Consider the following 144179-nt stretch of genomic DNA (forward strand, 5'->3'; position numbering starts at 1 on the left):
AGACTTCTATCTAAGAATTCAAAGTCTACCAAAAAGAAGAGAGGTTATATCTTCTGATGAGAAGAAGATTAATTCCTGCCTGGTTTCGAAAGGAGTTTGGCTCTGAGGAATCCCTAAGCCTGTTGTGAAGGGGAAATGGTTTTAGACTACTTAGAAGATAGAAATACAGTCTAGTTTCAGGGAAAAAATGAGTTAGGTGCAGAAAGAAAATTAGTAACGCCAGAAAACCTGAACTGTCATAGGAAACTTCCTGAAGAAACATTGTTACTGAAACTAAATTATGAATTAAAACACCTTTCACTGTTAAGAACCAAGAATATATGAAAATAAGCTTCAAGGATACTATTTTGCCTGTTACACAAAGTGTATTCTGTAATAGGGGTGTGCACCCCCAAAAAATTCGGGTTTCCCATTTCGGGTAAACCCAAAGCAGGAAAATGATTTGTAATAACCCAAAAGCCGAAGCGGCAAGCCACTTTGGATTCAGGTATTTAAATCACTTTGGTATTCTCCGTAAAGATTAAAAGCATACCAAAGTGAGAGGGGAAGCTGTCTCCCAGCCCTCCCACCCCTCCACCCCATTTAGCCTCCCCATCCCCCCTCTTACCTATCAGTGGAAGGCTGCAGGCACTGCCTCCACAGCAGCCAGCTGGGCGGCAGGGAAGGACAGAGTTGGCGCCTCCACTGGCTGTGCCGCTGCCACCACCTCCACCACCACAGCGGCCAGCTGGGCGGCAGGGAAGGCTGCAGCCGCTGCTGCCCACGCCACCACTTCTACCACTGCAGTGGCCAGATGGGCGGCAGGGAAGGCCACAGCATGCTGGTCCCAATTCAGGAAACACAAATCTTTATGGATCGGGTCCGATTTGAGCATTTCCCCCAAATTAGAAACCCGAAGTACACACCGCATTCTGTAATACTAACAAAATGTTATGTCCACTTTCCCATCACTAGATGACACTTAGTTCCTGCCTGTTAAATATTATTTCTTTTTGAATGTTATAATAATAACAACAACATTTGATTTATATACCGCCCTCCACTCAGAGTGGTTTACAAAGTATGCTATTATTATACACACAACAAACACCCTATGAGTTGGGTTGGGCTGAGACAGCTCCTAGAAGCTGTGACTCACCCAAGGTCACCCAGCCGGCTTCAAGTGGAGGAGTGGGGAATCAAACCCAGCTCTCCAGATTTGAGTCCCGCGCTCTTAACCATTACACCAACACAGTCGCTATTGCCATTTCCAAGCAAAAAAAGAGGGCTCCTACTTTTCCTCATCAAGTACCTGGGCTGGGCTAAAAACCAAAATTATATCTGTGTGTAGGGTGGGACAGGCAGACTTTCTAAACCAAAAAGATCAGCATGCTACTCAGTCAAACAAGGAGACTGAATTTTGGAGAGATAATCTGCCTCACAATGGGGATGGTGAATGGGGGAGTGCATTATAGACCATTTTATTCTGTGGTCAGTTAATTAGTGAATAATCCTGGAAATAAATTGGCTTTGTAGTAGCTGTATAGATTTGCTCTATGTGAAATAGTCTCTTTCTCAGGTAACTAGTGCTGATTAAGTCTTGTGAAAATATGCAGAGCAGAAGTCTGGTGTTTTGTTTTTTAGTCTAAAAAGAAAGGGCAGTTGCAAAGAGACAAGATGGCGTGCTCTATTTTAATAACAAGGTTTATGTGAAATACTCAGAAATGTAACGTCTTTCATTTTAACACCCTCCTTTAATATAAACTACTATAGAAAATGAGGCTAAACTAAGCTTAGGATACATTGACTAGAAGGCTTTATCTGAACTTCTTTTGTTCATATTTCTCAGGTGAATTCCATAAACTCCCTGGGGTATCTGCATTTTTTTTAAAAAAAAAAATCTTAATCACATGTTTTGAATTATTATGATTTCCCTCAATATTCCCCTTGCCTCTAGGGAAATCCTCTCTAAGCTTGTTTCTGGCATCTGCCTTCCTTAATTCCTTCTGCACACTAAGGCAGAGAATTAATTTAACATTTTAGAAATATCTACTTCTTAAATGATTTTTTGCTTGTCTTGTTTTGGCTCAGTTATAGAAAACCTTGGGCATTTTTAAAAACTGTTAAAGGAAAGTTTCACCTAAATGCATTTCTGACAATCTTTTTTTAAAAAAAAATAATACTAGTGTCACCAGAAACTATTAAAGATGTATTAGCATTAGGAGATGGGCACGAACTGCAAGATGAACGAAAGTTCATCACGAACTGGGGCAGTTCGTACTTCATGAACCAGTGGTTTGTGGAAGCCCATTTTCCACGAACTTCCACATACTGCAGACCAGTTCATTTGGCTTGTGTAAAAGCACCCCTTTCCCTGCCACTGTGAAGCAGCAGGGAAAGGGGCATTTAACCCCCCCCCCCAGATCAGCTGCTTGTTGGGGAGATCAAGAGATAGGATTGCTAACTGCAGCTTGGAAAATTCTTGGAGGTTTGAGAGTGGTGCCCGAGGAGGGAAAAGAGCCCAGCAGGGATGTGATGTAGGGTTACCAACACCCTGTCGTGGTCTGTAGATCTCCCAGAATTCCAACTGATCTCCAGACTACAGAGGTCTGTTCCCATGGAGGTAATGGCTACTTTGGAAGATGAACTCTGTGGCAATATGACTTGCTGAGGTACCTCCCCTCCTCAAGGCCCATCCTTCCCAGGCTCAACCATCAAATCTCCAGGAGCTTCTCAGAGTTGGCAACCCTACACTATACTGTTCTGCCCTCCAAAGCAGCCATTTCCTTTAGGAGAACTGATCTCCAAGGTCTGGGGATGCTGTAATTCCAGGAAAACTTCAGGACTCACCTTAAAGTTGGTAAGCTTATTCAGAGATGTAACTTCCAAAGGCCTGGCAAAGAGTCTGAAGAACAACAACCTCAGCAGCTCATGCTAACAACATTTTAATGTATATCCACAACAGGCAATAGAGATAAAATAGGGACAGTATTTTCATCTGAAATTGTGGTAGACTAGCACCAGAGCCCATTGTATCGGAATTCAATGAGCTCTAGCAGGCGGCGCCCTGCCCATGGATCAGCTGGGCAGAGGGAAGATGGAAATTTGCCCATCTTCTCTCTGCCCAGTTGAGGTAGACCTGGCGGTGCCCCCTTGCCTGTGGATCAGCTGGGCTCTGCAATACCTCTTTGCCCATGGATCAGCAGGGCAGAAGGAAGGTGGCTGCCTTCTCTCTGCCCAGCTGAAGCAGGCTCCACTGCCTCCCTTGCCTACCTCAGGGAGCACCAAGGAGTGCTACTGGGGGTGTGCCACACCAGGCATCCTGGCGGGCTCCTGCACCCAGTAGCTGCTCGTTCTGGCCCTGTTGGAGACAGATCATGCTGCCACATGAGTAGGGCAGCAGCAGACCGCTGGGCCGGGCTGTGGATCAGCCAGGCAGGAAGAAAGTGGCATTTGCCTACCTTCTCCTTGCCCAGCTCAACCCTGCCCACCCTAGCCCACAGATCAGCTAGACAGAGACAAAGCAGCATTTGCCTGCCTTCTTGTTTGCCTTGCCCTGCTGAGAATCCTGAAGCAGCGGAAAGGCCCAGCATCATGGTGCCAGGCCTCCCCGCAGCCGCGTGGTGGGGAGGCAAACAGTTTTGTCCCACTCACTTCTTATCCTGTGTTCTGTGCATGTGCGGGATAAGAAGTGAGTCATCAGCAACACGGTTTGTCTTTAATATAGTAGGATTTGCCCTTCTTATAGAGCACTTGTATAGCACCATTATCCTGGAGATGGGCCAGTTTTTTAAAAGCTTTTTTTCTGCGCCTTTACCGGCAGTCTGATAAATGGGAATCTAGCGGAAGAAGCTTTCCTTCTCATGCCAGGAAAACATCACCTATACAATTTCTGCAAGGCACAGAAGCCAAGCCATCTTTTTAAAAAAGTTAGCAACTCTCTAATTTACTGCTGTTTGCATTTTCACGTTTGTCCCTTTGGATACTTCCATAGTCTTGGTTCTAGCAATGATTCCTGGGCCCCTTTTCAGAACAAGGTAAAAGAGAGGAAGGAGAGCAATGGGACCAGAAGGAAAAGACCAGGGAACAACACGATGAGAGTGCTGAAAGTAGAATGAAATTATGTTAAGGATGTAGAAAATAGACTAAATATGCACAGGTGCCCTGCCTGTTATACCCTCCTTATCACAGTCAAGGCACCGAAGCCCTCTGCTAGTTTTTTCCTCATTTGTGACAAAACAGATGGAAGGAAGACAGAGCAAGAAGTTCATATAACTAAGCTCTCAATTGACTTCATCTGACATAATGCTTTTTAATCACTCTTTGAACAAAAGATTTAGTTCTAATCCTGCTTTTCCTCAATTTGCTCTTCCTCATTTGTATGAGATTTTGTATTTGTTTAATTTCCCCTGCATATCCCCCCCAAATGGGTTTGCATAAGAAGCAAATTGCTAATATCTTTAGACAAATGAATTTCAAGGACTCTAGCCTTTTCAGAGTTCTCTCTCATAAGGTTTCTTCATGGAGCACAGCAGCCCAAACACATCTAATTTGGTTTCTTTCTTTTTTTTCTCAGGGTGTAATCTTGCATTCTCTTGCTGTGTTCTTATTGCCTTCATTGCACTGAAGTGCTGTTATTGTGCATTTTGCTAACAAAAAGCATATGATAATTAAAGCTAGTTTGAATGAGAATGGAGCCTGCCAACCCTTTCAATTATCTTTTAAATATGCACAATAAATGTGTCTTTTGCCATAAACCACGCTCTAAGCTTATCCCAGATCCACAGCCTGTACAGACAGAGCTGCCTGGTGGTTTGAGGGTTGTGTTCCCTTATTCAAAATTGAAAAGGAACATATATTAAACAATTTAAAAAGGAGATCATATACCATAAGTAGGTCATAAGAACTGTGGTCAGCATATTCCACTTAGGCCTTACTGTCTCCATTACAGCCTTTAGTAAGGGTTTATAATAGAAAGATAATGTCCTAGTCCACTTTTCTTGTCATACACAAGAAATTAATTATAAACAAATTGAATAGTGATCAATGTTCTGTTGTTGTTAGTGTGAGATTTGGGACGTAACACTCCTTGATTATTATTTTTGCTTTGACATGTATTCTCAGTTCTACATATTGTATTAAAGTGGCCTGAAAGTTGGACTAGAAATTTTGAGAGTTGGACTAGAAATGTCATATGTAAATGAATATCAACCCAACTATGAAGCAGCTGGAGAAGTCCCTGAGATCATAAGCTCTTCCTACCCACTCTCCCACAAATTAATTCCCCACTCGTCAGATTTCACTATGCCTAACCATAATCTTTGTATTCATTGTCATGTTCTCTTTCCCTTTCAACTCAGGAACTGAGTACTCAGTTCCTGTTCTTAGGTTCACACAGCAGAGACAGTTGTGTTCAAAACCACATTCATTTATGAACAAAACGATACAAGGATGGGAGCAATTTGTTTCATTCTGCAATCCACCATTCTAACAAACAGAACTAAAGAGTAGGGACGCCACCCCATGAGATTAACCTAGCACAAACAAACATCAGCGGGAGAAATAAACTATTCCATTGTAATGTATATGATAAATACACAACAGCAAAGTTGACTAGTTAGGTGTCTAAGCAGGGTTCTTGTGGAGACCATATTAGTTTCAGATCAGGGGTTGAGAACCCTTAAATTTCTGTTAATGGTAAATACAATAATTAACAATGATTGGAACAAACAGGAAAAATTCATGTTTCCAGATACAGTTAGGTAATTTTAGACCCTTAATTTCATGGTCTTATGGGTCCCCTCTGTTTGTAGGAGTAATGAACACTTCAGGTATAAATCTACTGACTGCTTTTGACCCTCTCTGCTGGCTGAGTTTGTGAACTAGTCCCTAGACTTCTGCCTGAAACTTGAGCCCTGACAGCACCACTATTCAGATGGCAGGGCTATAGAAAGGGAACACATGATCCAGGTTAATCATGGCTATGCAACTGGAAATGTTACGTTTGCTCCAGCCTTTTGTGTGAACTCAGATGTGTTCTGTGCAGTTCTGCCTGTGCAGTTTCCTAAGGTCAACTGGTCTGATCTTCAAATCAGGCAGCACTACTTGCATATTTTCAATAGGAAAGATAAAACCACTTCTTATGTATTTATAGATAAATGAACGGCACTGTTATTTGTGTGTCTATTAGGTTCCCAGGTGCCCAACAGTGGAGGGCAAACTCCCGGAAGTTTGCCACCTTGCCTGCCAATCTGCCTGCAATTGGTGAGAAGTGGCAAGCCCCAGAGGTCGCCTACTACTGGCAAGCACCCCAGGAACATGTGAGGCATGCCACTCCCAAGCAATGCAATGATGTCACTCTCAGAAGTGACATCATTGTGCTGGCTGCGGGAGCACTCCTGTGCTTTGTTTGGGGCCGATTTGGGCCCCAAATGGGCCAAATCAGCCCCGCACGGAATGCAGGAGTGTTCCTGTAGCCGGTGCGACATCACTCATGGGAATGACATCATCAGAACCCACCAGATGTTTAGAAGTATATATATATATACACACACTTCTAAACATTTGATGTGTTCTGATGTAGCATTCCATCACGTGTCCCTCCTGTGCCATGTCAGGAACAGAGGCATCTACAGTGACATGGCCCCCTCGGATCAGCCCAGGGACTCAGACTCAGAGTGCTCAGAGGAAGAGCCTGAGGAGTCAAGGCTGGGGGACAAGGAGGACCAGCAGGATCAGTGAGGCCTCACACTGCAGAGGCACCTAGTGACAATGATCCAGCAGCACTACCCTGCCAGAGCATGCAAGAGAGACCTTGTCCCCAGCCTCTGAGATAACCACTAGGCCTCCAACAGGCAGGATGCAGACCCAAGCCCATAGCTCCTCAGGTCCCGTATGCATTCCATAAGAGGCCTGGGCTGAGACCGTGCAAAGGTGCCAAGCTGGCAGCAGATTCAGAAGAGAGCTCTGGGAGCAAGAGTTCTTGGTAGAGTCCAGCCCAAAACACAGCAGTCTCAGAAGCCTCCACAGCAAGTGCTGCTGAGTCAGATCATCTTCCAGACTATTTGGGCTGAGGCTTGGCAAAGCTGCACTGCTTGATCATAACTCCAAACTTTGAAACTTCTTTTCAAAGTATATAAAAATGCTTAGTTTATTCTTACAACATTTTATCTTAACAAAGTCTATGTAAAATTAGTGATTACAAGTTTCTCATACGGATGAATATCTTTTGGCCCTCAGCCAATACACCCATCCTATTTCTGTGAAGCTGGACATTCCTGCCATCCCCAGATACGCTCTGCACCTGGGCTTCAACACATAGTATCTATTGATATGGGTTGGACAGCTCCTTTAATCTACACAAGGCGATACAACTGCGTTACTCCTCTCTTTCATGCCCCTCTCCAAGGTTGTTCTGTTCTGGGCCTCCAGGTTCTCTTTGTCTAACTGAGGGGCCAGGCCAGTCCTGCTTCTGTGTGCAAAGACATCTTCTGTGATCTTTTTGGTCAAATCCAGCAACCGTTCCCTATATTTTTAGCTATAGCCATGAAAAGGAGAGAGAGAAGGAAAAGTCCCATTCCTCAAGGTCCACTCTATTTTGCTGTTCTGGTTGGTGCCAGGTCAAGATCCAGGAGTGCCCTAGGAATGAATGTGTTTTGCCTTGATCACCTAAGCAAAGATATTTTACCATCCATTAATATTTCCATTTGTCCAGCAGACATTTTCTTCTTTTTTCTTAGAAAAGCTCCCTTTTAATCTCCTTAACAGGATTTTAACAGTACATCTATTTTTCATTATAGGCACCTTCAGTCTATTCTGATTTCCAATTTAAGGTGGTGAAAACTAGCAAAATACCATGCGGGCACATTTGGCTCTTCAAAGTTTTTAAAAAAAACACTTCCCTAATATATAAACGAAAAATAATCTAGGGAATTCTATAAAGTATAATCTCGTAATTAAGCCATTTCAAGAAATGGGTTGACTGTTACAGAGACAGTGCTGCATAAAGCTTGATAATTCAGAGATAACACTCAGAATCCATGAAGGCACTTCACTTTCCTATTTGAACTGGCTCAGGAAATGCCCTTAAACCATGTGAAGGAGGCGAGGCCAGAGAAGTAGATTCAAATTGTATCTAGATTAATTTCGAAAATTAGAACATGGTCTTCTCTAAATAACAGACAGAGAGCCCCAGGCACCTTAGATGTTCAAAAAATAAACTTACAACTGGCTTACATCTGGCAATGATCCTGTGCACTAAATCCATTTGGCTGGCCAGATGGCCTGAGACTTGAAGCTTTTTAATCTCACACACAAAACACTTTGGGCTGAAGGGGAAAAAATAAATATAGTACTGTGACAAAAAGCCCTCTTTATTGCTTTTGGAGCTCTAGGTGCTAGAAAAATGTGGGCAAAAATAATGTTGTTTTCACCACTTCTTTTCCAAGCACAGCACGTTCTGTCGTCCTCTCCAGTATATTTATCACTACCGAAAGACAAGATTACTTATCAGAGAAGCAACATGCAAGAGAACTGCATTATTTGCAGACCTCTCCCTGTTCAGAAGCTGCAAACGCTTGTGTGTTTGTCTTTCTGTGACTCTCAATATACTTCCCTAAAATAAGTCCATCGTCCCACCTGTTGATTGACCAAAAGAGGAGATAATTTTTACTTTTTCCCAATCACCCATTGAATTGAATAGATATTGTTTGTATATGTCAAGCAATTCTCTCTCCAAACTCTCTTAGGGTTGCCAACTCTGAATTTGGAAATTCCTGGAGATTTGGGGGGTGCAGTTTTGGGAGGGGAGGAACCTCAGTAGGGTATGAAGTCTGAGTCCACAATCCAAGGGAATCATTCTCTCCAAGGGAACTAATCTCTGTAGTCTGGAGATCAGCTGTAATTCTGGGAAATCTCCAGGTCCCACCTGGAGGGTGGAAACTCTAACTCTCATGCTAGACTGATGTACAGATGATAGGTCCATCAGTAGCTATCAACTGTGAAAGCTGCTGACAATATACCTCTGATTGTCAGCTGATATGCTCTTAGGGTTTCCAGATGCCCACTTACGGAGGGCTATCTCCCAGTAATCCCTGTCTCTGCCTGCTCAGCTGATTGGTGAGCAGAAGGCTAAATGGGGATAGGTATGATTGGCATGACCCAGAGCTGGGGGGGGGGGGTGACACAGAAGTGAAAGCATCAGACTGGGACTGATTCTTTAGCATTGTCAAAAATACAGCTCTCTTTGGTCAAAAATACTATGTTTTTCACTGAGTGCTAAAGAATCAGCCCCAGTATGATGCCATCACTTCTGGGTCATGCAGGAAGTGATGTCATCACTCAGGGACACTGATCATCCCTTCACCCCGGTAAGTTTCTGTAAAGGGGGGGGGGCAGCAACTGTATGTGCTGTAGGACTTCCAGAATATCTGATTGGTCATTGTGGAAAACAAGAAGCTTTACTAATACTCTCCTGCTTGCACTGTGGTTCTCATTTGAATCACCCTCCAACCCTGTAAGTTTTTAAAAAGCTAGGTGCTCTATACATGGCACATCCAGGATATTGTATAGTTAGGTCCTAAGATTCTGATATACACAGTCCATGCTGTTAGATGGCACCTGTGCTAGTCTCATTGCATTTCTAACAAAATGAAACTAACATTCCCAAAGCGTGGTATGGTATCTAAAGTTCTTTGGGTACAGTAGGTGGTCCTTTGAGGAAAAGAAGCTAAACAAGATTGGGCAAACTCTGGAAAGCTTCTCAGTCCCCACAGCCAATGGCTTGTACAAAGGAATTTTTATTTTTCTCTGCTTATCCTAATTTTTTTCTTCTTTTACTTTCTTGACCTTTCAGAGCAATTCTAAGGAGAATTACACTTGTCTAATCAATTCAAGTAAATAGACGTAGAGTGTATCTACTTAGAACCACCCTGTGCAGGGCCAAAAAGTAGTGTATGTTGTAGTTATTCTTATATGCCATAATAACTAGAGATATAGGTGCTTCTGAGAAATAGTCACATGTGATCTGAAAAGCAAAGAAAGGGTGTTACTGCTCCCCCACCCTTTCTAAATGGTGCCCCTGCCTTGAATCAGGAGTGGGTTGGACAGGTCAATGGTGTGAATGCTTCTGTTATAGACCAGAGTGTTCTCCTAAAGATACTACACTTTCCTGTTGTTGAGACACCTGCAGTACCGTTGTGATCAATATCCTTAGCAAATGGGCAAAGAGTTTGTGTATCTGCTTATCAGATCATTATGGACAGCATGAAGCAAAGTTAGATGGACCAGTCAATTTAGCTTCAACATGATTGCTGCCATTCCCAGGGAAAAGAGAGAAATGGGGCATTATTTTTGTTCATTTTCTTTATTAAATTTAGTAACTACAACTTCGTGATAGGTTGGGGAAAGAAAACCAGGCCATATGATGAAACCAAGCGGCAACCTTCACATCCCCTCCCATCACCAACAGGATATATTTATTAGTATATTTATATTGACAAAACTGATAATTTTCATCTTGAAGAACAAGTTAAATAGATTCATTTGACCCTCAAGAGGGGACCACTGCTTGTGTGAATGAGCTATAACAGTTATACAACAGACAGACAGAATGATCATATTTCTAACATGATTCTAATGATTCTAATGCAACACATAACAACGGATTCTGTTCACACATTCAGCTTCGGGTCCCTGAGAGTTGGTTCACAAATGCATAAATATCACTAGGTTTCTCTATACTAAGGACTGATTTCAGTACTGTACATGGATGTGTGAACCGATGTAAGTTCAAAAAGAGGTTTAAAGGGAAGGACAATGACAAGAATAAAAGGAGGTCTTCAGAGATCTCTGTAATAGAAGTTGTTCCTTGCCATATCCATGTATCCTCTCTCTGCACTATGGTTTGGTTGATTTTGTTCAGTCCCATACAGCAGGCAAGATGCCTTTCTTCCATCTCAGGTTATAGGTATGTCACAGAAATTAAAAGTTCACGACAGATGAATAATAATACAAGCTGCTGAAATTTTATCTGTCCTTTTCCAAGCTGCATTTTTCATAGTGACAGTCTCTCAACATGTTATAAAAAATGTTACAGCACAGTCCTAAGCAGAGTTACTCTAGTCTAAGCCTATTGATATCAATGGGTTTAAACTGGAGTAACTCTTCTTAAGATTGCACTGTTAGTCATGGATCAGAGACATTATTCATTACTAGTAACACAGCCTGTTGTGGGAAAAAATACAACGCGCTTTAGAAAGAGGAGGGTGGGTGGGCGGACACTGCCTCCTCCTCTATGATTGATCTTGGCTGGGTGAAGGTGGGGGGGGCAGACATTGAAGCCTCCTCTGCTCCTGATCCCAGCTGGTTGAAGGGGGGGGGCATTGCCACCTGCTCCCCTACTAATTCCAGGTGGATGAAGGGGGGCTGGTAATGCCTCTGGGTCTGCAACTGATTCTGGCTGGGTGAAGAGGGTGGGTGGGCATTGCCACCTCCTCCGCTAGCTGAAGGAGGTTTGGCTTTGCCACCTGCTCTGCTGCTGATCCCAGCCAGGTGAAGGGGGTGGGCATTGCCTCCTGATCTGTGCCTGATCCCAGCGGTGTGACGGCAGGAGTGGGCATTGCCACCTGCTCCGTGCCTGATCCCATCTGTGTGAAGGGGGGGATGGCATGGCCACCTGCTCCACTCCTGATCCCAGATGGTTGAAGTCAGAGGGTGGGCATTGCCACCTGCTCTGCTCCTGATCCCAGCTGGGTGAAAGTGAGGGTGGGTATTGACACCTGCTCTGCACCTAATCTCATCGGTGTGAAGGGGGGCTAGAATTGCCACCTGCTGTGCTCCTGGTCCCAGCTGGGTGATGGGGGGTGGGCATCACCCCCTGCTCCATGCCTAATCCCAGCTGGGTGAAGTTGGGGGGCAGGAATTGCCACCTTCTCCACTCCTGATCCCAGCTGGGTGATGGTAGGGAGTGGGCATTGCCACTTGCTCCACTCCTAATCCCAGCTGGGTGAAGGTGAGGGGCTGGCATTGCCACGTGCTCTGCTCCTGATCTCAGCTGGGTGAAGGTGAGGGTGGGCATTGCTACCTGCTCCATGCCTGATCCCAGCTGTGTGAAGGGGGGCTGGCATTGCCACCTGCTCTGCATTTGATCCCAGCCAGGTGAAGGTGAGGGGGCAGGCATTGCCACCTGCTCTGCTGCTGATCCCAGCCGGATGAAGGCTGTGGGAGGGTATTGCCACCTGCTCCAGTCCTGATCCCAGCTAGTCTTCCCTCCACGGCAGCACACTCTGGAGGCACACCAGGGTAGGAAGTGAGTTGTCTGGAACACGCTTAGCCCTTCATATAGTAGGATTAATGATAGACTTTCAGTACGATACTGAGGAAGTTATTCTGTATGGCTAGAATCACTCTTCACAGGATTGCTCTGCATGTCTGAATTTCACTTGGCTGCTGTCCAGATAAAGCTCTGATCAGAAATATCTAATCAAGAGTTTAAGAAAGATGTCTAGGTTTGATGTATTCTTGAGGGGATAGTAGTTGGGCTTTTTTTTTTTTAGGGGAGTCAGCTTTCTCTGCTTCTACAAAAAAACACAATTTTTGTGGACAAACCAGTTCACCTACTTATGGCCCAACTCTGTTAGTCCCTGTACCTGTTCTTCTAGTCCTACATGGTGCCTGCCAACTCACCTTATTTTATAAGTGCAAAGAAAGAATAAAAGCCACAGTGCCATCCTGAGCCAAGTTATATCCTTCTAAGACTTAGAAGGCTGTAACTCCATCTAGGACTGCACTGTTAATCTCCCAAGCCAGCATTTTGCTGACATCTCTATAAACATTTGGAAATATTCAGAAAATATCCCTCCTTAATCTTCCATTCTCTAGGCTACATATACCACCATTTTCAGTCTTTCCTTATTTTAGTTTGTTTTCTGGACCTTTTATTGGTTTTGTATATCTCCTCTGTGCTTATTCACAACTATGCACAGTTACAATTTGTAATTGCCAACAACTTCCTTGATCTGTGAGGCATAGAAATGAAGACAGTGTTCCAAACCGGGGCTAGGGATGAGACCCAATTTCATCTGCTTGTTCAGTTAAAGTATCCTCATTTCACTTCTCCCATGTGAGGAATAAACTCACGATCATTCACCACAAACTGGTTAAACCATTCTGCTCCGAAGAAATAGTCAGGTCTCTATTTCTTGGGAAACCCTGAGCAGACTGGTTTAGCCAATCTCGGCACATATGGGAGCATTCATAAATCTTGTTTGCCACACCAAAACTGACTGGAAAACTGTCCAAACACCTATGCTTTCTTCTAGACACTTTGCAAACCCAGTACTACACCTCCTCCAGTTCTACATGCAGGATTTTGTTCTAAGCCCAACCAAAATGAGTGACGGTTGCAGTGCACAGTGGATTGTGCCAAATGCAGTTAATAGTATTAGCATTCTATTTTCTCCACAGATGGCACAATGCCATATCAATTTGGGCACATTTGTCTGTGATCCAGCAAATAAGATTATCCATTAATCTGCCCCACAATGTCTAAAATATTGGCATGGACTTAATGTATGCTAGTAGTATAGTCTGTTGGATTTACAGTGGTGGGAAATAGATCCAGAGGAGTTAGCCGTGTTAGTCTGTAGCAGCAAAATCAAAAAGAGTCCAGTAGCACCTTTAATACTTATGCTACTATAAAGTTGGTTAGTCTTAAGTGGTGGGAAAGGTTTTGTAAGAATTTTAAATGCAATTATTGGAAATCTCTGAAATATATGTTAAATCATCATCATCTTATTATGATCTCAGCACTGTACTACCTGTCAAACTGGTAGCTGAGAGGCAAGCAGATGGTTCAATAGGCAGTCAGGTGGCTCAATGAGCATTTGAACAACAAGTTGCTCAGGCTTAGGAGTAAAGACAGTTAGCAGCACCATAGGCCAGATGAGAGCTAGTATGACCCTTTGTGTAATTTGAGTTCCACTAGGCTGGAAAGTGCAGTACTACTCTCTGTCCATCTGCTATAGTGGCGCTCTAATGCAAGTCAGCAGTTCCCTCAGAGTCTTAGCTACTGTGGTAATATACTGAAGCCTACTGTCAAAGCCTTTGTTTCAAGGCACACAGAGCTTTATATTACTTAACCAACCCCTTGGCCTGTGTTTAGGAGCTGCAAAGGGGTATTTGTGAAAACATGTCCCCTGGTAATGGAACTAGTGTATTTCTTCAGATATTAAATACCTCTAAAGGTAGAAAGATTGGCTTATTTAGTCCCTTTCAGTCTTCAGACAAACTTGCTGAATAGATCATTAATACTTCGGTTTAACAGCTGAAGTTTTTGATAGAGGAAGAGAAAGACAGAAATCAAAGATGTTCAAAGACTAGATCTGATAATGAGACTGAGAGAGAGAGAGTGAAAGACAGAAAGAGAGATCAAGGCTATTCATGGAGAACTTATCTGAAATGGGATTTGAACCCAGATTTAAATTCAGCATGTTGTCCCCTAAGCTAAACTTGCTGTTAATTTCTATTTTACAGGTACAAAAAAATAGTAGCCACAAAGAAATATAGAATTCCAACCTAAATAGGAATATACTTGTGTTCTGTAAGTATTGTGTTCCATTGATTTTATGTTCAAAGTTGAGCAAGTGTCATTGGTTGAGTTTCAATTGACTAATTCCTTTACTTTCAGATGTGAGGAGGACATGGTTAAGAAAGCAATGCTAAGCAGTTCTACTAAGAATGCTACTTGGATCTATTCATTGGGGCTTACTCCAAGGGAAATGTTCTTAGGGCTACACAGTAACTCTCCCACTGAAATCAATGAGACTTAGTTAAAAATGCCAACTTTGGCTGGATTGTGTCCAACATTATATTCACCAGAGGTGTTAAAATGTATGCTATATATATTTTATTTTGGCTGAAAACACTGGCTTTTTTTCTTCTAGGTTTTCAAAATAAAGCAATGTATTATGTATTTTTCTCAGCTGTCTGAGTACCAACACATTTCAACATAATGAGTCACATACAGACATCGTGCAAATGCCACCAAAATTAAAGTATGACAACAAACAAAAAACACAGATGCTAAAAATCATTTCTGCCTTTTTATATTATTTCTGACAATTACGTAGTTTAGAATACCAACATGCTCATTTGAGAGTCTTGGATAGCTCAAAATAAACCTGAGCCAAATGAAGTTCTGGTTGATCAGAGAGTCAGTCAGTTGTATTAAAAGTCTGTGGATTGTATTGCCCTTAACCTTTTGAGCAACGAATGAAGCACCATCTGGATATTCAGGGCTGTTGGAACATAGACATTTTTAAAGCTACCTGGAACTGTCCTCACTATGATCTGGAACACTAGCATTGTATAGCAACGTGAACCCTGGCATTATCTAATTCTGCTTGGCCCTCTTTCTATACCTCTCATTGTGTATTCACAGTATTCATTGATGAGTGAAAAATCATGATGAAAAATGGTGTGTGCGTTGGCATTTGTGGGCATACAAACAAAAGTAATTTCAGCTTTAGGGATCCAGCATTCTCTTGAGCTCAGGGAATGCTTGTGCCTCTGGTAGGGTTGCCAGTCCCCTGCTGGGGGTGGGGGGTCCTCCATTCCCACCCTCCACCCCTGCCCCCACTTACCTGGCTGGCAGGGGGGAAAGGTGGGGGAACACGCCTCCTGGTGTGCACTCCCAGGTGGCGCAGCAGGCTCCTGTGCTCCACAGTGGCCCGATTCAGCCCAATCTCCAAGGGCAGGAGGAAGTGCCAGGCTGCTCACCCGGAGGGTAAGGGGACCTGGCAACCCTAGCCCCAGGCTACCACTCTCAGCAGCCCTGGGAGGCATTTGGTGTGTGTGGGGGTCAGCATTGCCATTTACTTGCTCATGCTGCACTTTATATGTCCCTGTCAGAGACCCACGTCAGCTGGGCTGCAGACGATTCCTCCTCCTCCGAGGAGGGGCTGGAAGAGCCAGCGGGAGACTCACCTGAAGCCCCTGAAGCACCAGATGGTGACCAGCAACCCGGCCCCTCAACGCAGGATAGTGGAGGTGAGGGGGCGCACAGAGAGGAGAGGGAACTGGCGCCTCGGAGAACCAAGCCTTGCAAGCCAGCAGCAAGGTGGAAGGCTCGAGTAAGAGAGGCAGTGTGGGAACGGAGGAGGAACGCGCACCTGCAAGCACAGGGACGGGTGGAGCTGACCACCGAAGACGAGGCAGGGCAATCAAGCGAAGGAGAAACACCTGGCCCTCTTATGCCGCCCTGACCTTATAAGGGGGAGCAACTTTGTTCACCACTCTTCGCGCCCAGCAGCTCGCCTTGTATCCTGCCTTTGCTCGGATAGATTTCCTGTGTCCTGACCTCAGCTCCGTCCCTGACCACCTCTTGCCTGTCTCTGTTTGAAATTGATGACTTGGCTTTCAGACCTCCGTTCGGCTTTCTGACTCTCCTCTGCTTACCCCCCTGACGGACAGACTCTCCGGCTCTTGACCTCGGTGTGTTTCGGACTCTTGCTCTCTGCCTTCTGCTTAGCCCAGCACCTGCCCAAGTGGGAACCCTAGTCCTGACTGTGACACTCCCTCTTTATAGGAACTAATTATGAACCCCCATTGTAGCACATGGTAGGCCAACACAGCTGTCCCTCTGGTGTGTGTTAGTAGTGGACAATCTCTGTTTTTCTCTGGACGGAGAAATCTTTTCTGTCTTTCTCTAGCATGGCCTTTGCTGTTGCTATTTACCACTTTGGTGGAGTAAGCAGCTTTTGTTGATTAAGCTCTCTGAATCCCATAGGCTGTTTAAATCTTATCAGAAGGATCATCTTTTGAAATGCACTTTTAATGTTCTTTAGCCCTTTTTGTAACATTCCTCATTGTTCATCTTAATAGGTCTTGCAAATTCTTTTCTCTCATCTCAGGCTACAGCCCTATGCCTACCTACTTCATATTAAGCTCCAAAGAATGCAGTGAGCCTTGTTTCAGCCTGCACAATTGTGATTGGCCTGCCCAATTCATTACAAGTGCATTTTAAGTTTACAGTAAACTCTTTATCTTCCTGTTGTTCATCTTCATCATGTGATTCCTGGAAATTATACTGATAGATATAATTGTGATTTAAAAAGACAAGTTAAACAGCAAGATAGATATTTCATCTGTGCTCTTGTTTTCATTTCTTTCTCCTCCTGGAACCTCTAGACCCCAAATCTAATTTCTATCTCTCCCTGTAGCTCAAAACTGCATTTCTTTTAACTCTCAATGTTCTGTATTTCTGTTCTAGGAATAATCACTGCCATGTACATAAGTGACAGATAATCTTCTACAGCCTCACCCCATAGTAACACATGCCTTTCATCCATGTTTAAGGCCCAGTCATTGATGATAAGATCTGCTATTTACTGATATGATTATAGCCAAGAGATATAGATCTTCTCATGATTTGCCCAGTAGATGAGGATTTCAAATGCTGAGGAGTTTAGATCCCACCCTCAAAATTACTTGGACTAATTCTAAGAAATGGTTCTGTGACTTCATAACAAACGTACTTTTGTTTTGCTAAAGCGGAGCTTGAACATAATAACCTGAGCAAAAAATCTACAAGGTATGATATAAATGTGGAACTCCAAGGAACATTTTCTTTTATCATATCTTCCATGTTTGAAATGGAGTTTCTAGAGGGTTAAAATTTTAAGTGGCCAGCTGGTTTGTTTTAAATACCACATGGTGATGGGTGTTGGTAGTAGGGCTGCCAGGTCCCTTGGTGTAGGTAGGGGATCCCCTGCTCCTGGCCTCTGCCCCCACCACTACTCACCTGGCCGATGGGGAGAAAATGTCTTGGGAATGGATCTGGGAGGCAAAAAACCTCCTGGGCCAGTGTGCAGAGCATGTGCCTCACCAGTCATGACAACATCACTTCCTTAAGTGATGTTATCCCACCTGGCAGCAGGCATGCTTCTGCACTTCACAGGGCCCCAGTGAAGGGCAGGAACATGCCTTCCACCGGGCATGATGATGTCACTTCTGGAAGTGATATCATCATTGCCCTCAGATAACTGTGAGGTACCCCCCCCCCCCCGCCCACCCAGAGCCTTAGGGGACCTGCCAGCCCCAGTTATCAGTGTATCAGTGAACAGTTATGAACAGAGAATTAACATTTTTTAAAAAGCCAGCATAGCATAGTTCAAATCTCATCCCTGCCATGATCCCATTTAACAGTGCAATTCTAAGAACATTTTCATGAGAGTGAGCCCCACTGAGGTCCAAACTAGATCTCATGGTATCAATGCATCTGACCTGTTGATGCTGCCACCATTTTAAAATGGATTTAAGAATGCCCTGAGACCCTAATCTTGATCAGCCCCACAGCATGGTGGGCTGAGGTGATCTTGTCCTCCCTGCCCTTTTAAGTGCTGAACCAACTATTGCAGATGTGTGTGAGACCATTTCAGCATTTGAAAGGTGCAAGGGGAACAAGAATGCCTCAGCCTGCCACACTATGGGCCCGATCAGGACTGGGCTCTCATAACATTTTAAAATCCCTTTAAAACAGCGTGCCATACACGGGACAGATAGACACTGTCATGTTTGTTTTGGCCCTAACTGAAGACATCTGAGAAGGATTCTGAGGGCCAAGCTACAAGTGGCAAATGACACTTGAAAGGCAAGTGTATTTCTCCCTGTTCACTTGCCCTCCACTTGCCCTCCACTCAACCCACTTGCCGTTCAAGTGTCATTTGTCACTTGTAGCTTGGCCCTGAGTAAACCTATATAAGATTGCGTTGCCAAGCCAGAGTTAGCCCTCATATACCATCATAATTCACCTGTTTAAATTCTAATGATATATGCTATAATTTATATATATGCTATAATTTTTAAAGGGTGACCAAACAAGATTAAAAATGAGGAAGAACTTTCTAGAGCAAGTAATTCTATATTTTGTTTTAAGATGGCTGAAATGAATCTTAAGTAAGCCATACATGTTATTCAGCCTGTTTTAAATGGATTCTTAAAAGCAGGCTGGGTATAATTTATGCTATCTGACCTAAAAAAAAAAAAATGTAGAAATGTTGGGTAGCAAGCAGGAAGCTCATTTTGCTTACCCAAATCAGGAACAAACAGTGCAATCTTTTCACTATCAAATGCTCCTTTTACCAAGAGACAATTACAAATTCATCAGATGCTGAAATATGTCCCAAACGGTTTCCTTCATATCACACAATACATATTTCTTTAGTCCAAATCATATTTTGCCGTCATGCAAAGTGGGATTCATAGTAATGAAAACAAGACAGGTCAATTGAGGGAGGGGGATATATGTATTGCATTATTCTGTCTTATATAGTCTATTGCTAACAACTGACATGATTGTATTATTTGTGTGCATGTATCCCAATGGAAATTTTGGCATGGATTTTGACTTGGATTCAATACATGCAAGACTGGAATATTTGATTCAAACTGACATGTGCACACATGGGCGTATGGTGGGTGATTGCAAGATCAAGGATGGGACTTAACAGATGCATCTGGAAGAAAGACAATAAAATTACTGATGGATCTCCTTCGTAAAATGTTTGACAATCTCTTGGACTATTAGTTATTACATTGGTGTGTTTTTAAGCAAAATGTCCATCAGAATCAACCCAGGTTCTGAGTCATTGATTTGTTCATTTTTATCATAGTTAGGCATGACAAATATTTATTTCGTTTTCTCTTTGTGTACAACATTTCCACATCAGTTGATGTTTTGCAACCATAATTGTATTAATACTCTTCCAAATTGAAGCTAGTTGACTCGATACGTACCTTACTGAAGAACGGATTGTTCATCTTTCCCATGGGATACTGGAAACGGACACCCTCTATTTCAAAGTGATAAATAGAAGCAATGTCACTAAAGTTAAGGGGGATTTTTGATGAAGCAAATTGTGTACAGCCACTTAAGCTTACTTGTGAATTCAGCAGATAGTGGCCATGATTTTCATTACTTCCCATTTTGACCTATAAACAGCTTTTCTTCAGGCAAAAAAGGAAAGAGGGGCTCCTTATTGACCACCAAAAAGGCTCTGCTGGGAATCACGGGAATCATGTGGGACCGGGCTATAGGAAGGAGAAGAACTGGGACAGGTTAAGTGGAAAATTGGCTGTGTCCAATCTGATATACTTGCATGGTATTCATGTTGAGTTGAATAGCAAAAGTAAAGCTTTAAGAAATGTTTATGTTAATAATGTTAATGTTAATAAAAACATTATTACCTTCCATTAAATGGCGTGGATTTAAGTTATAAACCTCTGAATCTGTATATTGTTTTCCAGAATTCATTTTTAAATTTTGGTTGTTGTTTTGGCTCAGACGTTTACTTTTCCTTGTTCCATTCTCCTTTTCAAAGGGATTTTAATTCTTTTACGTGTTCACTCTAAAGAATTGTGTTTAAGTACAACCATCTGCTATGGCATCATAATACAGTGGCAAGGACCACTGAGCCGGCTGATCTCACAAACACCACAATCCGAAAATAATGCATGGGTAATATCTGTAAGCAAAGCATTTATTAAAGATTCTCTTGCTTGCTTCTGCTTGATCGTTGGGAAGCAGAATACTCTATAGATGCCTTGTGCCAAAAGTATCTGAAACTGACAAACCAATGGGAAAGTTAACCATCAATATCATTCAGCAAGCCACGTTAGCCTTAGATATTTTTGCACTTAAAACAAATGAAATCTTCCCCTGTACTTTGCACTGGAGCAAATTTGCTTTGCAGACAAATGGTGGGTGAAGGCAGGAAAATGGTAATCCTTCTGGAATCTGCTGCCCAAAGCAGCTGCTTTATGTTACCTCTGGGCCCTCAATCATGTTGGGCCTGTGACCACTTTAGCAAATTTGCTGCCGTTGGAGGCAATCACAAAATGGTTTCTATGGGATGCTGCAGCCAATCAAAAATTATTGAAGATTGCAGGCCAAGCATCCTTCCATCTAGGTAGCTGTTTCTGAACGGATGCTCCCTGCAGGCACAAAGGGGATGCCTTCTGGGTTTTTCTGAAGCATCTCCTGCTCCAATGTGGTAGAAGAAAGCCAGAACTGGTTTTTTTGCTTTGAAGAAGAGATACATTGGGGAAGAAGCAAATGGGTGCCAGGAAACCCACTGGTGGGAAACATGGTGCTCAAGAGTACCATGTCTGAATCCATTGCACTACCTTATAGTAAGGTCTTCACCTGTCAGTAGACTACATTGATAGGCTGTAAATCATTTTCAACAAAACTGGGCTTTAGTGAACATTTCAGTTATGAAATAGTTAAGAGTTCTTTCTTTAACCTTTTGAGAGGGGAGAATGAAACTGTTTCAAAAAGTTATTTTGCCTGTTTCCTTACCAAACTTGAAGTCTGTGTAACAATTGGCTGTGGTCCAGTGATGCATCCTGCTGTATGCAAGTGAGTTCTCTCATTGATGGCTATGGCAATGTGCTTTTGTCATGGCCTGCAATGGAAATCTTGTGCCCATACAATGGATTCTGCCCATACACTGGATTCTGGAGCACAGCCAGTATCACTGTAGAAGAAGCACCTTGAATGAATGGACCACAAGAGTGCACATACCTTCTGTTCTTTACCTTCTATTCATCCTTTCTATTCTTTAATATGTACAGCGACTGGCACATAAGGTGTTAATATTCAGCACTTGGCATCCACAGAGAAGATTTAGACCTTCCCTTTAGAAAGTATATTTCCACTGATGTGTAGATAAGCCTGTATATTTGAGGCATGTTATCAAGGTTAATTAGAAAAATTATCTCATTGAAACAACAGAAAAATCAGGTATGTCAAATCTCTTTTCCTGAAACATGCTAATCTTCTCTGGCTCTGTTTCAAGTGTGACTGTGATCCATCAAAGTCACTTCCGTAGCCTTCCCAGGAGAGAATCAGAAGTTTAGCCAAGCATGGCAATCTTAGCATTTTGTCTGCTGTATTAAAAGCAAACAGGGATTTAAGGAAGTCCCAACAGCAGGATGAAATGGAGAATAAGACTTGTTCACAGTAATGGGAATGAAAGGAATAAGAATGAGTAGTTTGTGTTACTGGTTTAACCTGTTCTAGTGATAAATGGCAGATTATGGGGTGGGGTAAAAGCTGGAACGGGCCAGAACAGGCATTAAATAAATAGGGGTACCAGAAAGAACACTGGGATTAGTTAAAGACATTAGAGAACAATATTTTAGAAATGAAAACATGGAAGTATCATGCTTTTATTAACCCTTTCCCTGGCAAAATGCTCCTGGAACACCATGGAACAGGCCGGAACGGGCACTAAAGAAATGCTAGGACCACAAGAAACAGTGGAAAGCATTAAAAACACAAGAGAACAATATTCTATAAATGAAAACATGGAAATATCAGGCTTTTATTCACCCTTTCCCTGCCAAAATGCCCCCAGAACACCACAGAACAGGCCAGAAAGGGTACTAACTAAATGCTAGTACCACAAAAAATAGTGGAAAGCATTAAAGACACAGGAGTTCAAGGTACATGCTAAAATTAAGGACACCAATTGCCCATAGACAATACGTGATTGCCAATAGAGAATGCATGATTGCCCATAGGGAATAATGGAGATCACGCTTGCCCATAGAGGGTAAGTTGCCCATAGACAATTCATGATTGCCAGTAGATAAATGCATGCTTGCCCATAAGGGAATAGTGGAGACCATGCTTGTCCATAGGGAATAATAGAAGTCATGCTTAACCATAAAGAATAATGGAGTCCATACTTGCACGTAGGGAATAAATTGTTTCAACAAATGTTCTTTAAACATGTTAACTACATTTCTTATTTGAAATTATTGATACCAATGGATCTGGGTATCTAATTTGGCTTCTAACACAAACTTATCTAAAATCCCATGTTCTAAAACCCAGCCAGCTAATAGTTTAAAGGGCCCTGTCCTGACACTTGCAAGCGGCGGGGCCCTTTAAACAACCCCAACCCCAACCCCGCCCCGCCCCTGCGCTGCCGGGCTGCTCCTGCCCGGTGTGAGCAGTGCGGGGAGATTCTCCCTGTCTCGCTCACACCCAGCAGGGCTGGTGCCCTGGGGCTGCTGCTGCCCCATGCGAGTGGGGCAGGAAGAATCTCCCTGTCCTGCTTGCATCTGGCAGGGCCGGTGCCCCAGGGCTGCTCCTGCCCCGTGAAAGCAGGGCAGGGAGATTCTCCCTGTCCTGCTCACATCAGGCAGGGCAGGCACCCCGGGGCTGCTCCTACCCTATGCAAGGGGGGCAGGGAGATTCTCCCTGTGCCACTCGCACCCGCAAGGGCCGGCGCCCTGGGACTGCTCCTGCCCTGTGCGAGCGGGGCAGAGAGATTCTCCCTGTTTCGCTTGCATCCGGCAGGGCTGGTGCCCCAGGGCTGCTCCTGCCCCATGCAAGAGGGGCAGGGAGATTCTCCCTGTCCTGCTCGCACCCGGCAGAGCTGGCGCCCTGGGGCTGCTTCTGCCCTGTGTGTGCGGGGCAGGGAGATTCTCCCTGTCCCTCTTGTACCAGGCAGAAGAAGGCATGCGGCACTGGCTCTCCCGGTGCTAAGAGGGGCAGGGAGATTCTCCCCATCCCTCTCACACCAGGAGAGGGGCAGCTGGCACTCAGCCACTCAAAGGAGAAGCCCCTGACGAGCAGCTGATTCAGGGGGTTAAATGCCTCTCCATACTGCTGAGCAGTGGCACGGAAAGGTGGCATTTAAACTCCTCTTTGATTCTGGGTTTCCAGGGCAACAGCAGGAGTTCAGACAATCTCTGCCTGAGTTGCCATGGGAATTGATTGCAGGTGCCAGACTGTCTGGCTTGAGGAACATCAACGAACAGCAACAAACGAGGCTTCAAATGACCACCTGTTTGTTTGGAATGGGGCCTCACGAACAGCCTGTTCTCAAACAGCTTTTTTGCATTCGTAATGCTGTTCATGCCCATGTCTACTTGTAAACTTGCCTCTGCAACTCTGGTTCATAGCTTGATTGACCTATGAAAGTAGAAAGTGGTGATACTGATGTTGCAAGTTTAGCACACCAACTATCCCATAATTGAAGTGAATTTAAAAGGAAAGTTATCAACAGAGTTTGGTCTTTCCTTTGGATTATTCCAAAATAGTACAGGCAAGGTTTTTGGATAAACAAAACTGTGCTCTATGTGTATCCAATCTAAAATTGGAATTGGATGTAGGGTTTTTAAATAAACTTGCTAGGAGTGATGCGTCCAAATATAATTTTAGATCTAGGTAACCTAGTCCTCCCTTAGGCTTACTCAGCAAGTTAAAACTAATTCTAGGTTTTTTGTTGTTCCAAATAAAGTCATTAAAATATTGTTGAACTTTCTTAAGAAAAGAGTCTGGGAGAAGAATTGGTAAACTTCTAGAGAAAAAAAAATAGGTAGAATAAACATTTTAACCAAATTTGTTTTCTCTAGCCAGGAAAATTGTAGATTGTTCCAATGCTTAAAGAGGGACAATGTTGAATGGTACAAGTCCAGGAAATTATGCTTAAACAAATCATTTAAATCAAGGGGGATCTTGATGCCAGTATGTAGAGACCCATTTGTAATCATAGGTCTTCTTGATTTGGAAGGTAGTTGCTTGGGAATGATGTTTAGGAAATATTTCTGTTTTAGTTCAGTTAACTTGAAGACCCCAAATTGCAGAGAATTGGTTAAGTACTCTGTCAACAGCTGAAGTGGTTTGTAATAGGTTAGACATGTATAATACTGCACCATCTGCAAATAGGCTGAGTTTCATCTCATCTTTTACATTGATACCAAAGATTTGAGGGTTCTTCCAGATAACTATGTCTAGAGGTTCTATAGAAAGGGCAAAAAGCAATGGCCAGAGCAGACAGCCTTGTCTGGTACTCCATGACGGCATGAATTCTTTCAAAGATAGGTTGTTTTTTTCAGATTTGGTCTACTAGAGATAAATAACGGGCTTGGATGGTGTGCAAAAAAGCTCCCCAAATTCCATGTGACTCAGGAGTGAGATTAGGTATTTAGGCTCTAGTTTGTCAAAGGCCTTTTCTTTATCAATTGATAGTATAAGGGATTCAATTTTCTTTTTTCTGTTATAATTTATGATGTCAAGTGATTTACGGAAATTATCCACTATATTTCATTTTGGCATGAACCCTGTTTGGTCTTGTTGAACATAAATGTGTGATAAATGAGTTTAACTTATTAGTGATGGTGGTTATAAATATTTTTTGCATTTTGATTTATTAATTAAATTGGTTTGTAAGAACTTGGATTAGTTAGGACCTTATTCGGTTTTAGTATACATAATGTTCTGGTAAGCGGCCATGATAGAGGAACTCTGCCAGAGAATAAGACTGCATTGCAAACCTTTGCTAGGAGATCTTAAAGGATATTTGTGTATTTCTTGTAAAGCTCACTTGGGGATCCATCTCTGCCTGGGGGTTTATTGTTTTTCAAGGATTTGATAGTAGTTCTTGAGTTTGATGGGGGTTTCCATTAGGTTTGTGTTCTTTTATAAGTTTTGGAACGGCTGATTTGGAGATCAAATATTCCCCAATCTGATGTGAGTTTGGATTGGAAGATACATATAGATCCCTATAGTAATTAACAAATATGTTCAAAATTTGAGAAGATTTTGTTACAATTTTTTATTAGGGCAAATAATGTGATTGATAAAACTTGAGGATTTCTTTTGCTGGACTGAAAGGTGCAAAAACCTGGGGTGAAAATGCAAATGCCAATACTTCTGTTTTAGGAATAAAAAGTCTTTTTTGATCTTAGAAGTTTCCAACGTTTCCAACATTTTCCTCTCATCTTGCAGCTTTGTATAGCTTTTTACTTCTCATCAATTTATGCTTTTGTTCCAAATAGGTTATTTTGGAGATGATTTCCCCTCTTGCCCTTTCTTTCTCCCTTTTATAGGAAGAGGCTAAAGATATGATTTCCCCCCTAGTCACAGCCTTCATTGCCTCCCATATTATTGCAGAACTGACTCCACAGCCAGCATTATCTTTACAATATATCTGTATAGAGGATACAATTTCTGAACTTATACTGTTATTATATAAGAGTGAAGTGTTGAATCTCCATCCTACAGTATTAGTATCATCCTAGCCCATTTTTAGTATACAATCTAACCTAGAATGGTCAGACCATATTCTTTGGCCAATGGCTGTAGAATGAACCAGATAAGTTAGATTCTAGAAATTAAGATGTAAGCTATTCTGGTATGAATATCATAGTGTGCCGAATAGTTGGTATAGTCCTGTTTTGTAGGATGTTGAACTCGCCATATGTTTTCCAATCCAAAGTTGCCAAACAAAGATTTTAATTCAGAAGGGCCTTTAGCAGTATTTGTTAAATAGGTTCTCGGCCTGGACCTATCTATTGTGTTATCAGCTATGAGATTAAAGTCAGATATACCAAAAAAGATTAATTTAGAGAAGGTCTCATTCAAAAAGGAAATTTTATTACAGTTTGGGGCATAAATTGATGCAAGAGCAATTTGTCTTTCCTCCAAAGAAACTGTAAGAAAGAGATAATGACCTTGTGGGTCTAATTCAGTTTCTTTAAGAGAAAAGCTACAATTTTTGGTAAGTAGGATTGCCACCCCATGTGATTGACTGGACCCTGCTGCATAAAATTGCTGGGTGAACCATGAAGTCTTAAAAATCTAGCTAGAACCAGGCTTAAGATGTGATTCTTGGAGGAATACTATATCTGGCCTTAATTTAGTGAGATTGATTTGAATTCTGTTAAGTTTAATTTTATTGCTTAGCCCTCTGCAATTCCTAGATAAAAGTTTAACTTTATTAGCTGTTGGAAAATCCATCAATGAGAACAGGAATCAAATTTTAACTATGTTAGCAATGATCCATATTGATAAATCGATTAGTTGTTGGTGACAATAGTCACCAGTAAAAGCATATTAATGAACTCATTAAACTGAGAAGGAAAAAATTAAATTGTTTGTTAAAATAGAATATTTCCTAATTCCATCAATGGTCAGAATTGATACATTTACCCTTTGTAAATGTACCCTTTGTATTAGGAATAAGTAGTGGAAGGAAGACAGTAAAATGACTACCTTTAGATAAAATTTGGTTAATCTAATGAATAAACAACCATAACAGTTGAAATGACCAACAGGTAAAAATATTTCAAAAACACCCAATAAGACTATGGCAACACCAAACATTAGTAAATAAGCAAACATATTATTGAATAATGAATTAAAAAGGAGCAGAATAAAACAACCTTTTATTACTAATAATAGGCTGGTGCAAGCTCTCTTGACTGTCTAATAGACAGAGTAGTTCTCAACTAACCCACTATGAAAAAGGAAACTTCACAAACAACATGAAAAAAACTAAAAAAAAGGAACCCCCATGGGGTCCAGCCTCCAGAAGATTGGAGAAAATCCGGAAAGAAGGAACTCTTGTCCTCTACCTAAGGCTTCAAACCTAAAACCATAACTAGCTCAAACTACAAAATATAACCCCTCCAGCCCCCTAACCTAAGATGGAACTGACATTAAAAATAAATTTTCAGGAACAGTCTGTGCAATATGTATTGTCGAAGGCTTTCATGGCCGGAGAATGATGGCTGTTGTGGGTTTTCCGGGCTGTATTGCCGTGGTCTTGGCATTGTAGTTCCTGACGTTTCGCCAGCAGCTGTGGCTGGCATCTTCAGAGGTGTAGCACCAAAAGACAGAGATCTCTCAGTGTCCTTGGAATGTTTCCTCCCCGTAGAGGTGTTCGATGTATTGTCGAAGGCTTTCACGGCCGGAGAACGATGGCTGTTGTGGGTTTTCCGGGCTGTATTGCCGTGGTCTTGGCATTGTAGTTCCTGACGTTTCGCCAGCAGCTGTGGCTGGCATCTTCAGAGGTGTAGCACCAAAAGACAGAGATCTCTCAGTGTCTCTCAGTCTGTGCAATACTTGCTGTTGCAGCCATAGGCTCAGAACAAATTGGAAACATGACAAAATACTGTTGATCTCTTTGTGCTGCAGAGGACATTGATAGATCTCTTAAGAGTCTTTCAGTTCTATTGTTGAGTTACAGGTAATATTGACCAATCTACTTCAATTGGAGTGGAGTCAAACCAAATAGATTGTAAAATGGGAAGAGCATTGCAAGAAGAACCTTATAAATTATTTTATACTGACAAACAATTTCTCTAAAGGAGTGAAAGCTGTTTTCAAGTTTCACATCAAGGTCTTAATTAATTTATCTCTTTTGACCCCAAGTCAAAAGTTCTAGAAGGACTTCTGTATAAAAGAGATTTTAAGTTCCCAGTGTTTTTTGGGCTGTTAAATCATGGCACAACAGTAATTTTAGCTTTTTTAGATGATGTTACTCATGGAGCTCAAGCTGGTCATCATGTCACTTTTGTGATGCAACCTTAGTAGGCAAGCCTACTGCTTCCCCCACTTACTTTGTAAAGAAAATAAGTTACAAAGTTTTTAAAGACAGAACTACATAGAAGACAAACAGCAGCCAAAATGGTAGCCAAACATATATCAGAGATCATATCGAACTAAAACAAGAAAGCTAACTTGTTATCTAAAGCATTCAAATGGTGCCAACTTACAACAACAACAACATTTGATTTATATACCGCCCTTCAGGATGATTTAATATCCACTCAGAGCGGTCTACAATATGGCCATCCCGGCTGGCAGTTTACTTGCATAAAGCTGGGGGCTGTGCTTTGCTGCTCCAACAGAAGAGGAGCAATGGACACTCTCCACATACGGGGATTCAAGGTGGGGGCGGAGACAGAGCTTATTTAAGGCAGCTCCGCCCCTTGAGCCTCCACAGTCTGTTTTTGCTCAGAGACGGAGAAGGAGTTCTTTCTCCCAGAGCAAATTGAACGCAGTTGCTGGGAGCGGCCTGGGTTAGGTGTGCCTAGAGGCAGCTGAGAGCAGCGGCGGTTGACAAGTGAGAGCGGCTGCTGAGAAAAGTAGAGGAGGAGAACTTTGCCTGTTTTGCCGCTGTGAGTGGCGCGGAGCAGCTTGGGACCTAGGAAGCTGCCTGCAGCGGGCCATGGCATGTGACTCGGGGCCAGGAGGCCGGGAGCAGTGCGGAGTCATGGCAGGCACCTCGGGGCCCAGGAGGCCGGTGGCATGGAGCCACAGCAGGTGGCGTTGGGCACTGGAGACCGGTGATTGGGAATAGCCTGGCTATAGGGGGCTCATGTGGGCCAGTACAGGCTTGTGCGGGGCTCATAAGGGGGCAGTTGACCTTGAGCATTGTTACCGCAAGCTCAGGGAGGGGCAGCTTGGCCTTGGGACCTGAAGGTCCTTCTTAACTCCCGCGCTCAATTTCATTTGGGGAGAAGAGTCTAATCCTAGTGGGGGCTTCTAGGTGGGGTATTCCTACCCCCTTCTTTTATCAACCCTATTTAAGGTTGGTGACAACTTAGAGGCCTTCGCAGGGAGGCTGGGCTCAGCTCTTAATACTTGCAGGCCCTGGTAGTTAATTGGTGGCCATCTTTGTTAGTGGAGGCTGCTGGTATTGGGGCCCATTTTGTTTATACCTGTTGGCCATTTGTATTCTGGGCAGAGATGGCCATTTTGCAGATAATAAACAGCCATTTTGAAGTAGAAGTATTGGGAAGCCATTTCGGGATCAGCCTTTAGTTGGTGGCCATTTTAAGGGTGCTACTTTTGAAGCACAGAAGCCATGCCTCCCAAGAAAGGGGGAGGCAGGTCTAAAGGGAAGCAGCCAGCTAAGCAGCCTGCCTCCAAAAGAGCGGTACTTGTACTGTCATCCTCAGATGATGAGGAGACAGGAGGGAGATATTGGATTGCATTGCGGCCTTGGAACAAGCCAAAGGGCTTGCAGCTTCTGGGTCGGGCAGTAGGCCTAGGCAGCGGGCTGCTAAGCCTACTTCTGCACTCGCTTTCCAGCATGATATTTTATCTTGTCTTGTTACTTTGGAAGATTCATCTGGCGCCAATGCGGGAAGTGCCACAGTGTTATGCGCAAAACTTTGCACCTCTGTTGTTCGTTCTCCCTTTTCCGACCAACCACAATAAAAATTAAAATAAGATCCTGGAGTCCTTCTTGAATTGAAGCAAAACAGATGGTTTAATTAAACCGCTGGATGAGCCCTTCTTTTACACAGAAGTAGACGGTCTCCTCATGTGCAAGGCTCATCAGACTTACAATAAAAGCGCAAAGCAATTAATACTTTCAGATAATCATAACAATATTACAATATTCTAATATTTGTTATCTTATTGGGTCGTAAGGTATCTAGGATCAGTTCTGATTTGAAGATGCAATTCTGGGTCGGCCCCTCTACTTGGGGGGGGGGGATTCCAATCTTGTATTTTGGAAGGACACCTTCCAACCTTTTACCTACTTCCTTCTGGGCATAACACTTTCACCTTCAAGGGTGCCAGCAAGTCTCAATCTGGCAGCCTTGGTGCCTTCAGATAACTGAATTCCATGAGCAGAAAGGGATGTTTCCCCCATTTCTGCCCTTTCCCCTAGTTTTTTTTCTTTCTGCAGCCTTAAGGGAGAAAATGCTACAGGCAGCCAAACCAGCTTGCTGCATCAAATCAGTTTTAATATAACTGTCCAGAGCAGGACCTTCCTGCTCCGGACTGGGCTCAGCCCAGCCCTGCCCCACCCTCCCCTGCGGCCCCAGCGGAGCCCGTCCTCCTGCCGAGCTCCCCCAACTCACCCCACAACCAGGGAAGGAGGAGGCTGAGGAAAAGTGGCCGAGCCAGGCACCAGAGCGACGCCCAACAGGGAAGGGGGCAGGAGGAAGCAATGGAGGCGAGCGTGGCGCTGCCGACGCGGCGGTCGCCCAAGCCGCCGACGCCAATGCTGTGGCCCGCGCAGACGACCCTGGAGGCGCAGCGCCCCACGCCGCCACGACAGCCGGGGCCGGAGGGAGGACGGGAGAGGAGCCCAGGGGAGACCAAGCCGGGCGGCCGGCCGGCCGGTGTAATGGCGGCTGGACGGGCGAGGCCCACGCCGGGGCGGGGGTGGGCCCAGACGTCAGCGGCAGCCAGGAGGCAGGGACCCTCAGCAGCTCGAAGCCCAATTGGGGGGTGGAGGGCTGGGAAGACTCCCCGGTTTAACGGGCCAAGCCAGAGCGGAGGAAGGGGAGAAGAGATTGACAGAAGACAAGAGTGGGGAAAAGGGGAAGGAGGCGGGCCGGGGACGGGGGTTGCTCAAGGAGGGACAGGGGAAGGCACCAATGATAGAGGGGAAAGCTTGGCACGAGGAGGGGGAAGAGGGGAGCACGGTGAGGGATTGGTGGAGAAGGGGGAGGCTGGTTGAAGTGGTGGCATAAAAGGGAGACACCCAAGGACGCAGGGAAGGAGGAGAAGTGGGGAACGGAAGAGCACGCGCAGAGTAAGAGAGAGAGAGAGAGGGCAAGATGCAGGCTCTGGCCAACGGGTGGAGGCTGAGGCCAGTGCACCGATGGCTGTCCCCGTCAAGTCTGAGGTGGAGGGGACTCCCTGCCACCATCCCAGTGAATGCCCAGAGGCACGGCCGAGCGGGGAGGGGTGGCAGGGGGAGGGGCGGGGCCTCACAATAACATATGTGTAATATTTCTATAAGTGTATCTCCTACAAGCAATATATTTAGTCCTCAGTTCTTACAGAGGTTTTGCATACATTCTTCTTTTGGTCTTCTTGTTTCAAGTGTCATATTCTTACAGGTTGCATTACAAATACTACATTGGCTCCTGAGCATAGAAAGAGTGCAAAGCATGTAATACTGAAAAGGCACAGAAGTAGTACATAAAAAGTATATAAAATCCCTTTTTTCTTCAAATCTATATCCATCAAGTGGAAACCAGTGGTGGACATGTCAGAGGAAGTGCCAGAGCCTGCACCTATAGCAGTGGCTGTTGACCAAGGGGAAGTGGAATGTAAGGCATGCTGGCCGCAAAAGGGATGTGTATGGCCTTGGGGTCCTTGGGGACAGCCCTCTACCTCTGGGCTCCTTGGTTCAGCACATGTGACAGAGTCAGAAGCTCTGTTGCAGGGCAACCTTCAGGCATCAGTGTGGCCCTATTGGGGTCAGCCAACTTTGGGAAGCCCTTATGGGTTGCATTCCCAATCCTCACCCCCAGCTATATCAGGACAGGGAGGGTCAGCTATGCCTGCCCAGGGGACATTGAGCCCCTGATACTAATTTCCTTTGGCTGGTTGGCCTGCTTCTCAGTATGGAGCGGCTTACTATGGGGCAGTCCCTTTTAAGGCTTTGCCATTGGGGGACACCGCCTTGCCTTTGGGTGATCATCTCACTCAAGCCACTCGGGACAAGATCCTCTGGGGTAAGTAAGTTGATGTCTTCACTCTTCTATTCAGGGAGCTTGAAAAGAAGGATAAAGAAGACTTAGATGACAGGGACAAAGAGCGTTTAAAGCGTAGGAAAGTGGAGAATTCTTAGATGTCCCTGTCTCAGACTTTGTATTCATGCTATTATATTTGCAGGCTGTAAATAATGTGGATCTTCAAAGGTGACAGTTTCCAACCAGGGGAGGAATCTCATACGACAGCACCTGTTGAGATGTGCTTTGATTTGAGACATACTAGCAGCCCACATATGAGCTCCAAACCCTCTGCAGCGGAGGTCAGCATCCTGCAGGAAATCACTCTCAGTGCCAAAAAAGCACTGGAAGAGAGGAATGATTTTTCTCCTGATCTTTAAAAAAAAAGTCCTAAAGTGTTTAATTTTGTGAGATATTCAAAACCGAAAGCCCTTGCAAAATTAATGCAGTACCAGACAAAGTATAACAACCTCTGCACAGAAGGGAGGTCATTGTTTACGTAAACAGATCAAAATCAGCACAGTGGCAATAATTAGAAATGGCCAAGAGAGGTGGAATGTTCCTCCAACAAGTGTGAGAAGTCCAGAACCAACATTCAGGATTCCTGGAGCCAGTGGGCTGGAATTGAAAAAAGGGCACCAAAAACCTTTCCGGCACTGGTAAAATTGCTGTGTTGCAGCATAGATTTCAAGAGGTGAAGATCAGTATTTATAATTCCAGACAAAATCTTTGAAAGACATTGTGCTGCAGAATCTAAACCTCATGATGGCTCTAACAGGGTTACTCTTACATCTGTTAAAGAAGAAATTATCTCATCTAAGAGGGGATTTAAAAAAACTTTTTATTTTTGAAAATTTTGTTTTTATAATAGCAATAATCATAACATTTCAAACACTACATTTCAACATGAGAAACAAATTATCAACTACATACAAAAGCAAGGGGCATATATGAATTGCATTAGTAAATGTAATCTGACAGACTGAAAATTTTGATGGTTGTTCTCAATATTGATATAGGTTTTTGGATACTAAAAGCATCAATTGGATATGGTTTGCAGGGTTTAATGTCATAGCTAGTCATATAGTACAAGACAGGCAGCCAGTTCTCCAAGAAATTTGACTGGAGATTCTCTGAATCTGCTTGTTTAAGATGGTAGGTGATCCTCTCCATAAAGAAATGGCATCATAAAATATGGGACTATAATGCAATGGATGGAAGTTTGGGATTCTTCCATAAGGTGGCTATAGTAGCCTTAGCCACAGCTAGCAGAGACGCTATAGGGTCTCTTGGTCCTTGTGGTAGATCATCTTCCAACCAGAGATTAAGTAAAATTAGCTCAGGTTTTAAAGGAACATAACCTGTAATTTACTTGATATGTGTTAGTACATTTAACCAAAAGTTTTTTATGAACTTGCAAGTCCAACAATGAGAAAAGGAACCCATTTCTCCACATAATTTCCAACATTTAGGGGAAGTTGATATGCTAATGTAGTGGAGTTTTGAGGGAGTAAGATACCACCTTGTCAATATCTTAATTGATTGTGTTTTGATATTTGGCCTGGTTTTGAAGATAGTTGAATTCCAAATTTTAGACTACTGGGGATCAGAAATAGACAAGTTACAATCTAGTTCCCAAGCTGTCTGGTAGGAGAAAGGTTTAGATTTTATATTAAAAAGCAGTATTTTGCATATTTTTGAAACAAAACCTTTATTATTGTTTTCAAGTTTTAATAAATTCTCAAATTCACTTGTTGCATGGGCCAATGCATTTTTCACAATAGGTTGATTAAATAGATTAATTTGGAGGTATTGGAACCATGGTATCTTGCTGTCTATTATTATTCCAGTTCTTTGTTTTGATAAGAGGAGACTGTTTTTGGCTATGTCTATTAATCTAATTAGATTGTTTAGTCTCCAGATTTTCCTGAAGAAACAAGAGTGAGGGTCGAAATTTAGTTAGAGCAGAATTCACTCTCCTAGCCTTAATTTTGTTGTTTAGCCCTTGGCAGTTAACAGAGATAATTGTATGAGTTTTGTTCTGATTTTGTGACATTAAAAAAGTATGCATTCTGATCATTTAACCTAGCTAATAGATTCACTTTACCACCAATGTAGATTAGCCACCTGAAATAACATTTTTGCACTAGGATAGAAGATGTTATTAACCTTGACATCTTAACAAGTAAGTTATATTTTGTAAGAGTATACATTTTGATATTTTGACTTACCAATTGTGATAATACCACTGTCTATTTGAATTACGTAGGTAAAGCAATTGTTTTGCATCAGATATAGAACTATTTCTGGCTTGGTACTTTTAAGAATCAAGTCAGCTAAAAAACACAAGAAAAGCCAGTTAGTACATCTGCAATATCCTCCAGGATTAATCTTCAAGAGAAGGTTTATAGTTTTACGAATAAATACAGTAAAAAAAAAGTTTTTTTCTCTTTCTCATTTATAGGAAACTTTACCCCTTTGACAAAAGGAACTTGTTTGGTAGTGATTAAGTGACATGCTTGCTTTTTAGTGGTAAAATTGGGTTGAGAATCAAAGTCCTGCCCCTTGGGATGGTATAAATGCTTTCAATAGATAAGAAAGTGTGTCATTAATCAATCTTAGCAGCTTAGTAACTGTATTATTAATTTTAATTGCTTTGACGCTATAGACAGTAATATTTAAAAGGTCATTCAGAGGGGACTGATACATATGTTCACCACTGACAAATTGATTCACCCATGCTGGACAAAATCAGAATTGAAAGCCAAGGGAATCAAGTGCACTCTGCATGAAGACAACTCACCAAGTTGCTTTCATCTACAAGCAGCTCTCTGCAATGAAAGCAGCTTTCTCAGTAACCATGTATTAACCAATAAATTTTTTAAAGCTTGTATATGTACACTTACACATTGTGCAATGCCTTTATATTTTGTATCACTTTTATATTTACCAAAATACTTAAGTTCACAGGTCAAAGGAGGATGTAATGGAAATATGGTTTAGAGCACATTATACTTAGTGATACATATGTATTCTAAATAACTCTGCATGAGTAGTTTTTTCCCTAGCATGTTGTATAACTAAACAGGTACTCCTTTACCATTGACAGCCAATTAAAAATAGCAAACAGTATCAGATAAATGTTCTGTAATTGGTAGAAAGGACCAATGATGTAACTCATGTAACTTTTCCTGTCATTTTTCCTGATTTATATTTCTTATCTTGCAGCTGGATATAGTGTTACTTTTGGCTAAGTAGAATGTCACATGAGTGGAAATACGAATAAATAATTAAATAATTATTGATTTGATATTTATCTACGTTATCACATGAAAAAGATCTTAGATTTTTGCATAAGATAAGATATAAAAATGCTAACCCAAATAGCGGATCAGGGTTTTGGCTGAAAGAAATCTCATGAAGCTCTAGGTGGGAAAAATACCCTTGTAATGTGTGTTATGGGAACTTGAATGCATTTCATAGTTAATCTGTAGGTTTTATTTAAATAATAATTTATATTTTGATACCTTGCTTTATGAAAAAGACTAGATTTTATGTTAATGAAAGAAATCATTAAAATCTTAGGAGGAGTCTCTATGTCTTGGTTGGGACACAGTACAACAAAATGGTCCATTCCATTTATTTTGTACTGATAAATAGTTTCTCTAAAAGAGCAAAAGCTGTTTTCAGTTCTCACTTGAAGGTTGTAATCTGCACAGGATTAAGGTAAAACATTTAGCCCACACCCATCCCAAGACAAAAACAGGCTGCCGTTCCCCGTGGCCCTGCCTGCTGGGCATGGGTCAGGGTCCCCAGGTCAGAGATCACATAGAGGGTAAGATCCATCAAAGAGGCCAGATTTGAAGAAAAGAAAAGCTACAGACCACAACCCTCACTTTAAGAGAAAGAGTAGATTCTTTCTTTCTATGTGAAAGTCCAAAGGATTGAAAGAAAGTATAGATCTTTTGTTTCTATGTGGAAGTCTATGTGGAAGTCCACTCCATGGGGCCCCCAGCCTGTGCCCAGCAGGCCAGGGCCCCTGGGTCGCAGCTATGCCAGTTCAGCTTTATCAAGCCAAATCAGCCGATAATTACAGTCATGTTCAGACATATCGTGTATTCAAAAATAGGCAAAGCTGCTGTAAGAGCAGACTATTTCGAGTCAAGGCACAAATTTTTCATGTAGGTTCAAGCTATTTATCTTTTTATACTGCCTCTGTGAATTCATGGGTACCACTGCAAGAACTGCATTTTTGCAGATTATAGCTATCAGGACTGTGTATAGAAACCCTATTCTGATGGTTGTTGTGGGTTTTCCGGGCTGTATTGCCGTGGTCTTGGCATTGTAGTTCCTGACGTTTCGCCAGCAGCTGTGGCTGGCATCTTCAGAGGTGTAGCACCAAAAGACTGTATTTTGGTGCTACACCTCTGAAGATGCCAGCCACAGCTGCTGGCGAAACGTCAGGAACTACAATGCCAAGACCACGGCAATACAGCCCGGAAAACCCACAACAACCATCGTTCTCCAGCCGTGAAAGCCTTCGACAAACCCTATTCTGTTTGCATGTTTGGCAAGTATAAGACTACTTCAATGAAAAACTGGGAGGACTTATATGACTTCCAATGAAGTTTAACTAGGATCAAGTCTTTCTAAGGTACGTGAAAGAACCATGTAATGATCCCTCAGCTAATAACATTTCAAACATTTGTGACCTTATCTGGTAGGCTCTGAGATAAAAGGTGGCATTTCATAGCTGCCCTTCACAGCACTAAATCCTTTGGACTTCCATGTAGAAAGAAAGGATCTACCTTTGTCTTTCACTTCTCTTTCTCTTAAAGTGAGGATTGTGGTCTGTAGCTTTTGTTTTCTTCAAATCTGGCCTCTTTGACAGATCTTATCCTCTATGTGATCTCTGCCTGTTGAAGCACAGTGCCTTGCAGATGCTAGTGAAGCGAACTCTGAAGTGCCATCTTGAGATCAAAAAGCAACAAAACTGTCATCTGCTGAAATCTATTTTTATATTTTGCTAGAGGGAGTCATCATAAATAAAGAGGGAGGAAAAATTACTTCAGTGGCCTCTCCCCCCCATCATTCCCTCTTCGATGTCACCTGTCCTGCTGCAATGATACTACAGAAGCAGGAGTGAAAACAAATTACATTACTCTACGATGCATGGAATGAAAATGCTATTTGAGCCCAGAGTTTCCTCTAAAACGGCCCATTTGCAACAAGGAAGGGAGAAAAAACCAGCAATGTCACTGCTGCTGAGGGTAACATAAAGAAAATAAATTGTAGGTATCTTTCATACTGATATGCTGCATTTGGAAGCAAAATGTGTCCTTTGTATTCACGCTGATTTCTGGACTAGGGAGGATATCAATCTATCATTTCTGCAATATCAAAGCTTTCCAGAACCCATCGTGTTTTCATTCTCTCAGGCAATCGTTCTGGGACATAGGGAATACTATTATCTCCATCACACCAGTGGAAAAGTAAGACTTAGCAAGGGATCAGCTAATTTCCCCAAGGCTATACAGCAGACATTCTTGCCCTTTTTATGGCTTGGACATACCAGCTTGAGCAAAGCACACCTTCCACTTATTTAGCCTACTGTCCCTGTCTTCATAATGGAATTGAATATTGTGGTTGCTGTCTTGGGAGACAGGCCTTGCCCTGCTAAAATCCTTGCTTCATTCTCTTTTTTTTGAAAAAAAAATTTTATTGGGTTAGAACATTATTTTTACATTTACATTCAATTTTCCCCAATTTTTTCATCTCTAACCCCCTCCCTTTCCCCCCCTTTTTGTTGACTTCCAACAGCTTTCCCACCCTTTGTCCCCTTTCCCTTATTTTTATTAGCTTCCTCTATCTAAAACAAATATATATTCTCCATTATTCTAAGCAGTACATCCTTGACTATTTTTAACATTGTATGCCCAAACTGTAAGTCTTTGTTTCCATCTTAGATAAACAATTTATCCCATTTTTCAATTTCAAATATTTCTATATATCATAAACCATATAGATCATACATTCATTTATATCAAACAATTTGACTTATTCTCTATATATTACTCATTCTATCTTTTTGTAATAATTCTATATATCTCTCATCACGTAGTCAATCAATTTGACCCATCTATATCTTCAGACGTTCAGTTTGGTACAAAACTTACCAAAAAGAAAGAAAATATTGTTAGTTAATCAATCCTTATATTTAATCCTTATAGTTAATTATTTTCTCTATATTCTGTTTATTAACCTATATATATCTATATATATATCAATCTATTAATCTGACTGCTTATTAATTCACATTTATCTCTTCTCCCCCCGGTAAAGTCTCCCCCCTCTACTTCAATGCTTCAGTAGTTCTCAAACTGCCACAGTTTTCCTCCCACCTCCCATTTCTTCTCCAGGTATTGTTTCAGCTTCTCCCAGTCTGTGTTGAACTGCCCTGAGTCCAGATCTCTCAGTTTTCTTGTCATCTTATCCATTTCAGCCATATACAGCAATTTGTAAATCCAATCTTCAATAGTTGGCACTTCTTGTACTTTCCATTTTTGCGCATACAGAAGTCTAGCTGCTGCTGTCATATAAAATATCAACGTCCTGTATTGGGCTGGAATTCCCTCCATTCCCAAGTTCAGTAGCAGGAGTTCTGGGTTCTTATTAATTTGAAATTGTAGAATTTCACTCATTTCTCTTATTATTTCCCCCCAGTACTGCCTAGCTACCTCACACGACCACCACATATGATAGAGGGAGCCCTCATGCTTCTTACATTTCCAGCATTTATTAGAAGTATTCGAATTCCCTAGCGCAATCTTCTTTGGTGTCATGTACCAACGATAGATCATTTTGTAGATGTTCTCTTTGATATTAGTACATGTCGTTGTCTTCATTGTAGTTTTCCACAAGTATTCCCATGCCTCCATTGTTATTTCTTTATTAAAGTTTATAGCCCATTTCACCATTTGTATTTTAACTATCTCATCCTCGGTATACCACTTCAACAGTACTTGGTATACCTTGGATATTCTTTTCTTATCTTCTTTAAGAAGGGTCTGCTCTAGTTCCGAATTCTCTATTCGTATACCTCCCTTTACAGAGTCCGAATTATATAAGTCTCTGATCTGTCTATACTGGAACCAGTCGTAGTTAGGTGATAGTTCCTCTTGTGTCTTTATTCTGAGTTTGGATGCTTCAGTTTTAGTTATTTCTTTGTACGTTAAACATTGTTGTTCATTATCAACAGCTCTCAGGTCTATCACCTCATACGGAACCACCCACAAAGGAGTTCCTTCTTGTAAATAAATTCTGTACTTCTTCCAGATTATGTATAAACTTCTCCGAACAAAGTGATGCAGGAACATCGAGTTGACCTTTACTTTGTCATGCCATAAATATGCGTGCCATCCAAATATTTTTTTATATCCCTCTAGGGCTAATAGTTTCTTGTTCTTTAATGTCATCCATTCTTTCAACCAAACTAGGCAGATTGCATCATGATAAAGTCTCAGATTGGGCAGTTGCATTCCGCCTCTTTCCTTTGCATCTTGTAAAACTTTCACTTTCACTCGAGGCTTCTTGCCTGCCCAAACAAAATCTGATATTTTCCTCTGCCATTTTTCAAATTGTTTAGAGTCTCTGATGATTGGTATTGTCTGTAGCAAAAACATTACTCTTGGTAACACATTCATCTTAACTGCTGCAATCCTGCCCAACCATGACAAATTCAATCTATTCCATTTAATCAAGTCTCTCTCTATCTGAGTCCATAGTTTTTCATAATTGTTTTTGAATAGATCTATGTTCTTTGCAGTTAATTCGACTCCCAAATATTTCACTTTACTTGTTACTTCACAATCCGTTGTTTCCATTAACAATTGTTGTTTCTGCTTAGTCATGTTTTTGCATAGTATCTTTGACTTCTTTTTGTTAATGAAGAAACCTGCCAAGTCTCCAAACTCCTTGATCTTATCTATCACTCTTGGCATGTTCTCCAATGGGTCCTCTACAATTAACATTATGTCATCCGCAAATGCTCTGACCTTATATGAATAGTCCTTTATTTTTATTCCACGAATTTCCTCATCTTGACGTATTTGTATCATCAGAATCTCCAATACTAGAATGAACAACAATGGAGATAACGGGCAACCTTGTCTTGTTCCTTTACTTATCGTCAATTTCTTGGTCAATTCATCATTCACCACGATTGCTGCAGTCTGGTCTCTGTAAATTTCCTTAATTGCTCTGATGAATCTTTCTCCCAATTGTAGCTTTTCCATAGTGGCAAACATAAAGTCCCAGTTTAAATTGTCAAACGCTTTTTCAGCGTCTACAAAGAAGAAACCAACCTCTTTGTCACAACGCTTGTCATAATATTCAATAGCATTGATCACTGTCCTTAAATTGTCTCTTATTTGTCTGTCTGGCAAAAAGCCTGCTTGTTCCTCCTCTATGACTTCCGAGAGCCACCCCTTCAATCTCTCCGCCAATATCTTCGCAAAAATTTTGTAGTCATTGTTGAGTAGCGATATAGGTCTATAATTTTTCACATTAGTCAGGTCTTGGCCCTCTTTTGGGATCAATGATATGTTCGCTTCACTCCAAGTGTCTGGAATCCTTTGATCCCTTAAAACCCCATTCATCACCTCTTTTAGGAATGGTGCCAGTTCATTAGCCATTGTCTTATAAAATTTAGCCGTAAGTCCATCTGGCCCTGGCGCCTTTCCTAGATTTGCAGATTGTATTGCCTTACTTATTTCCTCGTCAGTTACTTCACTGTTCAACTTATTTCTCCAAGCTTCCGAGATTTCTGGAAGTTTGGTTTTCTCCAAATATGACGCTATAGATTCTTTGTTTACTTCTTTTTTATTATACAGCTTAGCGTAGAATTTATAAAAGGCTCTACTAATGGTAGTCTGCTCCAAATACGTTTTGTTGTCTTCACAAATTTTATTTATTATTTTCTTTTCCCTTTTCTTCTTCAATTGCCATGCCAGGTACTTTCCCGGTTTGTTAGCACCCTCAAACGCTTTTTGATTCAGTCTTTTAAGATTCCACTCCAATTCTTTATTGCTCATTGCTGTTAGCTGTTCTTGAAGTATTTTAATTTCCTGGTATACCTTCTTTTTCCCTGGTCTCTTTTTTAGCTGTATTTCTTTGGCTTTTATTTTCTCCTCAATCTCTTGTCTTTTCTCCTCTTTCTTCTTTCTTGCTCTACCATTTAAGTCCATTAGTATGCCCCTTACAACCGCCTTATATGCATCCCAAACTTTATTGGTTGGTACTTCTTTATTCACGTTGTATTGTATAAAAAACTTTGTCTCTCTTCTCAATATTTCCATATTCTCTCTTTCCTGTAACAAGTCCTCATTTATTCTCCATGCTTTCCTTTTTCTCCTTTTTCCAAATTTCCACATAGTTGGGTTGTGATCTGAGCCTACCATCGGCATTATTTCTACCTCCTTAGTCCATAACGCTAAGTCTTTTGAGGCCCAGATCATATCAATTCTTGATAATGTAGAATGCCTTGCAGAATAGAAAGTAAACTGTCTACTTTTAGGATATTCTCTCCTCCATACATCTTCGAGAGTCTCTTGTTGAATCAACTCAAAAAAAAGCTTTGGCAATAGTCCTCTTTTCTTTTGTGCCGTTGTAGTCTTTTTGTCTAGTTCCAAGTCTGTCACTCCATTGAAGTCTCCAGCAAGAATTATCTGGTCATATGCAAGATCGTCTAAATGCTTCCTTAAATCCTCAAAGAAGCTTTCTTTTGCACCGTTAGGTGCGTAAAGTCCGACTACCAACACTCTCTTTAAATTCCAAATGCATTCCACTGCTACAAATCTAGCTTCCACATCTCTCATAACAAGTTTTGGCTGTAGCTCCTCTTTTATGTACAACACCACTCCTCTTTTTTTCTTGTTGGAGGCCGCTGCAAATTCTTTGCCCAATTTTCCAGATTTTAAATATTTTACATCCTGTTTTCTAATATGGGTCTCTTGCAAGCAAACAATATCACATTTTTGTTTTAGTAGCCAGTGAAAAATATTTTTCCTCTTATTCGGTGAGTTTAGTCCATTTACATTCCAAGATAATACTTTACACTCCATATTCATAGTCTTGATGGTAAGTCTTTTTCATTGTCCTTAATAAATCGCTCCATCTCTCGCTCAGATCTGATGCGTTTTTTTGCCCCTCCAAACTCAAAGGACACTCCTTCCGGTAACTCCCATCTGTACCTGATTTTCATGTCCTTCAAAATCTGAATTAGCACTTTATATTTTTTCCGGTCCAATAACACTGATCTGGGCAGTTCCTTCATTATAATAATCGTCTTGCCATCAATCTCCAATGGATCTTGAAACTGTTTTGTCACAATCCTCTCTTTCATATTTCGTGTTGTAAACTGCACAATCACATCTCTTGGTAATTTCCTCTGGGTTGCAATTCTCGAATTCACACGGTATGCCACGTCTAGGAAAGCCACAACTTCCTCCTCCTCCTTCCCCAGGTATTCAGCCAACACCTCAGTCATCTGTTCTTGCGCTGACTTCCCTTCCACTTCTGGCAAGCCGCGAAAACGTAGCTGCTTCTCCATATGTTTAGTTTCTGCAACTGACATTCTCCCCTTCACCAATCTCATCTCTGTTTGTTGCGTGTCTGCTAAATTCTCCATCGCGTCTTCTACTGTTTTAACTCTCTGCTGCGTTCCTTGTAATTCACTTCGTATTGTTTCCATGCCTTTTTTCACTTCTGACAGCTCCGATTTTACTGTCTGTGTAACCTCTTTAACCTCTTTTATCAGCTCCAATTTCGTGTCCTTAAGTTCTTTAATCATATCTAAAAGTTTTTTATCCAAGTTTTTATCCAGGTTTTCTATTGCCGATTGCCACTCTTTTTTTGACATCGTGGGGCTTGCTTTGGCTCGCTCCCACGAATCCGCTCTCTTCCTTAACTCCGTGGCGTAAAATTTAACGTTTTTCTGTTTTAAATGTCCCAATCTTCTTTTAAAAATTAAATTTTAAAGAGTCCAAAATGTCGGGCGTCTTTTCTCTATGGTTTCTCTATGATTTTGTAATCCAAGATGGCCTACTTCCTCTTCCGCTGAAGCCGCGACCCTTCCCCTTTCAAAGATGGCGATTCCCTACTTCCTGCCCTCCAGCAAGGGCCGCTTCTCTCCAGCCACTCTATTGTTATTACGCACTTCCTGTCTCCCGTCTTCCCACAGCAGATCTCGCGATGGTGTCTTTTTCTCACAGCTCCAAAGCCACAGGTATTCAAAACAATAGTCCGATTTCTTTAATAACTTCTTTAAGCTTAGTCTCTTTTCAAATACAATTCCTGCCGAGTCTTCCCCTCCTTTTCACTAGTCTGTTGCAGTTTAAAAATCTACTTTTTTCCTTCTCTGTTTTTATCAATCTGTCCCGTATCGGAAGATAATGATCTTTACCTTCTCTTCACTTTTCTCGGGTTGTAATCGCTGTTTCGATTTTGAGTTCTCCTCTCAGCTTCTTCCCCCAATCGAAGCTTGGGTATGTAGGTCTTATGCCAGCCGAATTGGCCCCAAAACTGCCGCAGAGATTATAGCCGACCCGTCGCAAGGTGGGACCTCAAGGATCGGGAGGGGACCCGTTGTGTAGAGCCCCCCCTCGTCCGAGATCTAACTCACCCTAGGGTCTTGAGCGTTCTTTGCCTGCTCCCCGCCTGAGAGCAGTCGGCCGCGGGCTATTTTCACCCCACCGGCCGGTTAAAACGGCAGTCCGGTCAGCTCCGCAAGTGGAGCTGCGTTAGACCTCCATGAATCCCAAACCGGAAGTCTCCAAAATCCTTGCTTCATTCTCAATAGTTCGGCAAGATTTTTTTTTTAAGAGGAGAGGGAGAAAAATTTCCAAAGTTGTTTGCGACTCAGCACAGGATGCTATTGCTAGACTTCCACCTCCAAAAGTCAAAAGTTCTACAGAGCCTTTGCTCTCTAAAGAGAGTAGGTGTCTCATAACTATGATACCAAAATATGCATAAGCACTGTTTTTCTCTTGGTCACGCTCCAGAATGACAACATGGTGAGCCCTTCATATTTATTTTAATGGAAGCAGCAGGGCTCATTTTGAGGGGGAATGTGCAGGAACGCAGTTCCGGTAGTTCTCCAAAAAGGTCACATGTCAGGTGGCCCCGCCCACCTGATTTTTGGCCATTTTGGGCCCGTTTTGGCCTGGATTGGGCCTAAAACAGCCAGGATTGGTCCCAAAACAGCCAGGATCGGGCCTGTTACGGGTGGTGGATCACTCTCCAGCTCAGCAGCAGCCCAATTTCTGACCATTTTGGGCCCCTTTTCAGCCATTTTCAGCTCCTTTTTGCCATTTTGGGCTCACTTTCAGCCCTGAATGGCCAGGATTGGGTCCAAAACAGTCAAGATAGGTGAGGTCAGGGGGTGTGGCATATGCAAATCAGTTATGCTAATGACACACTTCCGCTGATGGCAAGGAGTGTGGCATATGCTAATGAGTTATGCTAATAAGTCATGCTAATGAGTTCCTGCAGCTCTTTTTCTACAAAATGACCCCTGGGAAGCAGTATTAGTGGCAAGCTCAATTTTCATGATGCCAGGGGCAGGTGATGGCTGGCTTTGTACATTTTCTTCATGCCTATGGCTATTGTTTCTCTGATCTGCTGATTCTTTACCTCTGTTTTGTCTGTCATGGCATCAATCAGATAAGAATGAGAACATTATAACATCATAGAGACATGTAGCCAATCAGATTTTTTTAGATAATTCAGTGAGAGCAAACAAAGACATCTCATTGCTATCAGTTGAATGGAGATTGGGGAGAGAATGCATAACAACAACAACATTTGATTTATATACCGCCCTTCAGGATGTTTTAACATCCATGCAGAGCAGTTTACAAAGTATGTCATTATTATCCCCACAACAACAACACCCTGTGAGGTGGGTGGAGCTGAGAGAGCCCCTAGAAGTTGTGACTGACCCAAGGTCACCCAGCTGACTTCAAGTGGAAGAGTGGGGTATCAAACCCGGCTCTCCAGATTAGAGTCCCATGTTCTTAACCACTACACCAAACTGGCTCTCATTGCTCGTATAGCTGTCTTGGTGTCCTATGTCTTGTCATGGTGTGCCGGTGGTTTTATTGCCCTCCAGCTGACACAGCTGGTCCATTTCATGTGCAATTAGGAATAAGTAATTGATGGGCTGCCTCCTCCTGTCCTGTCTAACTTTCCCGTTAAACTCTTCCTTCCAAGTCCTGCTCTCTGTGCCCCCACTTGCAGAGGTAAAGCGGGCCATAATTAGAGAAAGAGATTTCTCTGTAGTGATGCCTCCTCATTGGAATTGCCTTCTTCTTCCCTCCTTGTATGTTGCTTGCCTGTCATTCATGTGCCACATTAATACATTTCTATTCACTCAGGCTTTTAAGTGAAACTTTATCCCATCTTTTAGCTGTCTTATTTTGTTGTTGTTTTGCTTGTTTTTATGCAGAAGGTGCTGACAGTTGCAGATCTTTCCTGTGTTCCTCTCGACTCAGCAGTCCATTCTTACAAAATCACACTTTCTGCCTCTTCTGTCAGTCCAGGTGCATATAGTTTGCCATAGCTCCTATTTTCTATTTGAAAACTACAGTTGCAGACTTGGGTATTTGTCATTGTTCCCTGAAACCACGTATTTTTCTCACACACTCCCACGACAGCTTACACACTATTTTATGATGTCCATGGTTTTGTGATTTTTGATTGGTAAGAAAAGGTATTACATGCCAGACTCTTGTTTTTGAATTATGTCTATAGTGATTTGAACATAGAAGATAACATTCTTGTTCCATCCAGTCTCACTGCAATTCGGCGAGGTAGCTTTAGTGGTAGTAATTTGATGGGTCTGATAATTGGTAGTTTGCTCAAGGTCAGCCAAAAGGGATTTGGACCAGACACTCCACTCATTGTGCTTGGGTTTACAGTGAGTCTTCCTGCAGCTGCCATAACCACAATCGAATTAGTGTTGTCTGAGTAATGTGCCAACCCTATTGAGGAACCAGTTCCCCTCCTCAATGGGCTGCAGTGCACCTTCCTTCTCTGCCTTAGTGACACATACTAAATCCCTCTCTTTGACCTCACAGGAAACAAGGGAATAAATTTTCCTCATGTGCCATAAACACTGCTTCTTGAAGTGTGTGCTCAAAAACTAATTTGCAGTAAGAGACTCTCCTTTCATTCAAAATGTGTTTGTTTTGTAATGCAATGATTTTCATTGTCCCTGAAGAGCAGTTAACAAGATGTCAATTAATCATGCAAATGAGAAGGAACAGATATCGAGCTGATTATGCTACTTGGAGCTAAATTATGTGACTACCAGATGTTCGTTGTTTCCATAAGGCATGCCTCTTTTAAGACTTCGCAACCTGTGAACATATAATGTGCCCCATAGAAAGGAGCACACATGCTTGGATCCCATTGGAGGGATAAGTGATATAATAAGACAAGACATTTCTTTCTCCCATCTGTGTTCCCTGTCATTTTTCTGAGAGGAGCTCTCCATTCTCCCTAAACTGTAGCCTAATAAAGGTTGTATTAGTGTTGTCATAGAAGTGTGAAGTTGGTGTGTGTGTATGTTCTTGGACCATGTCTGTGGTAAGTAGAAAAGAACCATAAGTCAGTGGACCACTCATGCTTTGCATGCAGAAGCTCCTGGGTACAACCTGCACGGGAAGAATCTCAGGCAACCAGGCTAGTAAAGATTCCTGTCTGAGACCTGCTACCAGGGTAGAAAATTGGCCAGTGATATGACATGGTACAAAGCTGTTTCATATGTTTTAAGACAGAAACCTCTGCAAGCAGTGCTTTTTTGTAACGCACTTATATATAAAGCTGTGTCGATTTTCATGAGTTCCCCACTCAGGACTTGGGAAAGGCCTGAAAAAGGAGCCAGTACTCAGTACCTATGAGCACCCTCACAAAAAAAGCCATGTAATTAGGCCACTGGTCTGAGCCCAAGGGGCAATTCTTATGTTCAAGTCTTGCATACAAATATTGGGTTTTTAGTATCGAAAACATTTCCTCCTTGTCATTGGTGCATAATGATGCTAGGCACAATTAAAAGATAGGTCATTAAAATGGAAGAATCCTGTTAAAATTGTATGGTGGTGAGCTTTTTATTGTCTAGCCAAGAAGCCTTTTACTATCTATCCTAATCAGCAGCAGTTCTACCAAGTCTTGAACACAGCCCTACTACCTGAGTGGAGTTGCCAGATATTGCCTGAACATGGCATCTTAAACATGAAACATTTGTCTTTTAACACTAGCTACAATCCTGCACAGAGTCACTCCAGTCTAAGTGCATTGATTTCAATGAGATTAGACTGGAGTAACTCTTGATAGGATTGCACTATAAGTCATAGCCTTTCCTTGTGTTCTCACTCCAATTCCTCCTTCACAGACATCAGGCCTTAACAGTGACATTCAGCTTTTAAAGAAGAGAACAATTTTTCCTTCTTCTTCACAGTTCTAGTCTTTACTATTTTACAAAGCTTCAATGCTTAGAGTTGGATCCTATGACTCCTTTCCACTGATTTAGAACCTATCACACCTTTCCACCTGATTTGGAACCTATCACACCTTTCACACCGCTTCACACTCAGAGATGCCAAGCTTGCAGCAAGGCTTCAGCAGGCTCTCCTCCAGCCAACCTCCAGGTTTGGACAAGATTGCATTCTGAAGGTTCAAGTTACAGACCCCCAAAGTGGTCACCTTCAGGAAACTTCTAGTAGATATTAGGAATCGCAAATGCCAATTGACTTGCATTGGCTTGCAGCACCAAAAAGAGCCCCCTCACTCACCACACAGACACCTTCCCAGCCATCGCTTAGGGAATTAATTCTTGCTCCTTGCTTGCATAGAGAAGAATGGGAGGTCTCTGGTTGGCAGCTAGAGCTGCCTATCAAGTTTTTAAGGGCTAAGATTGGTGCGTTCCAAGAGCTGCAGAACGTCCCTCCCCTCTGTTGCCTAGGGAGTTAATTCTTGCTCCTTGTTTGTATAGAGGAGAATGGGACCTCTCTGGTTGGAAGCCAGAGAGGGATAGGATTGGTGTGTTCCAAGGGCTGCAGAAGGTCTGTGAATGTCCATTCCATTGCCTAGGGAATTGATAGATCGGTGCCAGCATGTCTGGACTCACAGACCACAGACCGGCCCAAATGGACCAAAGTTCATGAAAAACATGAGTCCCATGAACCGTGTGTTCGCAAACCATGAACCGTGCTAGATCACGTCAAATTTAGGTCCGTTTTGCAGATAGTGCCCACCTCTAGTCAGTAGTCACTGTCTCAACAACAATGTAGATGTTCAGTGATGGGGACATTGTGTTGAAGGACCTTTGGTAGCCAGGAGCAAGCAGAGCTAAACAATGGCAGGTCTCTCAGTGCCCTGGGGCCATTTGGCTTGGACCTTCATTAACATTTTTTTTGTGTGTTCTCTCCTTCTGCATCACTGCCGAGAGAGATATACTCATTCATGCTGACTCTTTGCATGCACTCAGATTCAACTAGGCCAAACTGCTGGTGAAGGAAAGCCTGAAAAATCAGTTTGGTGACAGCAGGGACTGAAGGAAGTATAGCCAAAGTGACAGGAGAGTGTGTTTGCCTTCTCACACAATGTCCTTTGGATCTGAGGGAGAGATTTTATCTTGGTTCTTAATTGGGAATTTTCAAAATCATTTTGTAACCCATTTTGAACTATGAGGGGAATAAAGTTTTAATAAATAAAATAAACATACACACATACTCCTACCTGCGGCAAATATAACTAAATAATTTCTGAGGCACTGTTAATGGGTCCGTAGTTTTAGAATGTTTATTTTTCTACATGACCATCCTGTGAAATTATTGATTTTAGTGACACAGAACTGAGCTGAACACAGATAACTTGCCCAAGGCCAAACTACTGAGTCTCTAGCTAAACAAAGATTTGGACACCAGTTTGTTAGATCCAAGGAGAACATTACTCACTCTCATTCTCATTCTCAAAAGCCAGGCAATTCCTGAAAGACCCTTCCTTCCTCTAGAGCTAACCATTTTGCCTACTGGGAAATGTTAATAATAATTTGAAGGTCTGTATTTTCTTGAACATGCTCATTGATCCCTTCTCTCCCTTGCAGCAGCGCTATTTGGCGAATGTTAGAAGGCTATGAAAGTGTTTGGGGATTTTCAGATTTTTGCTGTTATTACTTATGTTTGAAATTGTTTTAATTGATGTTGCCTGGACTTCTCATTTGTCATTCCTCAATGACTGTCTTAATTTATCCACCTTCTTTCCTACTGACAACTCAGTGTTTTCTGTTATACGGGTTTTTCTGAGATACGTGAAAGTGCCTTTGTTCATATTGCCTCACAATCAATGTTACCTGCCCAGACAGGATGTTGGTTTCCAGATTACTGCAGAGCATACTCAGAACTCAAGGAACCCAAGTCAACTTGAAATTGATAAATAATGATCCAAAGATCCCTCTTTGTAGAATTTGGTGGCACATTTCTAGAGTGTGGAATCCATTCCATATTCCATAAATGCCTCTGGTATTTTGATGAATTGAAATGGATTCAGTTACAGCCCTGCCATTGTTTTTTTTCAGAGTGGAATGCCTTTCTTTCACTCAGCCCCTTTCTAAACTTATTTGAATTCCTCTGTTTTTGTGAACAAATGCTGCATTATATAAACATATGAGTGACCAAAGGCCTTATTATGGAGACTCACAAAAGTCTTTTAGGATGGAGACGTACACATTATGTACAGACCCATGAAGCTGCCTTATATTGACTCAGACCCTTAGTGCATAAGTTCAGTATTGTCTACTCAGGCTGACAGTGGCTCTCCAAGGTCTCAGGCAGAGGTCTTTCACATAACTTGCCACCTGATCTTTTTAGCTGGCAACACCAAGGATTAAACCTGGGATGTTCTACATGCCAAGCAGATGCTCTGCCATTGAGCCACAGCCCCTCTCCAAATATATCAGAACTAGGGTGTGGCAACGGAATTCTTGTGTTGACTTTTTCATTACTCTGAGGTAAATTATAGCATCACTTACTCTAGTCGGACACATCATTGTGGCATATGTTTTTCCACTCCCTCTCTACATCATTGGCTTCAACTTTTGAGTCACATCATGACATCAGGTAGGTGTTTTTACAGACGAGGGAGAAGAGAGACAGAAATGGAGATATGGATGCCATTTTTAGCATCTGCTAGGTAAGCCTGTGCAAGTCAACCCTCTTTTCATGCATGGTTTCAATCTTATAAATAGATTGCTTGTTACAGACAGAGCTCAGAGTCACTGGATTGGATTCAGTAGTCTGTGGGTGCAAGAATCTCAAAACTTTCTCACATCCCTTATGTTTACCCACACTAGTAGTCCTTTCCAACCCTAGGAGACTTTAGTATAAGGTTCATGGGACCCACTTGAAAGAATAGTCATTTGGTTTGGGAAGCTATAGTTGGAAGGGGAATGAGGGCAGAATTGCTCCTTCTTCTTTTGTCAGTGCAGCTGACTGATGGAAGAGGCAGGAAGGGCAATTTCATCCCCTTCCCACTGCAGCCTCTCAACCCATGTACCTATTAATCCATATGGGTCCCATGACCCTAGAAATAAACATTCCTAGAGTCAGAAAAGACTGCTTGGTGCTTAGGAGAACATTAAGATATTTCTGCCGATCTCTTTAACAACATAAAGATGTTAGATTTAGAGATGTTAAATCTACAACTTAAGAGTTGTAGATTTAGGGAAAGAGGATATGTATTTGATTTTTAATGTATTTACTTTTTTTCTTTGCTCAGATGTTGTTGCTGTTCAGCTATATGCTTATACTTTTTACATTCATAGATTAATTATGTACTTATAGACTTCTTTTTCTTAAATTGGGGTTGTTTGGTCTTTGCAATGAAAAAAGCCTCCTGTTTTGAGATCACACAAAGAATCAAGACTCACTGGAAAAGACAATAATGTTGGGGAAAGTTGAAGGCATCAGAAAAAGCGGGAAACTCAACATAAGAAGGATTGGTTCAATAAACCACAGCCTTCAGTTTGCAAGACCTGAGAAAGGCTGTTAATAATAGGATGTTCTGGAGGTTGTTAACTCATAGGGTCACCATAATTTGAAAGCAACTTGATAGCACGTGACACAAACACAAAGGAGAAGCAGGGGGAGCCTGCCTAACAGAAAATATCTCTGTGATTTCAAGGATTTCTTCCCTACCTCCATGTGGGCTATAATAAGGAAATCATTCTGAATCTAAATATAAAGCTTGACCATTGACTGTCAGACATTTTCTATGTGCTGTCAAGTCACAGCCTGTTTATGGCAACCCCATAGGATTTTCAAAGTAAGAGATGTTCAGAGCTGGTTAGCCATTGCCTGCCTCTGTATAGCAACCTTGGACTTCCTTGACAGTCTTCTATCCAAACGCTAACCAGAGCTGACCTTGCTTAGTTTCCAAGATTTGATGAGAACTGACTAGTCTAGACTATCCAGTTCTGTCAGAGTGCAATTCTATTAATAGCCAGGTGGTTGCATTTGTGAAAGGAAGCTCGCAGACTCGCCGTGGCCTGTGTTGTTTCCGAGGGTTAGGCTGAGGTGGAGGTTTGGTCCAGCGACGGAAGAGGAGGCATGGCAGGAGGTCTCTTCTGAGGGTAACAACATGATTGTTACCATTACAGAGGCACATAGGCTGGAGCAGGACGCTTTCCCACCCACCACTCAATCTGGGCAGCCAGTGAGCTAGTCACAACTTTAAAAGTTTGGTGGTTTTGAGGCATTGGGCTGGATCCTTAGGGGGTGAGCAGGGCATAACGGGCGGCTCACCCCCGGGGTCAAAAAGGGAGGAAAGGGCCATCCAGCAGTGCTGGCTGCAGAACACCACTTACTGCCCCATGGAGCCAGCATCGAATAGGAAGGGGCCATGCGATGCCAAAGGATCTGCTGCTCATATGCCTGGCCATTGCTTCACTCTGGCTGTAATCAATAAAGTTGTGGCCATTTCAACCAAATGGAAGTGTCTGAGTATCATTTGCTGGAACCCAGCCGGAATATAGTTCATAGGTGGCAAAGGGAATGAATAGCTAAACTGGGAGAGGTCAGCTCCTCATTATGGCCTAGCAGCTTGACTCCTCCTGAGTCAGCCTAGTAAATCCTTCATTGTAAAAACAAAGTCCTGAGGGAACATTTTACTAAATACCCTTCTAATCCTATGGACTTCAATGGATTTAGAGAGGTGTAATTTTGCTTAAAATTGCACTGTTAATTATATTCCATTATTCTATCATTCTTTTTGAAAAACCCTTTGAAGTATTAATACAATATCATTGTATTATTAATTTAACATAAAGCCTCCTCAAAATCATTGGTCTGAGGGGGCATAAATTAAATTAAAATTAGCATTACAATATACCATATTAGAGTTTAATCAACATTTAAATGGTGTAACTGTGTATAAATGCTGTTTAAACAATGGAATTTATACTTGGCTAACAGTGCACTGGACTGCAATTCACTTTTGGGAAATGTATTGAATAGTAAGTGCCACTAGACTATTTACTTTTGACTGTATAGTGAGTAAAATTGTCTTAGTGTTTTCTAAGAAGGTTAAGCAGCCATCTCTCAACTTTAATGCTGGGCAAGACGTCAAATATGAAGCTACTTACTGGAAATCCTGTAGCACAAAGTGTATTATCTACTCTTTATTTAGAAAAATGAATGAGTCCTCATTGAATCACTGCTACTACCTTTATATTGGTAATTAAAATAAGACCTAATTTCACGCACAATTGCCAGTGCAAAAGGAACTTCCTTGATATCCAAAATAGCAAAGAGCTTTATGAAGGTGTATATGTATTTATGACTAAGATTTTGGTTATAATGATCAGAGGATCATTTAAGGATCAGAACAAAGCATTTTCATTTGCATAAAGACAATAAAAATTCTTGCAGAAGCAATTTCCCCTTCTATAAAAAGTGAGAACATAGCACCTTAGTGGCACAGACATCTGTTACTTTAGCAGATGCCACCACGTAAACTCAATCAAGCAATACTCTTTGCCAGTCAGAGACTACCCAAATGGCATCTGAAACTAAAATCCAGGAGACTCAAAAAGAGCTTGACAGATGATGGGTCCTTCCTCAAAGTTTCATTATGCTGGTCTGACAGTTGGCTTTTCCAATTTAGCAAACTTTAAGAATCAACAATCTTTATCCTCAATACTAAGGCTAGAGTTGCCGCTTTTTCCAACAATGATGGTTTATGGAAGAAATTCTGATTCCACCTTTACTAAATTATCGTACTTTATTAAGGTTTTACAGAACTTAGATTAGTTATATACATGTTGTTTTCAGCGTCTACTAAACTAAAGACTGTTAGAAATTTATGGTATTTTATATATTTAGTTTAGTAACTTAGCAGAGTAACATATAGCAGAGTAATTTAGTCAGAAGCGTTTAAACCCTCACAAACGTGCATTAATTAATCCTCAGACAAAATTCATAGAAAGATAGAACTTACAGTTTATTGTAGCAGATTTCTCCATAGCAACATCTTCTGGTAATATCAAGGGAAAGAACCTATCTATAGAGTTACATTCACTAAGCTAATACCACGGCCTGAAAATATAGGCAGCGAGGCTGGAAGAGGGTTTGTGGACAAAGAGAAGGGCTCCATGAGGAGCATGGTGGCTTTACATCTTTCTCTTGGAAGAGCATGAGGGAAGGTGTGAAATCTCCCAAGAAGCACAGAGGCAAGAGAGGAGGAGTCAGTAGGCGTTCCCACCTTAGACAAGAGAGTGGCAGATTGCTAGACTTATACATTACATTCAAAAAGGCATGCAGCACCCCCCAGTGTCCAAAGGCAGGCTGAGTCGCCTATTCCAACACTCCCTCTCGACTCAGAATGTCGTCAGCATTCACAACGTTCAGGTCACTTCGTAGACCTTGGTACTTGTCTCTGGGCAGCGGCTTGGTAAAGATGTCCGCTGTCATTTCTTCAGTGGGACAGTAGTGCAGCTTCACAATTCCTTGTGCTTGAAGTTCCTTCACGAACTGCTGTCGTGTCCCAATATGTCTTGTGCGCGGAGTATTTCCTTCTAAAAGAGAAAGGGCTATACAACTCTGGTTATCTTCTAGCATGTTAACTGGTAAAGGTTCTGTAATGCCAAAATCTTTAAGTAACATCAAAAGCATTTGTAAATCTTTGCATGCTTCTGAAGCTGACACAAGTTCTGCTTCAGTGGACGAAAGGGCCACAATTTCTTGTTTACGACTGGCCCAAGTTACAGGTCCATTCCCATAGAAAAACACATAACCAGTAGTGGATTTCCAATCTGAATTATCTTTAGCCCAATCTGCATCAGCATATCCCAATAGTGTGGGATTTTTACTAGCTGGCAGCCTTAGTTTAGAATCTGCAGTACCCTTTAAATATCTCATTACTCTTTTTACTCCGGTCCAATCATTCACAGTGGGTTTACTTACCCTCCTGGATAGAATACCTACAGCTGTTGCAATGTCAGGTCTTGTTGTCATTGCTAGGTAAAGAAGCTTGCCTATGGCAGTTCTGTACCCGTTGTTCTCTGGTAAAGGCTCATTTGGTTCCTTTTCTTTCAGAAAACCTACTTCCATTGGTGTAGGCATTGGATTGGCATTTTCTAGTCCAAAACTTTCCAGTAGTTCTAATATCTTTTGTCTTTGGCTGAGAAGGTAACTGCCATCTGGTTCTCTCTCGATCTGGATCCCCAAATAAAAATTAGCATTGCCCAAGCGTTTCACCTCAACTTCCTTGTTTAGATGAGATATAATTTCAGCACAATCACTTGAATTTTCATAACAAAGGATAAGATCATCAACATAAGACAAAATAAAAGTCCATCTCTCATTCTTGTATCTACTGTAAAGACAGAGGTCAGCTTTGCCTCGTTTAAAATCTAGATCAAGTAACATTTTGGTCAGTTTATCATTCCAAGATTTGGCAGCTTGCTTAAGACCACAAAGTCCTTTCTGAAGTTTGCATACTAAGTGTTTATTCTGTTCATCTATGAACCCTGGAGGTTGACTCATATATAATTCTTCCTCAATTTCACCATGTAAAAATGCAGTCTTTATATCCAGGTGTTCTGTTTGCATGTTTCTAGAAGCTGCTATGCTTAAAAGCATCCTGATTGTGGAATATTTTACAACTGGTGCAAAAGTTTGATCATAATCAGTTCCATAAATCTGAGAATATCCTTTGGCTACTAATCTAGCTTTGTATCTCTCAACTGCACCATTCTCATTTTTCTTAGCTTTAAAAACCCATTTACATCCAATAATATTCTTACCCTTAGGTAGTTTTGTGAGAGTCCATGTTTTATTCTTGTGCAGAGCATCTATTTCTTCTTGTGCTGCTTCCTTCCATTTCTTTGCTTCTGGTTCAGGCATTTGTTGAACTTCGGCCCATGAAGTTGGTTCTTGTGGTGGCGACGACCTTGCAAGGTAGGTCAGTCTCTCGGCTGGAACTCCTCTGTTGACGCGCTGAGAGCGCCTAAGGTCCTGAGTCACCTCTGCCTCCGCAGCGGGCTCTGGCTCCTCAGGCACATCTACTGGCCTGGGGATTTCCGCCTTTATTCTCTCACCTGGTCGGGCTTCTGGTTGCATCTGCTCAGTGGCTGCACCCATTGCCTCATCACCGGGTTGGATATCTGGTCGCATTTGCGTAGCGATGTCATCTGGCCGATACAGCAGCAGCTGGCTGTCATCATTCTCTCCCTCTGAAGGGTCACGTGTAGCAGCATTCTGGTTGCTCCTATGTCGCTCATCAAATTGCACAACTCTGCTTGTAGTAACACTGTTAGTTTCTGGGTTAAAAATCCTATATCCCTTACATCCTGGAGCATATCCTACAAAGATGCCTTCTAAGGCTCTGGGTTCTAGTTTGGATCTCTTTTCCTCTGGTATATGCGCATATGCTTTGCATCCAAATACTCTAAGATGTTCTATGCTTGGCTTCCTATTATGCCATAACTCATAAGGAGTTTTGTTTGTAGCTTTAGTGGGCAATCTGTTTTGTAAGTAGATTGCAGTCATGGCCGCTTCTCCCCAGTGTCTGTAGGGAAGTCCTGAATCAATTAACATACATCTGACCATATTCATGATAGAACGATTTTTGCGCTCGGCGACCCCATTCTGTTCGGGGTTATAGGGAACAGTGAATCTATGTTGGATTCCATTTTCCCTGAGAAATCTCTGTGTGGCATGGGAAACGTACTCACCGCCATTGTCGCTTTGAAAGGCTTGAGGTTTCCTGTTGAACTTGTTAGACACCATGGAAACATAATCACGCAGTTTCTGCTCAGTCTGCGATTTTTCTTTCAGCAAATAGCAAACTGTATATCTCGAGAAGTCATCAATGAAAGACAATATATAAAGGTTATTTCCTGTTGATGCTGGTTTAATAGGACCACATAAATCAGTATGGATTAGTTCAAGTGGTTGCCTTGAGCATCTCTGGCTTTGTTTGGGAATTGAAGGTCGAGTTGCCCTTTATACAACAAACACATAATTCATCATCATTGCCACATGCACTTATATTAATACCTGTTATCAAGTCCTTAGACTGCAGCTCCTTTATGGCTTGCATATCGCGATGTGCAAATCTTCTATGCCAAAGTTCAATTGGTTCTCCTTTTGTGGTAGCTGTTGTTGCCTTGTAGGCCTTTTCTCCTTGGCAGTCCAGTTCAAAGACTCCATTTCTGAGACTACCTGTGGAATATATCTCTCCTTCGCGAGAAACTGTACATTTGTTATTCTCAAAGTGTATAGAAAATCCTTTTTGTGATAGTACAGGTACGCTTAGTAGGTTTGCCTTTAAATCAGGAATGTATAAAACTTCTTCTACTTTAATTATCTTTTTAGAGAAATCATTATTGCTATGAAGCATAATGGAGCCTTTCCCACTAATTTCCACATTTGTCCCGTTAGCCATCATAACGTTCTTAGATGCACTGGTATCTAATTCATAAAACAGATTAATATCTGAAACCATATGGCAGCTCGCGCCACTATCTAAAACCCAGCATTGTGGGCTATCATTTATTCGAGCAATATGAGACACATGATAATTACTATCAGCCCTTGTTTGAGGAAAATCTCTAAAATTACTAGCTCTTGCTTTTGAAAAATCTTCTCTGTTTCTCTCTGCCTGTTGGTTCCTGCTTGCAGCAGCATAATTGTTTCTGCCCTTGTGGCTGTAGCTTCTGTTGCTAAAACACTCCCTCTGGAGGTGACCGGGCTTATTGCATTTGTGGCAGAAGGGAGGAGTCTGCCTTTCTCTAGGATTGGCTCTTTGCCAGTAATCAATTTGCCTAGGTCCTGCCCTTCTGGGTCTGACCCCTCTGACCATGTAACATGAGTCAGTCTTGCATTTCTTTTCTTGAGGATAAGATCTCTGTTCATTGTACTGTGATCTTATCTGATCTAGCACTTCCTCCAATGTAGCCCTTTTTTCAGTAAGAGACTTTGCTAAACTGGAATAACTCTTTGGTAGTGAGCTTAAAACCAGAGCAATTTTCAAATCTTCATCTAGAATCTGACCAACAGTAGCTAGTTTATCTATTTGATTCAACAAAGATTCAATATGAGCATTCACATCTCCATTATCTCCTATTTTAGTCGAAAATAGCTGTCTGAACAAAGCAATTTGTAGTAGTTGGTCTGACATTTTCAAGAAATCTCAAAGTACTTCTCTAGAAAACTTTACTTTTCCCTTTTTTTTTTAGTTTCCTGGCTCAAATTAGCCAAAACGTTTTAAAAGGAGGTTTCTCTGCTTTTCTGTGCACGCTTGAGGGTAGGGAAAAAGCTGTTAGACTTTTCACCTAATTTCTTTCTTTGTTCCTCCTGAGGTTGCCTGTGAGGGCATTCACGTGCTAATTAAGTCCTTTTGTTCTGCCTGGCTGTTAGACCAGCAGTCAAGGAAAAAACTTTGCAGTTTAAAACTCTTTACTTCTAGATTCAGCTATGGGCTTTTCTTTGGCCCTGAGGAACTTATTTAAGACTGGGCCCATAACCCTGTTAGAAATTTATGGTATTTTATATATTTAGTTTAGTAACTTAGCAGAGTAACATATAGCAGAGTAATTTAGTCAGAAGCGATGTATTGTCGAAGGCTTTCACGGCCGGAGAACGATGGTTGTTGTGGGTTTTCCGGGCTGTATTGCCGTGGTCTTGGCATTGTAGTTCCTGACGTTTCGCCAGCAGCTGTGGCTGGCATCTTCAGAGGTGTAGCACCAAAAGACAGAGATCTCTCAGGACACTGAGAGATCTCTGTCTTTTGGTGCTACACCTCTGAAGATGCCAGCCACAGCTGCTGGCGAAACGTCAGGAACTACAATGCCAAGACCACGGCAATACAGCCCGGAAAACCCACAACAACCATTAGTCAGAAGCGTTTAAACCCTCACAAACGTGCATTAATTAATCCTCAGACAAAATTCATAGAAAGATAGAACTTACAGTTTATTGTAGCAGATTTCTCCATAGCAACATCTTCTGGTAATATCAAGGGAAAGAACCTATCTATAGAGTTACATTCACTAAGCTAATACCACGGCCTGAAAATATAGACAGCGAGGCTGGAAGAGGGTTTGTGGACAAAGAGAAGGGCTCCATGAGGAGCATGGTGGCTTTACATCTTTCTCTTGGAAGAGCATGAGGGAAGGTGTGAAATCTCCCAAGAAGCACAGAGGCAAGAGAGGAGGAGTCAGTAGGCGTTCCCACCTTAGACAAGAGAGTGGCAGATTGCTAGACTTATACATTACATTCAAAAAGGCATGCAGCACCCCCCAGTGTCCAAAGGCAGGCTGAGTCGCCTATTCCAACAAAGACAAGTTGGAGGGAAAGAGACAAAAGGGGCCTAGTTATGTGCCATGACTCATGAGAAATGTACGGCTGCCACTGATGTATCTCTACCCCCTATCGTGTTTAGTAAAGAAATAACTGACATGATCTTACCATTCTGGTTTGGAAACCATTCGTATAGTGGTTAAGGGGTTGAGCTGCAAATCAGCACTCTGCTGGTTCAAATTCCATTACTGCCATGAGCTCAGTAGGAGGCCTTGAGTAAGCCACTCCTTTTTGCTCCAGCCTTTTGGCTGTATTGTGGGGATAATGATAACACCAACCTTGTTCACTACTCTGAGTGGGGCACTAATCTGTCTAGAAAAGTGGTATGTATGTAAACACAGTTATTATTAGGGTTGCCAGGTCCTCAACCACTACCTTCTTGTGTCCCTCTCACTTGCACATAGAGTCCAATTCAGGCCTGATTCTACCTGAATCCAGCCAAATTCAGCTTGAATTGGGCTGCTGCAGCATGCGGGAGCATGCCACTCTGCCTGGGAGCTTGCCCTGGGTGGTGTGTTCCCCCCTGCCAGCTACGTAAGTAGGAGCAGGGGGTAGAGGGTGGGAGTGGAGGATCCCCTGCTCCCAAAAGGGGACCCTAGTTGTTATTGTTGTTGTTGTTGTTGTTTGTTGTTATTATTATATTGTGCCCTAACAGTAGCCTCTTGTCCAGCATGCAGGTTGTGCATTAAATCAATCAGATGTTGGGGCACATCCATTTCTTTTAATACTGTCCATAGCTTTTCATGATCCCCAAAGTCAAAAGCATCATTTTAATATATAAAACAGACTGATTTTCTTCTGAAATTCTCTGTTCTGCTCTTGTAATCTTTGCAATATGATCTTCGGTGCCTCTTCTTTTTCTGCATCTAGTATGCACATACAGCATTTTTCATTTCATATATAGTAAAAGTCTTTGTTGTAAAATTTTGAGCATCAGTTTGCTTGCACGGGAAATTAATGTGATAGTTCAACAGTTGTTGTAATCTTTTGTTCAGAGTTGGAATGTAGATTGAATGTTTCCTGTCTGTCAGCCATTGTATTGTTTTCCATATTTGTTGACACTTTCTTGTTAAGATTTTGATGGGTTCAATTTTTGTAGCTTGAAATAGCTCTATTGATATCCTATCTACTTCAGGTAATTTGTTTCTCCCAATTGTTTTGAGTGCAGCATTCACTTCACTTTCTAAAACTTCAGGTTCTTCCTCAAAAGGGTCTCCTTTGAAGGATCCAGAGGAGTTAGCCGTGTTAGTCTGTAGTAGCAAAATCAAAAAGAGTCCAATAGCACCTTTAAGACTAACCAACTTTATTGTAGCATAAGCTTTCGAGAATCACAGTTCTCATTGTCAGATGCATGGAGGGCAAGAAGAAACTGGTCAGATATATAGGTGGAAAGGGGAGGGAGGAGTAGATGCAAACGGTAGCTTCTGATAATGGGATCACTTTGCTTCTGATAATGAAATCAGTTACTTCTGATCATGAGATAACCATTCATAGTCTCTATTCAATCCCAGCCTGACTGAGTCAAATTTACATATGAATTCCAATTTAGCAGCTTCCCGTTGGATTTTGTTTTTGAAAGGTTTCTGTTGAACTACAGTGATCTTTAAGTCCTTGATGGAATGTCCTGGTAGATTGAAGTGTTCTCCCACTGGTTTCTGGATGTTGCCATTTTTAATGTCAGATTTGTGTCCATTTATTCTTTTGCGCAGAGGTTGGCTGGTTTGTCCAATGTACAGAGCAGATGGACATTGTTGGCACATGAGGGCATATATCACATTGGAGGATGAGCAGTTGTAAGAGCCAGAGACAGTATAGTTGACGCCATTGGGTCCTGTAATTGTATTTCCTGGGTAGATATAAGGGCAGAGCTGGCATCTGGGTCTGTTGCAGGGCCTGGTACCTGTGCTGGTGACTCTGCTGGCCAATTCATGATTGTAAGTGAGAAGTCGTTTCAGGTTGGGGGGCTGCCTGTAGGCAAGGAGAGGTCTTCCACCCAGGGCTTCTGAGAGAGAGGCATCATTTTCCAGGATGGGTTGTAGATCACTGATGATATGTTGGATGGGTTTGAGCTGGGAACTATAGGAGACAACCAGTGGTGTTCTGTTGTTAGTTCCTTTAGGTTTGTCCTGGAGCAGGCTGTTTCTGGGTACTAGTCTGGCCCTGTTGATTTATTTCCTCGCTTCATTTGGTGGGTACTGTAGCCACAAAAATGCTTGTTGTAAATCTCTTAAGTGGGAGTCCCAATCAAGAGCATTGGAGCAGATACGATTGTAACGTAAGGCTTGGCTGTAGACAATTGACCAAGTGGTATGTTTAGGGTGGTAGCTGGAGGCATGTAGATATGAGTATTGGTCTGTGGGTTTCTGGTATAAGGTGGTATTTATCCGTCCATTATGTAGTTGTACAGTGGTGTCTAGGAAGTGTACCTGTTGTGTAGAGTGGTCCAGGCTCAGGTTGATAGTAGGGTGAAAGTTGTTGAAGTCCTGATGAAATCTCTCAAGGGCTTCCTTCCCATGGGTCCAAATGATGAAGATGTCGTCCAAGAATCTTAAGTATAGTAGTGGTTTCAGTGGATGGGAGCTGAGGAAGCATTGCTCCAAGTCCGCCATGAATATGTTAGCATATTGTGGTGCCATGCGTGTGCCCATGGCTGTGCCACTAACCTGTAGATATAAGCTGTCACCAAATTTGAAGTAATTGTGAGTGAGTACAAAGTGGCCAAGTTCAGTGGCGAGGTGTGCTGTGGTTTTGTCCGGGATAATATTCCTTATGGCTTGCAGTCCACCTGCATGTGGGATATTGTTGTGTAAAGCCTCCACATCCATGGTTGCTAGGATGGTGTCATCTGGTAGGTTGTCAATGGACTGTATTTTCCCGAGGAAGTCAGTGGTGTCCCATAAATAGCTGGGTGTGCTGGTGGCATAGGGCCTGAGGATAGAGTCCATGTATCCTGAGACTCCTACTGTGATAGTGCCTATTCCTGAAACAATGGGGCGTCCCGGGTTACCTGGTTTGTGGATTTGGGGTAGTAGGTAGAATCTTCCTGGTCGTGGTTCCTGGGGTGTGTCCGTATGGATGCATTCTTGTATGTCCATGGGGAGTGTCTTAATATTTTATTGAGTTCTCTTTTGTATTGCTCCATAGGGTCAGAAGGTAGTATTTTATAGAATGTTGTATTGGAGAGTTGTCGTTCTGCTTCTTGTATGTAGTTGTCCATGATGACAACTGCTCCGCCTTTGTCAGCTTCCTTGATTACGATGCCAGAATTATTTTGGAGGCTGTTTATGACATCTCTTTCTGTACGGCTGAGGTTCTGCTTTAGGTGTTGTTGTTTGTCAATTATGTCAGCCTGGGTATGTCGACGGAAGCATTCAGTGTAAAAGTCCAATGAGGAGTTGCGGCCCTCAGGGGGTGTCCATGTGGAATTCTTTTTTCTGGAGCATTGTAACGATGATTGTGCATTGCTGGGTTGGGAGGGTGATTGCTGCTGTGATGGTGTCTGTTCAGTGCTTTGTTCTTCATTTTGTTCAGCAGAGTGGTTGAAGAATTCTTTCAGTCTTAGGCATCTAAAATAGGCCTCCAGGTCTCCACAAAGTTGTATGGTTTGTGTGGGTCTGGCTGGGCAAAAAGATTCCTTTGAAGGAATATATCATCCATTCATCTTTTCTGTATAATTCTTCAGTGTATTCTTTCTGTCTTCTCCTTGTTTTGTCCTGATTGAATAACGGATTTCTATGTTGATCTTTCAGCATTCCTAGCCATAGTTTGAATTTCCCTTTGATTTTCTAGATCTTCTTGTAGAGAAGAAACATTTCTTTGCTACTATCACCACTGCTTCAAAGCACAAGTTTTCCACCAGCATCTTTAGGTCACCCAGCTCTGACATGAAACATGGAGCTGGCTTCCACCACAAGGGTGGGAGAGGGCAGCAAGAAGCAATCTTGTCAATGGCTTCAAGGAGCGTCATGTTCCAAGCTTCCACAGCAGCCTCAACAGAGAATGTGTTTGGAATTCTAAACCCCCTCAGAGCATTTTGGAATCCAAAAGGACCAATGAGCCTCCACACATGAAAATGCCACATCTTGGACTGAATCTCTCACTCTTAGCCTTTGAGGAAAGGTGTTTTAGGTATAGTCCATTATAATGCCCCCCCCCTTTTGTGGGTTGTCAAGGCCATATTCATCCTTGATTTTACTAGGTAATAGAACATGGTTCAGACCAAATCTCTAATCCCAAACGAAGACCTTTCCTCAAGTCTCAGAGCAAAAGATTAAGTCCAAGTTGTGACCTTTTTCAAGACTGGGTCCTATTAGTCTTTGAGAGCAGTTCAGGACTGCATAGGAAGCTGTGAAATCCTGGGCCAGCCCTGACAAGGAACACTCAGCATGCATGTTGAAGCCACTCAAGAAAATAAGTCTAGGTGGCCCCAGCATCACATCTGAGAGCACCTCTGCCAACTCAGAAAGGGTGCTTAGATAAACAAGCATCATTGGGGCATAAACTTGAATGATGATTATGTTGATAAGCTTGCTATGAAGTTTGATTCATATTATTCATTCAGACTTTGCATTATATATCCTGATTGCTTAAGCTGTCATGTCTCACTATGAGTAACACTGTTTCTTCCAAGTTTGTCATATTCAGACTGAAACGGTCTTAATCCAGTTCACTTTAGTTCACTCAAACCCAGGATTACAATGTTTAAATGCTCCATTTCTCTTTTATGATTTCAAGCTTACCAGGATTCAAACTTCTCACATTCCATGTTGCTATTATATGTGTCAAACAGCTTTTGACTTTCCCATCTATTTAAATCACCAACTGGATGTCCTTTCAGCTTTAATCCAGTCCTGTCATCCAGTCCTACTATTCATACTTGTCTTCTGCTCTTCTGCAGTATCCAATTGAGCACCTTCTGACCTGGGAATCCTGTCTGCCAGCATTATGTCTTATTTGCTTTGGGTTGTCTCATCATAGGGTTTTTGAGGTAAGATGATCAGAAGTATTTTACATTTCCCTTCTTCTGCACAGTACTAACCAGAGTTAGTTGAAGTGACACTGCTGTTGTCTGTGAAAGATCCTCCTCCAGCGTCACCTTCTACTACTGCCACTGTCCAGGAGCGGATTCAAGGATTTCTCTGCCACCATCACCACTGGAACTCTCAGTTCTCTTCTGCTAATATGACCCTTGATTCTAATGAAGCAGGAGACTCAGAATTTTGTGAAGACAACAGTTTGTTCATAGCAAATACATGCTTCGGACATACATACAGTTACCATGCCTTTTCCTTCCAAAGAGGGCCTAGGTGGCTTACAAAGTCAGAATACCCAGACCTCTAGGGTTAAACCCAGAAACAGTAAAACAATAAATGCAATTTAAAAATCTAAAATGAGGAATGGAGAGCCATGTATGCCCATCTGTGCTCCATGGAAGAACAGTGGGATAAAAATGTACTAGACAGATAAATTGCTTACTAAACAACCATGAAACCAACAAAGAAAAATGCAGTCCCTAAAAACGAAAGAATTACATACTGATCTTAACTGCCTCCAAATGCCCTTGTATAAAACAGTGATTAACAGAGCTTCTGAAAAAGAGGTATGGCGCTTAGCCACACAAATATGCCAAATCATATACTAGCAGTACAATCCTGAGAAGAGTTACTCCAGTCTAAGCCATTGAAATCGATGGGTTTAGACTGAAGTAATTCCACTTGGGATTGCACTGTAGGTGTAGTTTATTATTTCATGCATGGAATCTAGAGTTTTCCTGTATTCCTCTCCATTACTGTACTTCCATTCAACTCCACCAAAGATTATCCCTGGGAACTGCATAGTGAAATAGCCACATGGGTCTGGGGGCTGAGTAAAGAAAGACAAGGGTTAAATTGCTCCCCCTTCCTCTTCTGCAAGCTGACCCAAATGGCTGATCCTCTGCATTTATTCTGCAACCCTGGGAATTTCTGGGGGCTGGAAGAGGCTGCAGTGATGGAGAACAATGTAGGAAAACTTCTGTGCATGGCTGGTTGGATACATTTCAGTATTTCCATGTTCCCCGAACTAGGTCTCAAATCCATTTGAAGTCTCATGTACTTCCAAAGATAATCACATGGGGACTATTGAATGTCTGTAAGTGTTACTCCTGTGACAGATATTGAACTTGTAGAAATCCCTTAACATATGAGACATTGTTTTTCATTATAAATATCTTATCGACACCATTCTGTCCTTTGATTTGTCAAGAGATACGATATAGATTAAATGGTGCTTTAGCGTTAACAGCTAGTGATGCCAAGACAGGGGACTGTATTTTACCATTAAGCAGAACTTACAAAGTCCACAACTGATAAGCCACTTTCTGAAGTTAGCTTACACTTTTAAATCAGCACTTCATGAAAGACATTAAGAAAAACTATTATAGCACTATAATGGATGGCAACTGAGTTTTATAAGCTATACCTTGAAGTAAGCAGTAGGATTTTCAATCACTTGATAACCTTGAAACTGCTAAGGTATCAAATTGCTATCATGAATATTGTGCAGCTAGAGAAATAACTCAGAAAGCTGCCTTTGTGAATAACAATCCAAGAGAACACAGCATTTTTATGGAGAAAATAGTCTGTAGACATAGTTGCATGGAAAGATACATCTAAATGAATCCATTTAAACATGCATTGCTACATTTTAATAGGTGGTGATCTGGTACTGGTTATGTTTCAAAGCTTTATAGTCGGGGGAAATGATAATGTTTCCAGGGACATGTCAGCCTAAAAAATTAATTCACCTTTCTATTCATAAAAATTAAAATAGCTGGAAGAGAGATTCCCTTACAGTTTTGTAGGGTTCCAATTACAAAATACTTACTTTAGAGAAACTATATTTAAGGCAGAATGTAGTGTGACTATAAAGAACAAAATGACCCCCCCTCCTCCCGGTGACAGTATTTTAGAGCATATACAAAACATTCAGACATCTAGAAAACTGGGACTGGTAACACAATCCTAAACCCAGTCCATAAATTACATAAAATAGCATTTAAGCCTCATATTGGTACACTGCCCTGCTAGTGCAATGACGGATCTGAAATTGGTGGTGTTGGGGATATGCGGGAAGAATGGGCTAGTCATCATCATCCTCACTGTCTCACCCCTGTCCTCCTCTAGGAAAGGAATAATGTTGGATACACTGGTAGAAGTATAAATGCTCACATTGAACTCAACAGAAGTAAAAAATGAAGGTTCTTCCTTTTATTCGTATTTCCACCAACGTGATACTGTATTTGTTTCTAAATATAACATAATCCAATTTGAGTCGTGTTGATTGGGAGAAAAGTGGGATATAAATATAATAATAATATTTGATTTATATATTGCCCTTCAGGATGACTTAACATCCACTCAGAGTGGTTTGCAAAGTATAGTATGTTATGATTATCCCCACAACAAAACACCCTGTGAGGTGGGTTGGGCTGAGAGAGCTCCTAGAAGCTGTGACTGACCAAAGGTCACCCAGCCGGCTTCAAGTGGAGGAGTGAGGAATCAAATCTTAAATAAATAGCAGCTTACACCCCTATGCAGATTCCTTCAGCTTGCTTGTTGTTTCTTGGGACTGAAGAACATCAGTCATCACTGTATTTGTAGCTCTGTTGGATCATTCAAAGCAGACATCTAACAGGGGTCGATGTCAGGCCAAGCCACATTCACATCTACCTGCTCAGTCAACCACTGCAGTGACTTGTGTGTTTAGCTGCTCTGCTCTGTGGTTGCCAGCTGTCTTGTTCTAGCTTAGCTCCTGCACCACTGCATTTGCAAGTTCTTACTGGGCAGTTCTTCCAGCATCACAATCGTACCTCTAATGGGCATGCAGTGATAGGGACAGCTCTGTCTGTGATTCTGCTATCTATCAGTGTAGCTTTCCAAAGCATGGGAGACTTACTACAGCAATTTTCAGATCTTTAGAAAGCTGTTTATGGAGACTCCCTGACTTCTTTAGGTATCTCACAATTTTCTTTCTCACTGGAATCATTCATGTTTGTACCTTCAATATCTCGCTTTTAAGAAATTCCCACCCATCTTGGACTCCTATCTCCTTTAGCTTTTCTGACCATGAGATTCTCCCCAGCATGACTTTAAGCTTGTTAAAATTAGCTTTTCTAAAATCCAACCAATACGTCTGACCACATTCAGCTTTTCCCCTACCCAAGAGCTTAAACTCCAAAATTACATGGTCACTACTACCCAGGCTACCCACTACTTGCACCTCATCAACCTGTTCTTCCCAGTAGGTGAGAATCAAGTCCAAAAGAGCAGACCCCCTTGTTTCCATCTCTACTGTCAACAAGACAAGTCAGGACTTTATTAAACCTTATGTTTTTTAGTAGAGTTTGACTTCCAGCAGATATCAGGGTAATTGAAACCTCACTTGATGACTCCATGGAGCACAAGCATCATCTTCTGCACATAGAGTTATTCTCAAGGCAAACCTTGCTGGGGAACATAAAGGTACTTTACAAGTCCCAAATAAACATTGATTTCCAACAAAAGTTTAAGATTATTAGATAATTAAAGTACTTACACACACATTTCTGGAATGTTGAATTCAGTATCTGGTTTGACTTCTACACATATTGGTTTGGATCCAACCAGTTTTCCCAATGGTGAAAAAGGGAGAAGGCCACCAAAAACATATGCTAGGGCTCATGGGACCTGCATGGACAAAAGCCATGTAGAAAGGATGCTGGAAAAAAGCAAGGCAAATTGGGTGGGATAGAGTGGAAAAGGCAATAGAATTCAACCCATCATTTCACTAAATGTAAATCAGATCAGCATGGGCCTCCAAAGAACTTTCATTATGCAATGTATTTTGGTTATGCAATGGAAGGCCCACTGACTTAATAGGAAACTTGAGCAGTGTTCTTAAAGCAAAACAGAGCTTTCATCTCTGCCTTTTTCAGGTGCCACAGCCTACTAAGATTGTTTGACAGCCATGTGAAAACTCAATGTCTGAAGTGATTCATCATTGTGTCAGGCTGCCCTGCTCTTTGTCACAATGACTGACAATAAGGGAAAGTTAGAAATAATACAAAGATTCTATGTACACTGATAGTGCCTGCACTGTGATTATAGGAGAAAGCAAAGAGAATGTGCCAGGAATCTTAATTTTTCTCCTTTCTGAATAATGTTATAGTGGTGATGATATTTGTAGGGTTTTTGTGTGTGGGGGGGGGAGAGTTACTCTGTTACATTGAAGTGTTAAATGATCAGTGCTCAAAATGGCCATTTTTACTTGAGCAGCCATTCTGTGTTAGCATAGCTAAATTTTTAATGGCATTGTATTACAGCCACAAACTTGTGCTGAAATGCACTGTTTAGTGCTGAGGCAGAGATCTCTCTGCATTTATATGAGTGATGAAGGAGAATTCAGAAAGGTGTTGCAAAGATTGTATAACAACTTTTATTTATGTATGGGTATTTTAGCCAATTGTCACATAAATGCTTTGGAGAAGGTACCATTTAGAATAGGTAACCAAATATACTTAACTTTACAACAATATCACTCTGATTACCTCTACCAGTGAAAGAGCTTGAATTGTTTCTGACAAGCAGGACAGTTCCACAAGGGTTATCTAATGCAGGATGAATGCTGTTGAGAAGCGGGTTTATTTCCCACTTCCACAATAGCAGTGTGATGCATTCGTGCACCTGGAATGGAGCATGGAGAGGAGGACAGTTCTGTGATTCTCCATTGGACTTTTGACTAGCTACTGCTGCTGATAAAATGTTGGACCAGATGGCCTTGATCCAGGAAATAAATCATTCTAGCCCCACTATATTTGCACTGGAACCTAAAGGCCTATCAAGGCCTTTGGAAAGACATGTTCTTCCCGGATCTCAGCATAACTTGGTTACAGCAATGATGAGAAAGAAAACAGCCATGTTAAAAATCGGTCCTTATCCCAGAAACAAAGTAAGATCCTATTTGTATGTGGAGATAGCAAGAACATTGTATAAAACAAAGGGAATGAGAGGAAAACGGGGAAACCAAATGGAATGAGTAATGAGGCAATAAAGAGCCCAAATGACTTCTCTCATAGTAATATGTAAAATTAAATTCTGTATTACTCTCCGACCAGTTCCAATGTATGCCTTGGCTGATGTGTCAATACAATGGATGGACTTGCTATCATCATGGGAAAGTCTATGGTTACATGTCTCATCACGAGCTTTGTTGCAGTTTCTTGATGGAAGTATTCCAGAATAATAATAGACCAGAATTTGGGACTTCTTTGATAATGTATAAAACAGGCTAGTTTCAGTTTCAGTTTAATTTTATGTTCTCTGTTGTGTATTATTTAAATGCAATTTTGGTTTCTGCATATGGTGGGCTAAAACTTTCAATCAGACTGCTAAGAAGTCTGGTCTGTTTCATCACAGTCATTCAGTCATTTCTGACTTCAACTGCAGACATCAGATATGAATATGATCACGTCAGTAGTTATTAGCATGAGATGAGAGAAATGTGAACATCTTCAATTTAAAGAATTTTTATGAAATGGCCAGTGAATTATTTATTCCCATCCCTTACTTGAAGCAGATATTTGTGTCAGTTACTCAGAGGTTTACTCATGTTAGGTAACTTAGCAGCAGATCAATGTTTGTGTATCAAACACAAGTCTTATCTATCATTCTATAGTGCCTGTCCCTGAAGAGTAATCTCATCAATACCAATTGAACTCTCTCATGCTGAGCATCTAGTTACAAAGTGAACATTCTTTCTGCTCTAACATTACATCAGTTTAAAAGACATTGAGAATCTGACTGGCTGTGCAGATTTACAAAAAGTTGTTTCGGCAGCTGCCACAGCACAAGGATCTTCATTGCATGACTGAACATAAGTTGTGCATATGTAAAAAAAATTACTTTCAAACAATATGTTCATTTAAAAAGGTATCAACAGAGCTTCCGTCTGAAATGTGTTACTATTAGTTATGCACAACTTTACTTGCTGGCATTTTGTCGCTGGCCCCATCTCTTGTGATAGCCATTTTGGGGTTGCACTGGCCCCTTAATGTCAGAATTCCAGAGGTGCATGCAGACTAAAAAGGTTGGGGACCTGTGCCCTAAATGTATGAATATTTCTTCTCAAAATGTTCTCCAGAGAGAAAGTATGTAACACCAGGACTGACTCTTCCTTTAGCACCTAGATATTGAATTACTTGAATGAGAGGAAACCCAACCTACTGAAGATTTCGTCTGTGTTGCTGCATTTGATTTCAGTAGAGTAGTTCATATTATTTATTTATTTAAAACACTTTTTGTCCCACCTTTCATCGTGGTTCAAGGCAGATGGTGTTAAATGTGTAAAGAGAATGTATTGCTCAAGATTTCTATTTAGAAGCCAAACATATTGAAGCATGAGATTGAATACTCTTGGCTGAAGGTATCTTAAAAAATTTGAAGGCAGGCAAGTTATTTCCTAAAATTAGCTTTGTCATGGCATATGGCAGACTAAACTTAAATCAATCTAATCCCACATGAAATTTGCCAATAAGATTAAATATGCTTTAGATAAGGTAGAACATGGGTACCCTTCCTGAAGCATAGAATTTATGGTGACCTTTGTAATCTAGTGGAAATACCATCCTCTGATCTTCATAATTGAGTTAACTGGTGCATTCTGTTCTGTCCAGCAGAACCAGAACAAAATGTCAGTTTTCCTAAACAATGTTGCCTTTGTCTTACTATCAAAAAATCAAATCATTGGTTAAAACAAATACCCAGCATTTGATTGATGCCTTACAGGTGCCCTTTTGATATCTTAGGGTTTATTGCCATGTGAGTTTTATGGTGGAATTTTTAAAAACTTAAATATTAAAAATTGAAAACTTTGGGAAGGGTGGCCCCACTAGTGAAATTTATCTTTACAGAAGGTGTACAAAAATCCTACTATCAAACATTCATCTGCATTTAAGGATGATTTCAAATTTCTCATTCCTGTTCTTTTAATCCACAAATCCTCATTTTGATCTCAATTCCCTCTTCTTCAAATCAAAGCTGTGATTATTTATTTTGTGTCATTCTTGGTTTCCTTGGACCAAATTTTTGCTGTAAAATGTATGCATCACTTAGTGTTGTTTGTGAACAGTAGATTGGCATCATATATAAATGACTTCCATTTTATGTATAAGTGCCATATATAAGCACTTTAAGAATGCTCATAACCGGGTCTTGGTTGTGACTAGACATGGGCACGAACAGGAAAAAAACCCAAATATGGTGTTCATTGTTTGTTGCCATGCACAAACAATGAACAACAAACATTGAAAAACATGACCTACATGAATCAAAGGCAACTGATGGATTGGGAGCTGCTGCTACAGCAACAATAGATAAAAGTAGGATGTGGTATGTGGCATCTGCATGGACAAAGTCTATGAGAAGATCTTACCTAAGTAGCATTTATTTGGTGTTCTTCCTAACCATAGCCTGTTTCAGCGGCTCTCGCACGCACCACAGCTGCTGCTGCCCCTGTGCTGCCTGCACCAGCAGGGACAAGGGGCGCGGCGGCGGTGGCGAAGAGAAAGCAGGCCGTGGCCACCACAGCTCGCTCTCTTGCTACCCGCTACCACCATGCCCCTTGACCCTGCTGGCGCCAGCTGTAGAGCGCCGGCTGTGGCAAGAAAACGGGGTGGCAGCAGCGGCAGTGAGAGCAGCGTGCTCTTGCAACTGCTGCCTGCTTTCTCTCTGCCACTGCCTGCTCTCGCGGTGCGGGAGCGTGCCCCACACCTAGGGGCGCACCATGCCACCTGGGGAGGGGGCGCCCCAGGGAGCGCGCCCGCCAGGTAAGCAGGCGTGGGGGAGGGAGGGTGGGATCGGGAGATCCCCCGCCCCAAGCAGGGGGATGGGAACCCTATGTGCATTAACTACATACAGCTTTTGTTTCTGGTGTCCTGAGCTTCTTGGAGCTGAGAATGCATGTGATGGATAAAAGCCAATTCCTTGGTCCTATCTGTTCCACACAAGAAGTGGACCAATGTGCCCTAGCCCAATTAAAAAAGGACACAGAGAAGTCCTGCGAAGGGAATAACTAAGAGAATGTTTATTAATAAACAGGAAGAGAGTTGGTTACAGAGAGTAGTGCCCCTCAAAGCCAAGCAGATCTTTGGGGTTCCAGGCCTCTGACGTGGGGTCTTATACCTTCAGTTACATTAGTAAAAATTATACAAAAGAAGCATTATTGGTTAAACAAGTAACGTACATATGATCTGGCAAAATTCTATTGGTTAATTACAATTTGGGGTTGTTTATAATATCAAAAGGTACACTCTTCTTTTTTTGGCACCTCCCATCAATAAAAATAACCATCCGGCCCTCATCAAGGCCAGTGTTTATCAGTTCCCATCCTCTTGCATATGAGAATCAAAACAAGGTCCCATTATAAATCTGTCTTTTGCAGCCACTTCAAGCAGAAAGAAAGGCATAAGGCCTTTTACTCAAGAAAACTTATCTTGGCTATAAGAATAAACAGAAATAAAAGTTATACTTTTTGGTTATGCTTTCTAAATGTACTCTAGATTTTGGCTAAGTCTATGCAACTTTATTTGGCTGTGATGCTGTTTTTCAAGGTAGGCCACAGAAGCCTAATGCTTTTACATTAAAATGGAGCAGAGGTGTAGAAGTGTGTGTTCAAAATGGAGCAGAACTGTATGTGTCCCACATATCTCTGGAGTGATCAGTAAATGTAACCCTGCAAAACCTGCCACAAAAAATAGGGTTACAAAGTAAAGGCTTAGTCTCAACAGGGATAAGTCCAAGGGTTGTACTGAATGTTATAAGCATGCCATGTTCCAGAGAGAAATATATAGAGGGTCCTTGAAGTACATAGCCATCTTGCCACTCCCTTCTTCCTTCCTTTTTGCTGGTAAATAAACATATGCTAATTCAGGGGTCAAGAAAACCCAAGCACTGGGTCACTATGGCGGCTAGAAATGTCATTGTGGTGCCTGGTATTTTCAGCAATAACTTTACTATAGTGTCTCTCAGTGATCCTGAGTAGAGATGGGCACAATCCACATTACGATCGGAAAAAACCCACGATAATGGTGATCGCGCTATCGGGACCTGGCGGATTGTGCTCGGGCACGGCCAATGATCCAGCGGTTGGGAGGGGGGCTGGATCAGGGCGACCGTACTCGGATCGGGAAGCCAGACACTCAGGTGCCAGCAATCTATTGCCCTGGCAACGGAGCCAGGGGAATGCCTGAGCTGTGTTTGCCCTCCTTCTGTCGCCCTGGAAACCCGAATGGAAGCCCAGCTTGCCTTGATCAGCAGGGCTTCCTTCCAACCACGGAGCAGCAAAGCAGTCACCAGCTGGGAGAAGACACCCAAGGGAGGGAGGGGGAAGGGGGTGTTCTATAGCCATGGGCACTCCAATCTCATCCCTGCAAACCCTGATAGGCAGCTCTGACGGCCAAACACAGACAGCCAAACACAAACACAGATGCCGCCGGCATCAGCCACCATTCCTGTATCTCTGGGAACAGTGGGGCTCCCCTCGGCTTTTGCCTCCATGATCCACGGATCGGAAACGGGAGATGATCGGTGTGGGTCGTTGATTCAGAATCTTCGCCGGTGCCGATCAGCTTGATCGGTATTTTTTTTTGGATCATGCCCACCTCTAATCCTGAGTACATTTCACATCAGAATATATTTTGCTGTATGACATAAAAATGCATATTCGTGAAGTTCTTGTCATTGCTTATTTATATGTTAACTTTATACCATTCAATAGTGGTGGATGAATTCATTTCTTAATCAGATGCTTCTATAAAAAGACAGTTTGTTGTAGCAGTTAGAGTGTCAGACTAGGATCCAGGAGACCAAGGATTAAATCCCCACTCTGCCATGAAAGCTCACTGGGTGACCTTGGGCCAGTCACATACTCTCAGCTTTTAATGTAATGGTAGGAATGCTACACTGATGTAGTTTTGTTTTTACATGCCGAGTGCCACATAAACACTGCAATCCTATGCACAGTTACTGTGAATCATTGGTTTTAATGGGATTGGACTGGAATGCTTCTGTATAGGACTCCACTGTAAGGCAGGCTTTAAACAATAAAAGAATAGCACAATATAAAAGAGATGTGGAAATGCAAAGCATAGATATGATCAGGGCTCAGCCAACCTACCCCAACAACATGTTGTCTACAAAGCAGTATTATGCAGTTTAATTTAAGGGGAGAAAGTGCTCGAGGCCTTGGAATTCAAATGTAAAGTTCTTCCAAGCCCCTGTCCTTTCCATGTTGAGAGAGGCTGAGCTGGATCACAAAGAAAACAACACCACATACTGATATTTTCTTTGGAAAGTTTAGTTATACTAACACACAGCTTAAGAAAATTAAAAGCCTCAGGCAAGCAAGAATGCTTAGGAACTGTTTGTATGCTTGGTTTGTTTTACAGTGCTTTTGGTCTTTAGTTTTGATTGGATTGTTTTACTGAAACATGAAGGGCATTTAGGAGGCAGGAAAGTGAATAGGATCCATTTCCAACAATATGCCCAACAGCTAAATCTGAATGTCAGAAGTAAATTATAACAACTTATATTGATAATGACAATGCAATACAATTCATAAGCATATCAAGGTTTCCTTGATATTCTAAGAAAGCACTGCTTCTATTACTATTAAGGCTAACATACTAGTATTGTAAAAAATGAGAATAATTTAGTAATACCAAAGGTATTTTACCAGTTCCAGCTATTTCAGCTCTAAATGTGCAGCAAATGTAATGCAGGCACAGATATCATATATGTAAATACCCATTAGATCAATGACTATATTTATAGAACTTTATTGACATTCTATACAGAACACATTTGTTGTGCAATGATGAAACTCAGGTACCTAAGCACATAACAAATTTCCCCCATCAGAGCCATGATGGGCACTCTCTGGACATGGCTTTGATTTTGTCATGGTGGCATTGGAGCCAATGAATGGTATGCAGAACTGGAGGTTAGTAGCTGAAAAGTCTCATCCAAAAGAAAAGAGAAAGATGGAAAGATCTGAGGTCCTCTACATCAACACAAGAGGCTATCAGAGGCATTCCATGATGACCTTTCTTAGGAGATCAAGGAAAACCTGATATGCTTCCTTAATAAACAAAGAATCCATCCAGAGTCAAGAGCAGCTCTGCATGAAAAGTAAGATGCTGGATGATGGGCCAGGATGGACCCAGGAATTAAAGTGAGGAGCAGCGAGTGTAAGAAGCAGGCACAGGACTGAGGCAAGGAGTCAACAGCACTTTCAGAGCAGGCTAAATAACTTGTGGCTCAGAAAAAGGACTGCATTCATTTACTTCATTTATACCCCACTTCTCTCTCCAATGGGGACCCAAAGTGGTTTGCATCATTCTCCTGTCCTCCATTTTATCCTTACAATCACTCTTTCTGAATGCCTGACTCGCCCAAGGTCACCCATCAAGTTTCTTTGGCAGACTGGGGGTTTGAAACTGGTTCTCCTAGACTCTAGTCTAGCACTGGTTCTCTTCACCACAAATGAGTTCAGGCTGTTCTTGAAGTATTTGTATCCTGCAGCAGTCATGAAGAGCCAAGGACTCGTTTTAGAGGTGAAGCTATGCCAGATGACAATGTAACTGTGTCAGAACCTTCTTCTGGATCAAATCTATAGCCAGCCTAGATAAATGGAATGTCAAGGATCAGTCCTCAACATTCACAAACCATTTGTCTAATGAAAATATTTCTCAAGCATCAGAAAATTGGGCAACGTTTCCAATATTAATGTACCTTGAGCTACACTAATGGGGCAAGTTGGCAATAAGCATGGGCATGTAACAAATCCCTCATGTCCCTCTCAAGTCTAACATGGTTCTTTTGATTAGACATCCCAAGGGAGTTTCGAATTCAGAATTAATTCCCAGGCATTCTTAGGCCCGATTTGGATTGGGACCACAATTTTCAATAAGAGATGAAGCTTTCCTCACCTTTTCCCATGATTCCTGCCTGAAACCATGCCAGCCCCAGGGAGCCACAGTTTGATTCATTGGGGAAACATTGTGTACTGATGGTCATTTTAGGTCAGGAGAAAGCTCAATCCCCTCCCTTCAAGCCACAGTTCAGAACCAAAGTGGTCCTGCCATGAGGAATGTAGAATTTATATAGCTGGCCCAGGTCTCAAGCTGCTAGACCTCCATCTGGAACTCATTTTTCCAGTTTTATTCCCCCTCCCCTCCCCTCCCCTCCCCTCCCCTCATATAAGATTTCTTTTTGCTACCACAGTCAGAATATGACTTATAATAATAACTAGCTAATATTCTGGACTAGACATGGGCACAATCCAAAAAAAAATACCGATCAAGCTGTTCGTGGATCCACGCTGGTGACGAGTCCAGATCACCGATTCACTCTGATCAAGTCCCATTTCTGATCTGGGATCTGGGATCGGAGCCCCCCCCCCCCACACACACACAGAGCAGATGGGGAAAAAAGTTTTTTAACCCGGTGACGAGCCGCCTCCCCTCAGTGAGGGGATGTTTTCTCACACACACACATGCACGCACTTAGAGCAGAGAGGGGGAAAAGTTTTTAACCCTGCGACGAGCCGCCTCCCCTCTGGGAGGGGACGTTTTCTCTCTCACACACACACGCACGCACTTAAAGCAGAGGGGAAAAAAGTTTTTAACTCGTCCCTGCCTCCAAATAGAGAGAGAGAGAGACACCCCGTCAACAAGTTTCAGCCAGTTTTTTTAAAAAAGCAGGGATAGAATCCTCCATCCCACCCAATTTTAAAAGCAAGCAGCCAGTCTTCCAAAAGCATATTTTAAACAGGAAGAAAGTAAAACCAGGATCCACACGGATCCTCACAGATCCTATGGTTTTTAGGGGTGTGCAAAGGCACAGTGGTTCGGCTTTCCTGATTCGGGTATACTCGAATCGAGAAGCCGATTCAGGAACAGCTGTACCCGAATCGGCAAGCCGATTCGGGTATAGCGATTCGGGTATTGATTCGGCTTGATTCGGGGGTTCGGGAAAGCTTTTCAACGGGAAAAAGCCTCTCTGAAGCCTGGAGGAGGCATTTTCCCACCGAATCAAGCCAATATTGGTGGGGGCCTTCCTCTAACTCCCCTCTAACAACCTCCCAAGTTTTAGACCGATTGGACTTTGGGGGGCCATGTTATGGCCCCCCAAACCAGGTCCCCCATCCTCGCCTAAAAAGAGCATAGCTTTAGGTTGCTGCTGCTAATCTCCTATTTTGTGCTTGCTGCTGCTGATCACCATTATTTCCTATGGGGAAAAAATGAAGAGGCAGGCTTCCTTTGCCAGGGGTGGCATTTTGTATGCAAAATGCCCCCCAACCCTCAGGGGCCCTTCTCCCACCTTTCCTCCCACCTCCCACCAAGACTCAGCCTGCTCCCACTTGGGGGTGGGGCATTTCATGGCCTTCCCAAGTAGGTGCTCTTTTCTCTACTACTTACAGCTGGGGGAGGCTTATTTTGCCAGGGGTGGCATTTTGCATGCAAAGTGCCCCCCTACCCTCAGGGGCCCTTCTCCCACCCTTCCTCCCACCCCCCACCAAGGCTCAGCCTGCTCCCACTTGGGGGGGCATTTCATGGCCTCCCCAAGTAGGTGACCTTTTCTCTACAATCTACAGCTGGGGGAGGCTTGTCTTGCCATGGGTGACATTTTGCATGCAAAATGCCCCCAACCCTCTGGGGACCTTCTTCCACCTTTCCTCCCACCCCCCACCAAGGCTCAGCCAGCTCCCACTTGGGGGGGCATTTCATGGCCTCCCCAAGTAGGTGCTCTCAGCCCCCAAAGTCCACCCCCTACAGCCCCACACATACCCCAACCCCCCCAGCTGCCACACAGACCCAAATTCCCACATTAGCCCCTCATAGACCCAAATCCACCCCCAGTAGCCCCACACCCATAACCCCAGGAACAGGCTGGCCAGCTCTCTCCCTTTGTTCCCTATGCTGGGAACTTCTAAACTCTCTTTCCCTGGGCAATTCTGCACAGCCCAGGGGTGCCACAATGGTGGGCACACTTCTGAGTGCCAGCTTGTCCCTGTGAAAGAGCATCTGAACCACAGACACACTCCCTCAAATTCCCCCACCACCTACAGAGATGGCTGGCCAGCCAGCCCCATTGTTCCCTATGATGGGAACCAACTGCACAACAAAGAATAAAACACGAACAACACAAAATAAAGTTTTTTAAAAATTATTTTCTCCCTTTCAAAGTACAAGTAGGCAAAGCATTATGACACATTACACCAGCAGTCCCCCACACAGAAAAATCAACACAACTTACTTAACATCAGAGAATCACAAAAACACAATACCTGTCAAAAAACACTTTATTTCTTGAACAGCTTTAGGTTACACTGCGGGGTGGGGGGGCACACCAAAGGGCATTCCAGCATTCCACCTCACAAAAATAACACAACTCACTTAACATCAGAGAATCACAAAAACACAATTCCTGTCAAAAACACTTTATTTCTTGAACAACTTTAGGTTACACAGCAGGGGGGCACACCAAAGGGCATGGCAGCAGTATCTTACACAAAAATAACACAACTCACTTCACATTAAAGAATCACCCCAAAAATTGCTGTCAAAAGCACTTTATTTTTTTAACTGCTTTAGGTTACACAGTAGGAAGGCACAACAGGGCATGAAAGCAGTGTTCTACACAAAAATAACACAACTCACTTCACATCAGAGAATCACCCAAACACAATTGCTGTCAAAAACGGTGAAGTGGGTTGTATTATTTTGTGTAGTACACTGCTATCATGCCCTGTTGTGCCCTCCTACTGTGTAACCTAAAGCAGTTAAAGAAATAAAGTGTTTTTGACAGGAATTGTGTTTTTGTGATTCTCTGATGTTAAGTGAGAGTTGTGTTATTTTTCTGTGTGGGGGACTGCTGGTGTAATGTGTCATAATGCTTTGCCTACTTGTACTTTGAAAGGGAGAAAATAATTTTTTAAAAACTTTATTTTGTGTTGTTCGTGTTTTATTCTTTGTTGTGCAGTTGGTTCCCATCATAGGGAACAATGGGGAGGCTGGCCAGCCTTCTCTGTAGGTGGTGGGGGTGTCAGGGGGTGGTTGTCTGTGTGCCAGGTCAGGTGCTCCTTCCCAGGGACAAGTTGGCACTCAGAAGTTTGCCCACCATTGTGGCACCTCTGGGCTGTGTGGAATTGCCCTGGGAAAGAGAGTTTAGAAGTTCCCAGCATAGGGGACAAAGAGGGAGGGCTGGCCAGCCTGTTCCTGGGGTTATGGGTGTGGAGCTGCTGGGGGTGGATTTGGGTCTGTGAGGGGCTAATGTGGGGATTTGGGTCTGTGTGTGGCAGCTGGGGGGGATTGGGTTTGTGTGGGGCTGTAGGGGGTGGACTTTGGGGACTGAGAGCACCTACTTGGGGAGGCCATGAAATGCCCCCCCCAAGTGGGAGCTGGCTGAGCCTTGGCGGGGGGTGGGAGTAGAGGTGGGAGAAGGTCCCCAGAGGGTTGGGGGGCATTTTGCATGCAAAATGCCACCCCTGGCAAGACAAGCCTCCCCCAGCTGTAAGTAGTAGAGAAAAGAGCACCTACTTGGGAAGGCCATGAAATGCCCCGCCCCCAAGTGGGAGCAGGCTGAGCCTTGGTGGGGGGTGGGAGGAAAGGTGGGAGAAGGGCCCCTGAGGGTTGGGGGGCATTTTGCATGCAAAATGCCACCCCTGGCAAAGGAAGCCTGCCTCTTCATTTTTTCCCCATAGGAAATAATGGTGATCAGCAGCAGCAAGCACAAAATAGGAGATTAGCAGCAGCAACCTAAAGCTATGCCCTTTTTTAGGCGAGGATGGGGGACCTCGTTTGGGGGGCCATAACATAGCCCCCCAAAGTCCAATCTGTCTGAGACTTGGTGGGTTGTTAGAGGGGAGTTAGAGGAAGGTCCCCACCAATTTTGGCTTGATTCAGTGGGAAAATGCTTCCCCCAGGCTTCAGAGAAGCCTGGGGGAGGCTTTTTCCTATTGAAAAGCAAGCAAAATGCTGCCCCGAATCGCCCCGAATTGATTCGGGGAACGCCAGGTCAGGTTCCCCGAATCGATTCGGGTTTCCACGAATCACCCCGAATCAGGGTGATTCGGGTTTTTTTTGGGTTTAATTATCCCGAACTGCACACCCCTAATAGTTTTTTAAATAGGAAAAACACAAATGAAACATCAAATCACATACCAACTTCTTGCAAAAAGCAGGCACTGGGCTGAGAAGCCAGGAGGAGAGAGATATCTCTTTTCAGTTAACTCTTTCAGCACTGAACGAACTTAGGAGAGGAGCGCAAAACAGTTTGATAGCTGCTCTCAAAGCAAGGGTTTTTTGAAAGAGTTAACACTGAGAAGAGCTTTTCCTCACTAGGGGAAATATTATCAAGTTTCAAACAGAGCTCAGGCATTCCCCTGCCTCCGTTGCCAGGGGAACAGATTGTTGGCGCCTGAATGTCTAGCTTCCTGGTCCTATCACGATCACCCCAGTGTCCTGACTGCTGGATCGTTTGCCGTGGAAGACAACGATCCACCAGGTCACGATTGGGAGATTGCCATTATCGTGGGGTGTTTTTTATCTTAATCCAGATCGTGCCCATCTCTATTCTGGACTCCATTTATGTCCCTTAAGAGAGATTTCTTCAGATTAAGAATTCTCACTACATGAAGGGAAAGCCTTTGTTAAGCATGACCACTATAACACCAATTTTGTGTGTGTGTGTGTGGGGGGGGCTACTTAGATATGCAGTCCTTGGTTACAAAGAAGAAAAGACATATAGTTGAGCAAAAATTGTCTATCAGATACTGAGCAAACGGAAAGAAAATGATTGATAAGTGCATCCTCTTGCTCTAGGTCCTATAATGGTGGTTGAGCGTAGAAGACAGAATCATCATAAAAGTTTCCCAGTTTCCATTTCAGACTCTGTTCATATCTCTCTCCCTGCCATTTTGTCAGCATCCTTCCTGAGTCTGGATTACTTCTTCATCCAAAATAATTCCCTCCACACAAAGGACAGCAATTCTGTATATAGTCCATCAGACTCCTTCATCCCTCCTATTGAGAACTTAACATCCAGCCCCCAGAAAGTACCCTGCAATTGTCATAGACTATGTGCAGTTCCCGGTGTACCAGGAAATGGTCTTTCTTCTTTGGGCTATCTCTATCAACATATGAATTGACATCCTGCTACCTTTGCAGACTGGAAGCTGCTCTGCAACCTTTTGCATACTTGGAAAAGTAGTTTTAGTTTAATCTTTGATCACCCACACGGAGCAAATTCAACTTTTACTTTGTAACACTGGAAAATTTTACCCAGATACCTGGCATGGACATTTCACCACAAGTTAACATTTTTACTTAGAAGTCTGAAGGAGAAATTAATTGAGGATGACTATGTCCACAGAAAACAAGGATGCAGCCATGTTCAGTATACAAGAACACTAAATTGAATCAGATCAGTTGGAGGACTCCTATAGATCAATGAAAGGAGCTTACTGGGCCTTCCAGTGTTGCTGGCTTAAAGTATTAATCATTCATCAGCAGCTCTGATGAGTACAAAATTCCTATGACACCTAGAAGCGTATTTAGAGCATAACAGGCTTTCTATGAGCACTGGCCAGCTACCCAAATCTTTCTACTGCAGCCACTTCCAAAGTGTAGCTTTTATTGTTTTGCTTACTTGTTGTACTGCCAGATTACTGAAGTGAAATGAAAGTTTTCTGAAACTCAGCTTGAACACAGCAGATGATGTGCACAGTTGGCCTGGAGCCATTTTACCATGGATAACCAAGTTGTTGTTGTTGTTGTTTAAATGGATATATATTTGTTTATCTTGGTTTTAAAACTCCATTAATACTTTAAAAGTTTCCATTCAACTGTAAAAACGAGTAGCGCTTTCTGTTTATGGCCTTATTTTTTTCTTAGAGGATATGCTGGAATCAAAGGATTTTAAGGGAATCCTGTTTTGAAAGTTCCCTCCCCCTCCAGTGTTTAACTTGGCTACGCATGATTCATTGGGATGAAGCTGTTTTCCTCACCAGCACATTTCTATGGTAAACTTACTGTCTGTTTATGGCATGCAACACAGATTAAATAGCTCATGGATCAATGGTACTGTCTCACAGCAGGGGTTTGAATTAAGTACCCATTTGTCTCTTATTCTTCTCTAAGGCTAAGGATGAAGACCAAAATAACAATATAGTTTGGCCAACTGTGAAGTGTGCTCATAACGTTCATTCCAAAACAAAATGCACATTTCCTCTCTCATGTTCAGTTCTGACAAAAAGTCACTTTGGCAAGTTTGCTCCTAGAAGAAGCTGTGAATAGCACTGATTGGCTAGCATTTGTGATGTCACCAAGGAACCTGCACCAAATCCTATCCACAGTTTTGCCCCTCCTTTTAAAAAAAAAATTCACAGGACATTGCAGATGCATAAATGGATAGCTGGGCATGAGGCACCATAAAAGATTAAAAGACAGGCAGCATACTGAAACATGGTGAGAAGGGCACATCTGATCAGTGCATCAGCACTCTCAGTTTGTGGGCTATGTGTGCAATTGAAATTTTGGAGCTGGGAAAAAGTGGAGTTTTTACTGTAGTTGAGGGATCCACTGTGATTTCTCTATTTTATCTTCATCCTAAATGGAAACAGAAATCATCCTTGAGCATATAATTTATACTGTTCCTGCACCAGAACTAGGGAAGGACAGTTTCTCAATCAGCTGCCAACCAAAGAACAGAAACTGAAGCTAAGTATTAAAAACTTTATCAACACGTATTATTCCTCTCATCCTATATATGCTGATCAACCATTTTCAGATCTCCCACAAATCTCCTAATTTTCTGTATTTCTTCCGATGCCAGTCTCTATATCAGCAATGCACAACAGAAATAGGAGGATCTTCTTCATGACATTACAAGCCTCCTAAAGGACATGTGTGCAGTGGCAGGACAAAAATTCTGTGTTTTACACGCTGAGCTACTTGTGGGTTGATATATCAAGGAACAATTTAAAATGCCCTTTAACCATTGGATGTGTTCCATCCTGCAGAAACAGCAACTGATTTGACTGGGACCAGCATACCTAAGGAATCGCCTCTCCCCGGATGTGCCCTGGAGAATGCTCCAATCAGCTGGAAAATATCTGCTGGTGGTTCCTGGCCCCAGGGAGGCTCGGTTGGCCTCAACCAGGGCCAGGACTGCCCCAACCTAGTGGAACTCTCTGTCTGAGGATACCTGGGCCCGTCAGAATCTTCTATCATTTCGGCAGGCCTGTAAGATGGAGATGTTCCACCAGGCATATGGTTGAGGCCAGCATGAGATCCTGACTGAGCCTCCCACCAGCATCCCACTAAGTGTGGGGTTATACAGTGTCCACCGGCCGGCTGCCCAACATATGAGTACAGCACGGGGCTATGTAGTGCCCATTCGTTTGCAGACCCACGTATGGGTTGCAGTACATTATCTGTCCACTTCCCTCCCCCTGTATGTTGATGGGCAGGAATCTGGAATTGACCCCATCTTGGGACAGTTATAAATTGGAGTATGTATGATTAAATTGGCCCTCAGTTTATACACATTAAAATGGTCTAATGTGGAGCTTCTAAAAATGAGGGACTGATCAACCTGTCAATTGTGGCTTCCTGGGTTTCATTTTTGAGGAGCTCTGTATTCAATGAATACTGCTTTGTTCCTCCAACTTATGGAATCCCTTTGAAGCATTTTGATTTGAGTTGATGAAACAGGGAAGATCTTGGCTATCCTCCCAAAAGAGTGATAAAAACATACTGATTCCTCTCTTTCCTCTCCTAAAGGGATGTGTCACAGTTCAGCAACTCCTTCTCTGCATGAGAAATTCTACCCAGGAAACATGTAAGGACAGAGTGCTGAAGGGTTCTTCCAGTGTCCACATCCACAAAGGCATGTAACTACACATCAGGGTATTGGGTTTATATATATTGGGTTTATATATATTAGTTAGCTTAGTTTAGAAGCATTTACTCTGTCAGGAAAGCGTGAACCACATGTAGAAAATCACTGTAAAAAGATGAAACTTACATTTATTGAAGTAGTTCTAATCCACGGCATTTCTTGTAGAAGAAAGAAGAGACAAATCCTAAGCAAGAAATATATTTTCCTCATCACAGCTGGTCCAGCATTATGCATGGTTCCATGAAGAGAACCATGGACACGCATCCTTCTTCTTGGAAAGCCTCAAGAGAAAAGAGAACAAACAAAGGACAAAGGAAGAGAAGAGGGGTCAAAGAGGCATTCTGACTTTAAACAAAGGAAGGTATCCTGTTCATTAGGAAGAGAATACATATGCACAAAAAGAAATACAGCCCCCCAATATCTAGTTGCATGCTGAGTTAGTCTTCACAGTGAAGGGTAACAATCTGATCAGATTTGTCCAGCCAACCACCACAAAGGGCTGCATCAAGGACTCCTCCTTATTTCACAAGGAAATGTGTGAGATATTCATCAACATTACTTTATTCTTCTCCCCCTAGGTTACTCAGCCTTTTTCTTCAGCTGAGACGTTTCCTAATGCCAGTTGAACTACCAGCCACGTCACTGAGTCACACCGCTCAGCTTTTTCAAGCCCCATCCCAGAAGTCAGCTCAATGGATGGGGCAGTGAGGGAAGCGTTACAAGGCATAGATGATCCTCCTGCAAATTCTGAGAGGGAAATGGAAGGGTATATTGCCTGCACTGGTCATGGGCAGTGAGTGCAACAGTATCTGCAAAAAGAAATAATCTGATCCCAAATGGTCATGCTCAAGCGCTGGCTTTGAGGCAAGCGAGGCTGTAAACTTTGCCATATGATCTGTGTATGTTAAAAAGATATGTGCCCCTGATAGCCTGGTGCAAATCCAGTAAAGGAAAAAAGATGCAAAAAAGAACTGACACAGGGACATAGCCTGGTTATACTGGGTTTTCTTTTAGCTAAAAGCTTTATGGGAGGGTTCCTAGAAGGTGTTAGAACACAGCCAGGCTTGTATCATTTGTCTTCTTGGTTATTACTAGCTATCCTGCTATTTGACTCATCATCTATCTAATGAAGGTCACTATGCCCTGAATTAATATCTTCAGTTGTTGAAGCAAACAACCTCACTTTTTAAGAGTTTCCCAGGGGATATTCAGTAACTGAACATTGCCTCCAGATTCTGAGCATACACCTTCCTATTATGTTATTTACACTGAAATGGAGCTGCACCGAAAATATTGCTGAGACCGTTGTTACAGATACTCTCATTCTATTTTTAAAGTTATTATCTTTGCATGGGCCATACATAATGCTATAAAGGGCTCTAAGAATATTTTTCCACTTTCATCATGCTTAATATAATATTGCCAGTCAATCCAAATTAAACACCATACTAGTATATTCCAAATCCATTTGAATGGTTACAAATGTTGATGGAGCAGTTTAGGAGATCTGTTGGATTAAGTGGCACCACCTATGATGAAAATATGGGGTGTAGTTTTCAGTACCGATATTTAGCCATTCTGTTACTGTTCTGACCTCAGGCTATTTGGTCTGCTAGTCTCCTTGAGGGCCAGGACGTAACCTATATATGATCACTTAGCAGGGTCTGGAAAGAAGGAGGAGGCAAGAATCTAGTACCCAAGCACTGTGACCCATGACCTGGTTGATCTTGCAAGACGGTCATCCCAGGTCTCAGCTTAAATAAGCCGGGAGAAAATTGGCCACAGCTGCACTGCCGGCAGGTGCTGGGATCCCTGAGGTGGGCTTGCCAGCCTCCTCCTGACCGGGGCAGAGGGAGTCCCACCCCCATCTGCCACCCCCCAGCCCCACTCACCTGGTTGGCAGGCAGGAAGGCACTGGGAGGGGAGAACAGTGGGCACGTGCTCTTGTGCTCTCTGTGGACTGGAAAATGACAACATTATCCAGCTTGATGGGGAAGCTGCAGGTCACGCTGAAGCTCATCTCATGAAAAACTCATTGCCGATTTGGAGGCCTTCTTTTAATGAATTGGGCTTCAGTGCAACCCACAAGCCCTCCATCACACCAGAAAATGATGTCAGTTACTAGTATGATATGGGAGCATATGCACAGAAGCCGAGTAACCCACTGCCCCCTGCCCCTGTGGGGGGGAAGGCACTGAGGGGGAGAAGCATGGTCAGGTTCTCCTGTGCTCCCCATTGCACTGGAAAATGATGTCATTTTTCAGCACAACAGGGAAGCATGGAGGCACACAAGCAGGAGCTGAGTACCCTGCTGTCCCCTTGGCCCCTAGGGGATCTGGTAACCTTATCATGAGGTTGCAGTGTGAACTGGCAAGGATCCTGCAAAGAAATATCTCCTTCAGAACCCTTCTCTAGTCCTGCAGGAGGCTTGCACACAGCCAGTCTGCCCTTTCACCCCCTCTGTGCCACCTTGGCCTGGATCTTCTGTTGCTTTTGTTCCTGCAGAATAGGAGGCTACAGCCCAGATTTGAGTCCTGCCCAGTGGAGGCCTGGCAGCTATCCCAGGGCTCAGTGATAAGATTTCACTTGCAGGCTGTGGCAAGGTGCCCACTGGCACTTATAGTACATCATTTGCAAGGGCCCCTGAAGTGCTAGTCCCTCCCTTGTCCCTCTGGTCATCCTTAGCCACCACCATGGGCTCTTCCGCTTCCTCTCCCGAGGGCTATGAATCAGAGTCAGTAAGCTTATCTGAGGAGGTTCATAACAGTTACATTAGTTTTTCATCTATGAAAATGCCACTTAAGACATTTTATTTTTCATCCTATTCTCTGGTAACTATGAATGGCACATACGTCTGAATTTGCTATCACTTTTCAAGGATATTACAGAGGATTAGAAATTCCTGCCACAGTGTACAGCCACCTTCACTCTTCTGTGCAGCTATTTTTGTTCTTTTTTTCTTGGCCTCTTATGATCACAAAGTGCCCTACTAATGTATTTTAATTGCACATTTTACCTCAAATAACAGCTTAGTTACATAAAACTGTAAAATAAAACTTAAAAATGAAATAACAGTTTAGAAACTATATAAACTAATCACACAGGCTGTTAGTATTGTCTACTCGAACTGGCTCTCAAGAGTCTCAGGTAAAATAAAAGTCTTCCCAACATCTTTAACTGGAGATGATTCTGCACAGCTTACCTGAAGCCGGGATGTTGCGAAACATGCCGGGAAAAACGCGCAAGATTGCGTTTTCTCACGCAAGTTTTGTGCGATGTCGCGCAAAACTCGCGCGAGAAAACACGATCTTCCACGTTTTTTCCAGCATGTTCCGCAATGTTCCAGCTTCAGGTAAGCTGTGCAGAATCAGCCAAACCTGAAACCTTTGGCATACAAGTGTGTTCTACTACTCAGGAGCCACAATTACTACACAATTTTGGAGCCATGGCCATTCCACAACATTTATAAGTCATAAAATAATGGTATGATCTGCAGCCTGAAATAATAGTTTACTTATAGGCCTGGCAGAAGGCAAATGTCTTCACTGAAAATCCCTGAAATTGTCAGAGGCGCTACAGAGAGAATTCCACCTTCATGGTATCAAAGCATTGTGATCTTTACTGCTGTCACCTTGACTCTGACAGAAAAGGCACTAAGAGCCAAGCGACATGAGTTGCCTCTAACATGTGCCGGCACTAAGAGCCAAGCTACACAATATGTCTCTAACAACCCGCCCTGAGCCTGTTTGTGGGGAGGGTGGGCTAGAAATTGAATAAATTGAATTGAATTGGGTCAAAGGTATACAACCAGACTCACAGACATAAATGGGCAGAAGTCATCTTAAAAAGCACTCATTGCATGAAGCTACAAAGGACTACTATGACAGGGAAAAGAAGCTTTTAGTTTCCATCTCACCCTTCTTTCACCATTGGAAAGGGTAGCAGGGGGGCTTTCCCCTCCATTTCTCTGGCTCTTCATGTCCTTCCTAGGGCATGTGGAGTTTGAGAAAAGAGGTGAAAAGCTGTTACTCTTTCTGTTGGTTAAAGCGGAGTGGGTGGGAAACCAGAAGTTCCTTCCCCCCCCTTGCAGTGCTCCCTTGCAGCTCAAAACAAATGAGCGCTCTTTAAGTTACGTTCCCCTGACATACATCTGTCTGTGAGTCCAGTTGCACATCCATGACCTGGCATGTGTTGCATGTATCGTGTATCAGAGCAAAGACTCCTGAGATGACTCTAGAAAGTGGGGATGTTCATATTCCTTCAAGGGTATCACTTTAGGACTTCTATATGAATGCATATGCTTTCGACAGGAAAAAAAGTTTGTTACAAATCATTTAAAAATCCCTTTGAACAGTACATATTAGTAGTACCACTGGAATGATGCAGCAGAGCATTTTCTCAAGAAGTGAGTATTATCTGACCCAAGTTGTTAAGCCACTATGGACTTGCCTACTATGTAATTGCCTCTTAATTTTTTAAATAAAGATTATCTTCCTTAGGTCTAAATAATAGTGGATTATAGGAATAATCTTTGGGACAAATGCAGTCTTAGCATGAGAACACCCCATCCTCAGTTGGAGAATTCCCTCAAGTCTATATAGCACACTTAGTTTGGCCTACTTCACCTCTAACTAAACAAGCACATAGGTGTGCATGCAGTTAGTTTCTGTTCAGCCTTACCTCCGTGCACCATGTACATTATTCATGTTCTAGAGCACAAGTTGTTTGCCTCGAGAGGAAAATGGAATGTACACAAGGACCAGCCACTGCTCACCATGGTCACTTCTACTGCAGACTCTCTCAGCCTCACTTACTTCAAGAATGATGTAAACAGCTTTGAATCCCAATTGGGGTGTAAATGAAGTAAAATAAATACTTTATATCTACATTAAAGAAAATTCCCTTGCTAAATCCCATGTAAGCCATGCTTAAACCACTGCTTTTTAGTTATAGACCATTTGATGACAGCATTGCTGATATACATTCACAAAAAGATTTTGGATGAATTATATGAAATATTAGTAACAAAGCTTGGTTTAAAAAAACAAGCTCTAGAGAATGGCCCACTGTGGAACACAGGAGCTCTCCGGGGCTTGTGGCGCTACTCCAGCAGTGAACTGAGGCTGAACCAGGCCCGTTTGGGGCCAAAATTGGGCCAGTGCATTCCAGGGCTCATGGTGCCGCTCCAGTAGTGTTCCTGTGCTCCTGTTTGAGGCTGAACCAGGCCAACTGTTTGTGGCTGAAATCAGCCTGCTGTGCAGTGCAGGAACACTGCTGGGGCATCGCAATGGGCCCTCGAGTGCTCCTATGCTCTGAACCAACCCAATTTCTGCCCATTTGGGGCCAAATAAGGCCAGTGCAGAGCACAGGAGCGCTCCAGGGCCCATTGCAATGCCCTGGCCTGCTTGGGGCCTGCTGAGGGCCGGGCCAGCGTGATGGGCCTCCTGGAGCCTTTGCGGCCACAGCAGCATGACCCTCCAGAGATCTTAAGGATGCTGCTGGAGTGATGAAGAAGGGTGTGGTGGGGCAGACCTCCCCTCCAGTGCACCTGGCCTTCCCGCCCTCTCCTAAGCAAGCCATATTGGCAACATCTCTATCCTTGCACAGGCCAGAGTGTGCCTGCGCAGGGATACAAAGTGAGTTATCACCAATACAGCTTGCTTTTTATATAGTAGGATTAAAGAAAGGTATGATTGTTTGCTAATTTTTTCACAGCGTTACAGAGAAAAACAATGTTGTATATTGCAGAGCAAAGCATAATGAATTAGTTAAAATGGGTTTGACTGGCAGCTGAATATCTCCTGTGCAAGTGGTAAAAGGGTATTGAAGCAAAAATGGAACCAAAATACACAGATGCTATTTTAACAGATGCTAGTAAAGCATGACTCTTCGTTTCCCTTCCAAATTCTCAGTTTATGCTCTGCTCTCTCTGCCAAGGCTTTCAAATGAACACTTCTTTGAACAAATATAGTAGAGGCTGGTAATATGCCAGTTGATCTAACCAAAGACTATAGAAATCTTTGCTAAAAAATGCCACAACCTACAAGCCGAATTAAACAAATTCTGGCTATTTTCACATCTGCCTCAAACCAGCATCTGCTTAAGCATGCATGGCTTCAAGTTCAGTATTCATACAGAAGTCCTCTGCTTTCAGGTACGTTCCCATTCAGCTGAAGGAATGGTTTGCTCTTACATCTCTCTGTGTGTACAGATTGTATCCTTCCACTAAAATTATCAGAGAGCCCAGTTCATCCCAAATCACTTGTTAAGGGTTGAAATTGTCCAATTCATGGGAGAGGCAGCAAAGAGGCTTGGAGGAACATGACTTTTGAAGTGGTGATTACTCTCTAAACATTGTAGAACTGTCATTAGAATTATTCAAGTCCACTTTGGGGAAATCTCAGGCTACCGTTCTTCGTCAGTCATTCTATTTTTTTTCCATATCCCTATTTATCTTTCAGGCTCTTGGGATCCTGTTCTTTTAAGGTGAGGTTTTCTGTAGCAAAACAAAGTAGTTACCTACCAGGAGCCTCCAGGGCTTTCCAGCCATTCCCCCCAATTCCATGAGGTTCCATAGCTTCTGCCTCACTCTTACTCACTCGTTGTACCCTCAGGCCCCAACACCTCTTCTTCAGCGACTTCAGCTAGCCCTAAGACAAAACTACATTTTGAAAATAACTTTTTGAAAGCAAAAAGATGTTGGAATGTTTATATGACTGGTTGCCAGATGAGAGGTCAGATTATAGCCACCTTGACATCCCATCCCCATTTAATGCTTTTAAGCATTATAGTGCCCTGGCCTATCCAGACAACAGCATTTGAAATTATCTCATATCACTGTTGGTATATACAATGCTTGTTTGGGATGTAATCCATGGGTTTTCAGAGAACTCTAAACAATATCAAAAGTAGATACAAGCGGAAGGAAACCCTGTATTAAAGTTGAACACTAATCTATTATTTAAAAAAATTAAAATACTGTAATGAAATTTAACACCCTCTTATGTTTCTTTATATTTTTACAGATATCAGATCTAAAGAACAATGTACTTATCTTTTTTTAAAAGCCTCAGATCTGATTTATCTATGAGACACACTTCACAACACAAACCAATTTTGCTGTGGTAATATCATGTCAATATTTTCTGACAGAAGACAAATGTTGTTATTATTTTGCCATTTCTTACCTTTGTAAAAGTTTAGAATTTTACAAAATGACTCTTCTTTACATGTCAAAATAGTAAGTTGGTGAAGGGGGGGGGGAGATAAAACCATTTTTATATTTAGGGACAATGATGGATTCCATGGTAAGGTTAAAAATTATTTGGCATGATATTGTCATTTTTTCTACAAAAGTGAAAAAGCAGGCAGTATTTTCAGTGGATAAATGTATTTTTAATATATAAAAATGGAGATGGATAAAGTACCAAAGGGGAACTATGACCAAATTATTATTTTTTACTCGTTCTGATCTGTGACATTAAAGGGTGAGTTACTGATACCCTATCAGCTACATCTTTTTTTCTTTCATATTGCCATGTGTGGAACTGAATGCCACTTTCTATACTGGTGATATTCCACGTAAAAAAACAGACCAAACAAAGGATTTCTCATGCTTTTGTGAAAGAAAAAAAATAAGTTGTATTCTTTTGCAGGTTATTAGACAGAATTTTGAATGGAGCTTCCGTGATTGATTTAGTCAAATTGCAAAGAAGTGCTTTCAGGTTCTTCAGGAAAATCTCTATTAGTTATATATTCTGAAATTGTGTTCTTTACAAAGATATTTTACATTGCCGCCTTCTAAAAAGTTAAACCAAAACAAACTGATATACAATGTAAGTCTAGTATCAGTGACTCTTATAAAGGTAGGCAAAGCGCAGTTTACTAAATTTATGTTGAATCCCTCGGGCCCACATGGATCTCTCAACATGGTAATTGATCCAGAGGAGTTAGCCGTGTTAGTCTGTACTAGCAAAATAAAAAAGAGTCCAGTAGCACCTTTAAGACTAACCAATTTTATTGTAGCATAAGCTTTCGAGAATCTGTACTATGCATCTGACAAAGAGAACTTGATTCTCGAAAGCTTATGCTACAATAAAATTGGTTAGTCTTAAAGGTGCTACTGGACTCTTTTTGATCATGGTATGTGAAAATATTACTTTCCAGAGGCAAAAAGACAAGCTCAAATTCATTGAAAAAAATACTCCAATGGCACTATTCGAAGATAATGTTTACTTAAACATAGAGCCTCAGTAGCTTTATGTTGTAACCAGTCTTTAGTTATTTCCACATGGAGGTATATTTATTTATCCTACTATATAAAAGGCTAACCATGTTCCAGACAAATCACTTCCTATCCTGGTGCGCCTCTAGAGGGCACTGCAGTGGAGGGAAGCCCAGATGAGGCAGTCCATCCCTTCACAGAGCGTGCTGCGGTGGGAAGGCCAGGCCAGGATCAGGCACAGAGCAGGTGGCAATGCCTGCCCCCAGCCTTCACACAGCAGGGATCAGGAGCAGAGCAGGTGGCAATGCCCACCTCTCGCCTTCACTTAGATTGGATCAGGATTTAGGACAACTGGATAGTATTTATGGAGTGGAGCAATGCCCACCCACCCCCACCCAGCTGGGATGAGGAGCAGAGCAGGTGGCAATGCCTGCCTCACCTTCACCTAGCTAGGATCAGATGCAGAGCAGGTGGCAATGCCAGGCCCCCCTTCACCCAGCTGGGATAAGGAATGGCGCAGTGGAGATGCCTGCACCCTGCCTTCACCCAGCTGGGATCAGGAGTGGAGCAGTGGTGATGTTTCACCCAGCTGGGATCAGATGTGGAGCAGGTGGCAATGCCATCCCCCCCTTCACCCAGCTGGGATCAGGCTCAGTAACTGTATCAAAAGTCATGAACTGCTAACAAAATAATTATTAATAAAGCATTTACAAAATCAATTGTTTGTATTACTCCATAAATACTATCCAGTTGTCCTAAATCCAAAAGGGTACACACAATCTTCAACAGCAGATCTATACATAAAGTGCTAGTGCATACAATTGATGGAATTGCCTATGAGCAGCATTAATACATCATTCAATAACCATTTAAGGTAATATATTTATACTAAGGTAATACGTTCATACAAAAATAACAAAGTATAGATCTGGTTGAGCAGGATGGAGAAGAAACAATCTAATGGGCAGACCGGTTCATTTGGAGGGTCCCATTTTGGTTCTTTGTCAAAGATGGTCAAGCTGACATCAATTTCATCTTTCCAGAAACATCATATTCAAACATTAGTGACCCAGACATCAGATAAGGCTCCTGCCATCACTCAGCTTGGATCAGGAGCAGAGCAGGTGGCAATACCCACCCCCCTCTTCACCCAGCCAGGATCAGGAGCAGAGCAGGTAGCAATGCGTACCTCCTGTTCACCAGGCCAGGATCAGGAGTGGAGCAGACAGCAATGCACACAACCCCTTCACCCAGCTAGGATCAGGAGCAGAGCAGGTAGCAATGCCTACCCTCTGTTCACCCAGCCAGGATCAGGTGCAGAGCAGGTGGCAATGCACACACCCCGTCACCCGGCCAGGATCAGGAGCACAGCAAGTAACAACATTTATCCTCCATTCACCTGGCTGGGATCAGAAGTGGAGCAGGTGACAATGCATGCCCCCCCTTCACCCAGCCAGGATCAAGAGCAGAGCGGGTGTCAATGCCCACCCCCCTTCACCTGGCAGGGATCAGGTGAGGAGCAGGTGGCAATACCTGTCCCCTTTACCCAGCTGGGCTCAGGCAAGGAGCAGGTGGCAATGCCCACCCCCCATTTCATCCGGACAGGATCAAGCACAGAGCAGGTAGCAATGCCCACCCCTACCACTTTCACCCAGCCGGGATCAGTTGCTGAGAAGGAGGAAATACCTGCCCGCCCGCCCTTCCCTTTCTAGAGCCCATTGTATTTTTCCCCACAATGGGCTTTGCTGCTAGTTATTTATGATTATTTAATTATTTGTACTCCACTTTCACTCTGACTTGGGTAGCCCAGGCTAGCCTGATCTCATCAGATCTTGGCTGCTAAGCAGGGTTGGTCAAAACTTGGATGGGAGACCACCAAGAAAAGGTGGCTTCTATACAGGGTTGCTACACAGAGCTGAGTAGTGGCAAGGCATCTGTTCTTCTCTTGCTTTGTAAATCCAATAGGGTCACCAGAAATCAACTACAACTTGAGGGCACCTTCAATCACCACCACTTTCCTTTTCTCCCTGAAGGAACATAGAGTGGCTCATGAGCCATGGCAGTATATAAATCAGCAAACAACCAACAAAAAACAAAAGATAAGAGCTTCTCCAAGTGATACCTCTGGCCACACCGAAGCTTTACACTGAGACAGTAAGGGGGGGGGAATCCTCTGCAGAGATGGTACACAGGTGGCAGGGTTGGTCTTCCTACACCCTTCCTGCTCAGTTTATTGAGGTTTGGTATTCTAAAAAGATTTTTTTAGCATCCACACAATGTCATCCTTAATATGGTTGTTGTGGGTTTTCCCGGCTGTATTGCCGTGGTCTTGGCATTGTAGTTCCTGACGTTTCGCCAGCAGCTGTGGCTGGCATCTTCAGAGGTGTAGCACCAAAAGACAGAGATCTCTCAGTGTCACAGTGTGGAAAAGATGTAGGTCATTTGTATCTACTCAGGAGGGGTGGGGTTGAGCTGAGTCATCCTGTAAGAGTTTCCCAGGGTGTGGAATGCTAATGGAGGGAGGCTTCACTGTATCCTGAGGAGGTTCTTTTGCATATGGATTGGTACTTGATGTGCTAATCTTCTCTGCAGGGCTATTGTCAGGGATAGAATGTTTTGTTAGCCTGGTGTTTTTCAGAACTGGCAACCATGCTCGGTTCATTCTTAAGGTTTCTTCTTTCCTGTTGAAGTTTTGCTTATGCTTGTGAATTTCAATGGCTTCCCTGTGCAGTCTGACAAAGTAGTTGGAAGTGTTGTCCAGTATTTTGGTGTCCTGGAATAAGATACTGTGCCCTGTTTGAGTTAGGCTATGTTCAGCCACTGCTGATTTTTCAGGTTGTCCAAGTCTGCAGTGTCTTTCATGTTCTTTTATTCTTGTCTGGATGCTACGCTTTGTGGTCCCGATGTAAACTTGTCCACAGCTGCAGGGTATACGGTATACTCCTGCAGAGGTGAGGGGGTCTCTGCTGTCTTTTGCTGATCGTAGCATCTGTTGTATTTTTTGGGTGGGTCTGAATACTGTTTGAAGGTTATGCTTTTTCATAAGCTTTCCCATCTGATCAGTAATTCCTTTGATATATGGCAAAAACACTTTTCCTGTAGGAGACTGTTTTTCCTTGGTTGTTTGATTCATCCTGGGTTTGGTTGCTCTTCGGATTTCATTTCTGGAGTAGCCATTTGCCTGAAGTGCGTGGTTTAGATGATTAATTTCCTCATTGAGAAAGTGCGGCTCACATATCCGTCTTGCACGATCCACTAATGTTTTCATTATGCCTCTTTTCTGTCGGGGGTGGTGATTGGAGTTTTTGTGTAAGTACCGATCAGTGTGAGTTGGTTTCCTGTAGACCTTGTGACCTAACTGAAAGTTTGCTTTGCGGATGACCAAGGTATCCAGGAATGGGAGTTTTCCCTCGATTTCTTTCTCCATTGTGAATTGTATGTTCAGGTGGATGTTGTTGAGATGATTCAAAAACCCCATCAATTCTTCCTCCCCATGGCTCCAAATGATAAATGTATCATCCACAAACCGGAACCATACACTAGGTTTGTGGGGTGCTGATTCTAGAGCTGTTTTTTCAAAATGTTCCATGTAGAAGTTTGCTATAACTGGGCTGAGTGGGCTCCCCATGGCCACCCCATCCATCTGTTCATAGAATTCGTTGTCCCATTGGAAGTAACTAGTTGTCAGACAATGGTGGAATAAGGCTGTTACATCCTCTGGGAAAATCTGATTAAGAAGTGCAATAGTGTCTTTTACTGGAACCTTGGTAAACAGGGATACAACATCAAAACTGACAAGAATATCTTGTGGATTGAGTTTCAAAGAACTGATTTTGTTGATGAAATCTGCTGAATCTTTGATGTAAGACGAGGTTTTCCCGATGTGGTCCTGCAGGAGATCTGCCAGATGTCTAGCTAATTCATATGTCGGTGAACCAATGGCACTCACAATGGGTCGGAGTGGGACTGAATCCTTATGTATTTGGTGCTACACCTCTGAAGATGCCAGCCACAGCTGCTGGCGAAACGTCAGGAACTACAATGCCAAGACCACGGCAATACAGCCCGGAAAACCCACAACATCCATCGTTCTCCGGCCGTGAAAGCCTTCGACAATACGTCATCCTTAATAGTTCACTATCCAAGTTTCCCGCTGCTATGCTCTAATCTTTCCCTGACCTGATTTGATGATTTCGGGGGAAGACTACTGTCAAATTCTGTTTGCCATGTAGACAGGAAAGTGCACATTTTTGCATGTCCCACTCACATCAGCACCATTTTCCTTGCCCCCAGGGCCCCATGGCCATCATTCCCCACCCCCACATACACAATAGAGGAATGCTGTTTCAAGCTTTAAAAACATTGGTGATTAGACTCTAATTATACAGTTATGTTACACCAATTGTCAATTACCAATTAGAAACAATAGCAATATGTCATTTACAGATTTTTTTAAAACCCCCAAGAAAACCATTCAGTTGTCTGGGTGGGACATGACAACCATGGAGGAGACAGAGTCAAAAAAAGTATGGGGGAAACCATTATGTAGATGCTCCAATGCTGCTTCAAATTCCTTTGTGCTTACAACAGCAATGAGAATTGTTGCTATGTGGAAGCAGCCCTGCATTTAATAACTCCAGTCCACACTAAAAATGTGTCTAGGAATAAAGTAGTCCTGAGAGTATTTTAAAAAAATGATACAACTACTATTTCCACTTCCTCCAAAATTCTTCACCAAGCAGCCATCAATATGCTTAGCAGATTCCAAAGTAAATGGGAAGGTAACGTGCATATTTTTTATCTGATGAACACAATATCAAATGGTGACATGAATGTGTGGAACAATCATCACATATCAATCAATGCAGAAGGCATTTTTATCTACCATGAGATTACCTCAAACATTGTATTTCCCCCCCAATGCAGGCAATTCACACATTCAATTGCAAATCATCAAGAGATGTATCGTGTGTGAATCAGGCCCCAAAGATATACCAGTCCTAAATATATCATGCACATATGCTAAATCCCTCTTAGGCCCACAAGATTTATTCCCATGAAATGATCATTAATTCCAAGACTATGAATCTGTTTTTTATTTGTTTCGGCTGCAGTGGCTCCTCGCTTCAAACAGTAATACCATGAAGCCATTTTGCATTAGTGTATGGCAGTGTTAGAAGCAATTTTCTGTTGTCATTTGGCCTTCTCAGATCTTTTGCAGACATATAAATTGCTCTTCTGGATCACATTGTGTAAAATAGACCCACTATTCATTTTATGTATGTTTATTATAATGGATCCCGTTATATTTTTTGATCATGATAAAAACATGCACTCGCTTTGCTATAGAGTTCCATGTCTTTCTATTTTCTGTTAAATAACCTTTTACAGCAAGTTAACTCTAGCTGCAAAAATCTCATAGAGTTAATCTTCTTCGTTCCTCCCTCCCCACCTTTTCCATTGTTACCCAGAAGTCTATTCTCTGTGAAACATGAAGCAATTAATTCCCCCTGCCAAACTCAAGAGGAAAGGAACGCTTTTTCAAATATCAAATCAGTCCAATTTCATTTAGACTTAAATGATTTTTCTGGTCCCTCTTCATGTAGATACCTTTGCAGTCAATTAGCATTGTCACTTTTAATCTGTACTATTCCAATGTTGGTCATTTCCCATTAGAGGCTTATTAACTAGCTTCTTGTGGTCAGACCAAACCTTGTGCAGTGCAGTATCAGAGAAGAGAAAGCTAGCAGTCATTTTGTGGCTGACATTTACTGAAAGGTTAGATATTACAGATAACCTTAATCACAAATTACACTGAGCACCAGCAAATGAGCTCATAACTTTACATTTCCACCCAAACAATAAAGCTGCGATTCTTGCAGTTCTGAGTCATTACACAATCGAATACCTACAGGTTTTGTTGCTTAATTAAAATGTTTCCTGAATGTATTGTATTCTTGTCAAGATCTGTGAACTCCAGAGGATTTGCCATGAACAACACACACACACACACACACACACAACACATGCAGGTTTGAAAATGTCACTAGCAGGAGACTCAAGGAAAATCTTTAAATCTCTTCATGAGGAGGTCTTGCGTGGCTTTTAAATCCCTTGTTTTACTTCAATGGGAGCAAAGTATTAAGTTCAATCCCACACAGCATTTGATCTATTAGCAAGGGCTGGTTTTCCGTAATGGCCACCATGAGAGGCATAGAGCATCATGAACATGTCAAAAACTTCTCGTAGGACAGAAATGTGTTTATGACCTTGGACCCACCTGTTATAAGTTCATTTTGCTAATTTTGCTCTTTCACACAACCATGCAACACAATGGATAAAAACTGTTACACCAAGACAGCTGTTTATGACAAACTGATTTTTAAAATCAAGTGAAATGGAATAGTCCTAAGTAGACATGGGCATGAACAGAAAAAAAACCCAAACATGGTGTTCGTTGTTCATTGCCATCCATGAACAATGAACAACAAACACTGACGAACATGATCCTGTCACGAACATGTTGATTGTTCGTGGGGGCCAGCAGGCTCTACTCCAGCCATCAAGATCCCTACTTCACCACTCTCAGAAACCCTACTTGAGCAGGCATCAGGAAAGGTACCAATAATAAATAATAGCTTGGCTCCAGAGCCTGGCAGCAGCCATGGAAGAGGTAGATCCCTATCCCACCACAAAAAGAAAATTCAAGCTCCAATGCAATCACCCTGTCTCTCTAACAGCAGCTGTCTCTCCCTGAAGCCAGAGCTGGGAGCCTCCCTTCCCTCTGGTCTTCTCCTCTTGTAACAACTTTGGAGCTCCAGTCCACGCTTGGAAGGAAGACCTGCCTATCAAGCTAAATTGGGCTTAGATTGGGGTTTCCAGGGCAACAGCAGGAGTTCAGACAGAGTTCAGACAATCTCTGCCTGAGTTGCCAAGGGAATTGATTGCAGGTGCCAGACTGTCTGGCTTGACGAACAGCAACGAACAAGGCTTGCATTGACCACGTGTTCGTTTAGAATGGGGCCTCACAAACAGCTTGTTCACGAACAGCAGATTGGGATATTCGTGGCTTTTTTAGTTCATATTGCTGTTCGTGCCCATCTCTAGTCCTAAGCAGAGAGACTCCCATCTAAGCCCATTGACTTAGTGGACATGGAAGAGTGTCACTGTGCTTAGGAATTTACTGAAATTAGCTTAAAATAACACAATGTAAAATTAATGCAGTGGATGCCTTCCTACCCTGCTTGAATATGATCAAAAGTACCATTCAGGGATCCAAAACTTGCATGCAAGTGGAAGTTCTTTGTGTCAGGCCATTCCAAAATGTATCAGAGATGTTGACTACATTGTCTCTGGAGTACGTCCTGTGCGGCACATCTTCCAAGAAGGTGCCAGTAGAATGGACACAAAGTGAAGACCCCCTAATTCCCAGGCCCACCTTAAAAAAATAAAAAATCTGTGCAGCTTGCCCAAACACTGTGATGTAAATCAATCATTATTCCTGAGCAAATCTTTCAGCATCCCACCTTGGAATCATTCTTTGTGAGAAGAACACATTCTGTGGACTTTTAAGAGGTTCCATCTGGGGGCCTCAGACTGGAGCTCACGTATGGGCATCCCAAAATGACAGAACTGCCTTAATCAAAACTATGCATACATATTTTTTTTGATCAGTCAACTAAACAGGACTTTCAAAACCTCAGTTTAAGACAACACACTGCATTCTGTGGCTTATGAGATATATAGCCTCTGTGTTTGTATGAACAAGTGGGATAGAAAATAAGAAAAAGGCCATTTAAATGTTTGTCACTAATTAATCAATTGACTGGATAAAATAATTATTAACTGAAGTTTAAAAAACCTTTAATCAAGCTATATCTCTAATAGCATGCTAGTTTATTAAGAGGTGAAGTTGAAAGAAAATTACACTAATAGCTAAACATGAATAATTAAATGATTGGGAATCACCATATTCACCGTATGCCTCTCAGAATAGCTTTGGATTTATGAAATAAACTGTGGAGTGATGTCAATGATGTTTCAGGCTATGAGTTCTCACTACAGCTTTGTAATGTCTAAAGCAGACCTAATCTACACAACCTCCTTTGGCAAGTTACAGGAGTCCAGATGCAGGAAATTCTGGAAGTCCACTTGGAAATTTACAAAGAAACACATAGGGAAAGACTTGCATTTCCCATCTGCCCACTTCATAAGTGGCAACATCTGAAGTCACACTCTCTAGCTAAGATGGCAATAACACACCAAGGAGTGGACAGCTCATAGGTGATTGATTTATAATATTTGTATCCCACCGTATCTTGTTAGACTCAAGGCAGCTAACAGAGGAGCAAGTTGCGAGGGCACCAACACAACATCATTATCCATTTGCAAGATAAAAACTGGGCAGAGTTTAAAAATGCAGCCAAACCTGTTAAACACTCAATGCACTCTGAAATAAAATCTAACAACCACTATGGGTGTGCAAAACGAAACTCCCAGGCTAAAGATATACATGGGAATTGCTGTTTAGAATCATTATCTTGATTCTCTGGAACGGTGACACAAATCCAAGATGCTTGGAATAACAAAATCCCCTCCCTGAAATAACCCATTGTTTTTTCAAGTTCTGGTGCTGATTTGCCATGCAACATGAGCATGTTTTGTTTGAATTGATTTCCTGGAAATGGCATCTCTCCCTTCCAAACAGATCCTTGCAAAGGAGGAGTAAGAGCACTTTCAGCCATTCCCAAACTGCAGAGAGCTGCCATTCTCTTTTCTCCTTCCTTTGTGGGCTGGAGAGAGAGCATTCTCTTTCCCTCTGCAAGTAGAAAGCCTGGGCTTGTTCAGAGGTCTGTAGAATTCAAACCATTTGTTCAATTTACTTGAAACTTGGGGGTTCTTTGGAGGGCAAGCATAAGACTACTGCAATTTTGGTGACATTTGGCTGAAAAACAATGACTCCAGCCCCCCCCCCCCAATTCCCCCCATAGGGAATAAAGGAAAAACTGCCAATCTAGTTTCTTACTTTGTTAAGTAGACCACAACAAGGAAGCATGGCAAATGGATAGTTTTCAATTGAAAGATACAAGTTGTTTATTGTCTGCCAGTCACTGTAAGAGTAAGAAAAAGAAATGAATGCAGACTGGTAGAGGGGTTGCTTATGCCTGGTCAGGAGTAGAGATGGGCATGATCTGCATTACGATCCAAAAAAACCCACGATAATGGCGATCGCGCGATCGTGACTCAGCGGATCGTGACCGGCCACGGCCAACAATCCAGGGATCGAGAGGGGGCTGGATCATGCTCGGATCGGGAAGCCAGACACTCAGGCGCCAGTAATCCCAGGGCAACGGAGCCAGGGGAATGCCTGAGCTGTGTTTCCCCTCCTTCTGTCGCCCTGGAAACCCAAATGAAAGTCCAGCTTTCCTTGATCAGCAAGGCTTCCTTCCAACCACGGAGCAGCAAAGCAGTCACCAGTTGGGAGAAGACACCCAGGGGAGGGAGGGGGAAGGGGGTGTTCTGTAGCCATGGGCACTCCAATCTCATCCCTGCAAACCCTGATAGGCAGCTCTGACGACCAAACACAGACGGCCAAACACAAACACAGATGCCACCGGCATCACCCACCGTTCTTTTCTCACCAGTGCACTCCTTTTTGGCCTGGCGGGCGGGCACACGGGGGTGCCACCGGCGAGCGGCCAGACCCCTGCCCCCTGAGGGGAGGAGGCTCATCGCCGTCTCCCTGTGCCTGCCGGGCCCAGTGGCCGCTGCCAATACCCACCTTCCCACATAGCTTGGAATAGCAGCGTGCCCCGCTTTGGCCTCCACGATCCATGATCCACGGATCGGGAATGGGAGATGATCGGCGTGGATCGTTTAGTCGGGATTGTCACCGGCGCTGATCCACGATGAGCTGGATCAGCAATTTTTTTTGGATCGTGCCCATCTCTAGTCAGGAGCACTCCTGATAGGCTGCTGCCATTTTAGAAAACTGTAGAGAGAAGTGTAGTTGGGCAGAGAGGGACTTACTTTCAGGGTCTGTAAAATCAACTCTGTTTGTTCAATCTGCTTGAAACTTAGAAGGACTTCAGCATAGAGGGAGAGGTTTGTTCTGTGCAAATTTGGTGCCATTATCTTTACCAGACCCTTGAAAAATTTCTCATTTAAAATAAAGGTCCCAAAGGAAAAAAAACACATGGATTTGATTTCTGAAATGGTAATATTCTACCTGTAAATTAAACAATCATGTTAAAAAATTCTCTCTGAAGTCTGTATCAGAAATTATAATGAAAATTTTCTCAGCATACACCCCTAACAGTCACCAGGGTGAAAATTGATGCTCTCTGCACAGGTACCAAAGAAAAGTTCCAATCATAAAGAAAAGAAAGCTAATAATCATTCACAGCTACCTGTGCAGCCGCAAACCTTAAGTCAGATGGCAGCGAGATGAGAAGTTCCAAGGTTTGGCACTCAGGTGATTGCAAATTGTCAAAAATGGTATGTTTGCCTGCCAAACATGCCTGGTATGAAGATCTCAGCAGCCATATTGTTGATTTTGGGCTACTTCTTTTGCTTCATACCATTTCCCTGTCCTTCCCATTGTCCTTTATTTATAGTTCTCTGCCTCCTTACAGTCGTTTCCCCTTCCTTGCAAGTGCTTAAATAGCATTAGTTCATGAATTTGTTTCTTCACTAGAGGCTTTGACCTCTAATTGCTGCTTCTCCTTTCCTTGTCCTTCTGCGTCCTTTGACCTTTCCTAATGGCCTTGTCAGATTGTAAGCCTGCAGGCAGGATTTGTTCCTTTTCAGTTCAATCATTGCAGAGAGCCTAGTTCTTAGCTGTATAAATAGCAACAACAAAGCTGTATTGATACAGTATTGATACTGATGATGAGTATTCATCAATTAAGTATAATTACTATCATTACTGTTCACTGACATAAAAGCACACAGCATGCCTACATGGTGGGCAAGGGACTTCATTGTCAAGATCCAGCAGTTTGTTCAAAGTGGAAATTGCATTTAAAGAGTGTCTGCCAGGAAATTTTGGCCAGTTTATTTAGAAGTCTGTGTTGTTTAGTATAGTGATGTAAACAGCTGATCAACTAGATTTTCATTAAAGACAACCGCTGAGGTCAGTGTCAATTAGCTGTAATAGATGGTTTCCACGGTTCATGGAGAGAGTCAAGGAAGAGTGTGGTGGGGGTGGGGGAGAATGAGCTGGAAAACGAATCTTAGCCTAAGAAAAGCAAAAATAAATAAATAAAATATTAAGCCTACTTGATTTCAGTGATATTATGTTCCCAAGTGTTAACTCAATGGCATTTTTAAAGGCCTATTGTCTTTGGTGTAGTGGTTAAGATTGTGGAACTCTAATCTGGAGAACCAGGTTTGATTCTTCACTCCTCCACTTGAAGCCAGCTGGGTGACCTTGGGTTAGTCACAGCTTCTAGGAGCTCTGTCAGTCCTACCCACCTCACAGGGTGTTTGTCGTGGAAATAATAATAACATATTTTGTAAACCACTCTGAGCGGGTATTGAGTTGTCCTGAAGGGCAGTATACAAATTGAGTGCTATTATTATATTATTATTTGGTCTGCAGAAACCTCATATCTTCCAAATAAGCTTTCAGCAAGAGTGTTTTGGCAATCAGTGCAGATATTATGCAGAACAGGAACACTGATTAGTGTTAAAGGAAACTCACCCACCCAACGTAGGAAGCACTTAATTTGAACCAAGGCTCTTCAAACTCAACTTGAAAACCTGTTTTCAAAGACAGGAGTAAGGCCAGGAAAATGAAAATAAAATTCCTATATTATAAGCATGTGAAGTTCCTTTTGGTCTTCCATCATTGTAGGGATTTGGACTTTAAAGTACATTTGTTTCAGAATCCAGTACTTCTCATCTTATTTTTATAATATTTGAAAAATTAAAACAAACCTACAAAATAGAGATAAAAATATGACAATAATATGCATAGATCTACACACAAGCATCTATAAAAGGTTTCCAGATATCTAAAAAAAGTACATATGCAATTGTCTATATGTCATATATTCAAATATTGATAAAGGTGTAAGGTCTTCAATCCATTGAATTAAAGGAGGTAGGCATTTTTATACCCAATGCTATAATATGAGTTTTTTTAGCAACAGTAAGGGCAGGGAGGGTCCATTTTTGTAGACCATTGATTAGGCTCCAGGAGACAGGCAAATAGTTTAAAAGTACATAAAATGAATAGTTTAAAAGTTTGTAGACTGAATGACTGGACATGTATAAAGCATCTGCTTAAGAGACAATAAGTTACAATGCCAGCAATTAGATTCTGTACTTAGTCCTTTACTAAAAAGGTGCTGTGGTGTCCAACATATCCTAAAGATAATTTTTTGCTGAATGTTGCAGTTTAAGATCCATAGAATCAACAGGCATCAAATTTAAAGACATATCCCATTGCTTTGGCAAAATTGGGCAATCTAGAGTCTTATGCTTTTCGTTTCTGAAGCTCATTTTAGAAATTAAGTGCTAAGACGCTTCTTCTTATTTTTTTTAGAGAACTATTGGAGAAGGAAGGCAGCATGGTATAGCCTGATCACATCAGATCGCGGAAGCTAAACAGGGTTAGTACTTAGATGAACAAAGGAAGGCAGTGGCAAAGCACCTCTGCTTCTCACTTGCCTTGAAAGCAGCTTGCTTGGGTCACCATAAGTAGACATGGGCATGAATCGAAATACGAAACAAATATCATGATGAAACTGGCCCTCTCATGCTTCAAGAAACGCGTTTCATGGGGGGGCCAAGGTTTCACGAAATCCACTATCTTTGGGGCCATTTCGTGTGTTTCATGATCGATTCGTAACACCAGACAGGCCGGCGCCAATGTATTGATTCCATAGGCAATGGAGGGCAGGAAAGTCTGCAGATCTTTCATTGCCCAATCTTAGCCCTCAAAACCCTGATAGGCAGCTCTCTCTGCTAACTGGAGAGAGCTCCCATTTTGCCCTATACAGCAAGGGGCAGGGGATGGCTACTGAGAAGATGGGCATTCTGTAGCCGTGGGAACACCAATCTCTTCCCTCCAAACTCTGATGGGCAGGTCTGTCTACCAACAAGAGAGCTCCTGTTCTACTCTATGTGAGCATTTCTTATTTAAGGCACAGCTCTGCCTCGTGCTTTCAGTTTCAGCACAGACAGAGGAGAGGGAGGATCTGTTGTTGCTGGAATTTGGGAATGAGGGAGTGGAATTGGGAGCTTTGGGAAAGAGAGTGGAGATCTTTTGGGAAGCATTTGGGAAGAGAGAGAGAGTGGATTTGGGAGCTTGCTGGGAAGGTCTTTTGGGTGAGGGTGCCTTTCTTCTTCCACTCCTCCTTTCTCAGGCCTTTGCCAGGCTCTGGGGCCTAGCTTGACACTGAGGCCTCTGGCAGCACTTTCCTTCCCACCCTTCCCATTGACCTTCCCGAAAAACATATTGCAAACTGGGAGGGTGGGTGGAGAAGAGCCTGCTGAAGTCTCTCTGCGAGTTTGGCATCTCCGGGTATAAAGAGGGCCATTGAAATGCCTTGGGTTCTGACGAATCACGAAACTAACTGTTTCAGCAAACATGTCAATTTTGTGAAATTTAATAATTTGCAATTCATGGATCACGATGAAACACGAAACTCTCATTTCAGTTTTTTCCCATTTTGTTCCATTTTATGGTTAGACATTTTTTTCTATTTTATGGTTAGACATTTTTTCCATGTCTAACCATAAGTCAGTTCACACACACACACACACAGAAAGAGAGAGAGAGAGAGAGAGAGAGAGAGAGAGAGAGAGAGAGAGAGAGAGAGAGAGATCTGTTGACCATGCAATAAATCGTTGTTGTTATCTGTATATTTTTATACCGCTCAAGGAGCTTAGAGCAGCATACATGGCTTCCCCTTCCCTATTCCTTCCTCATAACAAGCCTGTGAGCTAGAGATTAGGGTGGGTTGAGTGATGTGTGAGAAGTTGAAAATGTACCTAACATAGTTCAGCTTCTGCCAGCAGTAGCAAGGTGCAGCAACACACAATGCTTTAATGTAAATTTTAATGAAATAATATTGTACATATGGAGCAATGAAATATACAAAAGATAGCTCACATGATTTCATTTTGAAATATTAGATGAATGATCTTGTGCTATGCCTCTTTATATATATGATCCCTTTAAGAGCATGTGAAAATGGCCTATTATACACACACACACACACACACACACACACAAGGCTGTTTTCACATGCTCTAAAAGGGACAGCTCACTCACCGAACGCTGGCAGTTTTCTCCCAGGAATCCACATGGCTCCATTTGTAAAACAGCTGTGGGCTGTTTGTCTTCCCTTTTTTCTACATCTTTTCTAGGAACACACTTTCCATGTTCCCAAAAAAGTGCACCAAAAAAAAGAAAGCCAAACAACCCACAGTCATTTTACAACTGGAGCTGTGTGGATTCCTGGGGGAAAGCTGCCAGCATTTGGTGAGTGTGCTGTCCCTTTAAGAGTGTGTGGAAATGACCCCAGCTGTGGGATCCAATCTCAGGCTGAAGTGGCAGCAGATTTGACTCTAACATCTTATTACAATTGACAAAAAAATCCACATCAGACAATATACAACAGGCTTAACTGAGCATCATCATATGAAGGTTTTATTTATTTATGCTGGTGTTCAGCAGCTGAACATTATGCTCCTTAGAGAGAGACATTTGTGGTTTTGAATGAGGATCATGAGGAATAATTAAGACCACTGCCGATAGCCACTTGCACCTAATGCATAATAATTAAAAACTGCTTTGTGAAAACAGCTTCTTTGGTTATGAAGATACATGTCCCAAACATGTTTGGAAAAGCCCTCAGAAAAAGGGGGCACACTTAGCACATACCTATAAATGAGCCTAGAATTAAATCAAGCTAGAGGAAAGTGGCTGAGAGGAGAAAGACAATGATAGTAGAAAGAGTAAGGAATGAACTAAAAGGGAATGAGGGGGAAAGGTGAGGGTTGTCTGCTCTTGGCAGGGACAGAACCGAGGCATGCCAGGGCCCAGGTAGTAAAAAAGGAAAAGAAGCCAGCAATGCAATGGGCTTGAATTTCTTTCACCTCTTGATGTTAAATCTTTGGCATTAGGTCACTGCAGGGTATAATTCACAGCCAGTTAATGAGCCAACTTTGGCAGGGCTCCATGCAACTTCCTGAGCAAAGCAAAGAGAGGAAGTTAACAGAGCAAGGCACATTACATTTATAAATGTACCAATTGTTTATTCAGGGTTTTATATCTGCACACTTTCCCCAAAATTTTCTCTCTCCTGCCTATTTTTTCCTGGACTGGTGTCCCAACAGGTTTTCTCGTTCTTCCTTCATGTTTCTTCTGGCATAGAGATGCCAATCCTGTCAAGTACAGTTTGGAAGACAGAATGTAACCCACCAGGAAAAGAAAATCACTTTGCATGTTGCTTTTCAAACAGCTAGTAGAAAGAGGAGGGTGGGTCCAATTCAAAAGCAGAGAGAGCATTCTGTGCAAGGAGTGAGTGTCTCCACAGCCGAGCTTAGAAACCAGAAGTGATCTTGACTTGGAAATAGCACTAAAGAATAATAATTAATTGGCAGCAGGGATGGGGTTCTTCACTCCCTGCCTGCACACACCCCTTGTACATTCAGACCCCATCACCACTTTCTATGTAATTGGGACAGATTTGCAAACACAGATACCTGCCACCATCTAGGCTAGCCTCATAAACAGTTTAAATTAAGTCAGTAGCTACAGCTCTGTCAGGAACTCGCTAAGCCCTATAACCATCGAAGCAATTAAAAAGCTTGCACAGAAGGTAATTAAAAGCCTTACTGGTTCTTGCTATTAGACTGACATTTTAAATGCCACTGGATGTTTTATTGAGCCAATAACCTATTTCTCTAGTCTCCATAAGAAACACAACCAGCATCAGTAATCTATCAAATTCCACAGGTACCCTGATCAACATTCCAATTGTCGTGGTCTGTTTCCCTTCGAGAAAAATATTTTATTTATGAATGAAAATTATTTTAATCATGTTCATATAATACATCTTACTAAATACGCATATAGTACATCTTAATAAATAAATGTAATAAGAATTTACTGTACTACCTTTTGTTCTGTGAAACAAGGGAAATTGTCTTTCCATTATGTGATTATAGCCCTGTACAGATGACATGGCTAGACAGAAGCCAACACCCATTCAGGAAAAGTAGAGAAGTGCTAGTTCCAACTACCCACGTAAGTGCAGTTAGGTGACCTACAATACAATCCTAAAAACTATTTCCTGGGAGTTTTAGAGATTGAATTCAAAGTAAACCTGCTTAGGATGGCACTTAGGGTGGCCAGTTGCAAGTTGGGAAAATCCTGGAGATCTGTGGGTTAAAGACTCGAGATGGGCACGAACAGCAATACAAACAAACAAAAAGCCACAAAGAGCCCAATCTGCTGTTCGCGAACAAGCTGTTCATGAGGCCCCATTCTAAACGAACAGGTGGTCATTGCAAGCATTGTTCGTTGCTGTTCATCAAGCCAGACAGTCTGGCACCTGCAGTCAATTCCCTTGGCAACTTAGGCAGGGATTGTCTGAACTTTGTCTGAACTCCTGCTGTTGCCCTGGAAACCCCAATCTAAGCCCAATTTAGCTTGATAGGCAGGTCTTCCTTTCAAGTGTGGAGCTCCAAATTTGTTATAAGGGAGCAAAGACCGGGGGGGGGGGGCTCCCAGCTCTGGCTTAGTTTGCAGACAGTGGAGAGGGAGAGACAGTTGCTGTAGGCATTTTGAGAGAGAGAGTGCATTGGAGCTTGAATTTTCTCTGTGTGTGGTGGGATAGGGATCTACCCCTTCAAGTTCCAGAGCTGCTGCCAGGCTCTGGGCCAAGCTATTATTTATTATTGGTACCTTTCCTGGTGCCTGCTCAGGTCAGGTTTCTGGGAGTGGTGCAGTAGGGATCTTGACCAAACTCGGATGATGGCTGGAGGAGAGCCTGCTGGCCCCCGCAAACAGCCAACCATGAACATGTTCGCGAACAGGGCCACGTTTGCGGTTGTTTGTGAGTCCCCGTTCGTGGATGGCAATGAACAACGAACATCATGTTCAGGGCTTTTTTCTGTTCGTGTCCATCTCTAGTAAAGACTGAAGAGGGCAGGGTTTGGGGAGGGGAAGGACCTCAGTGGATATAGTGCCATAGAGTCTACCCTCTAAAGTGGCTATTTTCTTTAGAGGCACTACTTCCTGTCATCTGGAGTTTGGCAATTTTACCACTACCCACCAAAGACACCATGGTCTGGTGAATGTGCATATTTGGAGCCAACATACTCAGTCAGCAGGACAGGTGGGGCCAGTGCAATCCTTCCTGCTTCCCCTCTTCAAGCAACAGCTTCTACCTAGGTATGTCATCGGTATAGGATTTGTATGGCTGGGTAAATGAAAGTCTCTTTTCTTCAGAGTTCTAGTACAGGAAACTGACACAAGTTGATGCTTTTCATTTGTTCCTTTCATTTATATTTTTGTCAGCTGTTTCAGTTTTGCTATTTAGGTTTTTAGGTTTGATTGGATTGTGCACAATACATTATATACATACAATTTAGATGTAAAAAGAAACACACAAACAATTATGTGGTTGGATCCAACAATCCATTAATATAAGGACTGGAGAGCACTGCAGTGTTTTCTTGCTCCCAGCAGCCCTTTCTGACCACAGGGAAATTGATTCTTGGGGTCATAGGGCCTATCTGGACAAACAGCCATGGAGGTCAGGCGACAACCCTAAGGAAGGGGAAAAGAGGTGAAATTGCCCCCTCCTGTCTCTTACACAAGAGTAGCTCTGCTGATGCAACAAGAGGAAGGGGGGCAACTTTGCACCTTTTGCTGTCCTCACACACATGTGGATATTAGTCAATGCGAGTCCCATAATCTGGGAATCAACTTTTCTGTGATCAGGACTGCCACAACCATCATCATCTTCCACTGACAGATCACTGGTTCCAGCCCCTAATAACATGTTGATTTATAGATGCACAAATAATGTTGAAAAATTTATACATTTTGCAGGGAAAGCACTCAGTATTAGAAAACAGAAAAGGGCAATTTTTATTTTTAAAAAAGTGGTTTTGAAATATGAGGGTTGCGCAGCAAAGATCAGACTTTCAAACCATACTTAACAATAAATAGATAGAACAGAACCCTTAATGATGCTTCAAAGAATACTGAATACTGCTCAATTATACTTTTATCCTTCCTTAGGCATAGATTAATCTCAGGATTGAAAACATCTGCTTTTTCTGGTTAAGTTTATAAACTTTGGCATATGGGAACAACCTTCAGAAACATCTTCCATAACGAACAGGGCTTTTGCAAAATAACATCCAAGTGGATTGTCTGGATAGAGTTTTGTGAACTTAGCTAGGGTTTTTTTTGATCTATTGTGTTTGTTATTGCCTTTGTTAGAATGTGCCTAATACTTTTGGTAAGAATAAGGGAGCTGCCATCAGGGTTCCCTAAAACAGCATGAGTAGATCAGTATAGAAGACATGTAATATCCATAATCTATATGAATTGTCCCTGTTACACTACACCACTCCTTGGTGCATTAATCAGCAGTTCTCTCTATGGGCGGAAGACAATCAGATGAAGAGCTGAGTTACTTCACAAGGGTGGGGTTTTTGTTTTGTTTTTGTTTTTGCAAGCACACAAAGTTGAAACAATTTACAAGTTTGGGGAAAGGTACAAAACACACCACTTCCCCTCATCCACAAAACAAAGCAGTAATGCCAAGGTGCAATCTAGATACACTATTCTGATCCTCCAGCAAGTCACCGCGGTATCAAGCAATTTCCTGTTACTCTTAACTGGCAGTTTGATCCTTGTGTGTTTGATTTTTTTTTTTAAGGCTGTGTAGGCCCCATTTCGTTAAGCATTTAAATGTCTCGAAAAAAGCACCCAGCTTTTTGGTTGTTCAGCCACCTTTCTCAAGACCCTTTTACACACTCCTCAGTGTCGTTTGCTTCAATCACTGTGAATGAACAGGACAACTAAGGCAATTTCAGTTTGCCACCAAAAATAATTCTTCTCTTCTCCAAAATGAAACTGCTGACAACAGGCCACAGACAGCAATGAAGCACATTCTTTTAAAATGCCAAAACTGAACAGCAAGATTTAAAAATGGCAGCAAAATCTGACAGGTCAGTAGTCATGCACTCCCACATTTCCGTCACAGCACCATTGCCTCTGGTTGTTACCATGGTTCAGCTCACCATCTTCTCCAATGGCATTTTAAAAAATTAAACTAGCTTAAATGTGATACTCATGGTGTCTCTTTCCATTAAATGGAATACACACAAGTGGGGGGCCTGTAATGATTTGCAAGGTGCATCAAATTTTCCTCTCCTCCATTATATCCTCTTTTCTTTCTCTGAAAGCTCCCATTGTCTCTCCCTTTTTCTTGTTTCCTGCTCTCCTTCCCACCCACCAGCCAGCCTGTATTCAACTGCCCCCTCCCCATCTTCAGCTTTCCCTTCTTCCCTCCCTCTGGTAGCCTCTACCTAAGAAAATTATGACCCAATTGCATGGTTTGGGTCACTGGGCCAGGCCCAGTTGTGCAGTGAACCCACAAGAACTTGCAGGGGGCACCTCATTTTCCCATGTATCCCCTTCCCTACACTATTTCTTCTTTCTCTCTTCCTGGCAACTCTCATGTCCTTACTATTCTTTGTTTCTTTCCCTCCTTCTCACCTACTAACTACTTTTTTTCTGCTCTTCTCTTCATCTATATTTATTATTTACTTCCTTCCCACCTCTCTCAACAATGGAGATTCAATAGAGATTTTTTCTCACTTCCTTTTTATCCTTGCAACCACCTTGTGAGGTAAGTCAGGCTAAGAATGTGAAACTGGCCAAAGGTCACCTAGTGATCTTCTATGGCAGAGTGGTGATTTGAGCCTGTATTTCCCAGATGCTAGTCTAAAAATGTAATCACTACACCTCGCTGGCTTTCTTGGGTTAGTTGTTGGCTGCAGCCAATTCTGAGAGAGCATTGCAAACCTTTTCTGCCTTTCACTCACAAAAACCAAGGCTTGAAGGCTGGCAATACTGCTGTGGTAGCCTAGCAATGGTTACTGATGACATTGTTTCTGTCAATACATAAGGGACAATAACAAACTGCTGAATTTTTCCACCAGCTCACCCTGGTCTGAGACAAAGCTCTGCGGGGAGCTATGTGCTTTACCCAAGCCTTAGAAGGTCATCTTAGAGGGGTGTTCACAATGGGAATGTACTTAGTTCTATTAAATACTTGGGATTCAAGTGTAATAGTACAGCTGAGAAGTATATCATTTTTTCCTAAAAAGGACAGATTCATTTTCAGAATTTTCACAATGCAAAGGACATTCTGAAAAACACAACTTTGAGGTATCCTCCTTGCTAAAAGATAGTAAATGTATATCATGTTTTGGGCTGAGGTTCTCATGACGGCTGAAAAAAGCAAAGCAAAGCAAAGCAAACCCCCCAAATATCCACAAATTAACAGGACTGTAGCAATATCAATTATTTTGCATACAGACAAGCAAAGAGCTTAGACTAGAGATGGGCACGATCTGGATTACGATAAAAAAAACCCACGATAATAGCAATCTCCCAATCGTGACCTGGTGGATCGTTGTCTTCCACGGCAAACGATCCAGCAGTCGGGACTCCGGGGCGATCGTGATAGGACCGGGAAGTTAGACATTCGGGCGCCAACAATCTGTTCCCCTGGCAACGGAGGCAGGGGAATGCCTGAGCTCTGTTTGAAACTTGATAATATTTCCCCTAGCGAGGAAAAGCTCTTCTCAGTGTTAACTCCTTCAAAAACCCGTTGCTTTGAGAGCAGCTATCAAGCTTTTTTGCACTCCTCTTCTGAGTTCGTTCAGTGCTGAAAGAGTTAACTGAAAAGAGATATCTCTCTCCTTCTGGCTTCTCAGCCCAGTGCCTGCTTTTTGCAAGAAGTTGGTATGTGATTTGATGTTTCATTTGTGTTTTTCCTATTTAAAAAAACATAGGATCCGTGAGGATCCACGAGGATCCGTGTGGATCCTGGTTTTACTTTCTTCCTGTTTAAAATATGCTTTTGGAAGACTGGCTGCTTGCTTTTAAAATTGGGTGGGATGGAGGATTCTATCCCTGCTTTTTTCGAAAAGCTGGCTGAAACTTGTTGATGGGGTGTCTCTCTCTCTATTTGGAGAGGCAGGGATGTGTTAAAAACTCCCCCCCCCTCTACTCTAAGTGCATGTGTGTGTGTGTGTGTGTGTGAGAGAGAGAGAGAGAGAGAGAGAGAGAGAGAGAGAAAACACTGGGTTAAAAACTTCCCCCCCTCTGCTCTAAGTGTGTGTGTGAGAGAGAGAGAGAGAGAGAGAGAGAGAGAGAGAGAAAAGTCCCCTCCCTGAGGGGAGGCGGCTCGTCACCGGGTTAAAAACTCCCCCCTGCTCTAAGTGTGTGTGTGTTGGGCGGGGGGCACCCCTCCAATCCCAGATTCCAGATCGGAAACGGGACTTTATCGGAGTGAATCAGTGATCTGGACTTGTCACCAGCGTGGATCCACGAACAGCTTGATTGGTATTTTTTTTTTATTGTGCCCATGTCTAGCTTAGACTACTGCTCCAGCAAAGACTGAAAGTTGTCTGAAAGCTTAAGGAATGTGTGTATTTCAGGGCCTGTATCTCTAGAAGGAGCTGCTTGAAATTTAAGGGGCATTGCTTGATTTCAGTGATGGGTGCTATGGTGGGGCTGGCATGCTCCTTGCTGTCTCTGCATGGTAGTAATGATGAGCCTTCTGGTACTCAGATGGTTCTGGAACAGTGAATTCTAATTCCAAAGAAGAGGTCAGGGCTATCAAGAAGAGAGCAAGCATGGTGTAGTGGCTAGAGTTACTGACTAGGATATGGGTCACCCAGGTGCAGTTCCTTGCTGTGTCATAGAAGCTTGCTGGATGACCTTGGGCCAGTCATGTACTCTCAGCCTAACTTGCCTCACAGGGTTGTGAGAAAAAATGGAGAAGAGGAGAATATTAGGTGGGAAACAAAGCAAAATCCAAGGTAGCCTCCATTCCTCTTGGAACTCCTCCTGAAGACTGATTGAGGACCGAGGCTGCTTTTCATCCAGGTCTCTGGATTCTTCCTCCAATGAATATCCACTGGCTGGACAGGGACAAATAAAGCCAATTGTGGACACTTCCTTTAGAGCAGGCTCCAAGGAGCTTCAGGGAGCTTGGGCTGGCATACATAGCCTCTCTCATTTTATCCTAACAACACTGCTGTGAGGCAGGTTAGGTTTAGGGATGAGACTGGCCCACGGACAGTCCGTGACCTTCATATCCAAGTGAGGATTTTGAACCCAGATCATAGTCCAATACTCTAACCACTACACAAACTGGCTCTCTCCTGAGAAAATAAATAAAAGCAAAGCAGATATAAGAGGAAGTTGTGAACTTACTAGCTTGTGAGAAGGAAATGGTGGTTGCAGTGGTTCCAAAAGGTCATGTTCAAGCAGATGCTTAACTTTAATATAGATGGTATCTTGTAATGGACCAATTTAAATTAAAAATCAACCAGTTGTCTCATAAAATATTACAATTTACCTATTCTATGAACTATGGACAGAGGCCTCTGGCATTGAAAGGAGCAATGCCTGGGAACAGGTCTCTGAACCATTCAGGAAAGTGAAGTGAAAGCGTGTCTAGGTGTGCTTAAGCACAACTAGGGATAACAAGGTTTGGCAGTGGTAGAGACAGAACTTCTGTCACCTTAATTATCCTTTGAGTGGCCATACTGGCTTCCTTTTAACTACCATTTTTTTGACTCCTCCAGCATCCTTGAAAACTTGACAGTGCAATTTGCCTCTACCAAAGCTATACCGGCTTATCTTTGTCACCTGATGTTTAGTAAGGTGCTCGAGTTTTTCATTTACCTTCTTCACTCTTGACCTTTAAAGCCAGTTCATATATTAACTCTATTGTAGCTCTATTGCGCATACATACTCCTCAGTCTTGGAGGAAGGAATATCTGAAGCTTAACTCCCCTTTGACAACATTACATTACTCATCTGAGAAGACTACTAATGTGGACTGTTAAAGATGCAAGAGAATGAGTTGAGCTAATGGTCCCTGCCTGTAACAATGCTCAGGAAGATTGCTGCTGAGTTGGCCATTACCTGGTCAGGGCCAGAATGATACACACTTGTGTTTTTTGGCATAAGTATTACCCTGATCTCTCTACAGAAACTTGCCCTTTCTGGATTGAGCCAATTGTGTTTTGTATTCTGGATGTCTTTGATTCCCAGTGCAGTCCTAAGCAATATTGACTTCAATTTACTTAAAAGGGTGTAACTCTGTTTAGGATGGCAGCAACATTATATCAACCTGGTTACTGTCCAGCATGGCTCAATCCTTCCCTGTGTGTATTCCCTCCATCACTTCCCAGATGCAGAAAAAAAAGGCAGTTCAAGCAGTGAAGAGCTCATACTGATAGCCCTGTGAAACAGATGCTGGTTCCTTTCTTCCTGAGCCAGAGGAAACAACTGGAACCATTCCAAGGTGGGACACTTGTACAGTAACAGAGATTGTCCCTGGCCCAATGCATCAAGAGATACCAAAGGACCAACAGAAACCCTTACAGAGCCTTATTGCCCTTCACTGTGAGCAGCTTGTTGCTGATAAAGCCAGCCATCTATGTCAGCCATCTATGTCAATCTATGTCAATCCTTCTTGTCAATAACCCGTTCATGGGGCGGGGGGGTGACGAGATCTTCAAACCAAGCTGGAACTACAGAGCTTTGTATCAAGCAGAATGTTTTAAAAATATATTCATGACAATCACACCTTTGGCTTAAAATCATGAAATATTATTACGTTATTGTTTTTACATGATAAGCAACCAGGACTTTTTCCACCTAGATTCCCCTGAAAATGAAACAGAGACTACCAAGATAATTTCATATATTAATGTCATATGGCTAACAATGAATGGTATTCCATCTTTCTCAGTTGGCTGGAGCTATATTAAAAGTCTCCTTGAAGGTCAACAGTACAATGCTGAGAGAAGAGAGAAATGAGAAGAACGACATCACTCACTGAGGGACGGCATTTTATCAACTAAAACAATGTCCACCAACAGATACATGTTTCAGCTGCACTGCTGAGAAAGATTTCAAATTCTGAGCATAATAGCCCTAATAGACCAACGATAATCTGCACAGAGAGACAAGCTTACACACAACTCACTCCCAAAAAATTTACAAGAAGCCAAATTTACAAGAAGGGGAATTTCTCACACCCAGATAGCCTAAGATGTACATATGATTTAGACTCTGACCCTGGAATCCATAAATAGAACAGCAGAATATGTGCCTACTGCTATTATCTTTGAGAGTGCACTCTTGCACTAGATTCATCAGTGGTACAATTCCGTTACACTATTAGTATCCATTTAGGTTTACCAGGTCCTTTTAGCTTCCCAATGGGAAGTGGGGAACCTGGCACTTACCTTGTTGCCAGGCCCATGATGCTCCATTCTGGAAAGTGACATCATTGCGCAGGCACATAGGTGTATGTGCACCTTTCAGTGGGCTGATTTTAGCCTCAAACGGGCCCAAACAGACCCGTCTGGGGCTCAAATTGGCCTGCTGCAAAGCATGGAGTGCTCTCAGGCAGCACAATGATATCACTCCTGGGAGTGACATTGTCATGCTGCCCAGAAGCGCGTCCAGGAAGCCCGGAAGTTTCTATGCCTCCCCCCCCCCCCGCCACTGGCCAGGTAAGTGGAGGTATGTGGTGGAGGGTGGAAGCAGGGGATCCCTTGCCCCCAGCGGGGGAATGGGATCCCTAATTTACTATATGAAGTCAAGAATATCTCCAGAAAGAGTAAATTTGAATCACACGATGTAATTATTTAGATATTTATACTTCATTGTCATGTCCAATCCATCCTGCCCTTCCATTGGGCTAGGGTACCCTTGAGTCCCTCTTGGTCATTATAATGCTTTTACTCCTTTACTCCCTTTGAATCCCTTCAGGCCAGCATCAACCTGTGAGTACCAACATTTCTGAACCTTTCCACTGGACCACTCTGTTACCCTCCTATCACTTTCAAACTGCTGGCTTCCTACAGGACCCTGGACTCTAGTCTCCTTACCCTTGGTGTTCCATCTTGACCCTTCCCTGAGGAAGTAACAGCTGTTCCTTGATTTGGGCAGGAACCCTTATGCTCCTGCTGGGTCTCTGCGTGCACGCACTCCCGGCGCTGCATGATGACATCACTTTCATGACATCATTATGCAGGGCAGGAGGCGTGCCTGCCTGCACGGCAAGCCAGCCGCCCCAGTGACCGGTAAGCCATGGAGCTAGTGGTAGCAGCGGCGCAGGCATGCACTGGGGTAGCCGGCTGGCTTGCCGTATGCACAGGACCTCCCAGCCTTGCGCTCAGCCATTCATGTGGCAAGCCAGCTGCCCCAGTGCACGCCCACACCACTGCCGCCTCCGGCTCCACAGCTCACCGGATGCTGGGGCGGCCGGCTTGCTGCGTGGCCAGCTGAGCGCAGGGCTAGGAGGCCCTCCATGCAGTTTGTGTGCCCCGCTGCCCTGCGCCACCCATGCGGCAAGCCGGCCACCCCAGCGCACTGTGCGTCGTGGAGCTGGCGGCGGCAAGGGCATGCACTGGGGCAGCTTGCTTGCCACATGGGTGGCTGAGTGCAGGGCTGGGAGGTCCTGTGCACACAGCAAGCCAGCCGCCCAATTGGTGGGGCTGGCGAGGGCCTCCCAACTCTGCACTCAGCCTCCCATGCGGCAAGCCTCAGCGCACTCCTGGGCAGCTGGCAGCCGCACCTGGCGCCCCCTCTTTGGCAGCACCGGGGGCAAGCTACCTCCTGCCCGCCCTCGATCCAGCCCTGATCCTTACATCAGCATCAGGGGCAACGTGTACATCTATGGTTGGAGGGGAAAAGTGGTGAAAATTTCCCTCTGTCAACATTAGAACATTTCTATAGAGTGTTCTTCCCTCACTAAATGTTGACTAAGATGAATATGCTCCAGTTTACTTTGGTGCCATCTACCTTGTCTCAGCTGTGAAAAGGTACTCTGAGGACAGCAGATGACAGTGATCAGTTCAAGTGATAGTAACATTCATGTACTGCTTCCATGTAAAATACTGTCCTTATTTATTCAAGACCCTTTATGCTTTTGCCTCGTTCTAAAAAAGGTACTTTCATCATCACAAACAGATCTTTAGTTTTCACAGCCAATATCTGTAAATTTGGTAATGCATCCTCTGTCTCCAAAATCTAGTGAAAACCAAGCATGCCTCAGTAATTTTTTTTTTTACAAAACGTAAAATACTTTCTATGCAAGATTGACCAAGGAAAGGATCTGCACAACTGAGATCAGTGTTTGCAGCAGAAGGCCATGTAGGAAAGGAAGATGATAGCAGCTGATCAACAGCACCAGATATATGAACAAAAATAACCGAAAATGAAATGCCTGATAAACAGCACCGGGAATATGAACAAAAATAACCAAAAATGAAATGCATGAAACATTCCTGTCTGGTGTATAATTCTGCTTCATCCTCTTAAAAGCCAGATGTGATGGAATGCACTTTAAAGAAGGTTTCCTAAGTGCAGCACTCAGAGAATTGGAAGGGAAAGAATTAATAATTGCTTGGAATACAAGCTTGACTGACAGTCTTATTGGCCAGTCAGAACTAGCCTTCAGGAAGATGGTTGCTGACAGGATTTTGAGAAGAGTGTGTGTAAGAATCTGACAGGGGAGGCCAAACAGGTTCCCCTCTGGACTGAGGGGGAAAAATTTTTTGCCCTAACTGTAACATTATTGTTTTGAGGAAGAATCCTAGCTAATAATTCCAAGTATAAAAGCCACAATAGGGGTGTACATGGGGGTAAAAATTCAGTTTTCCCATTTCAGTTTATCCAAAACAGGAAAATGATCCGTAAAAACTCCAAAGTCAAAATGGCAAGCTGCTTCGGCTTTGGGAATTTAAATCACTTCGATACACTCCGTAAATATTCAGAGCATACCGAAGTGGGGGGAATCTGTTTCCCAGCCCAGCCCAGCCCCAACTTAGCCCCCCTGCCCCCCCACTCCTACTCCCACTCCCACTGCCACTTACCTGTCCAGGAGTAACACCAGCTGGGAAGGCCAAAGCTGGTGCCTCCACCGCCCATGCTGCCTCCTCTGCTGCTGCTGCAGCCAGCTGGGCAGTGGAAAAGGCTGCAGCCACCACCTCCACTGCCTGTGCCACCTCTCCTGCTGCTGCAGCAGCCAGAGGGGTGGTGGGGAAGGCCGGAGCTGGCACCTTTGCTGCTCATGCCACCTCCTACTCCACTGCAGCAGTCAGCTGGGTGGTGGGGAAGGCTGCAGCCACTGCCTCTGCTGCATGTACCGCCTCCTCTGCCACTGCAGTGGCCAGAGGGGAAAGCTGGAGCCAGCACTTCTGCTGCCCGTGTCACCTCTTCTGCCACAGCAGCAGCCTGCGGAGTAGTGGGGAAGGCTGGAGCCAACACCTCCACTGCCTGCACTGCCTCCTCCACTGCCACAGCAGACAGCTGGGTGGTGGGGAAGGCCACAGCCGCTGCCTCTGCTGCCCGCACTGGCGTCTCCACCACAGCAGCACCCCAGTGAAAGGCCAGGTAAGTGGAGTGGTGAGTGGATGGGAGGGAATCCTTTAAAGTTTAAAGGCCCTGAAGCTTCCCAAAGTGATACCAATCACTTTGGGAAGCTTTGATTTGGGAGTTCCAAATCTTTACAGATCGGGTCGGGATCCTGATCCCCCAAATCTTTACAGATTGGGAACCCCCCACATTTTTACAGATTGGGTCCGATTTGGGCATTTATCCCGAATCGGATACCCCAAGCACACATCCCTAATCCAGAACAAGTTGAAACGCATTTACACAGCCACGATATAACGGGGGGGGGGGGGTGTTTTTGGAATAGAGTGAATGGGTAGTAAGTGGAGTAAGTGAAAAAGGGTTATATCTTTGTAGATGAAGAAGAATAAGTCCTGCCCAGTGTCTAAAGGAGGTTTGGTTCTGAGAAGGACCCCAGATCTGTTCTAATGTAAAGGGAATGTTGTGAAGAGACATTGTTGCTGTAACCAAAGTATTAAACAAAACACTTCTCACTATTAAGGATCAAGAACATAGAAACAAAGCTTAAAACTATTGTGCCTGTGAGTATTCTGTTCTACTAACAAATTTTACCTCAGCTCATTCATTCTCTAACTATCCTTATTCCATTCCTGCCTGTTCAATAAAATTGTTGTTTCTTTCTAATGTTATACAGTCTCCAGTGCCATTTCCCACACAGAAGAGAGCTCCTGCTTTTCTCTCATCAAGTTTCTGAACTGGGCTAAAAAGCCAAAATTATAACTGCTTATCAGGGTGGGACACCAAAGAACTTTAAAACCACAAATAGAGATATGCTACTTGGGGCTGCTCTGCCAAAGCAGACAAACTTGGATTTTGGCAGGAAAATCTGTCTCAGAGTAGGGGAGTGAAGGGGGGGTCCATCATACCAGGGTATCTAACCAAGCAGCAAATATAAATTGTGAGATGAAGAAATAAGACATGGATCAGAAAGTAAAGAAGAAAGTTTACCAGGAGACCAACAAAGACATATGATAAGGTGATAATGCAGAGACATAAAGTAGGATGAAATCCTTGAGGAACATATGGAGGTGTTTTATTTGGTGTAAGATCATCAGTCAGTGGGAGCCAGGGTCTAACAGCTTACTCCCTGCCCCACTAGAGGGAGCTACAGTGCCATTCCACAAATTCTGGGAATTGCACCCTAGGCCAGACTGAGGCAGTTGCCATTTGGATGTGATGGGCAACCCAAGGTTTGCCTCAGGAAACTACTGCCATTTTAAAAAGTGAATTCCCTCTAGAAAACTTCTTTAAATTTCACAGCAGAGGCTCAATTTTCATCAGAATTACCATGAGGGGGAGGGGATCCTCCCCCCCTTCTTTTTCTCCCTAGAACAATGGGGCGAGGAGGAGAAAGATGATAAAGGACAAAGAAGAAGAAAGAGACTGCTATGAGTCACTTTCTTTGTAAATGTAAGAACATTACAATATACTATAAGATTTCAGTGTGCAAACCAGGTAGCATTCCACATTCATCTCTCCCTCCCCCCTAAAAAACCCATGTTCCTACAGCCTCAATTATAAGACATATTTTTAAAGGAGAAAGTAATATTACAGGAGCATAGTAACAGCTGAGACGACTCAGAGGTTTGAACAGATAAAAGTAATTGAATAAAAACAACAGGAAACAAAGGGGCTAATCACATATCATTGTCATTAATTAGGTGATTAAATAAAACTTACTGTATCTATGTTTTACATGAAAAGTATATAATAAAGCAAGCATCAAAACAGACAGTACAGGTTTTTTAAAAAAAATCTTACAAGAAAAAGTATTTTAAAAACTCTCTAATTATCACTTACTCCTCCCTCTTCCAGTTTCTGCACAGTTGCAGTTGAGTGGAAGCATTGGATTTTGTTCCAAACAAGTCCAGAAGGCAGTCTAAAGCTACATTCCAGGGTCATGTAACACAATCCAAAAACAAGTACAAAAGTCAGAGCAAAATCACTGTTCTGGGCTGGGTCAGCACAGGCAGGATAGTCTGAGTCCAGTCCAAGGTTGGTGCATGAGTTCAAAACCAGGTTAGAGTTTCAAGTCTGAAGTCCAGAAGCCAAAGGCCAAGTCAAGAGGTCTGTAGGTCAGTTACCAGTCAGAGCAAGGGCTATCCAGAAGCAGAGTCACAGCATGGTCCAGAGGTCGCAAGGCAAGGCAAGGCAAGGCAAGGCAAGGCAAGGCAAGGCAAGGCAAGGCAAGGCAAGGCAAGGCAAGGCAAGGGCAGGGCAGGGCAGGGCAGGGCAGGGCAGGGCAGGGCAGGGCAGGGCAGGGCAGGGCAGGGCAGGGCAGGGCAGGGCAGGGCAGGTTTCAGCAGAGTGGTTGCAGCAGGAACAGGATTCCAACATGTTGCTTCTACACCTCCTGGCTGTCTGTGGCAGGATTTTATAGATAGGCTGGGCTTGCAGCCAGCTGCTTGGGATCTATCCTGTGCTCACTCCTCATCACTCTCAACAAGCAGCAGGCATCTGGCCAGGAGGCGTGCACTTTGCCTCCTTGCCTGCAGTTCAGTTCTCAGCTTCTGTCTACGGCACTCAAAGGGTGGAGGTGAACCTGGAAGGCTGGGGTCAGCTAACTGAGTTTCACATGCTGGATCAGAGCTAGAGGGCGTTCATCCTGCCTCAGCTGTTGGTGGTGCTGGCTGATCAGCAAGTGTTCCCTGCTGGTCAGCTTCTGTTAGCTCCCCTTCCTCTGAGGAGTCCTCACTATCACTCAGCCCTGGCTGACTCACAACAATCACAGTCCAGAGTCAAGTAATATAGTCCAAAAAGCATGTTAGCAGTCAGACCCCATCTTCCTGTTGAAAGGGCAGTTTATTGAGGGAATATCATAAACCCTTTCCTCATATGCCAAAAAGTCCAAGGCACTACCTGGCCCAAGGCAGAGTGAATATCAACTGGGCAGGAGCCCGTTAACCACGAGAATGTGAGTCAGAGGCAGTTGACTAACTGATGGTCTCTCTATGCCCCGGAGAGAGACAGAGATAAAAAGGTTTCCTCTCATGAGAATTTCTTTATTTTAAGCTATAAACAGTAAAGATAAAAGATAAAAAATACAACATTCTAAAAAAAACCCACTAACAATACATATAAACATAAAATACAATATAAACATAGAATAACAAACAAGACAAGTAGCTAGTAATAATAAAGGAAAAATACAATTTAAAAAAGATAAGAAAAAGAAAAAGACTAAAACTAAACTACAAATTGAGTTCTGATTTTCTCCGTAACAAATAAATAGTGTTTTCAAAGTTGCATGCTATGTTAAACATAAGAGCCCTCTTTTTTCTACTGTTCATGATCCTTAATCCCAGATATCAAGTCATTATCTATTTCATGTAAAAGTCTATTAACAATTTCCATTCAACAAAAAATGTAGATAATGTTTTTTCTCTGATCAGTGAAGTAAGGTTTGCCATTGACACAAACTCCAAAACTTTTATCCACCATTCATCCATTGTAGCCAATGTTAGAGTTTTCCATTTTTGTGCATACAGTACTCTTGCTGCCGTGATCAAATATAAAAACAAAGATCCAAAGCTTCTTCATAATGGGCTGTCCATCATTCCCAACAAAAAAAGTTTCTGGTTTCAACTGGATTTTAATCTTCAAAATCATCTGAATCAGTGATTGTATCTGCAACCAGAAATTCTTTGCTTTCTTACATGTCCACCACATACGATAAAACGTCCTTTCTTGTTTAGCACATTTTCAACATACATTTGAGGCATCCTTGTACATTCTAGCCAATTTTGCAGGAGTCGTATACCAATGATACATCATCTTATAGAAATTCTCCGTAATACAAGAGCTTAATGTAAATTTCAACCCCCTTGTCCACATATTTTCCCATTGCTCCATTAAAATGTCATGTCCTACATTCTTTTACTTGCTCTTCTTCTGTCTCAAACATCAACAAAAGTTTGTAAATTTTAGAAAAAACATGTTCATCATTTATACAGAGGATAATTTCAAATTCAGTTTTAGGTTGCTCAAAGTCATAATGTCTCTTGTCTAACGTAAATCTCTCCAAGATTTGTATATAAAAAACCCATTGACAAATATGCCCTTCCGCTGCAAAATCCTCTCTTGGTTTAATTTTGACTTGACATTGAGAGAATTCCAACAAATCATGATGAGTTAGCCATTTAGTAGGACTCACCATTTCCCTACTAAAATAAGCTTCTTGTGATGATAACCAGAGAGGTATTTTTGAACAAAACCTAAGTTTGTATTTATTCCATACTCTCAAGATGGCATGCCTTTCATAATGATTATTAAACTCTGCATTGACCTTAACCTTGTCATACCATAAGTATCCATGTCACCCAAATTTTAAGTCGTACCTTTTGAGGTCCAATTGTCTTCTATTTTTTTAACAAAATCCATTCCCTCATCCAAATCAAACAGCCACAAAATATAATCTCAAATCTGGTAGACCAAAACCTTAAATTTAACCCTTGGTTTTTTGCCTTGCCATATAAATCTCGATATATTTTTCTGCCGTTGCTTAAAAGGTGCCTCAGTTGTCAGTACTGGAATTGTCTGAAACAGGAATAACATTCTAGGTAAAACATTCATTTTAATTATAGCTATTCTTCCCAACAACGATAGTTGAATTTTATCCCATCTTAACATATCCCTTTAAATTTCATTCTGAGTATTAATATAATGATTTTGGAATAACATACAGTTCGTATTTGACAAAGTGATACCCAAACATTTTACCTTTTTCTCAATTTTAAACCCTGTTTTGGTCTTCTGCTTATTAACCTTAAAATCAGCTACTGCACCAAACTCTTTCAATTTTGACATTAAGGTTTCAATTCCCTTTAGGGGATCCTCCAAAACTAGCACCAAATCATCCGCAAAGGCTCTTAACTTGTAAGCCTCCTGTTTTACCTTTAAACCTCCAGTTCTCTCATCTTGTCTTATGTCCCTGTTCAGGTCTTCAAGCACCAATTTAAATAACAAGGGTGACAGTGGGCAACCTTGTGTTGTACCTCTTTGTATTCCATATGGTTTAGTTAACTCGCCATTAACGACTATTTGTGCTGACTGGGATGTATAAATCAACTTGGTCCATTTTATAAAATTATCTCCAAAGTCCGTATCTTCCAAGATCTTAAACAAAATTTTCCAATTTAAGTTATCAAAGTCCTTCTCAGTATCTAGTAAAATCAAAGGAGCTTGTTTTTCATTATGTTTTTTCAAGTACTCCAGAATATCCAATACTATTCTTACATTGTCCTTCAGCTGCCTCAGGTAGAAATCCACTTTGGTCTTCATGAATAATGTCCTGGAGAATACTTAAGTCTTCCAGCCAATATCACTGCAAACAACTTATAGACATTATTTAATAATGATATTGGCCTATAATTTCTTATCAATGTCTTGTCCATCTTTTGGTATGTGTTATATTGGCTTCCTTCTACGTCTCAGGCATTTTACCTCCCTCTAAGATAGCGTTCATCGTCTTTTGTAAAGTCTGCAGAAGTTCATCCTCAAAATACTTATAGTAACTACTTGGGAGTATAGATGGGCATGAACCTGAAGACAAACCAAAAAAACCCACGAACCAGCCCGGTTCATGGGTCGTGAACCAGTGGTTCGTGGAAACTCATTTCCATGAACTTCCATGGAACTGGTCTACTGGTTCCATTTGGTTCATTTTAAAGAGCAATGCCCCTTTCCCTGCCGCTGCAAAGCAGCAGGGAAAGGGGCAGTTTAAATGGCCTTTTCCCCACCTCTTGGAGCAGCAAGGAAATGGCCATTTAAACTTTTCCTGCCCCAGCAGGTCCCTTTAAACTATGAGCTAGCAGATGGCGGGGGGGGGGGGAATCCTGCCACCTGCTAGCTGATAGTTAAATGTTCCAAAGCCCACAAACCCCACCCCCAGCCCCACCCCAGCCCACACACCCCAGTCCCCCACCCCAGTCCCTCACTAACCTTGGCTCTGCTGATGGGGTGGTGGAGGCTGTGGCTCAGTTCCGGCCTTCTCTGCTCTCCTGCCGGCCTTCGGCCTCCTCTCCCTCCTCCAGCGAGTGACAGGAAGGGTGTTTTTGGCCTCCTCAACCGCTGCACGGACCTCCTCTGCCCCCATGTGGGCTCGGAGGGTAGCAAAAGAGGCCAAAAAGGACCTTCATGCCCCTCAAATGGCTGCCGCGGCAGCTGCAGTAGTGTTTGTGGGCTTTGAGCCATTTAAAGGGCCCTGCCGCTTGCAAGGGGCAGGTCCCTTTAAACTATCAGCTGGCAGGCTGCAGGGGGGATTCCCCCTGCCACCTGCCAGGTGATAGTTTAAAGGGCCCTGCTTCTTGCAAGTGGCAGGAAAGGGCCCTTTAAACTATCAAATGTCCCTTTCCCTGCTGCTGCTAAGCGGCCGGAAAGGGACATTTAAACCCCACAAACCATGAACCACGAGCTGGTTTGTGAACTTGACCCAGTTTGTTGTTCCTGGTTTGTGAAAACGCCATGAACCATGAACCCCTTGGTTCGGTTTTTTTGTTGTTCATGCCCATGTCTACTTGAGAGTCCATCTGATCCAGGCGCCTTTCCCAACTTACTCTTTTTTGTAGCATCTCCCACTTCTCTTACTGTTACAGGTCCATTCATAATTTATCTTCATTGTTCCGTGGTCTTAGGTAACTTCTGGTTATTAATATATTCATCTAGAATGCCTTTTGTATGTCGGAAGTGTCTGTTAATACAGTACCGCCCCTTTTGATTTTCAATATCATTCTCTTTTCTCTCTCTCTTTTCTCAGTTTGTATACCAAATATTTCCCTGGCTTATCTGCCTATTCAAATATTCTTTGTTTAGTATAATTCAATTTTACTTTCATTTATCTTGATATTAACATTGATAGTTATTGTTGTCCCAATTGTCCCAAAAATTATGAAGAAATGTGGATTTAACAGAATCCGGCTGAATCTGTACTCCTGCAGGTTTTGATACCAAAATGAATGTGAATCTGAAGAGAGAGTGAGAGAGGGCAAGGAGTGGCTAAAAGCCCAACAAATTGTTATGTATTCTTCATTTGATTTGTATCCTTGTTTTTGCTTCTAATAAGACAAGACCTTGGAACACTATGTTATTTACAGAGGTTTCACAGCACTCTGCTCCAAAGTCTGGAGTAATCATAGGTCTGGCTATGATCAGAGAGCTCCTCCTGTTTTTTATGCTGCTGTACTTCAAAACATTTCTGTGGTGAACAATGGCTACTCAGAGATTTATCAGTCTTGTAAATGAGCAAATTTGCACTTAATTCCATTCACTGACTAATGTGGCTCAGGCAAAAATGATTTGACTGAAGTGGAGTGTGGACAATACAGTATGGAATAGTTTAATAAATGTCATTTTAAAATGGTTTTAACAAACTGTCCATTTTCTTTCCTTTTTTTTTGACCTGCCCGCTCCTGAAGTTCAGCTAAGAACAGACTTTTTTATTGTCGTTGCTCAACAAACTGTATAGAGAATCAGTACTGTATTTATCTCTACAAACATGTACTCTTCCATAGTCATTTTGCAGTTCTCAATCTAGTCAGTGTCAAGGTATTTAATATGACCCATTCTTCATAGAGAATAGTAGTCCCATTTGGCTCTTGGAGATTGATAGTACTGTGTAGCATCAATCCTAAAAGCTCTGATGTGGGTTGTGGACCTCAACCCAAAGTACTATCAATCTCTCCGTGCTGTACTCTTTCCAGGTCTTAAATCAGGCTGGTTGATATCGCTCCAGTTTCTATATGCCTGCATCAGCAGTCTGCCTAAACATGGCCATCACTCACTCTTCCAGCAGTGGTTACTGCTTCAAGTTTACTGTCTGCATTATTATGCTGTTATTATTACCATTATTGTTTCCTTTATTTGTGCTGTACTACAATAAAAAAGTGTCAGAGACTTTGTAGAAACAACAGGTGATCATTAAACTACTTCAAGGAAAGGGCAAGGAAACAAAAAGCAAAGAATGGGAATGATTAATTTACGTTGGAGAAAGTAACAGGGGGCACTCAAGGGTACCATTGCAATGAAGCTGCAACTTGTTTCCCAGCCCTTGGCACCCAGGTATTGAGAACCAAGCCTGTTCCTGTCTTTATAGCTCCTCCTTCTATTAGCACCCTTTTGTGCTGTTTCTTGGTTATATTAAAATATGACAGAATATAGGCAGAGTGCAGGAGAATGATAGGGACTCATTTTCATCAATATATACAGTGCACAGAGCAGACACATTATGACACATAATGAATGACTGCATTATTTGCTCCATTATGTCTTACACTCACACATGCCCTGACAGTCACAGAAAAGGCTCAGACAGCAGACACTTTGGTCCTGAGCTCTCTCCATCTACCTTCTACCACCAGTCTTAATCTAACAGAGAAAAATGGCATTTCAATGAGTCAATCAACAGAGAATTCTGAACACCCAAAGTCTGGACTCTTCCTCTGAGGTATTATCAAGGACCAATTCTTCAAATTACAATTCTTCAAATTACCAAGGATGTGCATATTTCCAAATTGTGAGCAAGAACTCAAACCTTGAAAAAATGTTCAAATGTTTTCCAAATGTTTAAAATTAGACAGGAGATATTTTGTATATGTTCTCACATTGCTTTCTCTCATCTATCATCTTTCATACATATTTTAAAGAAAAATTAAACAAGGAGAAGTGTTTTAATCCTGTTTGGATGGGCAGGGGGGCATGGCTTCTGTCCAATTTGTGGCTCGCCTTGACCACTTTGCCTGCCTGACTCATGAGGTTCAAATAGTAAATACTCGGTATTGACTCTGCGTTCTTCCGGTCAGGATTCAATTTTTTTTTTTTACTAATGCAGTAGTTCATCTCTCTAGTGTTGCAGCCTTGCCTGTTTTGCTTCCATGCCTGACTTTCAAAGCCTGGTATGTTCATGTTGTACGTATTCATTAGATTTACACTTTCTTGCAGCCCTGGTCTTCATTGGAGGTCGCCCATCCAATTACTAACCAAGTCCAACCCTGCTTAGCTTCTGAGATCTGACAAGATCATTCTCACCTGCTGCTACACAGCTACAAAACTGCTCAAAACTGGGGTAATTCAAACTATTTGGGCAAAAGGGAACCACCACCACCACGCCTATTCAGAGGTATCAAACATCTGAATACCAGGGCTGAGAAACAGTGTCAGGGGAAGGCCCTGGTCTCTGTTCCCTGCTTGCTAACCCTTCGGGGCAACTGATTGGCTAATGTATGAAACAAGATGCTGGACTAGAAGGACCACTTCTGTGATCCAGTAGGGCATTTCTTACATCCTTATGTTGACACATGATGGGAATATTTTTGGAACATCAGAGGGCTTCACTGTTTTCACTTGTGTTCTGAAAAATATGTCTGTCCTGTCAACACTGGTCCATCACCATTTAAGGAGCTCGTTCAACTCACCAGTGTTGCAGCTGAGAGGTGAGGTACGGTATAGGGCAGACTTCTCCAGCAGCATGGTGGCTGTCATTGTGAAGGAGGAGCAAGGAGGCCTCCCAGGCTCTGCTGGCCACTCTATTAGGGCTTGCAATGAAAGGAGGTGGAGCCTGGATGCTGGGCTTGCAGCCCATCCTGGGTCTTGCCACCATTCCAGATGGGGTTGGCAATGAGATAAACAGACAGGTGAGAGGCTGAGGCTGCCTCCCCCCTGCCCTCACTTGCCCACCTGGGCTGAGGGAAGCTGCTGCTGTCATGCCCCAACCTCCAGGGTTTGAGGGGTCTTCCCAGGGCAGGGAGAAGGCTCACCCTCTGTCACCCACCAGCTTCTCACAGCTGCCCCTCCTCCCCTTGAAGGCCTATGACCTCACCGGGCCTTGTGGCCTCCCTCTGTTGGTTGTGCCTGCAGCAGTGGGAAGTTTTCCTCCATAAATAAGGGGTTGGGCTGGCCAGCCATAGTGGCCCCATGCCATTACCTTAGGACAGAATGCTCCATCTTGGCCAGTTGGCATATTTCATGAAAACAGGACCTTTACAATGTTGGAGATCATCACCACAGGCATGAAGAAAATCACGTCCCATTAACCTGAGGCAGAGACTGCCACCCCACTGGGAGTGGCAGCCGATGCACCCCTGACTGGTAGAAGTGCTAGGGAGTTGGGTGCTTGGCAGTGGCAGTCACACAGCACCTCCTACACCTCTAGCAGTCCTGTTGAGGAGAGTATCTGTGGACAGATTCCTGCCAAGAAGAAGAGTTGGGGAAGCAGCATAAATCCAGGTGGAGGATGTGCAGACGTAATCCATTGGACACCATTGACTCCTCAGTTGAGTGCACTTTCCTCAATTGGTTGGCCAGCTATAGCATAAGAACATAAGAGAAGCCATGTTGGATCAGGCCAATGGTCCATCCAGTCCAACACTCTGTGTCACACAGTGGCCAAAAAACCAGGTGTCATCAGGAGGTCTGCCAGTGGAGAAGGGACACTAGAAGCCCTCCCAATGATTGCCCCTCCAAACACCAAGAATACAGGGCATCACTGCCCTAGACACCAAGTTCCATCTATATCTTGTGGCTAATAGCCACTGATGGACCTCTGCTCCATATGTTTATCCAATCCCCTCTTGAAGCTCTCTATGCTTGAAGCTGCCATCACCTCCTGAGGCAGTGAATTCCGTGTTAATCACTCTTTGGGTGAAGAAGTACTTCCTCTTATCAGTTCTAACCCAGCTGCTCAGCAATTTCATTGAGTGCCCACGAGTTCTTGTATTGTGAGAAAGGGAGAAAAATACTTCTTTCTCTATCCCATGCATAATCTTGTAAACCTCTATCATGTCACCCCTCAGTTGTCATTTCTCCAAGCTAAAGAGCTCCAAGCACTTTAACCTTTCTTCATAGGGGAAGTGTTCCATCCCTTTAATCATACTAGATGTCCTTTTCTGCACTTTTTCCAGTGCTATAATATCTTTTTTGAGATGTGGTGACCAGAATTGTACACAGTATTCCAAATGAGTCCATATCCATACCATTGATTTATACAGGAGCATTATGATACTAGCTGATTTGTTTTCAATTCCCTTCCTAATAATCCCCAGCATAGCATTGGCCTTTTTTATTGCCGTTGCACACTGTATCGACATTTTCAGTGGGTTATCCACCACGACTCCAAGATCTCTCTCTCGGTCAGTCTCCATCAGTTTGGACCCCATCATTGTGCATTTATATTTGGGATTTTTGGCCCCAATGTGCATTACTTTGCACTTGGCCACATTGAACCTCATTTACCATGTTGACGCCCACTTGTCCAGCCTCAACAGACCCCATTGGAGTGCCTCACAATCCTCCCTGGTTCTCACCACCACCCTGAACAATTTAGTGTCATCCACAAACTTAGCCACTTCACAGCTTACTCCCAACTCCAAATTGTTAATGAACAAGTTAAAAAGCACTGGACCCAATACTGAGCCCTGCGGTACCCCACTGCTTACCACCCTCCACTGCGAATATTTCCCATTTATACTCACTCTCTGTTTCCTATTCATTAGCCAGTTTTTGATCCACAAGAGGACTTGTCCTTTTACCCCATGACTATTGAGCTTACTTAGCAGCCTTTGATGAGGAACTTTATCAAAAGCTTTCTGGAAGTCCAGATAGACAACATCTATTGGTTCCCCCTCGTCCACATGTTTGTTCACTCCCTCAAAGAACTCTAACATGTTAGTGAGACAAGATCTTCCCTTACAGAACCCATGCTGAGTCTTCCTCAATAGCTTTTGTTCATCAATGTGCCTACTAATTCTCTCTTTAATAACGGTTTCCACCAACTTACCTGGTATTGACGTTTGACTGACTGGCCTGTAATTTCCCGGATCTCCTCTGGAACCCTTTTTAAAGATGGGGGTGACATTAGCTACCTTCCAGTCCTCAGGAATGGAGGCAGATGTTAATGAAAGGTTACATATCTTTGTCAGGAGATTCACAAGTTCACATTTGAGTTCTTTCAGAACTCTTGGATGTATGCCATCTGGGCCTGGTGATTTATTAGTTTTTAAATTGTCTATCAGTTGTAGGACCTTCTCTCTCATCACCTCAATCTGACTCAGGTCTTTTAACACTCCTCCCGAAATCAGCGGTTCTGGAGTGGGGAAGCACCTCTCATCTTCTACAGTGAAGACAGAGGCAAAAAATGCTCTTAGCTTCTCGGCCATTTGCCTATCATCCTTCAGTAATCCTTTTACCCCTTAATCATCCAGGGGCCCCACTGCCTCCCTGCCTGGTTTCTTGCTTCTAATATACTTGAAGAAATGTTTATTGTTGGTCTTTATGTTTTTTGCAATGTGTTCTTCATAGTCCCTTTTTGCCTGCCTGATCACAGACTTGCATTTTCTTTGCCACGACCTGTGTTCCCTTTTATATACCTCACTCTGACTAGCTTTCCACCTTAAAAAGGAAACCTTACTTTTTATAGCTTCACTTGTCAGATTGCACAGGGAAGCCATTGAAAATTCATAAGCATAAGCACAATTTCAAAAGGAAAGAAGAGACTTTAAGAATGAATAGAGCATGGTTTCCAGTCCCAACAAAACACTCTATACCCGACAATAGCCCTGCAGAGAAGATTAGCATATCAAGCACCAGTCCATATGCAAAAGAACCTCCTCAGGATACAGTGAAGCCTCCCTCCATTAGCATTCCACACCTTGGGAAACTCTTACAGGATGACTCAGCCCAACCCCACCTTCCTGAGTAGATATAAATGACCTGCTAACATCTTTTCCACACTGTGACACTGAGAGATCACTGTTTTTTGGTGCTACACCTCTGAAGATGCCAGCCACAGCTGCTGGCGAAACGTCAGGAACTACAGTGCCAAGACCATGGCTATACAGCCCGGAAAATCCACAACAACCATTGTTCTCCGGCCGTGAAAGCCTTCGACAATAAAAGTGGTTGTGTTGGTCTTTTGGGGCAACTCCCTATTTATGCAAATGCTGAACTCAATAACATTATGGTTACTGTTCCCAAACAGTGCAACCACTTTTACATCTCTCACCAGATCTTGGGCATTACTTAGGACCAAGTCCAGGATCGCCTCTCCCCTAGTAGGTTCTGCAACCATCTGCTCCATAGCACAGTCCTCATCCCACCAAGTTTCTGTAATGCCCACAATGTCTGTTTCTTCCCAACACTAAGCATTCCAACCCCCTAATTTTACCTCGGACACTTCTAGCATTCATATATAAACATCTATAATTTACCAGGCACGTACATGGCATCTTCACGGGAGAAGTCATGGAGGCTTATCCGAAGTGGGGCTGGCATCTGAACAATTACTTGGGGAATGTGCTGCCAGGGCACACCTTAGCAGGGGACATGGCTATTATTGAGTATGACCAGGAGTTCAGGAAGGCAACTCTGCACTGCAAGATCAGTTGGAATCTCATGGACAACATGAAGGCTATCAGCCCGCTCACACACACTGGCTTGGAGTCCAGGGGCTTGGCCTGGCCTGCACACTAGTTAACCCTGAGGCCCTTCATTCCTTACTGGAGCAATACCCCAACTGATGAGTATATTTTTAGCTCCTAAACAGATTCACACAAAGTTTTTGCATCCTCTTCATGGGGCAATGGGTTCCCACAGACAGTCTGAAATCAGCACAGAAGTCACCTCAAGTGGTCATGGCCAAAAGAGCTGGATGTGGATAGGATGGTGGGCTCCTTCAAGTTGCTGCCCTTGTCTAATCTCAAGTTCTTTCTCCTGACATGCTACCTAAGTCCCTGGCTACTGGCTCATCCATCAACTGCCTCACCCAAGGAGTTCCTCTGTTTAAGAGACAATCCTGCCTATATGCTCCATACAGTATGCCTTCTTCAAACATGCATTCAGCTTGGTGTAGACCTGGAGTTCTGATGGACAAATGCAACATACATTCTGCCTTCCAGCTGCCACTAGTACATCTGTGAGGCCCCGCCCCGCCGGCCGCACCTTCCCCGCGTCCTGCCGTCCCGGGGGTGACCACCAGGGGGAGGTTGAAGGTGCTCCCTCGGCCTCAGACTGGATAGGGGCAGTGGTTCAAGCACCAAGCTCTGCCTCCTATCTGGCGTTCTGGAATATACTCGCTCTCTCTCTGTGTCCAACCTTCCAACTAGCCGTCTCCTCCTCGGCGTCACTGGGAGCTCCCTTCTTATAGTCCCTCCTGGCTCTGCCCCCTGGCTTTCCACCAACCCTCTCCCCTGGCTCATCTGCCCTAGTCGCTAACACCTGGCTACTCCCGCCTGGTTGGTTCCCCTGCCCTTCCGTCACCCTTCCTCCCCCTGCCCTCTCTCTAGTGCCTGTTTCTTCCCTCCACCACCCTTCACCAATCCCCGGTGCCGCTTCAGACCGGGGAGCCCTCCCAGGAGCCATCCAGCCAACCCAGAGCGGGGATGTCTCGCTGGGCGTCCCTCCTTCCGCCCGCCCCATCCGGGCTTTCCCCCTCCCCGCGCTGGGCCGCGCTCGCCCCGGAGCCGCCTCCCCGGGCGGCTGCGGCGGCGTCGGAGCTACCCTCCTCCGTCCGCCGCTCCCGCTTCTCTGCCGCGCGGCCGTCGTCCCGCCGGGCAGCCAGCCCGGCTCCGGCCGCTCCGCGGTCGCGAGAGGCGGCCGCAGCCGCAGCCGGCCCCGCCGCGGCAACGGCGGCGCCGGGCTCAACTCTCCCGGCGGCGGCGGCGGCGGCAGACCCGGCGGTTCTCGCAGCGGCGGTGGCGGGCCCCGCTGCCCCTGTGAAGGCCGCGTCGGTGGCGGCAGGTCTCGCGGCTCCCGCGGCGGCGGGGGCGCAAGCGGGAGCGCGGCCGGGAAGCCGAGGGTCGACGTCCCCTCCGAACCCTGTGCCGTGGGCTCCCAGGTAGGTTGGGGGGCTGGGCGGGGCTCGGGTGGCTGGTGGTGGGCTCCCGAGGGGGTGGGGGGTCGGGTCCAGTCCGGGGGGGGAGGGCCCACCCCGGACAACATCCTACTGGGTTTCAAATTCAATTATTGATGTTGATATATGGACAAAGCCCTGCCTATAGTGTGTGATGTGGCCTACACAGCATTCAAGACCTTCAGTATCTACTTGCTGGTGAAGGAGGGCTGCAACTCACCACACATCACAACTTTCTGGATGATTTCTTATTCATTGGACCAGTGGGCAGTATGGTTTGTGTCATAGTCACTGTTGGGACACTTAAATTTTGCCTGCAGAGTGGTGACTCTGGGGAGGGCAAAAATGTTGCATCTGTGGTTTGGTGAACAGAATTGTACACAATATTCCAAATGATCTGCTCCATAGCACAGTCATTGAGAGTGTCTAGAAACTGAATCTCTTTCTTCCAACTTGAACGTACGTTGACCCAATCAATGTGTGTGTGATTGAAATCACCTATTACTACACAGTTATTTTGTCTAGCTGCTATCCTTATTTCTTTCATCATGTTATAATCATCCTCTATCTTTTGATCCTGTGGGTGATAACAAACTCCTAGAGTTAAGTTTCCTTTTGGGCCCATTATTTTAATCCATAGCATTTCCAGAAGCAAATCTAATTCTCTTACCTTCTCAGTCTTACTGGACTGTATACCCTCTCTGACATACAGAGCCACCCCACCTCCAACCCTTCCCTTCCTATCCTTACGATATAATTTATATCCAGGATTTGCCGTATCTCACTGGTTTTCCTCATCCCACCAAGTTTCTGTAATGCCCACAATGTCTATGTTTCCCCCCAACACTAAGCATTCCAACTCCCTGATTTTACCTCAGAACTTCTAGCATTCATATATAAACATCTATAATTTCCTGGGCACGTTCGACCTGAAACCTTTCTCCTGCTGCCTTGAGACTAGAGATGGGCATGATCAGCATTACGATTTGACCCCCCCCCCCCGATAATGGCGTTCGCGCCATCAGGACTCGGCTAATCGGTGCTGTCCACGGCAACTGATCCAGCGATCGGAGGTTTACTTGTTCAGGGCTTGATCGGATCGATTGGTTTCTGTTCGGGATTGCAGACACTCAGGCACCAGTAATCTATTCCTGGGGAAACGGAACTAGGGGAATGCCTGAGCTGTGTTTGCCCTCCTTCTGTCACCCTGGAAACATGAATGGAAGCCCAGCTTTCCTTGATCAGCAGGACTTCCTTCCAACCACGGAGCAGCCAGCAACGCATCACCATTTGGGAGAAGGGAGGGGGGGAGGGGGAAGGGAGTGTTCTGTAGCCACCACAGGCACTCCAAATGTTTTTTGCTTTTTTTAAAAAATGGGGCTTTGTAGGAGGAATGGCTGTTTTTCTGTCTGTCACTCTCTGTTTTTGACCTGCTTTTAAAACACTGTATTTTGTGGGAAAACCTCATTCATGGCTCTGTGTGTTTTTTTAAAAGGGAGTGGGTAAAAGCTGGATCCAGATGCTTTTAAACAGATCCTCATGAATTCATATGATTTTTATATTGAAACAAAACAAAAAGGCTGTCATATTATAGATCATGTCCTAGTCTACAGACAGCAACAAAACAATCATGCATCCACTAATCTGTGGCGCTGCCACGACACAAAAACATGCTAAAAAAGCACGGATCCGCATGGATCCTCTTGATTTTTAAGTGGGGCCACCCAAAATCCACCAAACAATCACAGACCATGTTTGTTGCCACAAATGGGACCAAAAAATTCAGCAACCCACTACTTCGTGGAACCGCCACAGCGCAAAAATACAGTTCAAAAGCACGGATCCGCATGGATCCTCTAGATTTTTACATGAGACCACCCAAAATCCACCATACAATCCCAGATCATGTCCATTGCCACAAAAGGGGCAAAAAAAATCAGTTATCCACCGCTTCGTGGCACTCCCACGGTGCAAAAACATGGTCTAAAAGCTTGGATCTTCATGGATCCTCATGATTTTTACATGGGGCCACCCAAAATCCACCATACAAAACCAGATCATGTCCATATCCACAAATGGGACCAAAAAAATCATTCATCCACCGCTTTGTGGCAGCGCCATGGTGCAAAAACATGGTTCAAAAGCACGGATTCTCATGGATCCTCTCGATTTTTATATGGGGCCACCCAAAATCCACCATACAATCCCAGATCATGTCCATTGCCACAAATGGGACCAAAAAAATCATTCATCCACTGCTTTGTGGCAGCGCCGCAGCGCAAAAACATGGTTCAAAAGCACGGCTCCTCATGGATCCTCTTGATTTTTACATGGGGCCACCCAAAATCCAGTATACTGTCCCAGATCATGTCCAATGCCACAAACAGGACCAAAAGATCTAAAATATGGCATACTTTTTATTATGTTTCAATGTAAAAATTATATGAATTCATGAGGATCCGTGTCTCAGATTCATGTTTTTTCACCGTGGCGGCGCCAAATATTTTTGGATCTGTGTTTTTTATATTTCAGTCTGTGGACCTGGCTGTGCTATGTGATTTGATGTTTCATTTGTGTTTTAAAAAACTACAATCCTATGGTTTTTTAAATAGTTTTTTAAACTATTTAAAAAACCATAGGATCCGCGAGAATCCGTGTGGATCCTGGTTTTACTTTCTTCCTGTTTAAAATATGCTTTTGGAAGACTGGCTGCTTGCTTTTAAAATCGGGTGGGGAGGAATGGAGGATTCTATCCCTGCTTTTTTAAAAAAGCTAACCAACGCAAAGAGGGCTGTCCCCGCCGTTAGCTGCAAAATTAAAGGAAAATCCACGGGGTTATAGTCAATGTTATATGCAATATAATGTATTACTTGCAAAAGATAATTTTAATCACAATTTAACATCAGCAAAATTCATAACACAAATCAAAGATTTACAAACATTCAATATATATTTATTTACAAACATTCAATGTATCCAGAACATCCAATATATCCAGAATGAACCTTCAAAATAATTCAAGTTAACCAGTGTCCAACACCGTATCTTCTTAAAGGTCACTCAACGCACCAAGTCTAAACAGTATCTTCTTCGCAGTCGTCTTAAATGTAATATAGCAATTTAATAGCTGTGGGGGTAAATTTCCCCACAAATCTGTTTCAACGCAAGTCACTCGTTCTAAAAAAGAAGAAAATAGAGACGCGCCCAATCTGGGGCCGGCTGAAGCTCAGATTTCGTTAATGCCTCATCAGGAGCGTCAGTCTCCGTGGTGTTCTGTTCTCAAAGTATGCGTCTTAAACATCTGTAAACAAAAATGCCTTTATATAGCCAATAATTCTCCTAAAACTCAACGAATTCAATATAGAGATTCTCTTACTTACTCATGCATATACCTCTTAATATACTCAATCTTGGTAAGTCATACTGCAATTCCCCACTGGTAACATGCGGTGGCCGTTTATTCTCTAGCGCGCCTCGTATGAATCAAGCACAACACTCTTAAAGACCACATAATTAGCTCGTCTCTAGAATTTAAAGTGATCGACGCTTCCAACAGCTACACATAAATTAAAGAAAACAACTTAACACCAATTCATTATTTAACCCTTGAGGCCTCACGGTGCGCAAGCGAGAGATCCAAAATGCTTCCCTACGTAAAAGAGCTACCTGACTTTTTACTACTTCCAGAACCGCAATCCGAAGGGAATTACTCTAATGATCACATTCTATAAAGTGCTGCACCAAAGGTGCTTCTAAGACCCTGTTCCTAATGCGGGAAAGGTGCTCTAATATCTGTTCCTTTAGTGGTCTAGCCGTGCAACCTACATAAAGTAATTTGCACGGACATTCAATCAAATAAATCACCCCTGCAGTATAGCAGGAGGCAAAATGCACAAACCTCAGTCTCTCTCCTCTGATCCCAAGTTCATCACCCTCCATCATGAGGTTACATATGGTACACCTGCCACATTTAAAATTACCTCGAGGCAGGTGTGCCTTCTCCTGACGTCCATCCATGTTTAGACTTGGTGCGTTGAGTGACCTTTAAGAAGATACGGTTTTTAAAAAAGCTGGCTGAAACATGTTGATGGGGTTTCTCTCTCTCTCTCTATTAGGAGAGGCAGGGACGGGTTAAAAACTCCACCCCTGCTCTAAGTGCATGTGTGTGTGTGAAAACGTCTCCTCCCTGAGGGGAGGTGGCTTGTCGCCGGGTTAAAAACTCCCCCCCCCTGCTCTAAGTGTGTGTGTGTGTGTGTGTGTATGTGAAAACGTCCCCTCCCTGAGGGGAGGCAGCTCATCACTGGGTTAAAAACTCCCCCCCCTGCTCTAAGTGTGTGTGGGGGGGCACCCCTCCACTTTGGCCTCCCCGATCTCCGATCAGAAACGGGACTTGTTCGTTGTGGATCGGTGATCTGGGGTCGTTGCCAGCGCGGATCCACAAACAGCTTGATCGGTATTTTTTTTTGGATCATGCCCACCTCTACTTGAGACCTTGTCAGGCAGTCCATATTGTTTGTCACTGTCTCAGTGGACAACTCTAATCCATTTCCCTGTAGAAAAGCAACAGCTAACCCTTCATCTTTTTGAGATGAACCATCCCGAACCAAAGACATTTTGTCTCCTGTCGGCCTTCCCCCAAGATTCAGTTTTTAAACTGCTCTGCCACCTTTTTGGTTTTAAGCGCCAGCAGCCTGGTTCCTTCTCATATATACCCAAATATTTAATTAGTTTCTTAGTGACAATACAATCTGTTATTTTTTTCTATTCTATTGGTTGCCGCTAATTATCTTAGTGTTCTTTTTATTTAATTTATATCCAAAATATGATCCAAATCCGCTAATTTGCTCCATTATATATTTCAGAGAAATGTTTGGTTTTGTTACTGATATAACAACATCATCTGCATAGCTTTTCATCTTATATTCTGCTTTTATTCCAAAAATTCTGGTGTCTTGTCTAATTTTTACATTGGCTGTAACATGGCAGGAGTCATGGTGGAAGGATCGGGATACTGGCTGGGGCAGAGGTGACTGAGTGACCTGGGATTTTTGAGGTTAATGTTCTCAAGTGATTTTTGCTCAGAAGCCCAGGGAGTTTCCAGTTGCCCAACTGGAGGTCAGAAACGAATTTTTCCTCAAGGGGCCAGATTGCCTGCAGGCCCGCGGATTCTTTCCCCTTCTTTTGGGCACAGAACAGGGATCACAGGTTGGGGGGAATGGCTCCAGCTTGACATGAGCCATTCAAGAGTTGGCAGGAGCCCAGCAGCATGCCTGCCTCCAGTGGCAGTTTTCAGGGCATTGGGCCAGATTCACTATGGTGAGTTTGCACCAGTTGGGCAAACTCATCCATTTCAAGATCCCCTTAAGAGATGTGAGGGAAAGCCAAAGGTTACATGCCCAGCTTGGGAATGCTTAGCAAGTTTCACCTTGGGTGGCAAGGAATTGGCAGGGCCATGCCTCCTGCCATCCCGTTTTGGTAGGCTAGGGTATTTTTTAAAATATAAGACTAAACTGGACCCCCATAAACTAGTAGAAGGGTAGCAGAGTAGCATCAATTGCAGAGAGAATGTGAAGGCTCTTTGGAGCTTGCTGGCTGGTGTGAGTGTGTGAGAGAAAATAACAAACACTTATCTTAGATTTTAAAAAGAAATAAGAGTTCTAGATTATAGGAACTCCATACTCTGATAGGAAAGAGCAATAGATTCCTATCTAATCTAAGAATGGGCATAGATTGCAGAACAAGTCCTGCATTCATGCTGCAAGATGAAAAGAAGAGATAGTAGTGTGAGAAAGAGAGGAAGAGAAGGATGTCATGAGGAAGAAGGCCTGAGATTAGCAATCTGCACATCAAAGAAGAATTTAGGGCAGTGAAAAGTAAACAGATGCCCTGACTGCTTTATCTTTCTAACTCTCTGGTTTGTCCCCCTCTAACACCCGAAGAAAGGGATAGCATTAAATCATCCTCTTCTAACATGTGGGCCATACCATCAAATGGCAGGTGGGTCACTTGATGCCAAGAATCTGCACCATATGCTGCACCAATGCTCCAATGGCTGTAATCGATAAAGCTGTGGCCAATTTCCTCCCAAAGCCTATGTGTAAGTGTCTTATCTCCTCACAACAGCCTCACGTAGGCCTGCAGACTTTTCCGAAGATGAAAGGTCTTGTCCTGCATTCAACTGATGACAAGCCCTACTGAAGGGATCTAAGTAGGATTCTGAGAGATATCAGGATTGTCCTCTAAATCACCTGCTCATCTTTTAAAGTTCTGTTAGCTGTACAAAAACACCAGAACAAAAGGATTTTCCTGAGGAATCATTCATTTTTCTATTGACATTATGAAATGTAAGGCGTGGATGCTGCCTTTCCCCCAACCTACTCACAGATAGGTTTGCCTCATTTTAATGTCTTATGCTACTTATTTTTATGTTCTGCTGGTTTTGAAATTAGACCTCCCATAAGAAAAAGTACAGGAAAGATATTGGAACCCAACTTATGAGAGTCAAGAGATGTTGTGCTGTAGGCCAGTGATCCATATCAAAAAAGAACAGAACCGCCCCCTTGTGTATTAGAGACCTAATGTACGCTGATGATTAAACTCTCCATCATTCTTGCTAAATGTGAATGTAAAATTCTTAACAGTCTGGGAAATGTCAAATCACCTTTCCTACAGAGATAACTTGGTGATGATAATTTATGAGCTATGTCCTTCATTAATACTCCCACTATGTAAGGTCTTTAATTTTAACCTCATATCACCTTAATAATCAATGGAGTTTCTCCTACATAGACTAAGAAAATATATAGTGCATCTTGTGCTGGAATTTAAGGCAGAGAATGTTTAGTAGATGAAACAGTGCATTTTCAAGGGTATACATGGAATTTCCCAGGGTATGGATGGAAGGCACATGATCCAGAAACCTAGATAAAGCCAAGCAGTTATCCATTTGGCACATTAGAGACCTGGGAATTCAAAGAATACCACATTGAGTTTCCTTGTTTGTTTCCTGCCTTTCTCCCCAATGGGGGCCCTTAGCAGCTCACATCATTCTCCTCTCCTCCATTTTATCTTCTGAAACCCTGTGATATAGATTAGGCTGTGTGTGTGACTGGCCCAAGGTCACCCACTGAGCTTCCATGGCAGAATGAGGATTCAAACTGGGCCTCCAGATCCTAGTCCAACACCCCACTACACCACGCTGGTTCTCTTACGGAAGAAAGCTTGGACAGAAATGTCATAAAAGTAAACTGTGCAGCCTGTGGTGCCTCTAACCCAGTTTCCATTCAGCACCAGGAAAGCTAGGAGCCAAGCCTCCTTGGAAGTCCAGGAAAGGGGTTCCCTCCCCTTCCCAGTTCTTTGTTAGCGCATATAAAGTGGAGCATGTCTTGAGTTGCCTGGATACAACCCTAAACTATGGATATTTAATAATAGAAGAGTTTACCTTTTACTTAGCATATGCAAAATGGCCGATTGAGCCTGCAGGGGCAATGGTGTGAGTTGCTGGGTGCTGGCGCAAAGACAGATACAGATTTCAAGGTAAGAAAGGCCAAAACTTTCTTGATTGCAGCCATTGGAACATGGGTGCAGCATAGGGAGCAGATCCAACATCACACAACCGAGCTGCCATCCAATGATGCCATCCCCCAGCCTGCCTGCTGGACACCAACTATGGGATGGCAGGTGAAGTGAACCTCCAGGCTCTACTCCAGTGATTCCCTGCTGTCCAGAGACAAAGCCAGATGATGGCCCCAAAGCTAGGTACATCCTCAATTGGTTTCCTCCATGACCCCTTAAGGGGACCCCTGAAAATGGAGGTGAGATGACCAGCTGGCACAATCTCCCTCCCCGATGCCCCTAAAATCTCCCCACACAAGTTGTGATACCAGTTTGGTGTAGTTGTTAAGAGTGGCAGGACAGGTTTGATTCCCCACTCCTTAGCTTGAAGCCAGCTCGGTGACCTTGAGTCAGTCACAGCACTCTCAGCCTCACCCACCTCACAGAGTGTTTTGTTGTGGGGATAATAATGGCATACTTTGTAAATTGCTGAGTGGGCATTAAGTTGTCCTGAAGGGCAGTATACAAATCGAATGTTATTATTATTATAATGTAAAACAAAATCTGCCACCAGGTGCAAACAGGCAAGGGTTGGATGGAGAGTGCCAAGGTGCACTGAAGAGGCTACCAAACATAGGGGCAAGGTGGCTGTTGGTGAAGCCTTTATCACTTCCCTCCCTTGCCTGTCCCTGCCTGCATAGCCTAATAACAAAACTAAGGGTGTTTTCTAAATCTGACTGTAAGTCAAATTCAGCTTTCTTTTAACAATCTTGTGGTATTTCCTATTCTTTCCAATATTTTTCACTTTCACTTTGACACTCAAATAAAAGGATCTCCCCTTTTATTCTCAGTATCTCCTTGTACCTGATGTGATCTTCTATGAAATCCTTGTACATTCTAGGATCCCCCATTGAAAACATAACACTCATCTTCCAAGAAGATCTTTTGTGTCACACAGGGCAACCAATAATCACGGAATCACAGAGTTGGAAGGGGCCATACAGACCTTCTAGTCCAACCCCCTGCCCAATGCAGGAGGAGCCTAAAGCGTCTCTGACAAATATTCACCCAGCCTCTTCTTAAAAACTGCCAGTGAAGGGGAGCTCACCACCTCTGACCGTGAAAAAGGTTTTCCTAATATCCAGCCGGTACCTTTCTGCATATAATTTAAGCCCATTGCTTCGAGTCCTATCCTCTGCTGCCAACTGGAACATCTCCTTGCCCTCCTCCAAATGACAGGCTTTCAAATATTTAAAGAGAGCAATCATGTCCCCCCCTCAATCTCCTCTTGTCCAAACTAAATATTCCCAAGGCCCTCAGCCTTTCCTCATATTCTCAGTCTCCAGACCCCGATCATTCTTGTCACTCTCTTCTGCACCCTCTTAATTTTGTCCACATCTTTTTTGAAGTGAGGCCTCCAGAACTGCACACAGTACTCCAGGTGCAGCCTGACCAAGGCAGTATAGACAGGGACTATGACCTCCTGCGATTTCGATGCAATGACTCTTTTGATACAGCCCAAGACTGAGTTTGCCTTTTTTGCCACTGCATCACACTGACTGCTCATATTTAGTTTACAGTCCACTCTTACTCCAAGATCTCTTTTGTATACATTACTACGCAGAAGTGTATCCCCCATCCTGTATTTGTGCTTCTCATTTTTGTGGCCCAGATGTAATACTGTGCAATT

This window comes from Eublepharis macularius, chromosome 2, assembly GCF_028583425.1.
Source record: "Eublepharis macularius isolate TG4126 chromosome 2, MPM_Emac_v1.0, whole genome shotgun sequence".
NCBI lineage: Eukaryota > Metazoa > Chordata > Lepidosauria > Squamata > Eublepharidae > Eublepharis > Eublepharis macularius.